Source organism: Cricetulus griseus, chromosome 3 (assembly GCF_003668045.3).
Source record: "Cricetulus griseus strain 17A/GY chromosome 3, alternate assembly CriGri-PICRH-1.0, whole genome shotgun sequence".
NCBI lineage: Eukaryota > Metazoa > Chordata > Mammalia > Rodentia > Cricetidae > Cricetulus > Cricetulus griseus.
The window spans coordinates 223,128,445-223,260,488 of NC_048596.1; the positions used below are offsets into that span (position 1 = coordinate 223,128,445).

The following is a 132,044-nucleotide window of genomic DNA, read 5'->3' on the forward strand; positions in this document are numbered from 1 at the left end:
TGAACTCAGGACCTCTGGAAGAGTAGTCAGTGCTCTTAACTGCTGAACCATCTCTCCAGCCCCAACAAGATGTGATTTAAACCGACCTATTTATTTTTATTTATTTTTTTTCTTTTTTGGGTTTTTCAAGACAGGGTTTCTCTGTGGCTTTGGAGACTGTCCTGGAACTAGCTCCTGTAGACCAGGCTGGTCTCAAACTCACAGAGATAATGCCTGCCTCTGCCTCCCAAGTGCTGGGATTAAAGGCGTGCACCACCACTGCCTGGCCCTTATTTCTTTCAGAGAAATTGGCATATATCTCTTGATGGTTTTCCTTCAAGTCAGTGGTCATAAAATTCAAATAGCTTCTCAGCCTGGCCTGCCAACCCACTGTTGGGGGAGATGTGACCAGTTCTTCATGGCATGTTCCACATGTTCTCTCATCCCAAATGTCCCCATTCTTGTCCCTCACTCTCCTCTTAGCTGATGACTTTGCTTTAAAAATATTGCTAAATTGGAATCTCTGTCATTCTTGAGACTGTGGATTTGATCCTCAACAATGTCAAAAAGGAAAGTGAAAAGAAAAATGTGAACGGACTGAGGAATCTCAGTGAAGTGTGTGGTGCAGAAGAATAGGTACCTGGCTATGATCCCAGCACCCATGTTAAAAACAAAAAATGGGTAGGGTCTATGCTTGCAAGCCCAGGCCCGGGGCAGTGGAGACAGGATTCCTGGGGCTGGTTGGCCAGTCAGGCTAGCCAAGTTGGCAAGTTACAGCTTTAGTGAGAGCCCTGGGTGGAGAGTGACTAAGGAAAGCATTTGGCATCAACTTTGGGCCTGTATATGTGCACTCACACATCCAAAATAACATCAAGAAGAGTCCTTCCTAATTTTCCTCCTCATCTACACTCACTTTTATAGGCACCTATTGCCTTTGCTTTGTCTTCTAACATAGAATGTCTCTGCTTTGACTCAGGGCACCATTTTCTCATGCACTTCCAAGTCCCTATCCTCATTCTACCACAAGGAATTTGCCCCTACAGTGGCCTTTTTGCTCTTTATCTTTTCTTCCCCTCCTACCCCCTCCCCCGTTTGGATCATTTTCATTAGAACATATTCTATATTTCTCTTTTTTTTTTTCTTCTTGTTTTTTTGAGACAGGGTTTCTCTGTGTAGCACTGGCTGTCCAGAAACTCACTCTGTAGATCAGGTTGGCCTCAAACTCAGAGACCTGCCCGCTTTTGCCTCTCAAATGCTGGGACTAAAGGTGTGCATCATCATCACCAGGCCATTTATCTCACTTAAAAAATACATAAAGGAAGAAAGAGGCATAGAGTTGTAGCTTTGTGGTTGAGTACTTGTCGAGCATGTGCATGACACTGGGCTTGATCCCAACACTTGATTACAAAAATCAAACAAAATTTCACATTCTTTTATGGCTGTATTTTTCTTCTTCCTGGTCTTCATAAATTTCCCCAAATATGTCTTTTTCCCCCCTATCTCCAACTTAATTTTCAATGATCCTAATATTTTTATCAACCTGCTGTCTGCAAGGCCAATATGGTTCCTGAAATGAACTTTTCTCATCATATTCTTCATTTTCTCAGTGACACTGACAGTTACTTGCTTTCCTTCCCTAAATCTCTCATCTTCTGCCTTTCATGACACCAGCACTTACTGGTTTTTCTTTTCCTCCTTCATCTCCCATTTACAGACCTGACTTTTATATATTTAGAAGTTTCTCTGGGACTAGTCCTGAGCTTTCTACTTCTTGGTATTTTCTTTGGCAGTCTTACCCATTTTTATGGTTGTAGATGGTCCCAAATGTAACTATGGTTCAACTTAGGATTTTTGACTTTATGTTGGTAAAAAAGTAAACTTACATTCGGTAGACACTCACATTTTGAATTTTTTTCCCCTGAAGATAGCAAACTTTAGCTTGGATGCTAGGCAGCTGCAATTCCCAGTTGCTAACGTTTAAGTGCTCATGAGAGTTAATAACTAATACTCTAAGAATATTGTGCTGCTGAGTTAGAATGTTTAGCAGGGTAGGTAGGTGAAATATTCCCAATTTCTGTTGAACTTAACACAGGTTTGAAGAGGATGCAACCATGCTGTATATGGAGCAGCATTCATGATTAGTTGAATAAATTTTCATCTCTTGGGCAGAATTCCTTCCTGTGTTTCAGCTGTCCTCTTAATTATATCTAGCTGGGTAAGTCAGGCTTTAGTGTATTAAAATACTATGATTTAGTGCTGGGGAGCAAACCCAGAATTGTCTGCATGCTAAACAAATGCTCTACCACTGAGCTGTATCTTAGCTCTTCTCTTTTGATCCCTGTTTTTACAAGGTTTCATAATAACACCTGTTAACAAGATACTGGTTGACTTGGTTAGGATGAGAACTTGTCCATTAATATAGGGGTAAATCTTTTCTTCCTTCCTTCCTTCCTTCCTTCCTTCCTTCCTTCCTTCCTTCCTTCCTTCCTTCCTTCCTTCCTTCCTTCCTTCGGAGACAGGGTTTCTCTGTGTAGCTTTGGAGCCTATCCTGGCACTTGCTTGGAGACCAGGCTGGCCTCGAACTCTCAGAGATCCACCTATCTCTGCCTCCGGGGTGCTGGGATTAAAGGCGTGCGCCACCAACGCCCAGCCGGTAAATCTTTTCTTTTTCCTTCCTTTTCTTAAAAGTCCTTAAAAATAGGCCGGGCGTTGGTGGCGCTACACAGAGAAACCCTGTCTCGAAAAACCAAAAAAAAAAAAAAAAAAAAAAGTCCTTAAAAATGTTTACTTCATGTGTACTTGAATGTATAGATGTGCAATGCAGAGGCCAGAAGAGGGTGTCAGAGGCCCTGGAACTGGAGGTGTGAGCCACCGCGTGACTGAACCCAGATCAAGTGATTCTAACTGATGAGCAACCTCTCCAGCTCTCTTTTTTTGTGTTTTAAAGTGGGATCCTGAATTGGAATCCAGGGCTTCAGGCAACGTAAGGCAACACTCTAAGCTATATCCCCAGGCCCAAGAAATAAATACTTTGTTTTGACATAGGATTTTGCTATGTGTGCGGGGCTGGCCCCGAACTTGTGTCAATCCTCCTGTTGCGCTGGTATTACAGATGAGAAGCACACCAGATCTGGAGCAGGATCAAACAGTGAGACAAAATAAGAAAAGGAAAGAGAAGAAATGTAAGTTGTCCTCACTTGTGTGGTGCCATACCAAAAAAAAAAAAAAATCTCTTATCAATAGTACAGAACGGAGTATTCATCTTTCTCTACTTTGGTACCCTTTATGTGATTGACTTAGTGGTTGTTCTGAACAAGAAAAAAATTTAACACAGGAAGTGCATAATTTGAAAGAGAATTTACTTAACAATAACAAAAGAAAAGACAAATCAAAGTAAAGTAATCAAACAAAAGTAAAGAAAAAAAGAAAAGACAAATCAAATGGGCAAAGGCTGAATAAAAAGGAGCCTAGACATCTCAAGTAGTTGGGTTGGTAGCAGATCATTGCGTGGGCGTGAACACTGATGAGGCTCCTCTTGTAAAGCAAGAATCCAGGCTTGTTTTGCACCTTTGCTCCCCTGGCTACGGGCCAGCCAGAGCGGAACCATATGCACATCCTGGCAGATTCACAATTTCAACAAAAATCGGAGGTCAGACGCACAATTGCATCCACCTAGGAAAACAGTAGGTCGAGCAGCTGACAGCGCATTGCAAAGTCTATTTGGTTCAAGTTAGTAACCCCATCCCTTTAAAAGACGGGGATTTCATTCCACTGTAAAAATTAAAATGCTTACAATAGAGGGCTTTCCAGAAGAATCATATGGGAAAAGTTTTGATTGCTCTCCATTCTAGTTGTTTTTCAGGTCCAACACCCGAAACTGATTCTGGAAAGTCCCCCACGAGACTTTCGGTCTAGTATTATTCCTAAGCAACCTCTACCTTCTTCACCAGCCATATTCTTTTGTTGCTTCTTTCAGTTTCTTAAAACTTCAATTCTTCGGTATTAGTCCAATCAAACTTTGCCTCCTTGAACCTCTCTCTCCCTTACGTTCGCACCAGGAAACTCCTCCGAGAGTCAAATGACCAAACTTGTCCTCGATAGCGCTCCGTAATTCTACTATCCCACCACTCTTCTTCGCCTCCTCTAGTCCCGCCCCGCCTCATTCCGGCTCCCCCTCTCCCCGCACCGCCGGGGAAGTGTTTGCGCCTGCGCATCTCCAATTCAGGCACTTTCCCTTTCCTGACGACCAATCCACTTCCCGCCCCCGGTCCTTGGAACACTCCTCCCTCCGCTGAGGCCCTGGTTGGAGGCGCTGGGAGCAGTTGCCCTATATATTGCCTGTATAAAAAAATCCACAGATAGGGGAATTTGAACGAGTCGCTGAAGCGGATGGCATATACTTCAGATTTGGCATATATAGATCACTTCAGAGACAAAATGAGGGTCTCAACCCGGAGCGAGGACTGGCGACGTGGGTCAGTTTTGATTGGGCAATACTGAGGGCAGCCATCTCCTTTTCCCCACCCTCCGCCCCGCCCCCCTGGCAGCGGGACCGCGTTGGTGAGTGGCGGGCGGGAGGGCCGACGGGCGGAGGGAGGAGGGGGAGCTGAGGGAAGGCGGGCCCTCGGCTGCGAGATAGGTGGGGGGAGGGGAGGGGAGAGCCCGAGCGCTGGAGTTGGTGCTGGGAAACCCGGGGCTAATGTTGACAACAGGCTCTAGGTGAGTCCCAGGGAGCCTCCTTCCCCTCCGCTCCAACGATGGGGAAGATCTGGCGCTGAGGGGGACCGGCCTGGACTCCTACTCCCCGAGGGACCGGAGAGGCGACTCCGCACTCCAGCTCTCCGGGGGCGGCGAGCAGTGGAGGGACGAGCGGGTCGGACGTCGTTCTCCTCAGACCCCTCTCCCGGAGGGGCTGGCCAATGTGGGGGATCTCTCGGCCGGGCCGGGCCGAGGCTGGCGTGAGGGGCGGCAGAAGAGATGCCTGCCCCACATGCCTGGGCCGGGCCTCGGGGCTGGAGGCGGGGGAGCCTGCTGTGGAGGGGGAAGGTTTTCGGGGGCGTGGAGGAGTGCGAGAAGAGGCTGGGGCGAGCTCCGGACTCCGGAGGGAGGGAAGCGTGGACGAGGAAGTGGGGCGATGTAGAGTAACCAGACGAGCCCGAGAGAGAGGCTTCGGTGCTGAGGGATTGTGGGGCTGGAAGTTAGGGTTAGGGCTAGGATGATACCCCCAAGGAGTGGGAGTTGTGGCCGGCAACTGTGTCTGTGGTGGGACACTGAGCCACAGCGGGGGTTTGTGGGAGATGCCTGTGCAGGGAAGAGGCTTGGGGTGGACCTGCGGATGGTGGCACTGGGGCTGTTTGGATTTACTTCCTTTTAATCAGGTAGGCTGGTTGATTCTCCCCCTCTTCCCCAAGACTTTCAGTACTTTCTTAGTAGTACTGTTGAGCGAAGGAGGCGATCACATGATGTGAGATCTGGTGAGTCAAGCAGAGGCCCCTTACAGGTTTGGGGGTACGCATAGTAGCGACTAGTCCTGCTGTCTTAAATGAGGTGACTGACACGTTAGACGAAAGTAAGACTGTCACTGACCCTTCTCATTTGTCATAGTTTTTAGGTGGTCATAAAAGTCGTACAGATCATCAGGAAAGCCATTTTTGAGCTGTGGTGAAATTTCTGAAAATTTTGAATGAGTCTCACATATATAAGGACTTTGTAAAAGAATAAAGTCAGAGACTGGAAGATATCTCTGTGCTGATACCTTTAGAACACTTTGAGTTCAAAACACAGACTTGAAAGGTAAACCAGCATTCTCTTACTCTGTAGTATTTTCAGAACAGTCTAATTGTGATTTCATACTTAGACCATATGGTACTTAGTGAAGTTATAGCTTTATTAGGGAAACACCTCCGTTCCCTGTCCTCTCTAGCATACTGCACTGAAATCTGTTTTACTAGTAAAGTAGTTTTTACTTTCTTTTAGAGGTTTAGAATATATCTAGAAAACCAAATAAAATAATACATACCAAGTGTCAGGACACTATTTTGGGAGCTAGAAAGGTGGGTTTGAACCATACTTTACTTTTAAGGGCTGTCTGAATAAAATTGTATTCAGCAAAGTAGTTTGTAAGGGTTCCTCATATTTCAATTTCAAGACCACTAACTTCTATATTCTTTACTTTCATATAGTGTTACATGGGAAATTTGGAAATACCTTATGTGAATTACTTAGCTGTTGTTAGAGTTATTAAAGTAAGTAAGGATTTAGCGTTTTATTAAATATGAGCTCAGTTTAATTTTTTATTTTTCAATTTAAGTTTTTAAAATTGGCAAGATACAAATGAGTACTTATCAGATTCATGTTTGTTTTCTAGTTTATTTGATTTTTAAACTCCTTTGAATCTGAATGTAGCGGAAAAGAGAGAGAACTGGGTAGCCACTACAGCAGTTGGTAAATCTTGGGCAGATCACACTGCCTTTGACACTCAGTGTAAAAGCTGAAGTTTGGAGTGGGTAAAATCTGACAGTCCTTCCTTCAGTGTTAGGTGTGAAAGAGAATTCACATTTATTCAATGGCTTTATGGTAGCCACTGTGCTATAAGTTTAGTAACTCTTTAAGATAAGTAGCAGTAGCTCCATTTTATTGATGAATAATTAGTATAAACAGAATAGTTAACTTGCCTGATTTCCATAGCTGGTAAGGTACAGAGTTGGGATGCAAACCTGAACTCTGACTTGAAAATGGTTCTGTTTTTACAAGTTGCATTGTTGCCTGCACTTTTTCTTACAAATTTATTAGTTGAAATTTAGTTCTGACACCAAGACTTACAGATCTAGTGGGAATTTGTTTTATCATCTTCTGAAACAGGATTTGTCTCAGTTTCTCATTGACTATTGCCATCTATTAGTGTAGTAGTTATTTCCATTTAAATGACGATTGGAAAGTTATGAATGTTTGGGACCCTTTTGAGCTTGTAAATGATGACCTTTCATGGGTTTGTCAGATAAAAAGTGAGTTTGTTGATGCTTTAGAAGAATTTAAGATTTAATTTGTAAGCAACACCTTAGCTGTAAATTCTGATGTTCTTATTTTTGTTGCTTGAGAATTCTATATTCTTGTAATCCTTGAAATATCTTGTTTATACTTCAAATCACAAAATCCATATTTCATAAAATTTTGTTGTATTTAATGATTAATACCCTTAAGTAAAATTGTGTAATTACCTTAGACATTATGTTGTCTCTGTACTTTCAGGCAGAGTGTGCTAATAAGTTAAAACCTGTATGTAGCAAGTGCTTAGCCATTATCAGAGACCTCTACTGAGATTCACAATTCTATGATTTGTCATAGTCAGGTGTCTGTGATCAAGTCTTCCATTTCACAGTGTGGTACTCTCAGGATTCTTAACTTTGGTTAAGACTGTGGGTTCACATTCCAGTTCTATCACCAGCTGTGGAGGCCTTGGTCAAGTTACTTGGTTAAGTCTCAATTTACTCATTTATAAAATAGGGAAAACAATACCCACCTCATAAAGATTTTAGTATTAAGTGAGAATTTACATAAAATGTTTAGTATTTAGTTTGGTGGTATACTGTTTGAAAGTTAATTTTAGAGTGTGACATTTTCACATTAAAGGTGGGTATATTCTGGAGAACAGGAAAGTAAAAGAAGAAAGGGGGAAGGCTGAAGGAGGTGAAGACTATGACTACTAAGCTGTATACCTACAGAATTCTGGTCTGGGTTGTCTTTCTGGGATAATATTTTAGCGTGTTCAAGTAAATTCCTTATTTGTTCATACTTTATTTATTATTGCAAATGTTCTAGCTATTAACCTGGGGTTTATTGCTAGAATTTAAATGCTATAGTTGAAAATATTTAAGAATACTATGTATATCCTTAACTTTTACTAAGACACCAAGAAGTTTAAGTAATTTTATACTTTGTAAATTAAATTGTGGTTTTTCTTATAGGTAATGTTTAGATTATTTAGAAATTAAAACATAAAAATATTGCCTGAAAAATTATATGAGATAACTAGTTCTGGGTAGAGAAATATGTTTTTACAAAACTTCTATGTTTTGATGAGATATACAGGTTTTTTTTTTTTCTTCCAGTATTTGTAGTTTCCAGTTAAGGGTGTGAGTTTGTTTAGTGCTGTCCAAATAGCACTTTCTATGATGGTGGAAATGTTCAGTATCTGTACTGTTTTGTTAGGTAACCACTAGGCATGGGGGACTGAGGACTTGAAATATGGTGGTTCTGAGGAACTGAATTATAGATTTTATGTTGAAGTGGCTTAGTGCAGTGGTTCTTCAGCCAGTGATTCTTATGTCCCTTAGGAGCAGTTATTAATATCAAGTCATTTTTGTTGTCTCATCTGAGGAGGGACTGTTGCATTTACTAGATGGGAGGCATAGAGGCGTCTAGCTACTTCAGGGATATAGAATAACCTCCTAGTTCCTCAAAGAGTGAATTATCTTATAGGCTGGGGATACAGCTCAGTGGTAGAATGCTTACCTTGTAGGCAGAAAGCCTGGGTTTCATTTCCATGCTAAACAGACAAAACAAAAACCAAAAAACACCAGAACAGAATATACAGATTTATTAATCATTGTGTTTATAAATATTGCCTTTTACTATTGAGATTAAAAGACTGAGGTTCAATTCCCAACACTCACATGACAGCTCACAACTGTCTGTAATTCCAGTTTTAGAGGATCCAACATGCTCACACAGACATTCATGCAGGTCAAACACCAATACACATAAAATAAAAATAAAATTATTTTTAAAAAAAACTTAAATTATTTACTTATTGATTTAGTGTATGTGCAAGTCAGATGCCAACTTGTAAGAATTGGTTCTCTCCTTCCACTCTGTGCATTCCTGGATGTCAGACTTGGTGGCAAGTCCTTTATCCATGGCCACCTTGCCAGCCTTGTTTTTGTTATTTTTTTAGTTAGGGACTTAACCATATAGCTGAAGCTGGTGTGCAACTCACTATATAACAAAGGCTTACCTCTTAACTAGAGCAGTCCTCTGCCTTGGCCTACTGGATACTGCTCTTACACATGTAAAAAACTTGGGTTAAAACTTACTCTGCTGTTTCCAGTTTAAGGGATGAATTGTTTTGGAGTCCATTGTGGTTGGAGCTGGATAATATGTCTAGATGTTCTAGGTGCTGTGCTGCCACTCTTCTGTTATGTTTTCTTTTTTGAGACGGGGGGTCTCTCGAACTCTGGTTGTCCTGGAACTTGGTATATAGACAGGCTGGCCCAGAATTCATGGAGATCTATCTGCCTGCCTCTGCCTCCCAAATGCTGAGATAAAAGTGTACACCACCCTGCCCAACCCACTTTTATGCTTGGGTATTTCCTTAATTAAAAAGTGAAAACAAAACCAAACAAAAATACTTAGATATAGGAATAACTAATAGTGATAATACATGGATGAAACCAACAATTTTTTAATGGTGCTGGAGATTGAGTCTTGTGCATTCTGGACAAGCTGTTTACTACCAGTATACCCCTAGCCCCCAAGACGTTTCCATCACAGCAGTATTACTTTGAATATATTTTAAGATTTCATGGTTGCCAGGCTTCATATATTTTGTTTCAAATACAATGTCATATTATTAAATAAAAGCCACTCTGCCCACAGTACTGACATTCTTTTACTCTCACAGATTGTCTTGGGTCACATAATGCCAGCTGAGCGTAAAAAGTCAGCAAGTATGGAAGAAAAAGAATCTTTACTAAACAACAAGGAGAAAGACTGCAGTGAAAGGCGGCCAGTGAGCAGCAAGGAGAAACCAAAAGACGATCTCAAGATCCCTGCCAAGAAGGAGGTCAGTAAAGTCCCTGAAGACAAAAAGAAGAAACTTGAAGAAGATAAGAGAAAAAAAGAAGACAAGGAACGTAAGAAAAAGGAGGAAGAAAAGGTGAAGGCAGAGGAAGAATTAAAGAAGAAGGAGGAGGAAGAAAAGAAGAAACATGAAGAGGAAGAGAAAAAAAAGCAGGAAGAGCAGGCCAAACGGCAGCAAGAGGAAGCAGCTGCTCAGCTAAAGTAAGAAATCTTAGTTATGGTGTGAAGGAGTGAGAGTGCGGCTTCTTGAAGTTTGGGAGAATGCTAGCTTGTTTTAGTTCTCCAAACTAGGAACATGTTTGAGGTGCTTTAAGTATTGCAGTCTTTAATGTTTTATGAGGTCTAGGGTGATCTAGGTTTTTGTTTCTAAGAGCTTTTATCATGGAGCTTCCCCCTGGCCCTTCAGTGGTAGGGATTAACCTTGAACCTTCTACAAGCTAGGCAAGTGTTCTTCAACTAAGATTTACTTTGCAATACACTTTACAAACCCTTAATCTCTCCTTTATTTATTTACTTATTAATATATGTTTCTTATTTATGTTTGTTTGTGTGAGTGTATATCATGTGTGCAGGTGACCCAGGAGGCCAGAAGGAGGGCATCAGATCCCTGGAGCTGTACTTAGAGGTGGTTGTGAGTCACCCGATAATAGTTCCTAGGAACCAAGCTTGGGTCCTGTGGGAGAATGGCAAGTCCTCTTAAACACTGAGACATTTCTCTAGTCTCAGTTTCTCCCTTTTTAGTAAGAGAGGTCTGGAAGGCAGTTGTAGTAGCCAATTTTAGAATATTCACAACCATCATTCTTAAGAATTTTTTGCTTATTTACGTTTCTTCTAAAACTAATAATCAGACTCAGTTGTTAGTTAGGCTTGTGTAGTAAGCACTTTTACCTGATGACCCATCTTGTTAAAATTTTAATTGGTAAACATACTTGATTTCACAGTAGTTTCCTTTGCCTCTTCAAAGTTAGCTTTTTTTTTTTTTTTTTTTTTTTTTGAGACTGGGCTTCTCTGTGTAGCTTTGGAGTCTATCCTGGCACTTGCTCTGTAGACCAGGCTGACCTTGAACTCAACAGAGATCCACCTGCCTCTGCCTCCCAAGTGCTGGGATTACAGGTGTGGGCTACCACCACCCGACTATATTCTAAAATCTTAAAATCAAATTTTCTCTTGTTTCCACCCCTTCCCCAAGTCATGACTTCATTTTAAACTTTTTCTGTATTCTGAGTGAAAAAATGAGTATCAGTGTTTAGCTATTCTAAGCCACTGGAAGGACCTCGAAATCGGCACTAGACACCCCAAGACCAAATTCTCAACACAAAGGAGATTTATTTGCCTCAGAGGGACAAAGGGCTGGGAGTAAGGAAAAGACAGGAGACAGAGAATGAAAGAGAAGGGAAGAGGAACAAGGGAAATAAGGAAGGGGTATTTGCCCCCAGGGTTAAACGACTACCCCTGGATAGAGAGAAGATGCATGTGGCAGTGTTAGGATGAGTTGTTTTTTTTGTTTGGGCATGTTAACTAGTATAGCTAAAAGGGGGCTTTTGGTTGATATACTTCAGACCTTGGTAGTTAGCCTCAGGAGGAGGAAGTGGCTGAATAAGGGAATAGACCTTGGTGACTAGCTAGCTTTAGGAATATAACAGTTTAGCAAGGTAGAAGGACTGGGGGAGAAAGATAAGGCAAAAACTGTTGGTGCCATGTTAAAGCCCCTTCAGTCATGATTTTTGTTGTTGTTGTTAATGAAAAAAAGTCGGATTTTATTTTTACTTTATGTATATGAGTGCTTGCCACCATGTATGTCTTTGCACCACATGCATGCATTGTCTTTGGAGGCCTGAAGAGGGCAGCAAATCTTCTGGGACTGGAGTTCCAGATTGTTATGAGCTACAATATGGGTGCTGGGAATTGAACCTAGGTCCTCTGGAAGAGCAGCCATCGCTCCTAACTTTGTTCCATCTCTGCAGTCCAGGATCATCATCTTTTTTTTTTTTTTTTTTTTTTTTAAAGGCAATTTTTTATGTTTACTCAGGCTGGCTTTTACCAATGGTTTGATACATGCTGAATATGGAAAAACAGTTCTTAACAATTTAGAACATCTTAAATATGTTTTATAATGGACGTTCTTTACCTGAAATGTTTCTTGTGTAAATGTTTTTCTGTTTGCTTCTGTTAAACAATTGGTATCATTCCCAGGCATATCATTTTATATTTTACATATTGAACATTATGTCTTAATCAGTTGAACTTGTAGACTGATAGAATGATTAACAATTTGGATTAATTAATTTAAAATCATTCCATCCCAGTAGGTGTGATAATTTACTGTGCTATTATTAAGTCATTAATAAGATACCTTTGGAAGTATTGAAAGAGGTGAATACATCTCAGTAGTGCAATGCTTGCCCAGCATACGTAAAGCCCAAGGTTCTGCAGTACCCCAAGACAAAAATAAAAAAAAAAGTAGTGGGAAGTCATTTTGCACCTTTTGTATATCTCGGATTCTTATACTTAGATCATAGCTTTTCATTGGCTTTTACTCTTAAGTGGATTATAAATGCTGCTTCAAAATGTGCATTTTCATTTGTGTTTTGTCTTTTTTCTGTAGAGAGAAAGAAGAATCCCTTCAGCTTCATCAGGAAGCTTGGGAACGACATCAGTTACGAAAGGAACTCCGTAGCAAAAACCAAAATGCTCCAGACAACCGACCAGAGGAAAATTTCTTTAGCCGCCTAGATTCGAGCTTAAAGAAAAATACTGCTTTTGTCAAGAAACTAAAAACGATTACGGAACAACAGAGAGACTCCTTGTCTCATGATTTTAATGGCCTGAATTTAAGCAAATATATTGCAGAAGCCGTAGCTTCCATTGTGGAAGCAAAATTAAAAATTTCTGATGTGAACTGTGCCGTGCACCTCTGCTCTCTCTTTCACCAGCGGTACGCTGACTTCGCGCCCTCACTTCTTCAGGTGTGGAAAAAACATTTCGAAGCAAGGAAAGAGGAGAAAACGCCTAACATTACCAAGCTAAGAACTGACTTGCGTTTCATTGCAGAATTGACAATAGTGGGAATTTTCACTGACAAAGAAGGTCTTTCCTTAATCTATGAACAGCTAAAAAGTATTATTAATGCTGATCGAGAATCCCACACTCATGTTTCTGTGGTGATTAGTTTCTGTCGCCATTGTGGAGATGATATTGCTGGACTTGTACCAAGGAAAGTCAAGAGTGCTGCAGAGAAGTTTAATTTGAACTTTCCTCCTAGTGAGATAATTAGTCCAGAGAAGCAGCAGCCTTTCCAGAATCTTTTAAAAGAGTACTTTACGTCTTTGACCAAACACCTGAAAAGGGACCACAGGGAGCTTCAGAATACTGAGAGGCAAAACAGGTGATTTTCAAATGTTTCTCAGAATTGAGAATTAATTGTGGAGCTCGTACTTAAAATGTTTAAAGTCTTCATGCCACTGAGAGAACTTATGGAAAAGGGCTCCTTACAGGTGATTTCTTAGCATCCAGGAAAATTTCAATAGTAGCATAGTCTTAAGTACTCATCTGTAAATGTGACTCTACAATAGATTTTATTTCTGATTTTAAAAGAAACCTGCAAGAAGGTGGTAATTTTTGCATTTTTGATGTGTTTGCTTCCTGTGGTAAAAAAAACAAAAACAAAAAACAACTTATTAATGTTGAGTAAATTTTCTGTTTCTGTCACTTTAACTGACCTGCCACTATTTTTCTGTGTTTCAGTGTGTCTCCTAGCAGGTTTGCTTTCATTGTTTTGTATTTTAAGTGGTTAATGTCACTGCTGCTGCTTGCTCTTGTAAAGAAAATGAGTCATTAGTTAGCAGTGGTGTTTCAGATCAGAATTTTGATAAATAGTCATGAAAAGTGTCTCTGGCTAAGTTTTAAAGTGCATTGACAGGACTCCTTTCTGAGGACTACTATTTACAATTTTAACCAAGTCACGTATTGTGCCTGAGGTCATTGGTAAAAAGACCCTTTTTGAAGCAATTAAATTGATACCATAATTACTAATGTCCGCACTGAGCAGGCAACAATAAGCTATGCAATTTGTGAGCATTAGTCCAACTTTAATGGGATTGTTGATTTGATGGAGTTCTGGGGTATGCAGAAAGGAGTAATATCAGTTCCATTTAGCAGAATACTTTACCACTAGTTAAATTATAAACGTAGGGATCTAGAATTTCTACTGATCAACCCGTTAATGAGGAGGCATACCTTTTTCTGTTCTCCTGAGCCTGCAGGGGGAGAGGACTGGTGTAAGTGATTACCCCTGGAAGATGATTGATTTAACCAGAAAGACAATGATTGTGTTTGACAGTAGTAGTATATTAGTACAGGATCAGGTTGATGTCCAGACTATGTGAAAAGTCCTAGTGACCAAAGGTGACTCAGGTGAGAATTAGACTCTGTGGGCAACATAGCAAAATCATATCTCAAAGAAGAGTGGAAACAATTAACATTCTTGTTTATGGCTTTAAATGTTAGTTTTCATATATTTAAGTCTTCTTAATTATGATTTGCATAATGCTTTGTCATTTTCATCCTCCTTTCCCTTATATTGTCTACCTAATACATCACAACTGATTTTGTAAATATAACAATTTATGAATTTTATTGACTTCTTCATGGTTTTATTGGTTACTTTAGAGTTTGTGTATTTAGTTTTAGCTTTATAGCATCCTAGGAGAGAGAAACTACAGTGATTTAATGCCAGAATGAGACATGTGTCTCTGATTCCTGTGACTTCAGTTGCATATTTGCTGACTGCCAGATGCTTGCTTTTTTTTTTTTTTTTTTTTTTTTTTGGATAGCTGTCTACAATTCTACACTGTTCCAATCTTCTTCAGACACTTTCACTATCCTTAGGATGACATTTGTTTTTGATTCATTCTTTTCTGTGACCAATATTGCTTTTGCTTGTTTAACTGTCTTGTTAATTTTATTTTTTTGCTTAGGACTTTTTACACGGAGGCCTGATTCTCAAATGGACTGTTTGTTTTTGTTTGTTTGAGACAGGGTCTCACTAGGTAGCCTTGGCTGGCTTCAAGCTTGCTATGGAGACCAGACTGGCCTGGAACACGTAGAGATCACTGGCCTCATCCTTTGAGTGATAGGACTAAAGGCGTGCACCACAATGCCTGGTTCAAATGATCAACTACCCTCTTAAGGTTGTTCTTTACTTTGAATTAGTGCAGTAATATTTACCCTGAGAACATACTTGCTGAACTCTTTATCTTTTGATGTGGTATCTCACTCTGTTTGCTTAACTAAGACTTATTTAGATGGTGTGGATATGCTATTTTAACCTAATGATATTGCTAGTGATTTTATGTGTGTTATTAAGTGTTAGTTAAGTGTTATTAAGAGTTAGTAAATGGGTGGGTTGTTTGTTTTTTGAGAGAGGGTTTCTCTGTGTAGCATTGGCTGTCTTGGAACTAGCTCTATAGACCAGACTAGCCTTGAACTCAGAGAGATCTGACTGCCGAGTGCTGGGATTAAAGGCGTCCACCACCACCACCACCACCCAGCAGTAAATGGGTTCTTATCTGCTGGTCCACCTACAGTTTTGATAGACTTATCTTCTGTTCATTTATTACTGTGGCCTTTCTTCAAAAAACTTACCTGCTCTGATAACAGAACTGGTTTTTGTTGTTGTTGTTTGTTTTTCGAGGTAGGGTTCCATTATGTAGGTCTGGCTGTCTGGAAATTTGCTCTGTAGACCAGGCTAGCTTGCCTCTGCCTCACCAGTGTTGGGATTAAAGGCATATGCCACCACTGCCCATTGATAACAGAACTGTTAATCTACAGTTTTAGAGTTTACCAGGGTAGATTGACATTAATATTATGGAAGTCATTTGCCCCAGCATACATTGTCTACTTACAGATGCAGTAATTCAGGGATTTGAAAATCTTAGTAGAAAATATTTGACATCTGGTTTAGTAAAGTTACTTAGGGCTCAACATACTTTCAGTTGCTAATCAACTTCAATAATGAAGATGCAGATAACGTCACTAAGGAAAAAAATTAACTTGAAATGGATTAGTGCAGAATCCCTTTTTTTTTTTCTGAAAGGGCTTATTGCTTTTGAAGTAATCAGTTTTTAAAAAGTTTCTCCTTTGAAAACATGACTCGGTAGTTGTTTATATGGGGAAAAAAGTCAATTATGGATAGTAATTTCTCTTAGGTGTGATAACCTAGAAAACTGAATAATAAATGAGCTGATACTTCAGACTCAGATGTAATTAATTTTTTTTAATCCATTATTCAGTGTCTTAGGAAAGTCATATGCACTATTTTCATTCTAGGAATCATAAATGCTTTTGGTTATTTTGCTGTTTAACTTGTTAGGAAGCACTGTTCTTAGAGATTGTGAAATCTTACTCTGTGTGCACTGAAGTTTATACTTAAAATTTGATTTAACAAAAAAATTTTGTTGTCTTTTGGAGTCAGAGTCTTACTGTGTAACCCACACTGGCTTCCAGTTCAAGATCTCTTGATTCGGCCTCCCAGGTATTAATATCAGCTGTGTGCCACCAGGTCCAGTTCTGTCCAACTAAATTTTAAACATAGACTGACTCAGAATTTCTGGTGCTTTCTTGGCCAGGCTCAGTGGTGCACACCTTTAATCCCACTTGGGAGGCAGAGGCATGCTGATCTCTTTGTGTATGAAGCCAGTCTGGTGTACAGGACAGTCAGGGCTACACAGAAAACCCTGTCTCAAAAACAAAACAAAATAATGAAAATCAATAAATTCTTGTGCTTTCTTAAAGACACTGGAATGAATGACTATATGAGTGATAATGAGTTCTCTATTCTTTTCTCATAATGGGTCCTATAGTTTATACACTACCTCTTAACCCTAAATAATTCACAGCTTTGACTAGTAGTGCAGTTGACTTTAGAGAATGGTGAATTTTGACAAATTTGAATTATAAATGTTTGTTTATTTTAAAAATACGGTTTTTTTTTGTTTTAAAGATTTTATTTATTATGTATACAGTCTTCTGCCTGCAAGCCAGCAGAGGGCACCAGATCTCATTCAAGGTGGTTTCGAGTCACCATGTGGTTGCTGGGAATTGAACTCAGGACCTCTGGAAGAACAGTCAGTACTCTTAACTGCTGAGCCATCTCTCCAGCCCTAAAAATATGTTTTATTATACATTTTGCCTAAGTGATCTTAAGCAGCTCTGGGAAGTGACAGCATGTATAGATTTTAAAATTAATATTTGCCAACTGGAGTTTTGCCTTCTGTTGTATTTGGTTATTATGTTACAGAGGTCTTACTAGTTTTTTGACATTTAATAAAATTGAAGAAATACTTAATTTTTAGTAAATATAATGTTATGGTTAACAAATTTTTCTTTAGTAGAGTAAAATAATACATTCAAATATTAGGTAGTAATTTTCAGTACTCAAAATGGTGTATGTGTTGGTGTGTGTGGGTGTGTGTGTGTTGGGATGAAAGCCAGGGTTTATGCAGGTATTTCTATCACCAACTCCTAAAGCAGCAGTTTTCAACCTGTTGGTTGTCATGAACCCTTTGGAGAAGTTGAACTACCCTTTTATAGGGTAAGAACCTGTAAGATGCCTAAGATCATCGGAAAACACAGAAATTTAATTATGATTCATAACAGTAGCAAAGTTATAGTTATGAAGTAGCAATGAAAATAATTTTATGTGAGTTCGAGGCCAGCCTGGTCTACAGAGTGAGTTCTGGGGCAGCCAGAGCTACATAGTGAGACCTTGTCTTGAAAACAGCAACAACAAAAATAGATATTGCCTCACTGAATATTCTCCTCAAGCAAGCTCTAACAGTGTTAAAAGAACCCTCTGTTGTTACCTCCTCATAGGTTACTAACTTTGTTTAAATGAATTTGACATAATTGAATAAAAACTTGAATAAGAATAGTTACAATATAAACACTAGTGTCTTCATGAAATAAGATAACCATAACCAAAATTAAAATGAGATTGTAAGAAATTTAGTTTAATTCTAGAGCATATTTTTGTGATGATTTGACAGTGCAGTAGTAGCAAATAAGAGGTTAAAACCCAGAATTTTTTTTCTTGATTTAGTTATGACCATATTTTCAAGGTTTTATGTGTCCTATCTGGCTTTTTGTTTTTCTGTTTGTTTGTTTGTTTAGGTTTTGATTTGACAGGATTTCACTGTCAAAACAGGCCCTGGCTGTCCTGGAACTCACTCTGTAGACCAGGATGGCTTCAAACTCAGAGATACCTGCCTCTACCTCCCAAGGGCTAGGATGAAAGGTGTGTGTCACATAGCCTGGCATGGATGCTTGTATTCTTGCTAAATTTTTTTTTTTTAAATTTCACTTCTAGAAGATCAAAATAATATTTGGCATTTAAACTTTTTACTTTTTACAGTGGCTTTAGTACTTTTTTTCTCATAGAGATCCATTTTCTATCAATATAATGCATTATATGTATAATTTACTGATGTTTTCACAATATCCCTAAAGGAAATATCTGTATGTTGAAGGTGAGTGATGAAGGAATTTGAGGACTTGCCCAAGAAGAACCAATGACAATATCCAGTTGGTTTTTTTTTCTTTTTCAGTGCTCTATTTCTCATAACTATACAGCACCTGTGTTGTCACTACTAGTTCTGTTACTTAATATAAAACTTCTCAGTAGCCGATCCATCCCTACCAACTCAAATGCCAACAAGAGGGAATCCTGGTTAACTTTTTGGTTAAAAAGAGGATTTAAAATAGGCACCTTGATTTTGGTGGCTTGTTTTTGATATGTATGTTTAAGAGAGATTGAAATTCAAATATGTCTAAAATAGATTTTTGTTTTGGTTTTTTTGTTTGTTTTTCAAGATGAGATTTCCCTGTAGCTTTGGAGGCTGTCCTGAAATTCACTCAGACCAGGCTGGCCATGAACTCACAGAGATCACATGCCTCTATCTCCTGAGTGCTGGGATTAAAGGTGTGCACCACGGGGAACCCCCCCCCCTGCAAAATGTAATTTCAGAGACAGTCATAATCTACTTTTTAATAATGCATACTCCAGAACCAGGGTGCTTGGGTCCAAATCCTAGACTTGCCATTTCCTCTGCATTCTAGGGCAAATTACCTTGCCCACTTGTGCTGCAGCATTCTTACCCTTCAAATGGAGAAAATAATAGTGTTCTGATGTAAATGTGTGTCATGTAGTGGATTCCTATGTAGAAAAATGCTTTTATTCTTTACTATATTGCCAGTTTGATCTTCTGGAAAACCTTCTGAGTCATTGTTGTTTTGAAAATTGGTATGTTACACTTTTTAAATACCAATGTTCGAACATTGAACTCTGATAGTCTTAACCCCAGCTTTGCTGAGCTATGCTCATAGTTCACTTTAAAAATTTATTTTTAAGACAGTATAAAGCAAATAAGTAATCTATACTTAAAAATAAAAAGGAATAACAAGTCAAATCATAAAAGTGGAAAATTGGAAAAGAAAAAGTATGCCTTTTACTATGAGGCATTAATGGGTTAATATTTGATTCAAGAATAAACTACTTAATATTTTCTGTCAGTGTTATAATAGTAACATAAAAAAACACTAAACAGTGTGGTCGCCTGTGCCTTTAATCCCAGCACTCTGGAAGCTGAGGTGGTCAGAGCCCTATGAGTTTAAGGCCACTTTTAGGGTACTTCTTGATGGTAACCTCTCATTGAATAAAAGAGGTTTTATCTTTCTGTGTTTTTGGAGACTGTGTCTTACATTTGTAGCCCTAAATTCATGGTGATCCACCCTTCTTTGCCTCCCAAGTGTTGGACTTAAAGGCTTGAGCAGCAGGGAATCTTTATATATATATATATATATATATATATATATATATATATATATATATATATATATATATTAGTAAGATTTAGGATTGGTTTTTGTCTCCATCACTTTTCACATCTGTGAGTGGGTACCATTACCTCAGTGTTGAGCAAGCATGGAAAGGAAAAAGGAAACAAGGTAGTTAATAAATTTTTAACGGTGATAATTAATTGATTTACCTAATTCTAGTCATGCTGAAAGATTGACACAATGTCGCCCACTGGCCAGATTTGGTCATTGACTAGTTTTTAGTGACTTGTGTAAGGATGGTTTTTTTCTTTCCAGTTGGGTAAAAAAATTTAAAAGGTGACTAATGCTTTGTAAAATGTGAAAATTAAATGAAATTGACACTTCCCTGCTCTTAAAAGTTTTATCCTGGCAGTTACTGTTGTGCTGCAGTAGCAGTGAACAGTTTCAGTGAAGATCCTGTGGTCTAGAAAACTTAGAATAGTGAGTTCCTGGTTCTTTCCAGAAAAAGTTTACTGACCTCTAACAGTGGTTTGAAAAGAATGCTTTCAAGTTCAGCTTTGTTAATAGATATGTTTCGAAAAAGATTGGACTAGTACATGGTTATCATTAGATTGATTTTGCTTATATTTTCAGTGTTAACATTCTCATGCACTTCATTTAAGACATTTCGGTGAGGAGTTGAAGTAGAGCTCAAAATACAGTGCTTGCCTATCGTGTGAAGCCCTGGGTTATATCCCTAGCACTGCATAGGAACAAAAAGGCAAGATTTTGTTTTTTGTCTTGTTTTGTTCTTAATTTCATCATTGGAGACTGAACTTAAGGCCTAATCAAAACTAGAGACTGAGCTCCATTCCCACCCAACACTTTTGAAGATAGATTTCTGTGCTTAAAGTCATAATAGTCTTATTTTGTGCTGTAGCTTCAGTGAGCTGTTTTAATAAGTATGTGTTGGATAAGTGGTCAAATTAGATACCACTTTGGGTTCTGTTTGTAACAGAGCTCAAGTTCTTCGTTTATGATGTAGTTGGGGAAAAAAATCCCAAAGTCTTAGTTTTTATTTTCCTAAGGGATCTTTTACTGAATACTTAACCTACATATGTATTTAACTATTAAACAACTAGATAAATTAATGTTGTTAAGTTGTTAAAGAATTTGATCATGGTCTGGGTTTGGTGGTGTATGCCTGTAATTCATAGCATTCAGGATGCAGAGGCAGGGGGTTTGCTAATTCCCAGACCATCTGGGTATTATATTTAATTGAAGGCCAACCCACACTACAAGACCAACTGACCCTTTCCTCCCTCCCTTCCTTCTATACTTGGGATTGAACGTAGGTCCTCACAGGTGTTAAGACAAGTGATCTACCACTGAGCTATAACCTCATCACTGAGACCCTGTCACCAAAACAAAACAGAATTGAGATTTAAGGGAAGGTTAAGGAGCATCTCTGAAGTTTTTAAGCTTTTTTAAAGATATTTTCATTTTATGTGTGTTTTGCCTCCATGTATGTCTCTTCCCCACATACATGCATGGTGCCTTCAAAATCGAGAAAAGGTGTTAGATCCTCTTTGTTGTAGTTACAGGTAGAAACCATGTGAGTGCTGGGAATCCAGCTCAGGTCTTCTGGAAGAATAACAAATGCCCTTAACTATTGAGCCATCTCTCCAGACTTAGTTTTTGTTTTATTTTATATGTATGGATGTTTGCTTCCTTGTGTGTCAACACTACATGTGTGTTTGGTCATCCCCAATTTTAAAGTTTTAATTTTGTCCCAGTGGAACTGCAGAAGAACTAGATTCTAGATACATGGAATTAAATTTAATCATTGATTTGAATCATGTTTAATTGATAAGTGCAAAAGCCCCAGGCAACTACTTAAACATGAAGTTGATCCTAAGTAGCTCTGTTTTTAATTATGATAAAATTATGATAAAATTATGATCACTTTACTGCTTATGTGCCAGAAATTCTTACTTGTATATTTTTTGTATTGTATATTTTTATGGACTGAATGCATGTTGATCAGATGACCAAAAGGTGAAAACTTGTTAAAGAAATACATTTCTAGATTGTGTTCTAGGCTTCCTCTACTTGTTTTTGTTTTTTGGTTTTTTTTTTCTTTTTCAAATACTGTAATAGTGTTAACATGTTTCTTTCCTAAAATTGTATGTATGTGAACAGTTGTTCTGTGGTGCATGTGTGGTCAGAGAACAACTTGTGGAAGTTGATTCTATTCTTTCACCATGTATATACCAGGAACTGAACTTAGGTCATCAGGCTTTGTGGCAAGCACTTTTTACCCTTTGAGCCATTTGAATGACCCCATTGTAGCATGGTAATTTTCATTAGCTATACTGAAATGTCTTAGAACCATTGTTATCCCTCCTAACAACAGTTTAACATGAGAATGAACTTGAGTTTTTATCAGCTCTGATACTAATTTGCACATTATTCTTATTAGTGTATTTATGTGTGCATTATATATATGTGCTCAGGTGTTCAGGTGTGTGTGGGTGTGTGTATGTGTATGTATGTATGTATGTATGTATGTATGTGTGTATGTGTGTATGTGTGTATGTGTGTATGTAGGTGTGTACATGCTACAGTGCACATTCAGTTCTCTTTTTAACTTTGTGGGTCCCAGATATAGAAGTTGGGTTGTTAGGCTTGATAGCAAGTGTGTTGGCTGATCCATTTTGACAGCCCATTGTGTATATTTGAATCATTTATTTGTTTTAACTAAAAGCTTACAAATTTGTCTTAGAACTGATTGAATATTCTAATAAGATCATAGTAATGTTAATAGTTTCTGTCATGAATATACATATTTTTGTTTTAATCTTTAAAAATCTATGAACTGGGCTGGAGAGATGGCTCAGCGGTTAAGAGCACTGCCTGCTCTTCCAAAGGTCCTGAATTCAATTCCCAGCAACCACATGGTGGTGGCTCATGACCATCTGTAATGAGATTTGGTGCCCTCTTCTGGCCTACAGGCATACATGCAAGCTGAACACTGTACACATAATAAATAAATAAATATTTAAAAAAATCTATGAACTTGGCAAAAGAAACTTTTATTTTGCCTATCATATTACTTTAAAGTAAAAAATATGGAAAACTTTTTGTTGTTGTTGTTTTTTCTAGACAAGGTTTCTCTGTGTAACAGCCTAGCAGTCCTAGCTCCGGAAACTTTTAAGACAATAGTTTTGGTTTTTGTAGAGATGCTTTTAGCCTAGATAATTATGGTTAAACAGAAGTTGCTAATACCTTAAAGTCATAAAAAATGAGTGAAAAAATTAATTTTAAGCATATCTGATAGTAAATTATTTTTCCCTCCATCTCTCCCTCCCTTACTTTCTTTTTGGTGTTGCTATGGTTGGAATCCAGGGCCTTGTGGGAAGTGTTCTCCCACAGAATCACATTCCTGGTCCCAAAATTTCTCATTGTAAACCCTAATCAGATTTGGGGAAGTAAAGAAATGATTGATTTAGTGAGTCCATGCATTGATGTGCTTATATTGGCAGCTGATGCTCCAAAGAGTAGAACCAGTATTTATTACACACAGAGAAGGTTTCCCTAGGTGAGTAATCTAGGATGTTTGGATACTCTTCTGAGTAGGCAGGGAGAAGTGAGTGTAGGCATAGTTTTCACTATCTTTCTGTGACTTTTAAGAGGATAACTCCTCAAAAAATAAGAACTTATTTCTAAGGATGCTCAAATCTAAGCAATAAACTTTACTTTTGGGAATGCTTTAATTTATAATTCATAATTGGCTTTTAAAAACCTATATTGAAAGTTGGGTGTAATAGCACATCCAGGCACTTAGGGAATGGAGACAGGAGGCTCATGGAGTTGAAGATCAGCCTTGACAACAGTAGTGAGCTTGAAACCCGACTGGGCTACATGAGACCCAATTTCAGTCAACCTATAAAACCTCTATCATAGGCAGGGCGTTGGTGGTGCACGCCTTTATTCCCAGCATTTGGAGGCAGAGGCAGGTGGGATCTCTGTGAGTTCAAGACAAGCTTGGTCTCCAGAGCGAGTGCCAGGATAGGCTCCAAAACTACACAGAGAAACCCTGTCTCAAAAAACAAAACAAACAAAACAACCCCCCCCAAAAAACTCTATCATATGTATGGTATTGTTTATAAATACTAGTTACGTTATTATATAAGTATTTAATGTGGAACAAATTATATCCTTCTGTATAAGTTTTAACTGCTTATGTTAATATGGTAGAAATTTTGATTTATACATGTTGGTTATTTTCTGATAGTTTTACATTAGTAATCCAAGAATGACTTATTGGTAGTTTTATGAAATAGGAAGAATCATATCCTTGGGCTTCCCCATGAAAGCCTGGACTTGAGTAAGTGGGCTTATCAGTTATTTTTATCCACTGAATAAAGAACCAGTACTATAAATTGAAAACTGGCTATATTAGAGAAATGGATTTTTACAAAAGATAATCTTGATTTAAATCATACAACTTTATGGATAGCCAATTCTGGCTTTGAACCTGTTATATTAAGAAACTGACTTTTGTGGGTGTCTTTTAGCTAACAGTATGTCTTAGGAAAGCAGAATGTAACATAATAACAACAATAGTTATTTTACAGTAAATTGTTAAATATATTTTCTTATGAAATCATTGTTGAGATTTAAGGACAACTGTTTCTTTTTATAACATGTTACTTTTGAAAACCAGTTTGGAGTGATGTGAAGCAAACATTTTTGATTAACCATATGTCAAAGAGTTATGTCCTTGTAACAAAATACTAAATAATCTTTTGTTGTTTAGTAAAGTTAAATATTATGGTGATTCTGAATGCATACTTCTTAATCTTTGAGTAAACTTAATTGCTTAGGTGATTTTTTTGTTGTTGTTGTATTTTAGTTTTCAGATATAGCCAGAGAACATGAAATTTAAAAAAAAAAAATACTAAGTTAGCAAAGACCATTATGTTAAATTTCTGTGGTAAGATCAAATTTCATGGATCATTTCCCATGATCATGTCTGCTTTGACAAGCTTATCAAATTATTTCATTGTTTGTTTATAGGCGTATTCTGCATTCTAAAGGCGAGCTAAGTGAAGATAGGCATAAACAGTATGAAGAATTTGCAATGTCCTACCAGAAGCTGCTGGCAAATTCTCAATCCTTAGCAGACCTTTTGGATGAAAATATGCCAGACCTTCCTCAGGACAAACCAACACCAGAAGGTAAAACACAACCCAGTGTGGTAAGGGGTATCTGCGTGTATATGTGTCAAAGGACAACTTTGTGGAGTTCTCTGTTTTTACTGTATGGGTTCTTGAGATCGAGCTCAGGTCATCAAACTTAGTAGCAAGCATATTTGCCCATCCAGTCATCTTGCTAGTGCACAACATCCTTTATCATGATTTTTTTTAAAATCAGTTTTTTGTATGTGTGTATGTGAATGTATTTATCTTTGTGGTGTGTATGTGCACATGTATGTGAAAGGGACACAGGAATGTGTATATAGAATTCAGACATTAATGTCAGGTGTGTTCCTTAGTCCACCTGTTTGTGTATGTATTTGTTTGCTTTATGCATTTATGGGTGGTTTGGTGCCTGTATGTGTTAAGGCCAGAGATTGATGTCATGTGTCTTTCTCTTGTTCAAGTTCGTCCGTCCGTCTGTCCCCCCTCCTTCCTTTTCTCTCTCCTTTCCTCCCTCCCTCTTCTCCTTAAGTCTTCTTTCTTTCTCTGACAAGATCACTATATAACTCTGGCTGAAGGGCTGAAGAGATGGCTAAGTGGTTAAAAACACTTGTAATCCTTGCAGAAGACCTGGGTTTGGTTCCTAGCACCCAAATGGTAGTTCATAACCATCTTTAACTTCAGCACAGAACGCATAAAGCCTGTGGATGGCTTCTTAATTATAAACTAGGAATTTCTTTCTGTCTTTCTTTCTTTCTTCCTTTCTTTTTTTTTTTTTTTTTTATGTTCTGAGCTTATTACTCTACAGTTATATGTAAGGGGAATGAGGAGGGGATAAGAATGAATACAGACATAGTTTTCCTTTCTCTGCTAAGAGGAGGGGGGCTAGGGATATAGCTTACTGATGGGAGTGTTGATTTAGCATGCCCCAGGCCTTCAGTTCAATCCTGAGCACCTCAAAACCCCAGCAGAAAAGACATATTTACATACTTATTTTTCATTCCTCCTTTCTCAGCTATTTTATCAATTGGTATTATACATAGCAATTTGCCCAGGATTAAACTAAGAGGAAGGATCTTGTGAATTTAGTGTTTATGTTGGTCTTCTGCTCTTATCTGATTTGGGGTCTTAACTAAAAACTTATGACATGTGACCATCTTTAATGTCATGATGGTCATAATGACCATTAAAGATGGTCACATGTCTGCTGATGGATGGCTCGGTGGGTACTTGCCTCACTAGCCTGACAGCCTGAATTTGCTTCCCAGAATCCTCATAAAGTTGGGAGGAGAGAACTGACTCTTAAAAATTATCTTCCGACTTCGAGCATACATTTGCCCCCCCCCCACACGTAATAATTATAATTAAAAAGATGGGCCTGGGAATGGTGGCACACACCTTTAATCCTGGCACTTGGGAGGCAGAGCAGATCTCTGAGTTTGAGGCCAGCCTCATCTACAGAATGAGTTCCAGGACAGCCAGGGCTGTTAACACAGAGAACCTTGTCTCAAACACACACACACACACACACACACACACACACACACACGCACGCACGCGCGCGCGAAAAGAAAAGAAAAGAAAAGAAAAGAAAAGAAAAGAAAGATCATCACTGTCTGGAAAGACGGTGAGCCGTTTAGAGCACTCACTGCTCTTCCAAAAGCTGAGGTTTGATGCCCAGCACCCACATTGAGCATCTGTAACTCCAGTTCCAGGGAATCCAATAAACTCAAGCAGGCACAGTCACACACACATACACATAAATAAGAATAAATAAAATAAATCTTAAAAAAAAAAAAAGACATGTTGGCACTAGGCTTTAATCCAGCATTCAGGAGGCAGAGGCAGGCAGATCTCTGAGTTCAACACCAGCCTGGTCTACAGTGAGTGAGCTCCAGGAAAGCCAGGGCTACACCCTCTCTCGAAAAAGAAAACAAAACAGAACAAAAAAAGATACTCATATGTAATCTCAAGTGCCTGTTGATTGAAGAAATTCTAGTAAGTTGAAACAATAGAGATTCAATAGCTATAAAATTGAAAATAAAGTATAATGCTATGTTTATTACCATGCTATTTCTGAAATAATGTTATCTGCTCATGGTTTATTTTATTGTAGAGCATGGACCTGGAATTGATATATTTACACCTGGTAAACCTGGAGAATATGACTTAGAAGGTGGTATATGGGAAGATGAAGATGCTCGGAATTTTTATGAAAACCTTATTGATTTGAAAGCATTTGTTCCAGCCATCTTGTTTAAAGACAATGAAAAAAGTCAGAACAAAGATGCTAACAAAGATGATTCCAAAGGTAAATTAGTTTTTCAAATGTTATTTATTATTATTATTGTGCATATTTTATGTGTGCCAGGGGTTGGGAGTAGTGCATGGCAATCAGAGGACAACTTTACAGAGTCTGTTCTCTCATTCTACCTATCTTCATGTGGATTCTAGGGATCAGACTTGGTTTTCAGGCTTGCAAGGCAAGTGCTTTGCCACCTAAGCCATCTTACCCTCCTTCCAAAGGTAGATTCTCAAGGAAACAGCCAACATTCCATGTGGTAGAAATGTGTTCCAGAATGGTATGTGTTTACAAACAAACAATATGTATGTAGCTGAATAGTAGGAATTCAGCAAATAATTGCTGAAGAAGGAAATGAGTGAGTGTAGTCTCTAAATTTAGAGGCAGCAAAAGTTCTTAGAGCTTCCCTACATCTTTGGTATAGCATTGAATGTCATGATATAAAATATTTTTTCCTTTATTGCAGAATTTAGAGATAGAAGATATGAAACTGATATTTTGAGTGGTTTAAGTATATATTTAAAAGCAATTGTTATTTATTTGGTATATATATATACATTTTGTATATATATATATATATATATATATATATATATATATATATATATGAATATGGGTACATAAGCATAGATTTTTGAACCTAAGTTCTTAAATTTTGTTTTATTTTATTTTTTTGAAACCACATCTCTCTCTGTAGCCCTGGATGGCCTAGAACATTGTCCCAGACTAGCCTTGAACATGTATTAGCCTTCCTGCCTCAGTCTCCTTAGTGCTGGTATTACAGGCATAAGCCACAAAAACACACATTCTCCTTCTTATTCTTTCTGTCTCTCTCTCAATAATTTTTTTTTTAATCTAAAGGAAACAAGAAAGGCTAGTATGATGAACTCATATTTATCTATTACTCAGCTTCTACAGATATTAACATTTTGTCAGTTTTGTTGACTGTAAGGTTTGGTTCTATTTTATTTATTTCTAGCCATTTTCCTTTGTTAGATCCATTTGTTTCCTTAACCACTTTCCTGATTATTTCTTCTCTGCATTTGGTCTTTTCTAATTTATTTAGTATATTACTACTAAGTTAATTTTTGTATCAAATCATATTTCAGTGTTACCTCCTGCACAACCCAGGAAAGATCATACTGCATATAAAAATAAAGGAGAGGGACCTGGAGAGGATTTCAGTGGTTAAGAGAACTGGCTGTTTTTTCCAGATGACCCAGCCAGGTTTGAGTCCTAGTACCCACAGAGTAGCTTATAACCATTTCTAACTCTAGTTCTTTGGTATCCTGACCCCTACATTCAATCAACACATCTATACACATAAAATTTAAATTGAGAGGAGGGCGGGTGGCAGGGGAGAGCTGGGGGCCACTGTAATGAACTTTATCTTCTATCCTTAGCATAGATGGTGATATCATGTAAGCTAGCTAGCCTGTCTCCATCCCTCCCTTTTCTTTCTTCCTTGTTTTTTTTTTTTTTTCCCCTTTCCTCTTTCCAGTGAACAAATAGAGAACTGAAGAAGTTAGATAGCCTATTCCAGTGGTGCACTGGGAAAACATATGGTGCATATATGTGCATACACGCCAAATACTCATACACATAAAGTAAAATTTGAAAAACATTAAGAAAGACAACAGAGAATTAAAAAAGGAAAGATCCATTTTTTATGGATCAATAAGCTCAATCTGTTTTGTAAAAATCTCTTTAGTTTTCATTCAGGTTTGTCAGATATATACCTGTTTTTAGACAAGTCATATAGACTTACCAGAATTTATCTAATTTTTTTGCAGCAGGATTAAAAAATTTTAGAGAAGTTATATAGATTTTTGTAAATCTTTAATATCTTTATAGCAGTGTTAAAAATTTTAGAGATGTTACATAGGTTTTTGTGAATTTTTAATATTTTTGTAGTAGGATTTTAAAAAATTTTTTTTTTTTTTTGGTTTTTTTTGTTTGTTTGGTTGGTTTTGGTTTTAGAGACAGGATTTTCTGTGTAACAGCACTGGCTGTCCTGGAACTCAGTTTGTAGATCAGGCTGGCCTCCAACTCACAGAGATCCATCTGCCTCTGCCCCTGAGTGCTGGGATTGAAGGCATATGCCATCACCTCCTGGCTGTTTTTTATTTTTTTATGTCTGGGTATTTTGTCTACATATATATCTGTGTTCCACATGCGTGCCTAGTGCCCTTGGAGGACAGAAGAGGTGTTGTACCTCCTGGGACTGTTGTTACAAACAGTTGTGAACTATCATATGGATGCTGGGAATCATACTTCTCTGGGAGAGCCGCCAGTGCTCTTAACCATTGAGACGTCTCTCCTGCCCTCTACAGGATTTTGAACTGACCTTGAATTCAAATGTATTTGTTGTTTGTTTTTGTATATTTTAGCTAGTTTTGTTATGTTGAACCCAAGGTCCCTTGCATGCTAGTTAAATATTCCACCATTATACCCCAGCTTCTTATTCTTTGTTTATAAACAGAAGCAAAAGAACCAAAGGATAATAAGGAGGCATCAAGTCCTGATGATTTGGAACTTGAGTTGGAGAATCTAGAAATTAATGATGATACGCTGGAATTAGAAGGTGGAGATGAAGCTGAAGATCTTACAAAGAAACTCCTTGATGAGCAAGGTAAAGGGTTATCTCATCAGTCTTTATTTTTTGTTATTTTTTACAAACCTCTTGCTTAAAAATGTGGATCTTTTCTTTTTAATTGTTGTTTTCTTAATGTTTTTTTAAAATTTATTTTCTGTGTGTGTTTGCACATACGTATGTATGTATGTATGTATGTGTATGTATGTATGTATGTGCACCATTTGTGTTCCTGGTGCCCGTGGAATTCAGAAGAGGGCATCAGATTCCCTGGAATTGGAGTGAGGGAAGGTTAAGAGCTTCTGGGTGATGGGAACTGAACACCAGTCCTCTGCAATAGTAACAAGTGTTCTTTACCACTGAGCCATCTAGCTCTCCAGTCCCAATTTGTTTTTTTAATTACCTTCTTTAATGTTGTCTTTACTCAGTCATTTGTAGAAATTGAATTAGGATAGACTGTTACTTAATATTATGTTATTACTGATAAGCTTTACTGTTATGTATATTACTAATATTTTAATTATAAATATGTTAAGATATTTCTTAATACTTTGCCAACAATTTGCTAGTATTGTCCCAAGTGTGTTTGTGTGTGTGTGTGTGTGTGTGTGTGTGTGTGTGTGTGTGTGTGTGTGTGTGAGAGATCCATGTATATGGAAATCAGGTGACAACCTGGAGTGTTGGTACTCGCTTTTCTCCTTTGAGACAGGGCCTCTATTTTGTTCTCTGCCTCCTAGACCAGCTACCTGGCCTGTGAGTTTGTGGGGATTCTCTTGTCTTCACCTCCCATCCTCTGTAGTTGGAAGTTTCTCAACCAGCCCACCAGTTTCCAAATAACCATTCTAAGACTTAATATTAATTACAATTGTCTGGCCAATGGTTCAGGCATGTTACTGACTAGCTCTCACAATTAAATTGACCCATTTCTGTTATTCTACATTTTATCACAAATCTCTTGGCTTGTTACCCCACATCTTGATTCCCCAGTGGCTACATGGTATCTCTTTAACTCTGCCCTCTTTCTCTCTCTATCTCTGTTTGTATTTCCCACCTAGCTATATTCTGCCCTGTCATAGCCAAAGCAGCTTTATTCATCAGCCAATAAAAACAACACATGTTTACAGCATACAGAAGGACATCCCACATCATTCCTCCCATAGAAACAGTGAGATTACAGATATGTATTACAGTGCCTGGCCTCATACAGATTTCTGTGGAGTCAGACTCATGCCCTCATACTTGCACTGAGTTATCTCCCCGTCCCTAAATATTTTAATTCTGTTACAGTGTTTATGAGGACTTGTCATAAATATGTTTGAAAGTTACCCTAAAATTGTTGAGATAGAAATGAGTAGAATTTCATTGTGTCAGTGTTAATTTTATCTGTCTTTTAAATTGAGTTGTTTTCTATTTAGTAATAAGTACATTTATTGTTTTCTAAATATTTCCTTTTGATTTTGTTTTTAATATCTTGTTTTTGCAGTATAAGGGAATCCAATCCAAGGCCAGGCAAGTGCTATACCACTGAGCTTACATCTCCAGCAACTATTGAGTTTGTTAGAATTCTTTTTTTTTTTAAGAGCTATTTATTTATTTGTACATGTAGGTATTCATGTGAATGTATGCCATGTGTGTGTGCAGGTGCCCACAGAGGCTAGAAGAGGGTCTTGGATTACTTAGAGCTGGAGTTATAGGCAGTTGTGAACTGTCTAATGTGCCTGCTGGGAACCAAATTGCTATTTTCTAGAAAAGCAGCAAGTGCTAACTGCTGAGCCATCTTCCCACTCCTTGTTAGGATTTTTAATTAGAAGGATATTTTCCATCAGTATTTATTTTCTTTCTCTCTGCTTCATTGTTTTATATAGCGGATTTTGTTTTCCTGTATCAGCAAGGTGAGAGATGGGCATTGCTAGTAAATTCCTCAGGACTACATCATACCAGCTAATGACATCAAAAGAAGAGCTTCTTTCACTGGCTGTGTATAAATATCACAGAAGGACTTTTGTTCTGTGCTGTGCTTATACAGTTGGTGCAGCGGATAATAGTGTGCTATGCTTTGGCAGCGACCACCCTCAAAATTATACAGAATGGGAAGGCTTAGTTTGTTGATAGAGCTATTAATTATAGAACGTAAGAAAATAAATGTCAGGCAGATAAAAATACTAGATTTACTATATAGCTACATGAATTTTTGAATATTTTTTATTTTTTTGTATATGTATCTGAAATACTAAGTTGATATTAGATTTTAGAGATATCTCCAATATCCTTAGCCCTCTAGAAATACCTTACAAAATGGTTTTTTTTCTGGGCTGGAGAGATAGCTTAGTGGTAAAGAACACTGGTTGCATAACTATAAAGATCAGAGTTTGAATCCCAGCACTCATATATCGAGTTGGACATTGTCTTCATCATGCTTATAACCCCAGTACTCTGGGGAGCAGAGATAGGATTATTGACACTTGCTGGGTGTCAGCCTGGCCAAAAGATATAGTATGTTCCAGATTCAGGAAGAGACTGGACACCTGGCTCGTCTTTGCCCCTCTGCCCTCTACACAGGCATGCATATCTGCATATATTCATGTGTATATACCATATACATATATACTCTAGATGGCCCATTTTGCAGATCACTTAATAGTTGAGTGCTTTTGTTCTTACAGTCTCTTTATTTATTTTTAACCTATCCAAAAACTAATTTTATATTAGAACAAGAAGATGAAGAAGCCAGCACTGGATCTCACCTCAAACTCATAGTAGATGCTTTCCTCCAGCAGTTGCCCAACTGTGTCAACCGAGATCTAATTGACAAGGTATTCTTTTTTTTATGAACTTTTTATTTTAAACTTGATAATTTTTAAAAAGTTAAAATTACATCATTTCCCTCTATTCCCTTTCATTCCTCCAACTCCTCTTATCTTGTCATCTCCCATGCTCTCCTGGCCTTCTATTTGTTACTGTTAAATACATATGTATGCATAAATATGTAAAGTAAGGGGCTTCTTCCTAGGGTAGGGGGCGGCTGCTTCTCCAGTTCTCTGCAACCCTTAATTGCCTATAGTTCTTTGAAAGGTTTTCTTATCTTTATATAATTTTATGAAAGCACATAGACCTTGAAGAGTCTTATAGTGTCATATAGCAGTAGTTTTTAGGCCGTTGCAGCCATACAGTGAAACATTTTATTTTCAGAGGGAGTCTTTTATGAGAGTAAATATAGATAAAATTGGACCTAGTTGTACATTCTTCGTTTGGAAGTAAAAGTAGCTCCAGATTCCTGTTGGCCTCACACCTTTCCCCTTCATACAGGGACCTTCAGTTTTAAAAATGTGGTTTTAGATGAGAGTTTCTTAAAATGTGCTGTGTAGATTTCTGATGATACCCAAGGCCACCAATCTCTTCATAATATTCAGAGTGCCCCACTTCTTTCTGTTTGGGTGTTTGCAAACATGGTAGTGAGCAATGTTGTTAGTATTATACATGAATGAAGGCATTAGCACCATTTTATTCTTTACATCTTTTTTTTGGTTTTTCAAGACAGGGTTTCTCTGTGTAGCTTTGGAGTGTATCACTCGCTCTGGAGATCAGGCTGGCCTCGAACTCACAGAGATCTGCTTGCCTCTGCTTCCCGAGTGCTGGGATTAAAGGCGTGTGCCAACAACGCCCGGCTATGAATTATATTTTTAAAAATGTTAAATTTCATGCAATATCCTTTTTATTCATGGTATTTTTCTCTGTTAGATTTCTGTTATGTCAAATAGTATAATTTAAGAATATCACATGTATATTCATTAGTTATGCATGGCTGTAAATTATTACTGTATTGCCTGTGTACATTGCTAAAAATCATGTATGAGGATTAAAGATCCACTTACAGTGCAAGATAAAAACAGTGAAATGTAAATGAACATGAAATCCTGTAAATATATAGAAAATATATTATCTCAAAAGAAAAGAAAAATAATTGTGATAACTGAATTTTGGTTTGGTTTGGTTTGGTTTTGGCTTATTTATTTGTTTTTGCTTTTAGATATAGGATTTCTCTGTGTAGCCCTGGCTGTCATGGAACTCACCCTGTAGACCAGGCTGGCCTCAGAAGTCAGAGATTTGCCTGCCTCTGCCTTTGACTCCTGAGTGCTGGGGTTAAAGGAATGCACCACCACTACCTAGCGTAGTCCAGGTACTTTTTAAAGCAGTGTCTGCCATTCTTTCACTACTTTATTTTTGTAAATTTTAGATTTTTCCCCCCTTAAAACATTTACTAAAAGCTGAGTGGTGGTGGTATATTCTTTAATCCCAGCACTTAGGGTCACAGGCAGGCGGATCTCTGTGAGTTTGAGGCCAGGCTGGTCTGCAAAGCAAATTCCAGGACAGCCAGAGCTGTTAAACAGAGAAACCCTGTCTTGAAACAACCCCATCTCCCGCAAAAAAAAAAAAAAAAAAAAAAATACTAAAAGACTTATTTCTATTTTTAAGTGAATTTATATTTTAGAAACTTCTCATTGTTTCTAATACAATAATGAGCATTAAATGTTGTCTATATAAAAAAGTCTTTAGCTGGGTGATGGTGGCTCATGTCTTTAATCCCAGCACTGAGGAGGCAGAGACAGGCCAGTATATTGAGTTTGAGGCCAACCTGGTCTACAGAGTAAATTCTAGGACAACCAGGGCTACATGGAGAAGCCTGTCCTGAAAAGGCAAAAAAGAAAAAAAAAAAGAAAAAAAGGATGGAAGGAAAAAAGAAAAGGTCTTTGAGGTTCTGAATAATTTTTTAGTGTAAAGTACTTGTTATAGAAAATATATATATAACTATCATTGACATCCTTTTTACTTTTAAATCAAAAGTTGTTAATCTATCTCCTTTTCTCCCTCATAGTGCTTAGAAGGACCCATTCTAGAGACCCATAGTTACATAATTTTTCTGTCTCTAATCTTTCTTCAAATGATTTAGAGACATTTTAGTAACCTTTCATGTGATTGAAACACAACCTACATTGGATCTTCTCTAGAGTTATTCAGTCAGCATAGTTTTCAAAAAGTTAGTAATTGTAGCATTTATCTCTGCAATCCTTTTTTTTTTTTTAACAGCAGTAAAGTACCACTTTTGTTCAAAAGTATGTACAGTGAGATGAATATTAATATTTTAAGCAGTCTGTCCAGAGAACTCTCACTGATGTAGAGAGGAAGCATCCCTCCTAATCTGAGATACTTTTCTACTCTAGTTAGAGTCATTACTGACAGTTTATTACAATAATCTTATAAAATTTATTTCTGATATCTGATGTTGAAAACTTTAGCATCCATAAGCTATGCTTGGTCGTTTGTATGTAGCTGGCATAAACCTTGATCTTTTGGTTGCTTCTCTTATTTCTTTTTCATTCACCAAGACCTATATATGCCTTCTGTAAATGCATCCAGTAAGTAGAGACATAAACTGAGACAAAAGCTGTACAATCTTACTGTCTACATGTATCTCACACAAGATACAGGTTTGAAAGCTTCTTTATAATGCTTTCCGTTAGAATAGGCATTGAACTGGTTACTTATTTATAGTGTGAACCATCTCTGCTCACTAGCAGTAAGTTTTGAATCTGTGAGGCTGATAGCAACTGTTATATCAACGTCTTCCTCCCCACATGTACACAGCAAACATAGCTGCCATGGTTCCTTGTCTTCTTTTCCTTTTCCCTAATAGCCTACTCCACAGGTCCCTTCTATCATTAACATTTAGAAGATGACTGAATCTGTCCTCTGCTAAGTTGATACATTTTTTTTGGCTGTGATTCCAGAATGAGAACAGTATCTTGACATTCCTGCTTACCATCACCCCACATGTTGGTACTAGCATAAAGCTGCAGATGGAGAGGAAACTCAACAGTAATGTATATTAGTTACATAATTACTACAACTCTCAAGCTGTGCTCCCAAGTTCCCAAGTTGGTATTCAAGCCATTTCCAATATATTCTGAGTTAGCTTTCTGAGAGCCAGATAGATGAGCAACTGGAGCCCACTTCCTTTGGACCATCACTTCTTCTTGAGAGGAATTTCTTTGGCTGAAGAGGGAAAAGTATTTGGTAACTAGGCAAAAAAGTCTAAGACTTTTTAAAATGTAATTCAATAATTTTATGAAGCTACAAATAAACTTAAGCTGTGTATTTAACCACAAATGTTTATAATGCCAGTTTTTCTTACGGATCTAAGTCTGTGCTTTTGTTTTATAGATGTGAATGTAAGAGGCTCTCAAGATTACATAGGCAGAATCATGATCCAAATACCTGATTTTCTGTGTTGTGCTACGTGTTTATGTTAATTCATCTTTGAAATGTGGGTGGGGCTCCTCCCCCTTGTTATGGAACTTAATTTGTACTGACAGGATAAAAATACTTGATTTGTCACTATCTTTATTGTACTGTTGCCAATTAGAATTCCTACAGGGTTCTAAAATTAGTTCTTATACTCTGGATAGACAAGAAATAGATCTTTTACAAACATTTTCTGTTATATCTTTTTATTTTGTGTGCACATGTGGGCACACAAATGCTATGGCATGCATGTGGAGGTCAGCAGGAAACTTTGGAAATTGGTTCTCTCCTTCCAGATCATGAGGTTTGGCATCAAGAGCCTTTACTCCCTGAGGCATCTTTCCAGCCTTAGTCTTTTTTTTCAACTTTCAGATAACCAGGATGAAGTAGGACCCATGTACCATTCATATATAATGAGCAATATAAAATTATTTGTGGATATAGGATGTTATTGACTATGAATATTTTCCTAGGTTTTAATTCTTCTAGCCATAAATCTAAGGGAATAAATTAGTTCTTTAAATACTTTTTGTTTTGGTTTGGTTTGGTTTTGGTTTTTTCAAGACAGGGTTTCTCTGTGGCTTTGGAGGCTGTTCTGGAACTAGCTCTTGTAGACCAGGTTGGTCTCGAACTCACAGAGATCTGCCTGCCTCTGCCTCCCTAGTGCTGGGATTAAAGGCATGTGCTACCACCGCTCAGCTAAAAATATTTTTTTAATGATTTATTTTTATTTTATGTGCCATGTAGGTGCTGAGAATTGAACCCAGGTCCTCTGGAAGAGCAGGCAGTGCTCTCAACCACTGAGCCATCTCTCCAGCCCCATAAATTAGTTCTTATCTCAGTCAGAAATGTTTTATTTCAGCATTTTTTACTTTTTAGATTTAGATTTGGTTTTGTGTGTGTGTGAATGCATGTGTTGTTTGGTGCCCATGGGAGCCAGAAGAGGGGGGAGTCAGATCCCCTGCATCTGGAGTTAGTTTTTAATGATGCAAAGTGGATCCTGGGAATGAAACTTGGGTACTCTGAATTTTTGTTATTTTGAGACAGTGTTTCTCTGTGTAGCCCTGGCTGTCCTGGAACTCTTTGTTGCCCTCCAACTCAGATATCTGCCTTCTGAGTGCTAGGATTAAAGGCATTCACTCATTGCCACCACCACCTACCACTTGGAACTTGGGTACTCTGGAAGAGCAGGAAGTGCTTTTAACCACTGAGCCATCTGAAGAGTCCAGTCCTCAGCAGTGTCCTTTCTTTCTTTCTTTCTTTCTTTCTTTCTTTCTTTCTTTCTTTCTTTCTTTCTTTCTTTCTTTCAAACATTTGTGTGTGTGAGTGTGCCCAAAGCATGTGCAGTTTTGCCATGTACTTGTTTGCCTGTAGGAGTTGGTTCTCTCCTGCAGTGTGGATTCTGTGGATGAAGCTCAGGCCAGGCTTGATGGCAAGTGCCTTTACCCTCAGAGTCATTGGCCAGTGTATATAATAATGAGAAAGGTTTTAAGTTTCCTCGATTCTGGCAACCGTTCTTTTTCTTTAATTTTCTTTTCTTTTTTTTTAAGATTTACTTATTTTTATGTGTATGGTGTTTTGTCCACATATATGTCTGTGTAGCATGTGTGTGCCTGGTACTCTCAGAGGCCAGAAGATGGTGTCAAATGCTCAGAACAGGAATTACAGATAGGTGTAAGCCTTCTTATGGGTGTTAGGAATTGAATCCAGACCCTCTGAAAGAGCAACCAGTGTTCTTAGTTGCTAAGCCATCTCATCTTTTTGTTTTTATTGCTTTCTGTAGTTTCTCTAATCTTTCTTAGGTAAATCAAAGACATTTGTGTTCTCTAGTTACTGTGTTGTTGTTCTGAAATCTGCTGATGGAATAGTATGCCCAGACATGGGTCTCTCATTGTCTATTCAAATGCATTGTGAGCCTACTTGGATGATATGTTGTTTCCTTCACAGGAGGTTTTGTGTATATTCACTTTTGTGTATGTTCACTCATAAGCAATTCACTTTTGACTTTTTAGTTTCTCTCATACATTATAATTACATACCATTTATCTCAAAGTTAAGAATTTTCTTAAGTGACTTCTATGAAGAATGCCATTCATTTTTCCCCCATGAATTTGATGATCAGAAACTTTATCTTCGCCTAAAGCAAAACATTGATTATTGAGTTGTATTTTACTTGAACATCCGAAATAAGTTTTCAAAAAGCTGCTTGGTGAGTTGTCATGCAACAAACAAATACAACTAACCTTACATGCTTCACATCCTTATATGGCAGGCACTGACTGGCCTGGAATTTTCCCTGCCCTGCCTTTGACTCTTGAGTTCACAGGTGTGTGTCACCATACCCGGATTCTTGTTTTTAAAGACTATCTTCAAATATATTGATTCTGGTAGTTTTTCTATTCAAGTGTTTTTATTCATTTCACATAAACTGTGTGTGTACTAGATATTGACGTTTTGTACTTATTTTCTGATATGTGGAACATTAAAATTTTTTGTTATATTTAGTGTGTGTGTGAGAGAGAGACAGAAAGAGAGATAGAGCCCATACTGCTCCAGGAAATTGAGAGGATAGCATATGGGAATTGATTGTCTTCTACTGTGTATTAGGTCAGGTGATTAAAATCAGCTTGTCAGGGTTGGCAGAAACCCTTATCATTTTTAGCTATCTTGCCAGTCCCCCATGTAGAACACTTTTCACACGGCTCTCAGTGTATGTCCAACTGGCCTTTGATAATTATGCTAAGAAAAGTCTTAGGGGGGCAGTGGGTGGTATACGCCTTTAATCCCAGCACTCGTGAGGTACAGGATGGCAGATCTCTGAGTTTGAGGACAGCCAGGGCTACACAAGAAAAGTGTTTATTGCCTTGTCTATTTTTCCTGAAATTCATTTAGATAGGTGATAGAAAGTAAGTACAGGCATTCCATTATTGGCTGGTTCCACCTCTGTAGATTCAATCAACAGTAGGTAGTAAATATTTGGGGGGGAAAAACTGTATCTGTCCTGAACACATACACTTTTTTAGGTTGATATTATTATCTATATTTATAATTCATTTATATTGTGTTACTGTCAGTAATCTAGAGGTGACTTAAGGTATATGGGAAAATGTGCCTAACTACAAGCAAGCACTTTGCTATTTTACATAAGCAACTTGAGTACTTGTAGATTTGCATATCCTGGGAGATTTGTGGAACCAATCTTGTGGATACTCAGGGACAGTGGTACCAGCAAACTAATGTTTCTATTTTCCTAGAACTTTCTAGAATGTAAATCTTTTCTTGCTTTTCTTTTTATGCTTATATTAAAGACATTGATGAAATACTTGTCTCAGTTTAGTTCCTAAAATAATGTGTTTTGATTGTTCTTATTAGCACTAGTAGCTTTCTTTACTTATGTTAAATATTCTTGATGCAACCTAGGGCCTCCCACATGCTAAGAAAGCTTTCTGCCACTGAATTGCAGCATAAACTCACTATCCTAGTACTGATTTACTTGTTTTTAGACACAGATCGAACTTTAAAGTTACTTGCCAAATACTCATGGTAGGTTTTAAAGCTACCTTTAAGTTCTATTCCCAAAACAAAGTAGTATTTTCTTAAAGTAGGAAATGTATATTTTTAGACTTGTAGAAAGGACTTTTAGGCTTAATGATCTTACAGTTTGGGATGTGCTTATTGTTTATAATACTAGTGTCTTAAAAACTATTTTGGGATGTTTAAAACAATTAAAACATTGACTTAGGGTTTCTACTTTCCGTAGCTAAGTCAAGGATTTTTCTTTTTCCTTTAAGAAAAGAAATTGTTCTTTTTCTTTTAGGCAGCCATGGATTTTTGCATGAACATGAACACAAAAGCAAACAGGAAGAAGTTGGTACGGGCACTCTTCATAGTTCCTAGACAAAGGTCAGTATTTGAAATAGTAATTTGTTGGTAATGATGTAAGATCAACATTCTTATTGAGTTATTTCTTTAAAATGATCACTTGATTAATTTTATTATCCCTAGGATTTTTATTAATTTTTGTCTTGTTTTGCTTTGATGGAAGTATTTTCTTCTACTAGTATACATGCTATTTTAAGAGAAAATATTTAGTAATACAGATAACGTGGTGCATGTGGTGCTTCATACTGTAATCCCAGCACTCAGGAGGAGGCTGAAATAGCATGGATCCAGTATTTGAGGACAGCTTGGGCTATGCCTCAAGAAAACAAAAGAGGCTGGGATTGGTGGTTTATGCCTTTAATCCTAGCACACCAAAGCTGTGGCAGGTGGGTCTCTGTGAGTTAAAGGCCAGCCTGGTCTATACAGCGAGATCCTGTCTCAAAAACAAAACAAAACAAAATGACTAGATGTGGTGGTACATACCTTTAATTTCAGCACTGTGAGGCAGAGGCAGGTAGTACAGTTCAAGGCCAGCTTGGTCTACATAGTAAATTCTAGGACAGCCAGAATTATAGAGAGACCCTCTCTCAAAAAAACAAAAAACCTTAAATAATAAACTCAGTAATTGCTGGAAGCAATTGGTTAATTGGCTTATATTTTTCCCCATCTGAGGGGGAAAAATTATGTAGGTTTTTTGGGGGGAAAATTTATATTTTGTATAGATATGGTAATTTAGTGTATGTAATTCTTAAGCTTAAATGGAAATTTTCAAGTTGTCTGAGTTATTATGTTAGAAAAGAGATAACCTGCCTAGAGATTTCACTTAGTAAAATTGAAAGCTACATTAATAATGGTGTTGTTAGTAACTTGACACTAAGTTACATAATGCAGAGAGAATTTTGATGCTCTGTTATGCTAAATGAAAATTTCTACCTATATCTTTCAGAACTTTTCAAACTGTTTACCTAGATCTAAAGGAGGTCCATTTCTGTTATTGGATTCTTTTTCTCTTGTGAGACAAGATCTTAAATATTGAGGCTGGCTTGGAACTCTTTATATGATCCAATCTAACTCAAATTTGAGTTTCTCCTGCTTTAAACTTCTGAACAAAAGGATTATGGTTGTGGCCACTGTGCCTGGCCATTTCTGTTCAATATAAAATTGGGAAGTTTGTTGGGGCTAGAGATGATTCAGTGGTTAAAGGAGGACTTGTCCTCTGGAGGAGAATCCAGGTGTGATTCCCAGCACCCACCATGGTAGTTTACAAATGTCAGTTCCAGGGGATCTAATCTAATGCCTGACTCTGCCATGACATTGGTGGGCACTAGGCACACTTGTGGTACATAACATATGCATGTAGGCAAAATACTCATACATGTTAAATAGAATAAATGAATCTAAAAGGAAAAATGTTTGTTAACTACTGTGACAGCTTACAGTGTAGCTAAGATTATTTCTTGCCCCTAAAGATAAGGGCTTTATTGAAGGTTTTCTGATCTGTTGATACTTAGAGACTAGAGTTAATTTACTACTGCTAAAATTTCTCTGTGAAACCAAATCCTTATTTAACGTTTTCATTTATCTTTTAAAAAATTAATTATTTTCTTTTGTTATGGGTTATGAGTAGTCTGCTTGCATGTATGCCTGCATCTGTATATGGATGTGGTGCCCTTAGAGACCAGAAGAGGTAGTGGATCCCCTGGAACTGGAGTTAGAGATGGTGGTGAGCTGTCATGGATGGGTGCTAGGAATCAACCCCAGGTCCTCTGAAAGAATAGCCAGTACTCTGAACCTCTGAGCCATCTCTCCAGCCCCTCTTTATCGTTTTAAAAATCTTTTCTCAGCAGTGTTAATATGAGCATTTTGTTTTCCGTTTTATAGTTGAGAGGGAGAAGGAATGCTAATACAGTGAGATAATAATAATAATGTAATTTAGAAAGATGACTTTATGTTATTTTAGCCATTAGATATTAAATGGCGGTGGGGGGGTGTAGGGTGGAGAGATGGCTCAATAGTTGAGAGTTAAGCTAAGCTGCTCTTCCAAAAGATCTGGGTTCAATTCCCAGCACCTACATGACTGCTCAAGATTGTCTGTGGTTCTAGTTCCCAGGGGTTCTCACACCCTCACACAGGCATACCCTCAGGTAAAACACCAATGCACAGAAAATCAAAATAAATATATTAAAAAGTATATGAATTTGTATACTTTATCAGTTTATTTGGTTTGGGGTTTTTGGTTTTTCGAGATAGGGCTTCTGTGTAGCCTTGTCTGTCCTGGAACTCACTCTGTAGAACAGGCTGGCCTTGAACTCTCAAAGATCTGCCTCCTGAGTGCTGGCATTAAAGGCGCACTTTATCAAATTTAAGGTGCTGCCAATTAATGTGTACTATTACCTTATGTACAAGTAAGAGAAAAATATTGTCAATATTAAGACTTTACTTCGAGGTTCTGTTTTCATACAGTTGAAAATAGGGATAATGTATACCTTGAATTGATGAAAACCCAACAGTTTTCCCCAAATATCTCGGGTTACTTTATATATATAATCTGTGTGTGTATGTATGTATGTATATATGTATGTATGTATGTGATAGTCAGAAGACAACCAAAGAGAATTGGTTTTCTCCTACTATTAGGTCCTGGGTTTGAACTCAGGTTATCAGACTTGGTGACAGGTACTATGAAGTTATCTTGCCAGCCCACTTGGACTAATTTTTTTCAAGTGATTTTTACCTTATATCAAGGAATGTTTGCTTTTATGATTTTTTCATTTGAATAAAGACATGTATCAAATATTATCTAGACTTATTTTATAATATAACAAATAAGTCAGGTTGCAAAATATAAATGTTACATAGAAGAAACCCTGCAGTGATGTGGCTTACCTGTAAAAGACCAACTTTCTTCTCTGTATACTGGTGCCTCCTCCTAAATTAGACAAAAAGGAAAGAATCTTTAAAAATTGTTTACTGTTACTATTGTATGTACAGTGCGCACACGTGGAAGCCAAAGGTTGACATCCTCAATCGCTCTCTACCTGTTTTTTCATTTTTATTTTTCTTTCCTAACCTTTGTTTCTTTCTTCCTTACTTCCCTCAATTCTACAAGGCTGGCTTGCTAGTGAGTGCTAGAAATCCTTCTGTCTCCTTCCTTCCTAGTGCTGGGATTATAGGTGCATGCCAAAGCACCCCTTGTTTACATGAGAACTGAGGGTGCTTAGCTCCTCCTGTTTGTGCAGCAGGCACTTCACCAAGTGAGCCAATTCCCAAGTTCTATCCTTTTGTTCTTTTAGAGCTAAATTTATCTGTATAACTAATGAGTAGAAAGATGTAATAGTTCCATTGTGCTAGAAACATAGACTTGAAAACAGTAGGAATTTACAAGGTAAGGGTCATCATCAGGTGCATATAGTATTCCAGGCCAACCTGAGATACATGAGCTTCTGTCTCAAAAATTTTTTAAAAATTATGTAACATCTTAAAACCCTTAAAAAAGTAGCCAGGTGGTGGTGGTGTGCGCCTTTAATCAAAGAACATAGGAGGCAGAAGCAGGTGATCTATGTGAGTTCGAGGCCAGCCTGGTCTACAAAGTGAGTGCCAGGATAGGCTCCAAAGCTACACAGAGAAACCCTGTCTCAAAAAACAAAAGACAAAAACAAACAAGCAAGTGAGAAGTAGACTTTGTAGACTAATATTACCTTGAAGGTTTAATATAATAATTTAAATTGGTTATTTAAACATAGAAACATGAAAGTATGTTCTAAAATCTAATCACTAAATAATGGTCAGCCATATGCTGTAATTATTGCAGAAGATAAAATATAATATGAACAGGTTGAATTTGTTTTTGTGTTTGTGTAGACCTTAAAATTTGGAAGGGATGTTAGATGAATAATTCCAGGTTATATTATCAAGAAGAGAAAATCATGACATACTTTGAAATACAGAGCAAGTGGAATTGGAGATTTTGTCTAGGGCAAATAGAGAGGGCTATATGAAACCAAGGATTGTTTAATAGGCATACCAAGGAATTCACTATACAAAGGATGGGTGAGTAAAGCAAATCTAGAGTTTTTCTGATAGATAGCAGTCTGTGCATAGAAACTGGAACAGTCATGGCCTCAAACCATAGCAAAATCCCTTTCTTGAATTCCCTCCCATGTCTGGAGGACATTGTTTTGTATACTGTAAGCTGCAGGAAGAAAGTCATATTTGCTACTTTATCTCTAGCATTTAACACAATGTTTGAAATGAAGAAGTTGAGAAAATTAGGTGATGTTTAGCTTTAATGCTCCCTTTTTAATGTAGTTTATAGATTACTCACTCTGTAGATTAGCCTGGCCTCGAATTCACAGACATCTGCCTGTATCTGCCTCCCAAATGCTGGGATTAGAGGATTGTGCCAGTACTGCCAAGCTCAGTAATTCTTAATTCCTCTTGTAAAATCCTGGTATGTGTAGAGTGACTTCTATAGAGTGACCTAGTGAATACCCTTTGTTTTCCCCACTCTTGGAGTGGAATGCTTTCTATTTTATGGGCTTCCTTTTTTTTTTTTTAATAGTGGTGGAGGGAATGATGACTTACCTTTAAGCCTTAATACGGTATCTGTCTTGCTGAATAGAGTAAAGTAAATGTAGTGTTCTTTAGGGTCCTTTTAGCATTTCTCCATGGAAGAAATTGGGTACATCATATTACAGTTGTTGACTATATTGTTACCAGACTGTGAAAACAATCAGCTCTTCAGGAGACAGGATGAGAGCTTTGAATTTTGCATGTATCTGTACATAGCTGGGTATTGTAGTATGTGCCTATAAGCCTAGAACTTGAGAGGCTGAGGCAGAAAGTTTGCTCCAAGTTTGAGGCTAGCCTAGCTGAATAGTAAGGCTAGCTTGGGCTACAGAGCAAGATCCTGTCTCAAAATGAAAAACAAAAAAATGAAATGCTTTGTTTAAAAACTACTTGAATTAGTTTTGCATGCTATTAAAAATAAGTTACTCTGGGGCTGGAGAGATGGCTCGGAGGTTAAGAGCACTGTCTGCTCTTCCAGAGGTCCTGAGTTCAATTCCCAGCAACCACATGGTGACTCACAACCATCTGTTATGAGATCTGGTGCCCTGGTGTGCAGATATAAATGAAGCAGAATGTTGCATACATAATAAATAAATAAATAAAAGAATCTTAAAAAAAAAGTCTGTTTTTAAAAAAAAAAAAACAAAAACATAAGTTACTCTGGACATGGTGACACATACCTTTAATCCCAGGAGGCAGAGGCAGGAGGATCTCTGTGAGTTCCAGGCCAGCTACAAAGCAAGTTCTAGGACAGCCAAGGCTGTTTCACAGAGAAACCCTGTCTCAAACATACATGCATGTTCTCTCTCTCTCTCTCTCTCTCTCTCTCTCTCTCTCTCTCTCTCTCTCTCTCTCTCTCTCTCTCACACACACACACACACACACACACACACACCCCTCTACCCCTCTCATCTTCTCTAAGCCATCTTTTAGTAAAAAGTATTCTTTATCTCCCTATTTACCCAGTTTCCATGTCTGTTAGTGGAAGACCACTGTCTTGATTCTTAGATATATCCTCTTCAGGTTTCTTTTGCATATACAAGAAAATACAAGTTTAGATTCTTCTTCCTTTTTACACGAGGGCAGCCTCTTATATATGTCTTTGCTTAGTATGAAATGGTCTCCCTTGTTCATTTTTATAAGGCTGCATGCAGTGCATTTCTTCACAGATGTACCATATTTAACCATTTCGGGCTTTCCAGCCTTTTCCTGTTATTTACAAAGCTATATTTTTACTTCCTTTTTCTCTTCTTGTTTATATGAGTTAGTGGCTTATCAGCTTGTGTTTCTTTTTTTTTTTTCCTTACTAAAGTTTCCCCTAGCTTTTAGATTCATCATTAGTTGTAGTGATTTATTGTTAATTTTTGGTTTTTATTTATTTTATTTAACACTTCTTTGGGGTTATTTCATTTATTTGTTTCTTTTCTCTTAACTTCATTTGTTTCTTGGCCTTTGTGGATCTAGCTGTTTTGTAGTTTTGATATATGGTGACTTAATGTTTTCCAGAAATTCTACATCTTTCTATGATACATGTACAATTTTACTTGTCTCTGAAAGTGGCTTGGTCTAGTGATGCTAGAACTAAAAGCACCCACCAGTCTCCTGTCATTTTATTCTCAGTCTCCTCATTCCCATAAATTCAGAAACAAATAATTTCTTTATCCCTTGAATAAGAGAGATAACTAGTAGCCCTCAAAGGTAGGTATGTGTAGCGGGGAGGGAAAAAGAACACGAGTATAAATAGGGTTTAGTATAAGCTGGTCTAGACTATTCTGGCTAAAAAGTGTTAGGGGTAAAAATACTCTTTGAGCTATCTGGATCATACAAGGTTGGCTTGAACGCACTTGAAAGAGCAAGGAAATTCTTTTTATCATCTGTTTAGAATCCTGGCTTCCTTAGCCATCCATGCATATCTCGTCTTTGAGCCTCCTGCTTTAAAATGCTCTGTGACATTTTGTTCATCTTCCTCCCTAAAGAGGGAGGTGTCCTACAGAGTGTCTATTCTCTGCTGTATCTGGGATTCCTTTCATCTAACCCGACCTGGACAAAGGTATGCTAGCAAAACCAGAATAGATTGTTTAATAGTTATTTTACTATGACTGTGAGTCCATAGGTATCGAGCTTAGCTGTTTTCTCAAGTCTATACAGTTTCTTGAGGAAAATACTTAGCTCTTAAGGGCTTTTAGCCTTTTCCCTTTTAAATAAGAACTTTGGGGCCTGGAGAGATTGCTCAGCAGTTAAGAGTTTGGCTGCTCTTCTGGGGAACCCTAGCACCCACATATCTTCCCGCTATCTGTAACTCCAGTTCCAGGAGATCCACAGACATACCCAGAGATCCTCACACAGACATAAATGCAGGCAAAACACCAATCAATGCTCATGAAATAAAAGTAAATAAATCTTTAAAGGTGTAAAGATATGACTGACAACTATACCCCCCCCCAAAAAAAAGAACTTTGTAGAGATTCAATTAAGCATGTGATTTGGGGCTGTAAGGATATGCAGCTGCTGCAATTTGTTTACAACATTTTCATATTCTAAAAGAAGTACTCGTGACCATAGCAGTTTCCTCTCTGTCTCTTTCTGTAGCTCTAAGGAACCACAAGTCTGATCTGTTTGTATGGTTCTGTCTGTACTAGACATTTCTTTTAAGTAGAATCATAAACAGTATATGACCCCTTGTGCCTGACTTGCCTTTAGCACAGTGTTTTCAAGATACACAAATTACCTAGCACTTCAATCCTTTCTGTAAAACAGTAGTGTCCCATTGTTTTTCAGCAACCATATTTTGTCTGTCTGTTGGTTGATGCTATTAGTTATTTGTACCCTTTTTTTACTATTAGGAATAATGCTTTTTTTGATTGTTTGTATACTATTGGTATAGACATCTGTTTTAGTTCTTGGATAATACCTAGGAGTGGAATTGCTGAATCATACAGTAACTCCATTAGTTATTAGTTATTTTGAGTAGCTGCCATATATTTCCACAAAGGCTGTGCTGTCCTACATCCCCTCTTGCAATATAGTTTGTCTGCTTACATTTTTAAAATTACATTTATTTATTATTTTGTTTTAGTTGGTTAGTTTACGTGTGTGTGTGTGTGTGTGTGTGTGTGTGTGTGTGTGTGTGTGTGTGTGTGTGTGTGACTGCACTCATGCAGTCAGAAGATAGTTTTGAAGAGCTAGTTCTTTGAGTATCAGGCTTGGTGCCAAGCTCCTTCAGTCACTGAGCCATCTTCTCAATAGCTGCAATCTAGTTTCTCTACATTTTTGCTTACAGTTTTTACATTGCAGTCATACTAGTGCCTATGAAGTGAGCCTCATTGTGTGTGTGTGTGTGTGTGTGTGTGTGTGTGTGTGTGTGTGTGTGTGTGTGTGTTTAATCTTCTGTTTCTTGAGGTGAGGTCTTGCTGTGTTGACCATGCTAGTCTTGAGCTCGTGGGGAGTCAAGGGATATACTTCCCTTAGCCTTGTAAGTTCTGAGAACACAGATGCAGAGCACCATAGCAGCACTTAAGGATTTGGTGCTATATTACCTAATGGCTAGTGGTACTTTTTTTCTTTCTTATAAGACTGTTGACCATTTGTTTAACTTTGGAACAATGTCAATTCAACACACATATACACACTTGCACTTTTATTTTTTTTGTTTTGTTTTTCTTTTGAGGTAGGGCCTTTTGTAGCTCAGGCTTGAGCTACAAACTTGCTAAGTAGTAAAGAATGAACTTGGACTCTTACCTGAACATGTGCCAGCATACCTAGCTTTATATAGAGCTGGGGATTAAACCTTGAGCTTCATGCATGCTAGGCAAATACTTTACCAACAGATCTATCCATCCATCCATCCCTTTCCCTTTTAATTGTTATTTTTTTTAATGATATTCAGAGTACCATCCCTTCATCAGACACTGGAGTTTTTTGTTGTTGTTATTGTTTTCTGAGTTGTGTTTGTACTTTCTTGGTGTAATGTGTAGCCCAAAAATTTTTAAGTTTGATATAGTCTTTTCTTTTTTTTTTACATTTCCCCCCATGCCCTCCCTCCCCCCAGAGTTTCTCTGTGTGCCCTGACTGTCTTGGACCTCACTCTGTAGACCAGGCTGACCTTGAACTCAGATCCACCTGCCTCTGCCTCAAGTGCTGGGATTAAAGGTAAGTGCTGCCACTTGCCCCATTTTTTACAATTCTTAAAGGTGTGACCTGTAACGGGATTATATTTCAATTTTGTTTGTCACATTGTGGTGAAAGCATCTCTAAAGGCAGCTGTTGTATCTCTTAGCTTATTAATTTGAAGGACTCCTCAGAAATGAAGCCTGTAAGTTTTCTTAGACATTTGCATATCATTTTATAGTTAATTTGTAATAGCCACACTACATATAGCAAAACCAAACCAAACCAAATCAAAATCTGATCTCTGTAAGTTCGAGGCCAGCCTTGTCTACAAAGCTATACAGAGAAACCCTACCTCAAAAAAAAAAAAGATATATATATTCCTCATTTTAATTACTGCAATGCCATATGTTCCTTTTGTTACTTTGAATCCACATAGAGTAACAAATATTGAGAGGTAGATGTGAATAATATCCCTAGAGTGATACAAACACAACACTCTTCATATTTAAATTTTACGCTTGATTCTAGAATAGGTGTTTTGTTTGACAGGGTCTTTCTGTAGCCTTGGCTGTTCTGAAACTCACATTGTAGACCAGGCTAGCCTCAAACTTACAGAGCTCCACCTATCTCTGCCTCACAAGTGCTGAGATTAAAGGTTCAGCTGGATGGATGGAGGGGTGTGGGTGTGTGTGTGTGTGGGGGGTGAGATTTTCAAATTGGGTTTCCATACTCAGTAAATTTAAAACTGATAAGAATCAGATTTTGGTTTGGTTTGGTTTTGCTTTCTCCATAACTTTATTAGTATACTATGCCACTTGGTGGCACTGTTTTATTTAGAATGTCAGGAGTATAAAAGAAAAAAGAAGAGTAAGTTACTTTGTTGTGGATTTCAAAGAAAAGATCCCAGTCTTTTATATTTTGCCAGTTTTAAATCATATTCTACTTTATTATTATTCTCTCTCTCTCTCTCCCTCTCCCTCTCTCTCTCCCTCTCTCTCTCTCTCCCTCCCTCCCTCCCTCCCTCCCTCCTCCCTCCCTCCTCTCTCCTCTCCCTCTCTCTCTCTCCTCTCTCTCTCTCTCTCTCTCTCTCTCTCTCTGTGTGTGTGTGTGTGTGTGTGTGTGTGTGTGTGTGTGTCTGTGTCTGTGTCTGTGTCTGTGTCTGTGTCTGTGTCTGTGTGGCACAGGTAGGCCATAGCATAGGTGTGAAGGTATAGAACAGCTTGTGAGAGTTTTGCCCCTTCCACCTGAATCCCAGGGATCAAACTTCAGTTGTCAGACTTGGTGGCAAGTGCCTTTTTCTACTAAGCCATCTTGTCAACCCCTGTAGTAATATTCCCATGCTGAAATTTTTGGTTGTTGTTTTGTAGTTTTGGGAATAAAATCTGGGGTCTTACTCATGCTAAGAAAATTCTCTGAAACTCTGAGCCTCTCTTTTGCTTTAGTTTTTGTTTGTTTGTTTGTTGTTTTGTTCTTGGTTTTGGTGTTTTGAGAAAGGGTTTCTCTGTGTAACCTTGGATGTCCTGGAACTCCCTCTTTAGACCACACTGGCCTCTAACTCACAGAGATCTGCCTGCCTCTGCCTCCTGAATGCTGAGATTAAAGGAGTGTGCCACCACCTCTTGGTGCCCCTCCAGTTTTTAAATTTAGCTTAACAGTATTCTTTCATATCCAGTTTTTTTCCAAGGCAGTTTTGAGAAGAGATAAAATTAATAACTTTCAACAGAAAAAAATTTTTTTTCAGTTTTTTTAAAGAGAAAAAGAGGTTGAAGCAGGAGATTTGTAAGTTCAAAGCTAGCCAGGTCTAGGGAGGTAGTAAGTTTAAGGCCAGGTATATAATAAAGTCTGCCTTCAAGGGAAGAAAAAAGGGAGAGGGGTATTTAATTGAGAAGGCAGTAGATTAAAATACCTGAAAGACTTTCTCCTCAAGAAAAAGTATGTGTGAATTCCTGGTATTTGTATTTGTTGAGCTTAGTGACTGAATGTTGATCATTAACTGCAATAGCATATGTAAGTTTGTGATTCTTGGAAGTACAGGTCAGGTGTTACTGTTTTAGGAGATTTTGTTTTTGTTTTTGCTTTTCTCTGTGTAACATCTGTGTCTGTCCTAGAACTCATGTTGTAGACCAGGCTGGCCTTGAACTTAGAAATCTGCTTTCCTCTGCCTCCCAGGCACTGGGATTAAAGGCATGCATCACCACCACTTGGAAGGAAAAGTTGTTTTTAAGCCATTCATTGTTAACTGTTAAAAATAATTATCAGTATCAGAAGATTATAGAATTCAGCTTTGAAAAGAAAGATTTCAGTTATTTCTCATTTATTTTTCAGAAAATTACAATTAGATGAACTATTAGATGGACTGTGTATGGCTTTATTAGATGAACTGTCTCACTTTTAAATTTTATTACACTGTATTGCGATGCAGAAATTTACTCTTTGCCAGGCCTAGTGGCATGGGGCTACAATCCCTTACATTCCAGGGATTGAATGAAGCCAAAGAATCTCAAGTTCAGGGTCTACCTGCCCTTGAGAGAGTTTGGACAGCCTTAGCAACTTGTAAGACCTTGTCTCAAGAAGCAAGGTGAGGGCAGGGTGTTTGCCTAGTATTAATGCGGTCCTAGATTCAAATCCATGTTGTGGATAAACGAGAGATTTTGTGTTTTAATAACTTTAAAATGGTTGGTACTGTTTTGTATTTTAGCCCTTTTAGACTTGTATTTATTCTTAGGAAGGACAGTGCATTTTTAAGTGTACTGTGTCATCCAGAGGATGATTTATAATAGTCATGTTTTCTATTTTGAATGAATGAGTTTATTAGACAAGAATAAAAGAATAGTTAGCAAGTGGTAGATTTATAGAGACAGCAGATATAGCAAAATGTCATCAAATAAGGCAGAAACAAGTAGAGTAGCCTCACTGAGAGAGTAAACAGGCGACATCATCATGTTGAGGCTTACAAATACCTAGCAGAATTACTAGAGAAGCCCAACAGAGGCAGTCAGTTCCTGATGGAGATTCTCAGAGCAGAGTATCCCCTTAGGTAAGACTTCTAAGTAAAAGAGCACATAGCAACAGATAATATCATCATACTGGGCACTTAGTAACATCCATGAAATGGACAGCAGAAACTGGCAGTCAGCTGGAGTTTCTGGTTAAATTTTTTTTCCTGGCTAAGTTTCCCATTGCTCAGTGTGTAGCTGCTGTTCCACTACAGGGTTTTTTTGTTTTGTTTTGTTTTGTTTTGTTTTGTTTTGTTTTGAGACAGGGTCTTACTGTGTATACTTATTGATCTGCTTACCCCTAAGTGTTCAAGATGTACCTGCCTCTGCCTCCTAAGTGTTTTAATAAAAGGCCTGTGCCACCACAACACCTGGACCACTGCAGGTGGATTTTTATAATATGGAATGAACAATAGTAACCTCAATTGGAAATAAATTTTTTTCTAGCTTTTCTCATGTTTTAAATGCTCTTGGCTGCCTGGTGGTTTTCCTCTCCTGATTATAGAGCCAAAAGGGGCAGCCTGCCTCAGGACAGAGAGTCTTAGAGGATATTTGAAGTAAACCTGCTTGAGCCTGGGATAGGAGTCTGCTTTCAATAAGCTTAAACAGTATATAACAGTTTACTAATAAATATAATGTACAATACAGTGAGTTAATGAGTGGCATTGAGTAAGTAACTTACTATCTTATTTACAGTGTAACAAATTTTATTTTGTAAAGTAATGGATGAACATAGAACTGAAGATAAAGCAGGGAAAACTTTAATATGAGCTATCCATTTTATGGAAGTAGAACTCTGAGAAAATGGAGTAATTCACTGCTCCATGAAGCAAAAAATAGTATCATTAACTACCTGGAACTGCTTACTTTTAAGAAGGATAAATGTAAGCACTTTTCTTTTTGTTCGGACCAAGAAAAAGCCTCCAAGTGGATCCAGTTAATTGATGAAGGAAGAAAACATACATACACTGATGGTTATGCTTAGTTGTCAATTGGAATTAAGTGAAACTGAAATGGCTGGGGCCAAACTCTATGAGGGTTTTTTTTTTTTTTTTAATTTTATTTATTTATTATGTATACAACATTCTGCTTCCATGTATATTTGCACACCAGAAGAGGGCACCAGATCTCATTACGGATGGTTGTGAGCCACCATGTGGTTGCTGGGAATTGAACTCAGGACCTCTGGAAGAGCAGTCGGTGCTCTTAATCTCTGAGCCATCTCTCCAGCCCCCCCCTTTTTTTCTTAATTAAATCATTTGAGGTGGGAAGATACAATTTTAATACTTATCTTTTGAAGTAGGGAGATCCACCTTTAATGTGAGATAAGTTCAAGACTGATTCTTAGAAAAATCCAGGTAGATAATGCAGAAAAAAAGCCATTAAAGCTGTATGTATGTATGTATGTATGTTTGTATGTATGTATAAAATATTTAAGCGCCACTTGAGGGCTATAGAGATGGTTCAGTGAGTAAAAAGCTATTGCTGTATAAGAAAGAGGCTCCCAGTTTGACTCTTAATTTTTTAAAAAAGGGTGATAATTTTTTAATATGATGTGAGAATATGCATTTTAGAGAAATGTTAACAGTTCACTTGAATTAGATTTATTTACATAACACATGAACATAACACATATAACACATAACCTTGTTCCAAGAACCACTTTTGAATGTTGGTACATTGTCTCCATGATATTTAACATTCCTTTGGGGGAGAAGTGGCAAGAAAGAGAAAAATAACTTAACAAATAAGTAGATTATCTATTAAGTTAAAAAGTTCTTTTCATTTTGTTTTTTTAATTTTGTATGTATGGGTGTTTTGCATCACAGGATAGGCAATGGTATCAGATCATCTGGAACTGAGTTACAGATGGTATGAGCTACCCTGTGGTTGGAGTAAATTGAACTCAAGTCCCCTAGAAGAACACCCAGTGCTCTTAACCATGGTACTATCTCTCCAGCCCCTAGTTTTTTTGTTTTGTTTTGTTTTGTTTTTTTGTTTTGTTTTGTTTTGAGACAGAATTTCTATGTGGTCTTACCTGGCCTGATGCTTACTATGTAGACTGGCTTGACTTCAAATTCATGAACAATCTTTTTCTGCCTCTGTCTCAAGTACTAGAATTATGGACATGTGTCACCACACTTGACTGTTCAATTTCATTTTAAATATAGTTACAGGATAAAGGGGGCGGGACAGTGAGGTGGATTTACAAATTCAATGGGATATTTAGAATGGGTTTCACTGAAGTGACTTGGATGCAGTGAAGGAAGAGAGTAAGAGTTGGGGAAAGTATATTCTACTTAAAAGGAAGGAGAAATGCTAAGGATTTGAGTAAGATTGATGAATGTCAGCATGCAGGGAGAGAACAGAACAGTTGTCAGGTTGACCTTGGAGGCACAGAAATGCTATTTGCAATGACTTAGCCAGGCCTTTCTAACTTCTAGCTTGTTGCTTTGTTGTTCTGCAGCCTCTGTTACTGAAGCTGATCTGTGCTTGTGGTGTCAGGAAAGCAGGTTATCCAAGGCATTGGTTTAAATTCCTATATTTGAATTTATCAATGGATTATTTTTTAGACCTATTTATGTATATGAGTAGTTTTTTTTACCTGCCATGTATGTGTTTGCACCAGGTGTGCCTGGTGCCCACAAAAGTCAGAATGAGTGTTAGATTCTCTGGAGCTAGAGTTACATATGACTGTGAGCCTGAACGATGGTCCTTTGGAAGAGCAGCCAGTGCTCTTAAGCACTGAGACATTTGTTCAGCATCCCTGACAATTCAAACAGAACATTATTAATTGAAAAAGAACATTTCCTGTTAAAACAAGTATAGAAAACAAAAAAACTAACATTTTGAGTATGGAAAACAACCTAGTATTTTAAAGAGAATTTATACTTTGCAGGTTAGTATAAATCCATCTGTTATACAAGAAAATTATGATTTAATTTATTTTAGGCTTCATATATGTTTGTGTGTGTACTGTTTCTGTGCATGAGCCATTAGAAGTCAAAAGAGAGAGTTAGAACCTTTGCAGCTGGAGTTACAGTGAGCCACTATGTGGGTTCTGGGAACTGAACCTGGGTCCTATGCAAGAACAGTAAGCACTCTTAACTACAGAGCCATCTCTCCAGTCATCCAGAATTTTTTTTCTTTTACTTAAAAATACTAGCAATACCCAAGAAATTGTACAGGAATACTTAGGTTTTGTAATACCAAGGAGTGATGTAGCCCACATCATGTCCATTTGGTATGTCAGATGCTTAATTTTCAACAGATAAACCTTTAAAATATTTTAAATAAATATCTAAAATTTGATTATAAATGTTAGGGTTCAAACCACTTTCAAATCTTACTTTTAAAAATAATTATTTTTAGCTGGACAGTGAGCACTTGGGAGGCAGAGGCAGATGGATTGCTTGAATTTGAGGCCAGTCTGGTCTACAGAGTGGGTTCCAGAAAAGCCAGAGAAACCCTGTCTCAAAAAAAAATATTTCTTTTAAATTTATTTAAGATGTGAGTAGAGAGCTACCACAGTCTTCCATCTATCTTGTTATTTCTGAAGTGGTAACTATAATAACCAACTCATAGAGAAGTTATTATTAATAAGTTGAATAATATATATGTATATATATTAGGATTAGGACTAGTCCTACTACATTAGTACTTTTTTTTTTAACTTAAGTTTCCTTTGAAAAAAATTTATACTATACTTATTTAAGTGTGCAATAATGTATGTGTGAAGATTGGAGAACAGCTTGAGGAAATTGGTTCTTGTTTTTTGTTTTTTCGAGACAGGGTTTCTCTAGCTTTGGAGCCTGTCCTGGAATTTGATCTGTAGATTAGCTTGACCTCAAATTTACAGAGATCTGCCTGCCTCTGCCTCCCGAGTGCTGGGATTAAAGGTGTGCACCATCATCATCATCATCATCATCACCACCACCACCACCACCCAGCTGAGGAAATTGGTTCTTTCCTTTGTGGGTCACATAGGTTGAATTTAGGTTCCCTGGCTTGGCAGCAACTGCCTTATTAACCCACTGAGCCATCTCTCTGTCTTTCAAATTTTGGTGTTTTCATTTACAAAAATATTTGTTCAACTTAAAAACAGGCAATCCTCTTCTCCTTTTATAATGATAGAAATTCTGATGTTAAGGGACATTCTATCACTTATGAAAGGATTTTGTGTAAAAACACAATGTTAAAACACAAATAAATATTTTAAATAGTTATAGAAGTCAAAAAGAAAACCAAATTTTTAAGATTTTAGCCATGAGCCGGGTGGTGGTGGCACACGCCTTTAGTCCCAGCACTCTGGGAGGCAGAGGCAGGTGGATCTCTGTGAGTTCAAGACCAGCCTGGTCTACAAGAGCTAGTTCCCAGGACAGCCTCGAAAGCCACAGAGAAACACTGCCTCAAAAAAAAAAAAAATTTTAGCCTTGAATTTACTTTGCCTTTCCTTAACCCCATATCTCCTTTACCTGCCTTGTTTCAGGGTCAATCTATTTCAAATTCCAAATCTAATTTGTAACCTGCTTTAGTAATAATGACTTATTTTCCTACATTAGTCAGTAATACAGGGATATATCTGGGGATAGTTAAGAACTGTAGGATTATTTGTTTGTCTTCGAAGAGCTTCTAGCTGTCACAGTTTCTGCTGCTCTTTGTAATATTTAGCTTCCTTGTCTCTGCCCTGCTGGCCCTACTGATGCCAGTGTAGCTGCTTTTGTTCCTTCTTACTGCTTCTCATCTTCACCCTATGTGATCTTTTGAGTGTTGAGTAGCTAAATAATCAAGTCATGTAAGATAATAGCTGTGATAGGAATGGAAGTAAATTGTAGTTTGTGTGTTAATTCCAGTTAGCAGTGATTGCCTGGAGTATTGGATTATATAAGCAGGATTCTGGAGCCTCATCCATATTTGATGGGAAAGAGTTATCTGTCAGTGAGTGAGGCCGCAACATGAATGCCAGATACTGCTAGAGTGAGATCTTATAGGATGATCTGAATGGGTTTTGTCTTAAAGTTCATTTGCATATTTTGATATTACCTTAATATCTTAGGTACATTTTAGTTCTTGGTTACTTTCTTACTTCAGAAATTGGTATTTCCAAATGACTTACCCCTGGATAAAGGAAGGAAGTAGTTTAAAGGAATTCTGACTTGCAGTATTTAAGTTGCCTTTAGGTTTATAAATATTCTGTTACTGAGTAATTATGTAATTAAAAATTTAAGCCATGTCAGAATGCATTTTCTTCACATATCATTTCATGTATCAAAATTACATACCTAGTCAAAATACAGACTAGAAAATGCCAGCTTTACGAGACTTACTAAATTTTCAGAAACTCCATAATGGCAATAAATGGGCATGTCTGAATGATTAGCTTTTTAAAAATTATATACATATTTACTATATGAGAAAATCTGAGAAAGTTTAAGTTTTAAAATGAATTATTTCTGGTATGTCTTTCTTTTTACACATATCACATATAACTTTTGCAGGTTGGATTTGCTACCATTTTATGCAAGATTGGTTGCTACATTGCATCCCTGCATGTCTGATGTAGCAGAGGATCTTTGTTCCATGCTGAGGGGGGATTTCAGATTTCATGTATGTATTTAAGTATTTATTTTGCAATATGTATATATTTTAATAAGTTGAGTGAAGGTTCTTTGATTGAACATAATAATTTTGTTGATAAGTGTACTTTTGAAATTGATAGTGGCACAATAGTTGAGTTTTATGGAATTCTAAATTTTTTAAAGTGTAGGTGTATTTAGTAATGCTTAAAGTTGTAGGAAGGGAGCTGTTACTGTTTTTTCATCCCATTATAGGTGTTGTAGTTTTTCTTTTTTACAAATTAAAAAAAACTCATTCTTCAGGGTCAAGACACAGATCTTATTGTTGACCCCAGCAAAAGGAGAATTCGCCATGAAGAAAGTTGGATATGCTAGCCCATAGGTGCCTCTTTAGGTGTTGAATTCCAAAAGGGAAGGATAATAGCTTTTATAAATTCTAAGATGTCAGCGAATTCTGCTGTTGCCTGTGTTTTATTGATTCTTGTCTTAAGAATTTTTATCTTGGCTAATGTTAAGTTCTTTAAACAATACTCTGGTAAATACCAAAGTTCTTTTACCGGGCAGCTTCCCTTCCTTTCCAGTTCTATAAACCTGAACAGACTATGTTAGTAGTTCTCCTGTGCCCTAGTTACCAGTCATCTTGTGGAAGTGATATGATAGAGCCTCAAATATAGGGTTGGTGGGTGAAAATGACACTGCTAGTGACTAACAGTGGACATTGGTAGACTTTGAAACTTAAGTTAGGGTGTTAGCATAGCCAGTGAAAAGTTATGTTTACAAAACTTTACAATAAGTTGTTTGGAATAATAATAAAACTATTGTTTGTTGTGTTCAGTAAACACTATTGTACTTACTATTTACAAGTCAGTAGTATTGCTGAGCACTCAAAAGAGAGCAGATAATTCCGGAGGTCAGGAACCTCACTATATAGTTCACAAATATGACGTAAATATCAAAGCAAGAGGAAAATAATAAATTATGATTGTATACTTGCATAATGACTTATTGAGGGAATTCAGAAAATCTCATGAGGGACAGATTAATTTCTAATCACTTCTTGTAGTGTTTATTTGTTGCTATCTTTATGATAAAGATTTTCCTGGGCCATGTTTTGCTTAAGTGTGTTTTAGATTTTCATAGGCAATAGTGAGCCTGGTAAGGTTTCTGTGTTAGAGAACTTGGGAAACACTAAGCTCATTAAAGCTTAACAGTTTTGTTTTATTATAAAACTTCACGAGGGTAATTATGCTCTATGAATGTACTAGAGGAGTATGAGTATGTATCCCATAAAGAACACACTTTGATAAATGCTGCTACTTCAGGAATAGATACAGCAGAAGTCATCTTGGTATGTAATTGATCCCTTGTACCAATGAGGATCTATTATACCAGTGAGCACTATGAAGGCACCATATCAATTATATGCATCAATCTCTCAACCAAACCCTAAATTTAAGCAAAACACAAATTGTTGGACTAAGTATGATTGATGTAAATCGTACAATTAAGAGCATTGTATACATGCACACTTCTCTTACCCTGAAAATTGAAGCAGAAGTTGAAGGTATTGGCATGATTTACACTGCTGCAATCTTGGGGACCCACTGTTCTCAGAATAGAAGTTAGTTGAAGTAATTGATTACTTTCCATCTCTCCCAGGATCTCTCCTTCCTATCTTTGTAATCTGCAAACTCTCTTTCCTAAGTTATTGCTGTTAGGCTTTAAATGTTTTATGTACAACTATTATCAAATGAAAACAGAGTAACAGCTACAAAACCCACATGTGTCAATCTGGTTAACACAGTACACCCTACAACACCATCTTTCATTTCCTCATTTTGAGACAGGGACTCTTGTATCCCAAGCTTGCCTCTGTTTCACTGTGTGGTGGGGGATAACCTTGAGCTTCAGATCCTCCAGCCTCTATTGGGATTATAGGCATGTGCCACCACATCCTTTTGTTGTTGTTGTTGTTGTTGTTTTCCTTTTTAATTGGGATTTTTTAGGATATAATTTTTCTTTTTTTACTAAAACCACTATTGCAATATCCTTGAGAGAGTTCAGTAAATTTCCTAATTACCCATTAGTTGATGTCCTTGTAGATTCTAAACCTCTGGACTCTCCTGATTGTTTAGAAGGCATCATTCTTGTTCCTCCGTGTTAACATCATGACTACGACTTAGTTACTCGGGTGCTAAACAGGTCTATTTAATGAGAATAATTTTGCTCTTTGAAGCAGTATTTGTCCTAAGAATTAAATGAGATAATCCTTATATGGTACAGTACCTAATATAAATATCATTATCCTGGATCTTATGTTTATCATTGTTAGTCTTTTTAAAGCTAGATTTATATGTTGAGATTCCTTTGTCTTCTTTTGCACTGCTTTTTTGTTTGAGACAGGATTTCATGTAATTCAGCCAGATTCAAACTCATAATTGTAGCAGAGGCTGGCTTTAAATTAATCCTCTTTGTTCCATCTTCCAAATGCTGGGATTTCAGGTGTATACTACCATGCCTGGCTCAATTCTGCTTATTGAGTGGGAATAGAATTGTCTGGCTTCAATTAACATTTGTTTCCCAACTTTAAGTCACCAAATGTGTGTATCTTGCTAGAGCCTATCCAGTGCATAGATAGTTTTTTTGTTTGTTTGTTTGTTTTTTGTTTTTTGTTTTTGTTTTGGTCTTTCTACAAACCAGTTGTATCCACAAAACAGACTGATTATTTTCTTCTAAGAACATCTTTATATTTTACTTCATTGAATGTACTTCTGTATTTTCTCCATAAGCTCAGTATTTTATTCAACTGTTAAGGTTCTCTCATATTCAGTATCTGTGCTCACCAAATTCTTGTTGTCACAACATTCTGAAACACTCCAGTTCAAGCTACTTCTCATCATACCTGCTGCCACTGTCTTCATAATCCACAGCTCAAGTTATGACAATAGCTCTTTAACCAGGTTTCCCTGTCTCTGTCTTCTATCTAGGTCCACTATATTGCCACAATATGATCATATTTGCCCCCTTAAGAATCTCAGCTGAGAAGTAAAGCTGATAAAACTATATGTAGTCAAAGAAATTCTAGTTAAACAATGGATTTGCTAATTTGACAGATCAATAAAGCTAATAGAAGTGAGAAATCAACATTCTTATATACTTCAATCAGGTAAGAATTTAGATAAAACAGTTCGGCAATGTTTCAAGATCGTTAGAGACATTCATACATTGAACAGCTCTGAGAAAACAATTAAAAAGCTTTGTTTACGTCATGAACTGTACTAGGAAAAACTGATCACTTCAAAGCCCAACTGTAGGATTTTTAAAAAGGGTCAGATAATCATGATGCCAAAGTGATACAGTCACTAAAAAAAAAAAAAAAAAAAAAAAATGGTTTTTCATAAAAATTTGTCTTTGGATAGTATAACTATGAGGAATATTTTTGTTTCTAGTATTCTTTGTCCTCCAAACTTTCATCAGAATCTCCTTCCTAAATGAAGGAAAGGGCAGCTTTTGTTTAAGCAAATCATCTTCACTGACATTCTAAAAAAAATGGTCTTTTCTACATTTTTAAAATTCATTTAAAATTCATTATTGGTGCATTAGCTTTTCACAAATGACCAGAATACCTCAGGTAAAAAGCTTAAGCTAGAAAGGTCATATTTTTTTCATCTTGGGGAGTTGAATCGATGATTGCTTTACTCTTTGTATTTGGGGAGCGCATTATGGTGGCTGGAATGTCACAATGGATGGGAAATAGAGAATGAAGAAGAAAGTAGGAACCAGGTATAACCTTTTAAGGCACAACCCAGGTGATCTACTTCTCCCACTTAGAGTCTGCTTTGCAGAGTTTTCCACAGTATTCAACACATAAGCTTCTAGAAAGAAACATTCATAGTCACACTACAACAATTGGTCAAAAATAAGTGGAATACAAATATGTTTATGCAGTATATCTGTATTTTATTACATGTATATGATTTTAAACTTACATTTTAAAAAAAGATTTATTTATTATGTATACAGTGTTCTGTCTGCATACTAGAATAGAGCATCAGATCTCATTATAGATGGTTGAGAGCCACCATGTGGTTGCTGGGAATTGAACTCAGGACCTCTGGAAGAGCAGCCAGGGCTCTTAACCTCTGAGCCATCTCTCCAGCCCCTTAAACTTAAACATTTTTAATTATAACATTTTATGTATATAAATATAGAGCATAAAAATATAAATGAAAACTATGAGGCAAAGTGTGTTAGTAAAGTTTCAGATTTATCCTCAGCCATCACTCCCTGTTCCAGTAGGTTGACTAATGTTCCACGAAGTTAAGAATTATATATGTAAACTATGGCAAATTTATTTTTTTATTTACTCAGAATAGATTACAAGGCTGGCATAAAATAGATTTGTAGAAAAGTATTGAATTAGTGGATAAAGTTAATGTAAAGTTAAAAGAACAAATTATAGAAGGGGAAAAGGTGTCTTTTTGGAAAAGTATCTATTAGCCCTTTTAGAAGGGCCAGCAGTTTGTTTTTTATAGGGGAGTAGTAAATGATTGGCATAGGATAGTTTTAAAGATTTATGGGTGGACATACCTGAAGAGGTTATTTGGTGATGCACACTAACAGTAATTAATTTAGTTTTATCTGTCTTTAAATATTGAACTGGAAACCGAATTTTTGTTAAGGATAATTAGTAACGTAAGTAAAATCTTACCATAGTAATCACTGAGCTGATAATATGTAAACAAATGTGTAATGTTGGTCTGCATTTAGTTTTACAAAAGAATTGCCTCTCGCCGGGCGTTGGTGGTGCACGCCTTTAATCCCAACACTCGGGAGGCAGAGGCAGAGGCAGGTGGATCTCTGTGAGTTTGAGGCCAGCCTGGTCTCCAGAGCGAATGCCAGGATAGGCTCCTACACATAGGTTCTACACATAGAACCCTGTCTCGAAAAACCAAAAAAAAAAAAAAAAAAAAAAAAGTATTGCTTCTCAGCCTTTTGGCTAAGAGCAAGTGTAGTTTTGCATGAATTTTTTTGATATGTCTTTGATTATAAGTTCTGAAGAAATGATAGTGAAGAATACTGAATTGAGGACTTAGGATAAGTTAGTGGGGTTTCCCCATCCCCACCCCATTACAATCTTTTAAAATGTTTTTAGCTTCTCTTCTGAACAACAAGAGTGGAGATCATTGGTCTTTGTAAGTTTTCATAGTTCTGAAGGAAAGAAAAAATAGATCACACAGAAATAGGGAGTAAAATAGTGATTTCTAGGCAGGAGAGATGGCTGTGGTTAAGAGTACTGGCTCCTCTTGCAAAGGATGTGAGTTTGGTTGTTGCCAATACCTGCATGGTGACTTACAGACATCTGTAACTCCAGTTCCAAGGGATCTGGCATGCCTTCACAAGCACCAGGCACACACATGGTGCATGTATATGTTTGCAGGCACTTGCACATAAGCATAAAATAAAAATAATATTTTTAAAAAGTGATTCCAAAGTCTGAGAAGGGGTGAAGGTGGGGAGAAATGCTATGAGAGTAGCTTGTAGGTTTGTGGAGTGCAGTTGGGTGATAAGAAAGGTTAACTGTAGTAGCTAGTGGGGCTTGGTGGGAGCTCAGATATAGAGCAGGTGCTTGTTCTGCTCTGGCTGTGTTTTCTGTTTGTCTATAATCACAAAGGTATCTTTTATCTGTAAATAATATAACTAAAGTAAAGTTTTCTGGAATGTTTGTGATTTTGTTTTTGCATGATATACTTTTGTCGATACTTTGGGTTAGATTTAGTAATAATGACCTCCTAGTTTGCTGTTGGATTTTAATAAATGTGGTTTTATTTTTAAAGTCATCACTAAAGATATTTGGTATGATATCACACACCTATAATCCTAGAATACATGAGGCAGAGACAGGAGGATTGTTGCAAGGGCTACATAGTAAGACCCCCATCTCAATCAAAGTAAAATGCTGTCTCAATCAGTCAATCAATCAAACAAAAATCACTAAAATTCTAGAAAGTCTAAATACTTTACCATAGGAAGTAGATACCTGAAAGTCAAATTCCATTGAGTGCTTAGTAGATCATGAAGTATATGGCTCCAGATGAAATTAGTTCCCCCTTTTTTTTAAAACTTGGAATTCTGTCATATTATACATGTATGAGTGAAGTAAATTTCAGTTGTTAGTTGGGAAATTTGAATCTTGGTGTTCACCCTAGTCAAATCATTTAACACTTTTGAGATCTTTCTCCTTCTTTCTCCCTCTTTCCCTGTCTCTCCATTCCCCCTTTTGTTAGAATAAAGTGTGAGGAGAATGTTACATGTGGATTCCTTGGCAGGCAAGATGGAGGGACAGACATGCCAGGCAGACAGAGCTTAAGTGAGAAGTTTTATTGGGGTGTGTGTGTAAAGAGGTGGGGGAGAGAAGAGAAGAGGAGGGAGACAGGAAAAATCCTGTCTGCCCCAGGAAAAGAATGGAAAGAGAGAAGAGAATATAAGTGTGCAGGGGTCTGTCTTTTAAAGGGGTCCTTTGCACCAGCATGCAAACCATGCAATCATGCAACCCCGGGCTGATCAAAATATTGCCTGAGTGCATTCTGCCTGGTGACAGGGGCAGGCCAGCAAAATGCCTGAATCCTTATACCTTCCCCTATTACATGAGAAGAGAAACAGCTGTCATTTATTTCCCCAAATGTTTAAAAGTATTCTGGATAAAATACATGGGTAATATTCTGGAAAAAGTACTGAATTAATTGGAGATGCTACCATCTCATGATCATTGTTTACATAATGATTTCTAGACCATAAATTTGGATTGCATATGGAAATACAATCCTACAGTTAAATCTAATTACCCTTATCTCAGTGTGTCCGTATTATACATACTGTTTTAATGGAATTTCACCACATTTGATTTTTTAAAAATGTATGCATTAGTGTAGAGCTCAGACTTGCAAAGGATTTGAACTTTGAAACATTATTTCTGTAATGAAAACAACAGTGAATATATTGCATGTTTCATTAAATGAGCTTTTAGCGTTTATATTTTTTAAAGCAGCATTTCCTAAAGTGTGTTCTTAAAATATTAATCTGATGTGCTGTTAATTGATAGTATTGATAATTGATAAAATTGCTTAGATCACTAAATTAACTTGAGAAACTTTGAGGGCTTATTTAAGCCTGAAAAAAACATTGTGTTGGTTCCCCAAATTATTTGATCATGGAGCAGTTTTGCAAAGGATTTCCTAGAACTGGTGTAGACAACATGGGTAGATTTTTCCTTAAAATAATTTGAAGACAAAAAACCTTTTCCAGTTTATTTGAAATATTTGAAGTGAGTTAAAATATATTAAAGTAGTTCTTATCACAGGTATTCAAAATGTTAGTTATCTAAGCAGTGTCTTTTAATTTATAGGTACGAAAAAAGGACCAGATCAATATTGAAACAAAGAACAAAACAGTCCGTTTTATTGGAGAACTAACCAAGTTTAAGATGTTCACCAAAAATGATACATTGCATTGTTTAAAGGTAAGTGTTGCAATGTTTTTAATAGAAAAATTTTGTTTTATTTATGTTATAGAAAAAATGAAGTGATTAAATATTTGATTAACTTAATTGGTAAGTGCTACAGTGTTTTTAATAGAAAAGTTTTGTTTTACTTATAAGTTATAGAAAATGAAATGATTATTAACTAATTTGTCAAGAGCAGTAAAAAGGAATATTAATATGTGAGTAAAATAGAAAACAAATGATAAGATAGTGGGTTCAAATGCAGTAATTTCAGTAATTAGATAAAAGGGACAAAATATATCAAGTAAAGGCCATAAAAATACAATACTTAATTAAAATAACTTAGTGCAGACTGGTCTCCAGAGAGTTCCAGAACAGCCAGCGCTGTTACACAGAGAAATCCTGTCTTGAAAATTCAAAAAAACAACTTGGTGCTATCTAGGAGAGGGATGGTCTTTTTTTTTTTTTTTTTTTTTTTTTTTTTTTTTGGTTTTTCAAGACAGGGTTTCTCTGTGGCTTTGGAGGCTGTCCTGGAACTAGCTCTTGTAGACCAGGCTCGTCTTGAACTCACAGAGATCCACCTGCCTCTGCCTCCCAAATGCTGGGATTAAAGGCGTACGCCAGCAACGCCCAGCTGAGAGGGATGTCCTTAAAGATGTAGACAAAATAGGCTAAAGTAAAAAGACAAAGTGCACTGTGTAAATACTAGTCAAGAAACTGGTCACCAAACTGCAAAGTTTGTGAGGCAGAACAGAATCTCTTATTTATGGAGAGGCCATCTTAACAAGAAAATATTATGTATCTGATAGTATAATTTAAAAATATATAAGGAAATAATCACAGGAATGAATAGGAAGAAACAGAATGTACTGTTTGAGTTTGATGAACAATTTACCAAACCTTGATTTAATTAACATTGTATTTGACACCAAGATAATCTCTTCATATGTGCTTGGATTGTTTATTGAAATACTTCAGATTATGTTTTCTGTTCATAAGGAAATTAAATTAGAAATCAAATAATAACATTAATTTTATGTGGTAAAGTTAGAGCAGAATTGATAAACCTGTATTTTAAATGATCAATCTTTTTCTAAAACAAATGTTCTACTTAAACTGCATGTTTTTATAGTTTAAAAATACTAATAATCATTGTAAATATTCAGAGCATTAAGCATCCTTAGCTTCCCTAGGGAGTCTCAGGAGAGTGCTTAATAGTAGAGAATGTCTCTGGCAAACCTCAGGCAGCTATGTAAGAGTGACTGGGAGCCATGCCAGAGACTGTTTAAATATACTAATAGATTTTTGTGTAATCTGTGTAGGAAGTATACATGTTTCCTGACATAGAATTCTGTTTCTAAGAATTCATTTCAAGAAAATAATCATCAGTATATGTACAGATTAATCTGCACGGATTTTATGATAACTTTGTGTGATTTTTCAAGTTTACTACATTCTTGCCCCAGGTACTAAGATAACAGGCGCGTGACACTAAGCCCAGCTTTCATAACATTTTGGTTTTTTGCATTTGTATGTTTGCTTTCTGTCATTTTCAGCAATTGCTTCACATGTGAAGGTTGGCTTTCTGTTTTATCCTGTCTTAGTTAGGGTTTCTATTGCTGTGAAGAGACACCATGACCACAGCAACTTTTGTAAAGGAAAACATTTAATTGGGGCTGGTTTATACAGTTCAGAGGTTTAGTCTATTATTATCCTGGTGGGAGGCATTGCAGTGTGCAGGCAGACATGGTGCTGGAGAAGGAGCTAAGAGTTCTACATCCGGATCAGTAGGCAGCAGGAAGAGAGAGAACCACTGGGCTGGGCTTAAGCTTTAGAAATCTCAAATCCATTGACATACTTCCCCCAGCAAGGCCAAATCCTTTCAAATAGTGCCACTTCCTATGAGTTTATAGGGACCATTTTCATTCAAACCACCACACACTTAAGATTTATCCATCCCCCCCCCCCCACCCTTGCTTTTCCGAGGCAAGGTTTCTCTGTGGCTTTGGAGGCTGGGAACTAGCTCTTGTAGACTAGGCTGGTCTCGAACTCAAAGAGATCCACTTGCCTCTGCCTCCCAAGTGCTGGGATTAAAGGCATGCACCACCAATGCTCAGCAAGATTTACCCTTTTTAAAGTTAGTGTTTTGACCAGCATATAAAGAAATGGGTTTTATTGTGACATTTCATACACATATATTATTTTACTAGTTTCTTCTTACCCCTCCCCACTATCCCCTCCTTCCCATTTTTGTTAGTCTCCCTCCAGATAATTACTCCTCAGTTTTCATATGTTATTACTTTATTGTTCCTTCCTTACCCCTGTTTAGACCTCTTTCATCTCCCTCATTGTTCTCTTTCTACACACACACAGAGACCATTTTCACTGTTCAATCTAGATTTTACATGATAGAAAGCTCTTCCTTATTTCACTTAACATAACCATCCATTTTCTGTTATAATTTCAATCTTAAAACTAAATAAAATTCTGTTGTGTGTCCTTGCTATTAGAATTCCATATCTTGCTTATTGTATACAATAATATAACAGTAAACATGGATGCTCAAGTATTACTGTAGTATAGCCACATATGATTAGAAATGGTATAGTTGGTCATTTGGCAGTACATGTCTGTGTGTATATACCTCTGTTGATGGTGGTGGGGATGTGCCAGGTTGGGTGTGTAGGTCACAAGACAACCTTTTGCCTTGTTTTTAGGCAGGATCTCTTTGTTGAGTTTCTGTGTATGGTAAACTATCTGACTCAAGAGTTTCTGGGGAGTCTCTTGTCTCTTCCTGTCATCTGGTTGCAGGAGCATTGGGACTACAGGTCCACATTACCATGTCCTGGGGATCCAAACTCATGTCATCACAGTTGGCATAGCAAGTGCTTATTGAACCATCTTTCCAGTCCCAATCTTGTTTGTTTGTTTGTTTTAGATGATAGTTATTCTGATGAGTGACATAAAATCTCAATGTAGTGGGGTTTTGTTTTTTAAGATGTATTTATTATTGTGTGTGGGTGTTGTGCCTGCATGAATATCTATCTAGTGTACCATCGGTGTGCCTATCCCTATAGAGGTCAGAAAAGGGCACTGAAACCAGTGTTATAGATGGTTGTGACCCACCATATAAGTGTTGGGAACTAAACCCAGGTGTTTTACCTTCATATATGTCTGTGCACTGGTTGTTTGCCTGGTACCTTGGAGGTCAGAAGAGTGAAGACAAGAGTTTCTGTTCCTCCAGGTACCACTGCTGATTCAGCCCCAAATAAGCACACAGAGACATATTAATTATTAAACTGTTGATCAATGGCTCAGGCTTCTCATTGGCTAGCTCTCTCTTAATTATTAACCGATAACTACTAATCTATGCATTGCTACAAAATCTTACTGGAGTACTTCTGGCGTCCCATCTTCCCAGTAGCTACATGGTGTCTCCTTGGTGGCTTCTCTCGGCTTCCTCTCCTCAGAATTCTCTTCATCTCATAGCCCTGTCTATACTTCCTGCCTGGCTACTGGCCAATCAGTGTTTTATTTATCAACCAATAAGAGAAGCATCTATATAGCAGGACATCCCCCATCAGAAGAAGGTATCAGATCCCTTGGAACTGGAGTTACAGATGGTTGTGAACTCACCATGTGGGTATTGGGAATTGAATCTGGATCCTCTGGAAAAGCAACAAGAGTTCTTAACAGCTGAGCCATCTCTCCAGCCCTCAATTATATAATCATTTTCACATATTAATTCTGCCATTCCATGAGTGTGGGAGGTCTTTCCACTTTCCAGTGTTATCTTCAATTCTTTCTTTGACATTTCAGATTTTCATTGTAGAAGTCTTTCACTTTATTGGATTACTTCCTGCCTCAGGTTATTAAGCTTTTGTGAATGGGATTTTTCTTTTAACCCCCTGATTTCTTTCTCAGCAAATGCTTTTTACCCACAGAGCCACCTAATTAACCTGGTTTGCAGTTTTTTTTTTTTTTTCTGAGAATTTTTGTCTATACTCATCAAGGAAATTGGTCTAGACAATCTTTTGTTGTGTCTTTAGTGTTAGTATCAGAATAAGGCTTGCTTATGGGCTAGAGAGATGGCTCCTCAGAGGTTTAATAGCACTGGCTGGTCTTCCAGAGGTTCTGAGTTCAATTCCCAGCAACCACATGGTGGCTCACAACCATATATAATGAGAACTGGTACCCTCCTTTGGTGTGCCCTATTGCTGGTTAAGGGTCTATGTAAATGAATTTTATTTTGGTATGTGATATATATCTAGGAATTTGTTTCTTGTATATTTTGCAAGTACCTTTGGAATATGAGTTTCAAAGTATTCCATAATGATATTCTGGATTTCACTGGAATCTTTTTTATTTAAAAATTTTTATTTTAATATTTTATGTATATGAAAGTTTTGCCTATGTGTGTGCACCACCTGGTGCCCACATAAGTCAGCATCAAATCTCTAGAACTGAAGTTAAAAATGACTATGAGCCATCATGTGGGTGCTGGGAACCAAACCCGGGTCCTCTACAAGAACAAGTACTCTTAACCACTGAGCCACTGCTCTAGCTCCTCCTTTTTCAATTCTAATATAATTAACTGGATCTTACTTTTCCTTCTTTTGTTTAGATTGTCTTCTGGTTTGTTGATCCATCTTAATTTTTTTTTTTTTTTTAAGAACCAACTCGTATTATTGACTCTATGTATTGTTCGTTTAGCATCCATTTTATTTATTTATTTATTTATTTATTTATTTATTTATTTAGATTTTTCGAGACAGGGTTTCTCTGTGGCTTTTGGAGGCTGTCCTGGAACTAGCTCTTGTAGACCAGGCTGGTCTCGCTCGAACTCACAGAGATCCACCTGCCTCTGCCTGCCGAGTGCTGGGATTAAAGGCGTCCGCCCCCAATGCCCGGCTAGCATCCATTTTATTAACTTCTTCCCTGATTTTAATTTCTTGCTATTTACTCTTTGGAAGTTTGACATTTTTATTTTTCTTATACCTTTGCATCATTAGATTATTTATTTGATATCTTCAGCCTTTTTTCAAAAGATTAACGTGTGTGTGTGTGTGTGTGTGTGTGTGTGTGTGTGTGTGTGTGTGTGCGCGCGCGCGCGCGCGCGCCCGTGTACGTGTACGTGTATGTGTATGTGTGTACCACATGTGTATGCTACCTCTGTGGGGGTGCCTGCAGAGACTAGAAGAGTTCATTTGATCCCTTGAAACTGATGTTACAGGTTGTTGTGAACCACCCAGTTTGGGTGTTGGGAACTGAACTCAGCCCCCCTGCAAGATCAGCAGCACTTTGAATGCTGAGCTATGTCTCTAGCCCTGAGATCTCTGACTTTTTATTATAATCACTCATAGCTGTAAACTTTCCTCTTAGAACTGCCTTAGCTATATCCCAAAGTTCTGGTAAGTTTGACTTGCATTTTCATTTGATTCTAGGAACTGAAATTTTCTTCCTGATTTCTTCAGTGATCCACTGGCCATTTAAGAGTGTATGCTCAGACTGGGCTTGTTGCATGACATTAATCCCAGCACCTGAGAGGCAGAGGCAGAGACAGGAGGATCTTTCCGAGTTCGAGACCAGTGAACTCCAGGACAGATAGGACTATATAGAGAAACCCTGTGTCCACAGTAATATTTTTTTTCTTTTAAAAGAGTGTATGTGTGATTGGTATCTAATAGTATTTAATCATGATCTGAAAAGATACAAAAATTATATTCTTTTGTATTTGTTAAGACTTACTTTGTGACTTAGAATGTCATCTGTTATAGATACAGTTTTATAGGCTACTGAGAATAATGTTTATTTCATATCTACTGAATGACTAGTATATAAATATTTGTTATATTGATTTTAACCTATGGTCTAATTTAACACTTTTTTTTTCTACTTTTTCAGTACAGGGTTTCTCTGTGTAGCCCTTCCTGTCCTGTAGAACAAAGTAGTGCCACCATGCCCAGCCTCTAACTCAATTCTTAAATTCCTTTGTTGATATTAGTTTGCCTGACTTACATAAAGATGAGCATAGAGTTTGAAAACACCTGCCATTGTCTTAGGAACTGTGTCATCTTTTTACCCATTAGTGTTTGTTTTATGAAATTAGAAATTCCCAACATTTACTGCATATCTATCCACTATTGTTAAATCTTTTTTCACTGTTGTTATTTTATATATATGTCTTTTTTTATTGTATGAATGTTTTGCCTGCATGTGTATCTGTCTACCACATGTGTGCCTGGTCTCTGTGGAGGTCAGAATAGGGCTTTAGATCCCCTGTGAACCACTATATGGTGCTGGGACTCAAACCTGGGTTCTCTGCAAGAGCAGCCAGTGCTCTTGACCTCTAAGCCATCTCTCCAGCTAGGTTTTTTTCATTGTTGTTAAATGTATATTTGCGTGCATGCGTGTGTAGCCAAAGTTGATGCCAGGTATTTTCTCCATCTCTCTCCCCACTTTGTGTGTTGAGACAGGGTCTCTCACCTGAAACTAGTGCTCACAGATTTGTATTTTAGCTAGCCAGGTTTTCTTGGGAATTCATTATCTCAGTCTCTTGAGCACTGGAATACAGGTGGCCATCACATCCATTTAGCTTATATGTTGGTACTAGGAATCTGAACTCTGCACTTAATTGCAAGTACATTACCTGCTGAGCTATCTATCTCCCTATTCTAGCCCCTGTTATATGTTTTTTGTGAATTGTTCACATTATTATGTGGTTGCTACTGTGTGTCTTTTGACAAAATTTGGGTTGAAATCTATTTTGTCTAAGTAAATATACTTTATTTTAATTGTTACCTTGACTTAACCTGGAAGGAAGTCTTGATTAAGTGATTGCCTGGGTCGGATCAGAGTGACCTGTGGGGTCTGTCTGTGGGGCATTATCTTGCTTGGTAATTGATATTGCAGGACCCAGCCCCCTGTGGACAACTCCATACCTGGGCAAGTGGTTCTGGACTGTATAAAGAAGCTAGTTAAAATACTCGGGAGGCAGAGACAGGCGGATCTTTGTGAGTTCGAGGCCAGCCTGGTCTCTAGAACGAGCGCCAGGATAGGCTCCAAAGCTACACAGAGAAACCCTGTCTTGAAAAACGAAAGAAAGAAAGAAAGGAAGGAAGGAAGGAAGGAAGGAAGGAAGGAAGGAAGGAAGGAAGGAAGGAAGGAAGAAAGAAAGCTAGTTAAGCATGAGCCTATGAGCGAGTCAGCAAGCAGTATACTTCTTCCATGGCTTCTGCCTCAAGTTCCTGCTTGAGTTCCTTCCCTGACTCCCCTCAGTCGTGAACTATAACCTGTAAGCTGAAGTAAACTCTTTGCTCTTCCAAATGTGGTCAAAGTTTGTTTTCAGCTTTCATTTGCTTTATATATTTGCACTATACCTTGATTTCCATCCTTTACCTAGTCTGTATCTTTGTTAGTGAGATGTGTTTCTTACAGACAAGTAGTTCTTGTTTTGTTTTACCTAATAAGCTAGTTAAATTTTTTGTATTGATGAGTTGAGCCCATTTACACTTCAGGTAAGCCATCTATATACATGCACACATATACATAAACTACACACATCCATAATAAAATAAATACATGATATCTAATATATGTAGCAAAGAGTTTGATAGCACTTTCCTTTTCTAAAAAGAAAGATGTTAAATATATTTAAGATTTTAGAAAAAATTCAATGGTGAACAAGATATTCAGCAGTAAAACTCACTAAAGTTAGCTTGATTTTTATCATTGACATATTACAAGTTATTACAAACAGATGCATGTATTCTTTCTCTCCTAGAATTGATTGTCTTTGTAGTTTTTCATCATTCTTATTATTTCAGATGCTTCTGTCAGACTTTTCTCATCATCATATTGAAATGGCATGTACTCTACTGGAGACTTGTGGACGATTTCTTTTCAGATCTCCAGAATCACATCTGAGGACCAGTGTGCTTTTGGTAAGGGCTTACAGATCCTGGTAAGAAGTTGAGGGTCTTGATTTACCTCAAGGATTAAAAGTATTAATCAGTGTTGGCTGTCTTCTTCTGCCATTTGAGTACAAGCATTTCTGCCTAACCTAGAACATCCTGTACAAATGAACTGCCATCCTGGAGAGCCATAGGAATTTTTTTTCACCTTGTTGCCAGTTAGTTCAAAGAAGAATTAATGAGGTGGCAATATAGTTCGGTGGTTAAACTCTCTCACTGTGCAAGCCTGGCAACCTGGGCTTGATTCCCAGAACCCACACACAAAAAGATACAAGAGAACTGACTTCATAAAGTTGTCCCCTGGCCTAAATACATGTACTGTGACACACATACACATTGTGCATACATGTGCATATACGTACTAAGTAATACTTTTTTATTAAGGGAGAAAAACGTTACCCCATAAAAACAGATAAATTATTCAAATGAGTAGATACTCAGTACTATTAGGTGGGGATCATCTTTGGTTTTGCACGTTTCTACCCATTTTTATTTGTTTTGTTTTGTTTTTCGAGACAGGGTTTCTCTGTGTAGCTTTGGAGCCTATCCTGGCACTCGCTCTGGAGACCAGGCTGGCCTGGAACTCACAGAGATCCGCCTGCCTCTGCCTCCCGAGTGCTGGGATTAAAGGCGTGCGCCACCAACGCCTGGCTCTACCCATTTTTAATGTGTCATTTAAACACATAAAGTATAACCCAAAAGCTATAAAATTATAATACAAATTTAAAAATGGGGCTGGAAAGATGACGTAGAAGTTAAGACAGTGTACTACTCTTACAGAGGACCTAGATTTTGTGCCTGGTATATATTTTAGCTGACTCACAGCCACCTGTAACCTCAGCTGCAGGATATCTGACACCTTATTCTGGCCTCCACAGGCACCACACACATGCACAAACCCATATTCACATAATTTTAAAATAAGTAGGTTTTAAAAATTAAAGAAAAATCATAAAGTCTTAAATTTTTTATTTGGAAGAGTTGTTTCACGGATTAGAATTTTTAAATGGTCACCAAGCTTATTAAGCATTATTACATTTATTGATCATATCTAAGCATCTGCTTGAAGACTGGTGTAAAGAGAAAGATAACATGTAGGAGGAGTCACATAGATTCTATAATATAATCCACTATACATGTCTTGTTTGTGACATTTTATCTTATTTTATAGTCTAGTTTTGAGGCTGGATAGTTTCCTGGTGAGTTTTGAAATGAAGAAACACGGATTTATTTGTATGATTTCTTGGTAGAAACTATTCATGTGATGACCATCAAATGAAACCGAAATGCTGTCATTCTAGGATTCTCTGTTCCTAGCTTAACTTCTGTTGTTAGTGGTAAGATTCAAGGCTTAAAAAGGGGGAAGGGGATCACTTCTCAGGATGTAAACGTATTAGTTCATGACTACTTGGCCTTAATTTGTACTTACCCCATAAAATATTAAAAGAGTACTCCTATAAATGTGGTTTGATTTATAACTGTGTGAGCCTATATTACTGTAAGGATCGTAAGGCTCAAATGTGTAAGTGAAATTAAGGAGTAAGAATGAAATAAATGTGCAACTCTAGCTTAAGCTGTTCTGTGTGTAACTGATTATAAATTCCTTCTCAGAATTTATGCCATCCAGTATTATACCATTTAATCTGGAATATCTCTACAGACAAGAAAACTATTAGCCCTCAAGGTCTTAGAACTTAGTGTGCTCAGCTTCAGCTTGAAGTGTGACTGAAAAGGTCTCCTCATCAGGATTTTTTAGCCTCAATGGTAATTGCCTTTTTAGAGCAGGTAAGTGTTTTTACTTCATGCATTGTGGAATGCTTTGGTTAATCTACACATTTTCTTTTAGGAGCAAATGATGAGAAAGAAACAAGCAATGCATCTTGATGCACGGTATGTTACAATGGTTGAGAATGCCTATTACTACTGCAACCCACCTCCAGCTGAAAAGACAGTGAGAAAGAAACGTCCTCCTCTTCAGGAGTATGTCCGAAAACTTTTGTACAAGGATCTCTCTAAGGTCACTACTGAGAAGGTAAAGTGTGAATCAGATAATTTAGTAATAACCTTGAAATTTGTGATGATGCTGCACCTATATACATTCTAGAACAGGCAGGGGTAGATCAGGGTTCAAGTCATCCTAAGAAGGAATTCGTGGGATGCTTCAGAATATTTACGACATGTGTTTTGTATTTTTATTATTACATTTTACCATTAAAATGCTTCACTTTTAAATTTAATTGAGATGCTGTACCTATTTAAAACTTTTTATCTTTGTTGTTCTTTTTGTGTTTTTGGTGTTTGCACTGGTGCTGGTGATAACTAGGGCCTTGTGCATGCTAAAAAGTAACTGGTACATGATCTCTTTGAAATTTCATAATTTGGGATATCTATTTCTTTTTTTCTGGAGAGGATCACAGCAGTGTTTTTGTTTTGTTTTTCAGAAAAGGCTAAGAACTACTTACCTTAATTTTGGTTACCTTATTAAAAAGGTTACTTTTAAGATGGACAGAATGTTTCCTCATTCACTTTACAAGTTGGCATGTAATAAAGTGCAAAGTTCCTTTTTGTTTAGGGTAGAAAGTGATAAATGACTGCACCTTTGAAAACTGAAGCTGTCTTTCAGAGTTGTTTAAAACAGTTTTAGAATGGGGTAAAAGTTTGGAAAGCATTGGAAGCTTCTGTATTGAAGTGATGACATTTCCAGGGAAGTGGTAAGGAGAGCATGCTTAATATTTCACAGGTGGTTAAAGAGAGCAGATAGACATGAAAGGACTTAATCTGACAGTAATATCTGTTTTACTTCCATAATAAAGTAGAAACTCTTCAGGGAGAACTCTGCTGTTTATCTTGTTTCTAAGACATTTTTAAATAGTAAAACTAACATGGAGCATTTTTATTTTACCAGACACTTCAATATGCCCTTGCACATATCTTGTTTGAGCCTGTGAACTAGGAAATAAGTGTTAGTAATTTTATTTCCATTTTACACACATGGAAACTGAGGTTATTCTTTCCTTTAATTGACTTAAAACATTTGTGTGTGTGTGTATATGTATACATGTTTGTGTGCATATGAATGTACATATGTGTTGAGGCCGAAAGGTTAGTGACAGTCAGATGTTTGCTTTTGCTAAACCTGGAACTCACAAATTCAGCTTTCCTGGGTTGCCAGCAAACTTCAGGGAGCTTCCTGTCCCTGCCTCTCCAGCATTGGGATTGCAGGAGTGTATAGTCATGCCTGGCTTTTTTTTTTTTTTTTGCTACTCTTACCCTCCCCCACACTCCCTTCTCTTGATTCCCTTCTACTTTCCCCGTTAGTCTTCTTTTCTGCTTTCATATCTCATGTATTCCTTTACCCTCCCTTAGTCTACCCTTCCCCTTCATCTATGTCTCCAACCCTCAAGTTTTCCTTACACTTTGTATCCTACAAATACATACACACATAAATTTAGAGTTTACATGAGAGAGAACATGTAATATATGTTCGAGTTTGACTTATCTTGATTAACATAATGATCTGTAACTCTATTTTCCTACAAATCTTATAATTTCATTTTTCGTTACTGCTGAGTAAGATTCCATTGTGTACTACATTTTTTATTCCTCCTCTGTTGGTGGGCATCTTTATTGATTTCTATAACCTAACTATTGTAAAAAATGCACCAGTAAACATGAATGTTCAGGTATCTCTGTGGTACATTATCTTAGAATACTTTAGATATATAGCCAGGAGGTATATTTGGTCATATGGTATAGTAGTTCTGTTATTAGTTTTCTTGAAGAATATCCACATTGACCTCCATAGTGACCATACTAGTTAATACTCCTACCAACATGATGCAGGGTTTTTATCTTTCCACATTTTTTTTTTTTTAAATGACACAAGGTCTCTCTACATACTCCTGGCTTTCTTGGAACTCACTATATAGGCCAGGCTGACTTTGAACTCAGATCCACCTGCCTCTGCCTCTGAATGCTGGCATTAAAGGCATGAACCATCACCACTGGCTCTTCCTACATTCTTATCAGCACTTGTCATTTGTTTTCTTGATGGTAGTCATTGTGATTTGGGTAACACGGACTCATAATGTAGTTTAATTTGTCTTTCTTTGATGGTTTAGGATTTTGAACACTCTTTCACACATTTACTACCATTTGTATTTCTTCCTGTTAATTCATTTATTGATTAGATGATACTATTAGTATTTAATGAAACAATAATAATAAATTCCCAGTCTCTGTATCTCTTCAGTCTTGTGATTTTTATGTCCTATCAACTTCTTTGTTAATTTTTAAGATTATTTCTTATGCCTATGTAGTCCTTTCAAGAAGGCCTTTCCTGTGCCTATGTGTTGACATGTTTCCTCTAGCACTTTCAAAGTTTCAGGTCTTTCATTAAGGTTCTTAATCCATTTTGAATTGATTTTTCTAAAGGGAGAGGGATGGAGCTAATTTCATTCTTAACTTGTGTGGATATCCAGTACAATTTACTGAAGAGGCTGTCCTGTTTAGTTTTCTTCTCCAATGTATGTTTTTGTCAAAGATTCGGTGGCTTTGATTGTGCAAGTTTATTTCTAGGTTATCCATTCTGTTCCATTGGTTTGAACTTGAATTTTTGTTAGAAATTGATTTTTTAAGTGAGATTATTTATGTCAAATAAAATATAAGAAAACACTAATTCTGGCAAACTTTGGCTTTTTTCTTTCAATGAGTCTCTGACCATATACTGTTAGCTTGATTATTTTTTATTACATTTAAAATTTTTTATATGTATATATGCCATGTAATTACATAATGAGCCATCTCATCAGCTCTTGTTTGATTCTGTAAGAATTCATACTCTAGGAAGTTTTGGAAATTATGGAACAGTTTAGAGTAATGATAATAAATTTTCATAATTAATAAGTCTCATTTTACCTGTTTCTAAAGTAAGAAAACTGAAGTATTTCAGATTTAAAAAGGTCTGTGTGTCTACAAGATAATGACTAAAGTACCTGAATTATTATACATGCTTATCTTAATAATTTAAGCAACATTTTCTTCATGTAGGTTTTGAGACAAATGCGAAAGTTGCCCTGGCAAGACCAAGAAGTGAAAGACTATGTTATTTGTTGTATGATAAACATCTGGAATGTGAAATACAATAGTATTCACTGTGTAGCCAACCTCTTAGCAGGACTAGTACTCTACCAGGAGGATGTTGGGATCCATGTTGTGGATGGAGTACTCGAAGATATTCGATTGGGAATGGAGGTAACAGATTTCTTTTCTAGTCACCAGGATAGAATTTGTGGAGAACAAAAACAGTCTCTAAGTTCTACTATTGAAAAATAATAATTTGAGCCGGACAGTGGTGACACATGCCTTTAATCTCAGCACTCAGGAGGCAGAGGCAGGTGGATCTCTATAAATTTGGTCTATAAAGTGAGTTCCAGAACAACCAGGACTACACAGAGAAACCCGGTCATAAACAAAACAAACAAACAAACAAACAAAACAAAAAACAAAAAAAAACCCGAAAAATAATAATTAGAAAAACTGTTCCTTTCTTGCATTAAATCATTTGCTGCTCCTTGGTAGTTACTTATGAGTGAACTTGTGTCTTAAATTCCGTTACAACCTCAGACAATACTATTATGTTTTCTTTTAATTCTTTTTCGGGAGTTTTTTAAAGCTTATTTTGTCAGATTATACTAAATTTTTATTAATTCTAGGTTATTATTGAGACTCAACTTAGAGAAATTTATAAGCTAATTAATTATTAAAATTGATAATTATAGCAATTTTCCTTTTAATATAAATCTTACATAACCAGCTACTTGTGTTTCTTGATTAATAGGTGGGGTGAGCTGATAGGAAGAATTACAGTCTAACTATTTAGAAAAAGTTCATTTAATGATAGCTTAATATTCAACTTAATATCTAACATGTTCTTTATATTTCTAGAAAGTGACAGAATACTTAAAAAGTGGCCATATTATTAGGCAAAGAGTAAGGCAAGAATCTTCATTTCTCTGAGTAATGTTCTTTGACTACTTGATACTGTTATGTTGAGATTAACCCCTCCAGTTATATTGCTACTACTTAGTGAAAACCTGTGGTGTGTTTCTGTTTTTGTTTTTCAGGTTAATCAACCTAAATTTAACCAGAGGCGTATCAGTAGTGCCAAGTTCTTAGGAGAACTTTATAATTACAGAATGGTAGAATCAGCTGTTATTTTCAGAACTCTTTATTCTTTTACTTCATTTGGTGTCAACCCTGATGGTTCTCCAAGTTCACTAGACCCTCCTGAACATCTGTTCAGAATTAGACTAGTGTGCACTATTTTGGATACCTGTGGCCAGTACTTTGACAGAGGTTCCAGTAAACGAAAACTTGACTGCTTCCTTGTATATTTTCAGGTATGTAAACACAATATGCAATTTGGTATCATTGAATTAATACACAACAGAAATTTTGACAAAGAAATGTATTGTTTATACATGTTCATAATTAGGTTGTATTTATTGTAGAGACCTTGAATTGTGTGGTGGTTTCATACACAAACATACTCTAATTTTAATTCTTAAAGTACCTGAGGGTTTCGGGGCTTTTTTGTTTGTTTGTTTGTTTGCTTGCTTGCTTGCTTGCTTGCTTGCTTGCTTTTTGAGAAAGTATGTCACCATGTAGCCCAGGCTGGCCTTGAATTCATGATCCTCCTGCCCCAGCTTCCCAAGTGGTGGGATCATAATGTGCAGTGCCACAATCAGCTACTTGCAACTTGATAATGTTCTTCTCTTGTGTCTGTTTTAGTTTATATCCAAAATGCTTGTTTCTAAAAGATCCAGTTTATCTAGACTATTTGCTTGCTTACATATTTAGAGAAATAGCAGATCACGTAAAGATTTATAATGCAGAAAGCAAATGTATTTATTAGTAAACTCTTGGGTTGTGTTTTTCATATTTCTTTTTATTCCATAATTTGTGAATTAGAATAAGTATGGTGTAAATTAAAGTACACATACAGGGGTAATTGTACAACTTCTATAAAGTTTCTATCACTGAAGTTAACTTCTAGGTTGATTGCACATACTTCACTCATCATTCCCTGTAAAATACAATTTAATAAGTACTAATTAGAAAGGGCAGCTCATCATCAAGTACTTAGAATGCTGCTGAGTAAATATCTATAGTGTTTGATTGTACACAACTTCAGTTTTTAGCAATTTACCTCTTGAAAAGGAAGAAGTATTATAACTTGAAGCATCAAAAATACATCCACATAGTAGTAGCAGGGATTGATTGGGAGTAAATAATGTTGTAGAATTTCATTTTAACTTTTTCATACTTCTATACCTACTGCCTTATTTTTATAAATTTATGAGCAAGAAATGAGGAAAGAAGTTTGCATATTTGAGGGTCCGAGTCCCTGTTTTATGTACAGACTGTCTTAAACTAGAGATGTCTATATTAAATACCTGAGAAGAGAATCCTTATTTGATGTCTGTTCTTGCAGCCTCAGAGAAAAGAGCCACTCAGAAATACCTAGGACTGGAAACCAACAAAGTTGTTTTCCAAGTTAATTTGACAGAAAAATATGACAGAGATATTTGTAAGGACTGAGAGCTTGAAATGAGTTAGTCTTCAGAGATGAGATTATAGTATTTTGCCTAGATATAGAATGTCAGCCCTCTGCAATGAAGTTGTATCTCCCTAGAATAGAGTATAGGTTATGTTGTAGAAGGTTCTAGAAGGCAGGAGAAAGGATCATCTGGGAAATGCTGAACTTCCAAGTGTATGTGTATTATCTGGGACATTGCTAAGATGGTTGGAGTTTAATCTATGTTTTGATAAGCTTCCTGGTGAGGCACACAAGGTAGAGAGGAAGATTGAAGCACCCAGAAGAACACGTTTGTTATAGCAAATAATATATTTATATTTTTTGTAAAAATATATGCTTAGATTTTGTTATTTGTTAATAAATATTAGGAATTAGAACAAGAAGAACAGGGTAGAATGAGGCAACACACAAGTATAGAAGAAAATATCTACGTGGTAGCATGTACATGATAGCTGTTTAGTAAATGTTCATAATTTATTTTTTTATATTTTTCAAAAAGTTTCATCCTCAGTGGACCTTTAAGAAAAATTGAAGCAAGTAGCATAGAAAAAAATAATGACAATTTCTCAAAATTGTGGCATCCAATCTGCTTTTATAAAGTTAAATGTGTCAGCTCTGCGGTATGGAAGTGGGTTTTCTACTTTTGTTTCAGGGTGCCTGAAAGTATATTTGGCATTTTGTTTATCATTTCTCCACGTCTGTTTTGTTTTTTTTTTTTTTTAAACCTATGACAGCCAGGTTAAAAATGTTTAAAGTCAAACTGGCTCAAAAATTATAAAGATAGGAGAAAACAGTTGGGAATAGGATCACTGCTGTTGACCTTTAATAAAAAGTATAGGTTTCTTCTTGTTCAACCTTTTAACTTAGCTATTATAACTAGGTAACATCACAATACAACTTACTATTTTAAATTTTTGTTATTCATTTCTTATAGCTAAATTTATTTTTCATTTGTTATCAGCGTTATGTTTGGTGGAAGAAAAGTTTGGAGGTTTGGACAAAAGACCATCCATTTCCTATTGATATAGATTACATGATCAGTGATACACTAGAACTGCTAAGACCAAAGATCAAACTCTGTAATTCTCTGGAAGAATCCATCAGGCAGGTACAAGACTTGGAACGAGAATTCTTAATAAAACTAGGTAAGCAATTCATTACAGGGAGAAAATGAAGGGGATTTGGTCAGATTATCTCTAGAATCTGTTTTACAATGTTTCTAGTCAGAGTTTTATATTTGCATACTTTGTATCTTTGATGTTGAGTATTGCGTAGTAGGGTTAGGTGAGACTTTTGTGACCTAGTTGGTTTCACTAAGTGATCTCAAATTTAAATAAAATGCACAAGCAGGATTTAAAGCAAGTGATAGTGAAGGTAAAATACAATCTTGTGAACTGCTCTTAATTTTAGTCTCTGGTTTCTGATCAAACCTTTGGATGATAGTTTCTCATTTGTATAGTGTATTTTCTGCTGGTATTATTCCTGAGAACACACGGGCTTCAGAGTGTAGAAGGAAGTACCACTTAGAAATTTGGAATAACTCTATGAAAATTCAGTTCTTACTCATTTGTGGAGTTGGCTCTCCATCTGAGTCTATAGAAAATGTGCTGCTAGAAGATTATTGGTACCATTCTCTTCATCCTTCTGAGGTAGTTACAGAAGACAACCTTTTAACAGCACCCCCTGTGGAATATAGCAGTATACTGGTTTTGTTACCAGGTAACAAGGATAAGGTCTAGTCATACCAGCCCAGTTTGCATGCTAACTGCTCTTTTGTCTCATCTGTTTTATTGTAGTATTTTCAAAATTATGTTTTCAGAGTTGGTAAAGCTATTATTTTATTTCTCATCAGCACTTGGTATGTTCATGCATATCTTTACTTTCAGTTACACTTACACTATTACTTTTTGATGTTACATGTCTGAAGAACCAGTTTAAAGTAAAGGGATAAGAAGTAATAGTAAGGGTCTGGAGAGATGGCTCAGTGGTTAAGAGCACTGACTGTTCTTCCAGAGGTCCTGAGTTCAATTCCCGGCAAACACATGATGGCTCACAACCACCTTGAATGAGATCTGGTGCCCTCTGTTGGCATACAGGCAGAAGACTGTATACATAATAAATAAATAAATAAAATCTTAAGAAAAAAAAAGAAGAAGATGAAGAAGTAATAGTTCCTTCCCTACTCCAAACATCCAGAATATTGATAAACTTGCTATCTCCAAGGTAGATCCTCATTTGGAGAATATTCTTGTGTTTGCCTGATATTCAAATCCCTGCCACTGGCTGTGCAAGTACCGACTTGTCCTATTGCTCACCTCACAAAGACCTAGTGTAAATCTTGGCTTTTCAACCTTGACCCAAGTTACTCAATTTCTTTTTCTTTTCATATTTCCAATTACATAAACATTTCAGGCATTATCGTCTTAAGTGTCCACATTCTTTGTATGTTTTGAAATTGTTAAGATGTAGCCCAGGGCCAGAAATTTTCACAAATGACTCAACTGTGTATAGGGGCATAAGAGAAGAGAAAAGATTGCTTTATTTTGGGGGGTTTTGTTTGTAAATTAAAGGGTTAAACAGGCTTTGAGTTTCTTATGAGGTGCCCAAAGAGGAAAAAATGAATCACCATTTATGGTTTGAAATTCTAAAGATTGTGGCACTGAAAAGGTATTTGTGCCCAAGAGGTCTCTATTTTCCTTCTGGTTTTAGATGAAAGGAAGCGGTTATATTCGGAGGATATATTTTAAGTAAGCTTTCTATTGATAGACCATAGATCATGCAGTTTTTGCCTTTCATTGTCTTTCTTTAAGCACCTGGAAACACCCCATTTTTGTTTTATAGCAGCATTGAGTGCAAAGAGTAAAGCTAGTTGGAAATACTAAAATTATTTTTTAATGTCTTAAACCATTTACAGTATTACCACAGATAATGTTTATGGCAGGAATTCTGAGAAGTACAAAGAAAATCACCTGTATTGCATTCAGAAAGAATAATGCATTGATGTAATTTGTGTTTCCTTTTTTAAAAAAAATTTTTTTTTACAGTTTTGTAACTGGACTTCTAAGTCTTTGTTTTTTAATAATTTATATTCCTTTGTTAGATATGCCTTAATTACTTAATTGTATTGTTTGACTCATAAGGTTTTTCCAATTTTACATCATAGTGTTATTTTTTTAAGTGCCTTTTATTTCTTTAGGTAAATAGAAAAAAGAGCAAAGATGATTTTCTTTAAATTATAAATAAAGCCAAAATGATATTATTTAATTTTGTTTTGGAAGTTCCAATTAGTATTGCAAAGAACAGAAATGAGAGAAAGGAAAATAAGATATTCAAGCCAGGCAGTGGTGGCACACACCTTTAATCCCAGCACCCAGGAGGCAGAGGCAGGTGGATCTCTGTGAGTTTGAGGCCAGCCTGATCTACAGAGTGAGTTCCAGGATAGCCAGGGCTACACAGCAAAACCCTGCCTTGAAAAACAACAAACAAACAAAAAGAAAAGAAAAAATAAGATATTCATATAAATAAAATATTTTAAAGCAAAAGAATATATTTCTTAAATTCTAAACAAAGCCAAAAACTATTAAAGGTCCAAAACTAGCTCTAATTAAATATAAGACAATTTAGTTTATAATGAATACGAATTCAAATTTTAAAATTGTAGAAGAATGCACCCAAAAATAATAAATTTGTTTGTTTGAAAAATTTTATACATGTGGTCCAGTGATATATACCTATAATGTCAGCACTTGGAAGGCTGAGGCAGAGTCAAAGCCTGTATGAATATTAAGGGAGACTCTGTTCCAGAAAAACAAAATAACAAACCCACAAAATAAACAAAACCCTACACATTTTATACAATTTAAAGTTAAAAGATAAATTATTTTCTTGCCACTTTTATATGAAATGCGCAGGCAAACCGATAGAATAGCATCCATAAGTGTAGGTAAATGAACATGGCATATGTAAACCAAGAAAGTTTGTTTTAATGAGTATAGTTTGTTTGCCAGAATGATAGAGGTGTTATTTATGTGTGACAAAGCTCAAGTTAAAGCACCAGCTAATGTATAAGACAGGATTAAAAAAAAAAAAAAACAAAACACATGTTCTTATGACTTCCAAATAAATGGAGGTTAAGTTCAACTAAGCAGAGAAATACAAGTTAAACAACCTGAAGAGAGACTATTCTATTACCACTCCTGTGATAAGCAGGAAAACTGAATCACCAAGCAATTCAAGTTAAAAGATAATGTGTTTTTATTTTGTTCACCAAGTACACTTAACATTTTAATAATAAAGATAACATTATTTTTTTTCTGATACTTTGGAAGCATGACTATCCAAACAGTTGCTTACATGGATATTTAAAAGAGGGAGGACAGGAATATAATAATGTTTCATATCACATAAGTTATCACTGTGTTGGTATGTTTACTGATAATTATCATCAAATATTTAAGTTCTTTTTTCTTTTCTTTTTTTCTTTTTTTTTTTTTTTTTAAATGTGCATTGGTATTTTGCTATGGGTGTTTGGTCCCCTGAAACTAGGGTTGCACAGTCAGTGTAAGCTGCCATGTAGGTTGGGGGAATTGAACCCGGGTCCTCTGGAAGAGCAGTCATTGCTCTTAACCATTGCGCCATCTCTCCATCCCCCAAATTTTTGTTTTTAAAATCTAGTTAGGGGTCTGCAAGATGGATCAGCAGGTAAGGATGCTTACCACCAAACCGGACCTTGACTTGATTCTTGGAACCCACACGGTAGGAGAGCACTGACTCCTGCTGGTTGTCCTCTGACCTCCAATCCCCACTTATGCCATGGCATGATACAGGTACAACATACATATACACATATACAAATAAATAAATATTTTAAAATCCAATCAACATATACTTGTATAAAATATGTTACTTTTATATGTGAAAGCTAGTAGCCATTTCACTAATGGAAATGCAACCTGAGACACCAACTATTGGTCTTCAATATCAATTTTGCTTTAAAAACAGATACTTCTGAGCTTTATTCACCTAGTCTGTTTTTCCTTCCAGACTGAAAACAGGTACTTTAACTGTTCCATACTTACATAATTTCACCAGTTGCTTAGTCTTAGAGCACTAGAATAAATTTTTGTTGTTACTGATTTGTCTGGTTATTTAAACTTTGACATTCACTATTCATAAAATGAGAAGATTAATACACATTATCAGTAATTTTTCCTGTATTTCACTAAAATTTTGTAGCTAGTATTTATTTGCTAAATACCTACTATATTTACCAATTTATAGCCTCTGCTAAGTTTGAAGTATATAAACTAAGTTCTTTGTCCTTAATGGTCTTATGCAACATTTATGAAATTGATAGAAAAGAAGATGTCATAGCATCAACATGTAAAGAGCTCCATGTGCTTCAGGAACAGACAGTAGGTAAACTTACACCAGATTGGAAGAACAGATGAGATTTCAAGCCACATATTCAAGTATACACCATTGGTACAGCTAGTGGGTGAACAACATCTAAAGACAACGTGTTCAGTGCAAGGTGTGAGAAAGAGTTGGGAAATAGGTTGGATAAAACTATATGTATCTTCAAAGTAGAAATACTAGGTTGGAATTTGGCCAATATGAAGAAGAGCTGCACAGTGAGATGTAGAAGCACATGGGAAGTGAAAGATTTGGGCCAGTAAGTTCCCCAAGGAAGAAAATGCTGCTACTAAAGAAAAAAACTGTTTAACAAAGCTACCATGTCCTTTTGCCTCTTTCTTCTTAAAGTACATTCAGATTGGTAGCCAAATGTAATTTTTCCATTAAAGTGACATGATTTTTATTTATTTTTGTAATTTTAGAGATTGTTGAACAGATTATTATATGTAGAGTGTGGCCATGGGTCTGTTTTATGTATGTCTGAGATTTACATTCATGCATACATACTTTTTTCTAGTCTAGTGGCTAAGAAATGTATAATGTTTAACAGTGTTTCTCACATTTATTTTCAATTTGATCACTTAATTCATACCTTTTAAGTAAAGTGGTAAGAAAAAAAAACCCAATAGTATAGCATTTATCTTTCTAAATATGTTTTCCTACTTTTGTCCTGTTTTCAAGGCCTAGTAAATGACAAAGAGTCCAAAGATTCTATGACAGAAGGGGAAAATCTTGAAGAGGACGAAGAGGAAGAAGAAGGAGGAGCTGAAACTGAAGAACAGTCTGGAAATGAAAGTGAAGTAAATGAGCCAGAAGAAGAAGTAATTGCTTTTATTTCTAACAGATAAATTTGTGGATATATGTGTAGAATGTGCCACAGCACGCATGTGGAACTCAGACATCAAATTGTAGGAGTAAGTTTTCTCCTTGGGTTTTGGGGGTTACTCTCAGACTGTTAGGCTTGGCAGTAAGTGTTTTTCCATACTGAGCCATCTCTCCAGCCTGAGTGAAGATTTTTTAATTAATAGCGATCTTCTCCTTAGATTATTACTGAAAATGTAACTAATATATTTCTATTATAACATCCCTTGATTAAGGGTTTTTATAGACATTAAAACGAGGTTAATCATGTCATTTTTATTTAATTAGCAATTTGAGAAATACATTGTTTTGATCTCCTGTATATCTTAATCTTATTATTGAATATGGACAATCTGTGGGCTTTACAATCTGAAAAACAATTTTATTGTCTAAATATTCATATACTTTGCTTTATTTTTACTAGCTTGAGTAGTTCTGAAATCTGAAATTCATTGTGTACATAATTAGTTTCCCCTTTTGGTGTTTATGACTCCCTTAGGCCAAACTATGTGAAATTGCTTCTCTGCCGTTTATGATCTACTGAAACATCTTCTTGGTCCTGGGGAAATAGTTTATTTTGTGATGTGCTTGCCATGCAAACAACAACCACAACAAAACAGGCATTGTGGCACTTGCCTTTAATCCCAGCAGTTGGGAAGAATAATAATGAGGGTAAAATTTAAACCAAAAATTGCTAGATGTTTCCTGGCCCTTGTATACATCCAAATTACAAAATCCTTATGATTTAGGTATATATATGACTTTTTGTGTTTAGTGCTTAAGGCAATTAGGATAATGTGATAGCTAGAAGTATGATTTTCATTCAACATTGTAAAAAAAGTTACAATTAATACTTAAGTATTTGAAGAAATTGAGTTTTAAAGGTTTGAGTATGTGGAACGTGGATATTTAGAGAATATATGTAGTTTAGTGTTTAAGGGAATAATAATTGTTCATAGAGTCCTAAAGTAGATATTTTTAAAGACAAAAGGGCCCAGTAATTTAAGGTAATTAAGATTTTCTGCAGGTAGAAATGAAAATCTGCAACACCATGTTTTCTTTAAGTTCTCTAGCTGTTAACAAACACCTGGTAGTTTTACTGATAGTTAGAAATGAATGATTGTAAAAAGCAGAAGAGTCAATATGTGTGGCTTTCATAATTGGCTAGTATTTATAGGCAGCAGGAATGTACTTTTAAATATTTATTAAATACTGCTTTCTCTTTCAAACCTTATAGCTCCCTTACAGTAGATAAAAATCAGTCAACAGTTGAGAGCTGGAATATGTTTCCATAATTGGTTTCAGCATAATAGACAGCATTATGTTGATTTATTTTCAAAATGAAATTGCAATAGAAAATTTCTGTTATATAAATTTAATTGGCTTCTTAAGTACTTTATATAACAAAGGGAAATGAGATAGCATTTCCTTTTAGATTTTGAGACTAATAATTATCTTTGGAATTTTCTCTGCTACTAATTAGATGGACAAAGTCTAATGAATCTAAAACATTCTCAGTAAATATGAAATAGCTTTTTTATGTGAAGAATACAAGGTGTAGGTTTTTTTTTTTTTTTTTTTTTTTTTGTTGGTTGGTTTGTTTATTTTTTCGAGACAGGGTTTCTCTGTGGCTTTGGAGGCTGTCCTGGAACTAGCTCTTGTAGACCAGGCTGGTCTCTACCTGCCTCTGCTTCCTGAGTGCTGGGATTAAAGGCGTGTGCCACCAACACTTGACATTTTCTTTTTAAATGCATTTCTTTGTATTCTTAAAAATATTTTTTTTAATTTATTTATTTAATGTGCATTGGGGTTTTGCCTGCATGTATGTCTGTGTGAGGGTGTCAGATTCCCCTGGAACTGGAACTACAGACAGTTGTGAACTGCCATGTGGGTGTCAGGAATTGAACTTAGATCCTTTAGAATAGTCAGTGCTCTTAACTGCCGAACCATCTCTCCAGCCCCCATTTCTTTGTTTTCAATATTGAATTTTGTGTTTAGGAAGGGTTTGTCACTTTAAATTGCTTGTATTTCAAATCAAAGAAGGTAACATTGCACATGATATATCTCTGCTAGGGAGATATGCAAACAAAATGTTTAATTGGAGGAGTTATGTAGCTGTCTGAAAAGATGTGCTGACTTTGAGAAAATGAGATTGGAATGCTTCTCTTTACCTTCCAAAGTCAGTGTTCCCCACAGCTATCCTGCAAATACGAGCAGAGAAATTAATTATTGAAGAAGAAAGATGTGTTGTGGAGTAATAAACACAGAGAGGGTTATTCTATGACTGTTTACTTCAGTGGAGAAAGAAAAGGCAAGAATTCAACTCATTTGAAACAGTAGGGCATCATAAGGATTTAGCTGTATATATATATATATATATATATATATACATACATATATATATATATATATATCTTGTATGCATATAACCTTGGGTTCAGTTCTTCAGTATCTCTCCTAACAAAGCTATTGTTCTGTTTTCATCTTGTTTCTTTTTTTATGTGTATGAGTGTTTTACTTACATGTATACATGTATGTATGTATACTGTGTATGCAGTGCCCCCAGAAGCCATAAGGGGGCACTGGAGGAGCCTTTACAACTGGAGCTGCAGACCATTATGAGCTGCCATGTGGGTTCTAGGAACCAGGCAAGGATCCTCTGCAAAAACAGCAAGTGCTCCTAACCATTGGGCCATCTCTCCAGCCCAATATTGGTTCTTTTATATGTCTTAGCACCTCCCAACCAGGATATTTTCTCTTAAATATCAGCTATAAAACTCAAATAACTGTTGAAGATTAAGTAGATGATCTACTAAAACATAATTTTCTGCAACATTTATATAATTTACCAAAAGAAAGTAGAAGATTCATTGTTAAAATAGCAATAATACTTACTGAACATTTGCTATTCTGTACACTATCATAGTACTCTATATGATTGTTTCTAATGAACGTAGATGATATTAGTGAGAAACTAAGCTACCAATAGGGTGAGTAATGTGCCCACATTCTCAGAGTAGTAGCAGGGCCAGTATACATCATGAGCACTTTTTTTTCTGTTACATTGCTTCTCCTGCTTGCCTCGTCAGCTCAGCTTTTGTGGTCTATTATTGTTCACTTTATAATTCTATCCATTATTATGTTCATATTTAAGGAGATCTGGACAGGTCTATTCTTGTTTCAAAAATGAATGTTTTTATCCAGTTGACCCTTCCTCTCTTCATTCAACTACTCACATATAAAAAATTCAAGAGTAATACATTTATTCTAAACATGTGCAGACCTGTGTAGTCATACCCTAAACAATGCTCTGTAGCACTTAAATGTAAGATATTATCAGTGATCTGGAGGTAATTGTACTCCATGGGTGTCCTTGAACCAATCCTGAGAAGTAGTTTTATTGACTGAGAAATAAGGTGGTGTGTTAATTCATTTAGCTTAGTTTAATCTAGTTTTTTTTTTTTTAAATAGGATGGATTTTTTTTGTAATTAATTGATTCATGGGAGGGGAGCTAGGAAGATGGTTCATTTGATAAAATGCTTGCCTTGCAAAATTTGAACACCTGAATTTTATCTCCAGCACCCACATAGAAGCCCGTAATCCCATTTCTGAGGCTGAGATGAGGTAATCCTGGAGGATCACTGGTCACCCAATCTAACCAAATCAGTGAGCTCTAGATTCAGTGAAAGACCCTGTCCCCTAAAATATATGTATGCACACAACACACACATACAAAACACACACACATACACACAAACTAATTCAATTTCTTCAAGGGCAAATTTACAAGTAGCTTTTTATTTTGTGTGTTTTTGATTGCTTGCTTGCTTGTTTTTGAGACAGGGTCTCATGTATCCTAGGCTGCTCTTGAATTTACTGAGTACCTGAAGATGACCTTTGTCCTACTTGGAATTTTGTTTAATAAACATCATAATCAAAAGCACCTTGGGAAGGAGGAAGATATAGTTCTTGTTACAGGTTGCAGACCTTCATTGAGGAAAGCTAAGACAGGAATCTGGATGCAGAAACTAAAGCAGAGACTCAAGAATACTATTTACTGGCTTGCCCGGTTATTGTTTTGTTTTGTTTTTTGTTTTTATGTGCATTGGTGTTTTGCCTATGATTATGTCAGTGTGAGGATGTTAGATACTCTGGATCTGGAGTTACAGACAATTGTGGGTGCTGGAAATTGAACTCAGGACCTCTGGAAGAGCAGCAGCCAGTACTCTTAACTGCTGAGCCATCCTCTAGCCCTGCCCAGTTATTTTTTGAATTATCCAGGATCACCTGCCTAAGGTGGCCTGGCTCATCCCATATCAGTTATTAATTAATTAAGATAATGCTCCACACACATGTCCACAGGTCAATCTGTTGGAGGCAGAACCTCAATTGAGGTTCAGGTTCTCTCTTCTCAGGTGACTTTAACTTGGCTTAAAAAGAAATGCAGCAGTATAACCTTGAACTACTGACCATCCTCCCTTAGGTAAGCATAGACACCATGCCTAGTTAGGAACATCATTTGTGAATTTAATTTTAAATTACAGAACTACCGTAAGTACTTGCATTTAGAAAATAAAGTTTGTTTTAAAATTTTTGAACTTTTATTATTTGTTGGAGGTGGGTGGGTAGGTATGGGTGCACATGTGTACCACAGAACTTGTTTAAAGGTCATAAGACAGCTTGTGGGAGTCTTTCATTCTTTCATTCCACTGTGTGTATTCCAGGGATCAAGCCCAGGTCATCAGACTTGGTAGAGAAAACTCTTACTTACTGACCATTAATCTTAAAAACTTTACAGATAGTTGTAGTAAGAGTATACTTTTGGGATTTAGAATTATTTTTACATATGTATTGCTTTTTATGTATATACTAACAGTAGTACAAATTTAAGTTATTTTAGAAAGTATTTCTCACTTATTTTGGCAAATTGAGAAGCAGCTGAGTTTAGCATAGTGGACTTAAAACTTTTATTAATGCCTAGTTAGCCTAATTAGTAAGTGTATTATTTGGTTTTTTTGTTTGTTTGTTTGTTTGTTTGTGTTTGTTTTTGTTTTTCGAGACAGGGTTTCTCTGTGGCTTTGGAGGCTGACCTGGAACTAGCTCTTGTAGACCAGGCTGGTCTCGAACTCACAGAGATCCACCTGCCTCTGCCTCCCGAGTGCTGAGATTAAAGGCATGTGCCACCACCGCCCGGTGAGTATATTATTTGTGATACCTAGATAAAATGTGTAATGATCAGGTTGGTGCTTATCAATTCTGTCTCAAACATTGATGATTTATATGGTTTAGAAGAAAATATGATATGCCTACATTATGAAATGTTAATGCTCTTGTATAAAAAATGTTATCTTGTCACTTGTGCCAGTGTGAGTGGAACTGAAGGGTTTTGTGTTAAGTGAAATAAGCCAGGCACAGAAAGAATAGCATGTTTTCACTCATTCAGAGAAGCCTTTAATCCCAGCACTCGGGAGGCAGAGGCAGGCAGATCTCTGTGAGTTTGAGGCCAGCCTGGTGTCCAGAGCGAATGCCAGGATAGGCTCCAAAGCTACACAGAGAAACCCTATCTCAAAAAAAAAAAAAAAAAGAAAAAGAAAAAGAAAAAAGAAAAAAAAGTGAATCTCATGTTTGAAAGTAATTTGTCTGTTGAGTAACAGTGGGTCCTTGGGCAAGTTTCTTAATTTTTCTGAGCTGCAGATTGGGTTTTTGTTTTGATTTTACTGTAAAAAATGGGAACAATAAAATACAAGAGAACATTTCTAAACTAAAGCACTTTGTAAAAAACTTAGTGCTATATCATTGCTTTTATAACTGGTGATATTAAATTTGAACTTTGTAGAATTAGATGAATATTAAGAAAAAATCTACAGTGAGAAATTTCGTTAGAGAAGAGAAAGACTAAAGGTTCAGGAAATTCTTCCTCATATAATTCAAGTTTATGCAATAGCTCTGTGTTCTGTTTGACCTGTGACTAGTTGTTAGGAATTGCATTCTGACTTTGTCCTGTCGTTCGTTTTGAACAGACTCCATAAAAGGTGGCTTCTTAAGGCATGTAAAGTCCTCTTTCAAAGGGTTTTAATCATCTGTTGATGTTAATTTCAGGAGGGTTCTGATGATGATGATGAGGGAGAAGAGGAGGAAGAGGAGAATACAGATTACCTCACAGATTCCAACAAGGAGAATGAAACTGATGAAGAGAATGCTGTATGTATGGCTGGATTTTTTTTTTAATTGTGTAGTGTTTTTCAGTATTTGAATTTTAGCCTGTGATTTAAAAAGAAAAAAAATGGCTTTCTTGGGAAGACACTTGCACTCTTTTCTCCCTTGGGTAACAAGTTCTTTTAACCTTCATTCTTTGGTTATTTTGACCACATCAGTACAAAAAGGCTCTGACCTATGAATCATCACAGTGAAAATTTGTTCTGGTATTTTCTTTGTTTTGATTAGGAGGTGATGATTAAAGGAGGTGGACTGAAACATGTTCCTTGTGTAGAAGATGAGGACTTCATTCAAGCTCTGGACAAAATGATGCTAGAAAACCTTCAGGTATGAAATATTTTGTGTTTAAAGATTCTTTTGAGCACAAAACATTGTAGCACACAACATTCGGATTAATGTGAGAGTCTCTGTAAATAGCCACCTCTGTAGCATATCTTCCCTCATGTACATGCGTTGTGACTGCCGGCACATCCTGGATCCCCGATTTGCAGTTGGCTGGGGGTGGGGAGGGAAGTGAGTGGGGAAGGTGTTGAATGTAGTTAATGTAAGACTGGGAACAGTCATTTTTAAGAGCGTGTACTACCTTTACTGAGCTTGGTTCCCAATATCAGTGTTGGACAGCTAACAGGTACTTGTGATTCCAGCACTGGGAGATTAATAAGTCTTTATGTCTACAGCATTAATAAACTAGATTTGGGAGGTAGGGGGAGATAATGGTTTCTGTGTGTGGCACTGGCTGTCCTGGAACTCACTTTGTATATCAGGCTGGCCTTGAATTCAGAGATCCACCTGCCTCTCCTTCCCAAGTGCTGGTATTAAAGGCATGCACTGCCACACCCAGCTAATAAACTAGATTTTATCAAAACTCACAAGGCTGTTTTTTGTTTGTTTGTTTGTTTTGGTATATAGTGCTGGAGATCAAACCAAGGACCTTGTGCATAGTAGCTGGGCACTGAACTGCATTCCTAGCCCTCCATGTAGCAATTATCAAAATATCACAGTAATTTGGAATAATACATTTTCTATAATTGGAGAGAAAATCCTTTGGGTTGTTTGCATCTGCTTATTAAATTATTGTCACTCTCTGGTGACATAACAGTACATTTGTTGGAACATAGAGTTTGTGAGGAGCAAGCACTCGGGTAGGTTCGATTGAAGGGAAGAAGTGAAAATGTTCAATATAGATAATTATTGATCAGTTTGCACTAAAAAGGGAAGAGAAATAGGGAGTGGCTAGGATAGACCATAGAGCAGGTTGGTTTCTTGTCTTGTTTTTGGTTTGTTTAAGATATTAAGTCATATGATCAAATAGGGTGTAAGTAAGCTGCCAGCATCCCGCTACATACATTCATACACAGCAATTGTGACCTAAGAGCTATACATGCAATGCATTATAAACACGATTTTACGTTGGACAACTGCTTCTATAAGCCTCATATTTTATATAATTACCAAGAAGAGAATTTTAGAATAGAATGAAAAGAATATCACTTAGGTGCATGATTTAAAATAGCAAAACTTTGGGAAATGGGAGGAAAATGTAGAATATAAGTCTTGTATAATAAAGTGTCATTGGCTCTTTAAGTGGCAAAAAAAAAAGGATATTAAGTCATTATATGCTGATGAACTAGTCTGTTAGAGAAGAAATACTGGATTTTACTAATGACACAGTTATTGAAGGGTTCAACATATCTCAATCTTCATCCTCCCCAAAGTATTTATTATTCTTCCTATAGTTATTATTATGTTTAGAATATCATTATACATATATTAGGTGTTAGACCAATTTGCTTCTTTCAGATATTAAGTATTTCTTTATATATCCAGTTGTTTTAGTGTATATATTGGGGGGAGGGGAGTTGGTGTTTGGTTGTTCTTTGCTTTGGGTTTTGTTGTTGTTGTTGTTGTTCCCAGTATAATATTTTTATTAATTAAACACTTGCTTCCCATTCCTCCCAGGTTTCTCCTCCCACCTTGTGCTCCCTCCTCAATAAATAAATAAATAAATAAATAAATAAATAAATAAATAAATAAATAAAAATCCCCCAAAACACCAAATCCAATTTGTGTTTCCCATAAACTCATTAGCACATTGTCAAATTCCTAATGGCCAGCCCCTTAAAGAAAACTGAGCCCTTTCCCACCCACCCCAACAGCCCCCCACCTTTGCCAGAGAGTTAAACTGTTAAAAAGTTACATACACTTCAGCATCTTTATCAAAGGTTTTAAAGACTCCCTTCAATAACTTCTTGTCTGGATTCTGGTGTTTTGTTTTTGTTTTGTTTTTGAGGCAAGGTCCCAGTAGGCACCTGAGCCTGGCATCAGACTTAATAATTAGCCAAGACTGGCCTTAAATTTATCATCTTCCTGCTTTAGCTCCTAACTGCTTGAGGTACATATGCATGCTACTATAATTAGCCCAAAAGCCCTTAATTTATGAAGTAAATTTCATGTCATTTTTGAGGCATTTGAAATAAAACATAATTAATTATTCTAATCTTCTGAAAGAGAAATAAAAGTTTGCACAGACTTATGGAGTTAGTACCATTTAATAAATATTGAGCAACTACTGTGTGACTAACATTGTACAACAGGTGTAAATAAGAGAGATGCTCGTCCTGTTCTTGGAGATGTTAGATATTTTAAAACTACCAAGTACGTTACTTCTACATTGTGCTAATTGGTAAGGATAGAACATTTTGGTTTATAGAAAGGGAAGATCCTTTTTAGGTGGGATGATGGAGAAGACATTTCTGATAACACAATAGAGCTGTTTAAATTTAAGGGTGGGCTGGTGAGATGGCTTGGTGGTTAAGAGCACTGGCTGCTCTTCCAGAGGATGTTCAATTCCAAGCACCCCATGGTGGTCACAACCATCTGTATACCAGTTTCAGGGGATCCAATGCCTCTGCAGGTACCAGACATACAGGTGGTACAGAGTCACATGAATGCAGGCAAAATATCCATACACATAATTTTTTTAGTTAGAGGAAGGAGGAGAAAATTTCAGAGGTTTTGAGACAGAAAAGATCTGGCTTTTGAAAACTAAATAGAAGCTTAGTATCAGTGAAGGTAATCTACAGGACAGTGGTGACAAGAACAGAGACAGGGCACCATTGAAAGAACAAGACCTATATGGAGGTAGTTCTGGTAGGGGCAGGACTGCAAAAGCTGAAAGCCTTGGTTGGAGGATGTTTTCTTCATCACCAGGTTAACAGATGGTGATCTGTCTAGTGCAGTAGCAGAAAACAGACTTTGATATGAGAGCTTTTCAGTTTTTAGAATGAACTGAATTTATTAGGTGTTTAGACTAGATACAGATTGTGGGTTTGGTTTTTTGTAGTTGTGAGAGATGCCTAAAAGAAATCGTTTAATGGAGGAAGAATTAAAATTTTTGTTTTTTGTTTTTAGTCCTTCAATGACATTACATTTAGGCCTATAGCAGCATAGAAGCATCACGAAGAAAGTGCATGGTGTAGGAAACTGTCACCCCAAGGAAACATAAGGGGTCAGGGACAAGATACATTCCTAAGAACATGGTTCTAGTAACCTGCTTCCTGCAGCCAGGCTTGTGTTGGTTAGACCTTTTGTCACTGTGACAAACACCTGAGAGAACAACTTATAGGGAAGAAAGATTACTTTTGGTATCCAATTTTAGTCCATTACTGCTTTATGCCTGTGGCATGGTTGTAGGGGTGTATGATAAAGACTGTTTACCTTCTAGAGATGGGGAAGCAGAGACAGCAGGGGCCAGGGTAAAGAGTCTTCAGAGGTACTTTCTTCCAGCAAGCTCCCACCTCCTAAAATTTCCAATACTTTCCAAAGTGGCACTGCTAGCTGAGACTAAACTTTTATAGACCAGGCTGGCTTTGAATTCACAAGAATCCTGCCTTTCTCTCCCTAGTGTCAGGATTAAAGTCATGTACCACTATACCCAGCCTGGGCGCTAAACTTTTAATGTGAATTGTGTGAATCTTTGAAGGATATTTTATACTGTATAGTTGGACTTTCTTTTGGGGGGGAGAGACCACCACCCTCCAAATAATGGCACAGAGACTTAGTAATTATGAAAGCCTGGCCTTTACCTAAGGCTTGTTCCCAACTAGCTCCTGTAACTTAAATTAACCTATTTCTATTAATCTACATTCTGCCACATGGCCTTTTACCTCTCCTCCATTCTGTATGTCTGACTCCCTCTGTGTCTTGCTGGCATCTCTTGTATGCTCCAGATTCTTTTCCAGTTCCTCTCCCCGGAAGTCCTGCCTAGTCTCTCCTGCCTAGCTATTGGCCATTCAGCTCTTTATTAAACCAATCACAGCAATACATCTTCACACCATGTACAAATATCCCATAACATTACCTTGAATCCATAGCAAGGTTTCACCCCCAAGTTTCCATTACTTCTCAATAATGCTATTAGTGGATTAATACTCTTATTATCCATAACCTCTCAAGAACACTACTGGAGTCTGTGAAATGGCTCAACAGATGAAAGCACTTGCTACCAAGCTTGATGAGCTGTGTTGAATCCCCAGGACCCACATGGTGGTAGGATGTACCTAGACATGTTCAAGGCCCTGAACTCAATCTCTGGCACTACAAATTAGTTATATGTGTTTAATATAGGATAATTTGTTTGGTAATGGTTGTTTGATTATATGTGTACATTAGCATTATATAAGAGAAACTCTGGAGGAATATAACCTATTGCTAATGCTGGTTGCATCTTCAGCTGAGGTAGAGAGAGGTATGATAAAGGAATTAGTATAGACACTAATACAATTTTGTATTTAAATATCTTACAAAGAGAATTGTTAATTTTGTAATCATTAATAATTTAAAAATGCAAGTCAAGATTTGCCTAACATAACACTTCGTTTTTTAAGTAAAAGGTCTTTATAAATCTAATGAATCTGGGACTACTTTAGGCCAATTCTAAATTGTAAGTTAGAAAACAAAAACCAATAAAACTGTCATTTTGCTTGGTTGTCAAGTCTCTTGACTATATGAAGCTCATGTCAAAAGATGATTTAAGGATTAGAAGAGCAATTTTGAAACTGTGAAAGGATTCAGCCTGTTCCATTCATCAGTATGTAGATAGGAATTGTTAGCATAAATTTAAGATTCCCACTTCCTTAAATACATCGTATCAAGCACCTGTTCTTCTGCTTAGTTTTTTTCTGTTATTTCCAAATTGCTGATTTACCATCTGCTTGGAAGAAGTTACACTAAGTCTTTAATATTCTCAAATGTCCCTTTTCTGTTCATCCTTTAATGAAATTCTTGTATCTACCTATTCCTCTATACGGGTAGTACCTCTAATGTATCATAGCTTATATATGTTTCATTCAAAAGTTTTATAAGCTTTCTGAAGGTACACTAGATCTCCCCCCACCCCTGCCGTGTGTGTGTGTGTGTGTGTGTGTGTGTGTGTGTGTGTGTGTGTGTGTGTGTGTGTGTGTGTGTGTGTGTGTGTGTTAGACTGAAATAGACATTGTGTGTCTTTGTCACTCTACATTATTTTTTGAACCTAGAGATTGGTTTAGACTTTCTGGTCAGTGAGTCCCTAGGATCTTCCTGTGTCTGCCTACCAGTGCTGGCACTACAAATAGTACTATACCCAGGCTTTTATATGGGTGCTAGTGATCCAAACTTAGTTCCTCATGCATGCATTGCATGTACTCTACCTACTGAGCCATCTCCCCAACCCCTAGACTAAATCCTTTTGCTCTTAAGTACCCCAAGCCTAACATCAATGAAAGTCCATGTAATTAATTGTTTGGAAAATTTATTGTAAATACTAAAATCAGTTGATACTATAACCAAGAATGAATGTGAATTGCTATAGATTCCATTTGTTCTTGAGCGTTTGTTGAGCACCTGTTGTATGTAAAGTACTGCTTGTGCGTGCTGGGGAAAGGGTGATAAGTCCTTGGTGTGGTGGAAGAGTCAGATTTCAGACACTGAGATTTTCTGATAATTTGCAAAGCAGATGTGGGCTATGAGTGAAAGGACAGAATGCTTTTGAAGAATTCAAATTTATGGGACCTGTAGTGCTGTGTGCCTATGGGAGGCTGGTGCAGTGAGCAGAAGCCAAATCCCATGGTTCCTTGGAAGTCAGACACAAAAGCTTTTTAGATAGTGAGGAGAATATTTCTTGGTTTCATTTGTGTTTCAGAGTATTTGGATCTTAGGGTTGTGTTTTAAGAAATACCATGTTGGGTGTGGGGGTGTGGCACATGCCTTTAATCCCAGCACTTGGGGAGGCAGAGGCAGGAGGATTTCTGTGAGTTCCAGGCCAGCCTGGTCTACAGAAGTGAGTTCCAGGACATCTAGGACTGTTACACAGAGAAAAAAAAAAAAAAAAAAAAAAAAAGAAGAAGAAGGGGGGAGGAGAGAGAGAGAGAAGAGAGAGAGAGAGAGAGAGAGAGAGAGAGAGAGAGAGAGAATGAGAATAAATACCATGTTGAATGAATTGTTTGCAGTTTATATTTTTCTGTGTTTCAAAATATTTATATACTTTTTAAATTTCTGTCTTGAAGCAGAGAAGTGGTGAATCTGTTAAAGTGCACCAACTTGATGTTGCTATTCCTTTGCATCTCAAAAGCCAGCTGAGGAAAGGGCCCCCACTTGGTGGAGGGGAAGGAGAGACAGAATCTGCAGACACAATGCCATTTGTCATGTTAACAAGAAAAGGCAATAAACAGCAGGTAAGAAATGTCCACTGTGTAGTTAATTGTTGGTTATCAGGTGTGAGAATTAACTCTGTTTAATAAATTCTAAGTTACCCTTTCCCTACAAAAAGGGATGGAAACTTAAAATATTCAGTGGTAGAAATATTTTCCATTATATGTATAGGAGATGCATTGATTGACTTTTACAGTATGGATGTGTGTTATTGGAAAGGACATTTAAATTCTATGTGTGTGTGTGTGTGTGTGTGTGTGTGTGTGTGTGTGTATATATATATATATATATATATATATATATATATATATATATAGAATATATAAATTCCTTGACTTTACATAGGAAACTGTACAAAGAAGTTCAGTATGGTGGTAGGGAAGAAGATATTGACTAACATCTCAAGAAAATCCTGAGCTGCCAAGATTTTTCTTGAAATCTGTTATCTGACCCCATGCCTTCTCTTATATTCTTACTATACTCTTTCTTTTCCACATGTTACATATGGTCTCTCAAAATCATTTTCCTGGCTACTATGCCATTTTTTAGGGATTCATGTGTGTTCATTTAGTATTTAGTTGATACTGAGCATCAACCCTGCACCAGTAAGCCTGTGTATGTGTCTGGGTCCTAGGACTATAGTGACACACATGATGGAATGACTATCCTCATGGGTTTTATACCCTACTGAGATAATAAGACATGGCATACAAGGATAAAGGCTAGCTCTCAGACACAGCTCTTGGGTGCACATGTATCAGTTCTGTTTTTATGATTTATCATTTCTGTTATCAGGTTCATTTCTAAAGTTGATTAATTCATGTAGTAATTAACATTTTTCCATTTAAATGATAAATAAAATAATGGTATATATTAGAATTAAATACTAGATTTTATGAAATAAAGATAGCTGCCACACAAGTCTAATACTTGGTCTTTGTGTTATCCACACATCCATTTGGCATATTTGTTTTCATGCTAGGCCCTTTGTATAGAGCCTAAGTTAAGCAAATTCTTCCTCTCTTGGAGCTTTCGTTCTCATTTAGGAGGGAGGCATATAGTAATGAAATTTAGTGTCAGCTTGGGGTGATGTGAGGGTTAATAAAGCAAGATGAGAAGAAATAGTGATAGGGATGGGGCAAGGAGACTTTCAGTAATTGCCATAATGGTAAGCAAGAGTCTCTGAAAGATTAGCAGGGCTAGCTAGCTCTTGGTGAATGCTACTACTTGGCCTTGGATGTCTGCTTCTCTGTCCCTTTGTCCTCCACAGCTTGCCTCCCTGCTGTCCTTTCAGATTTAGCTCCTTCTGGATCCAGTAGCTGAGACCCATTCCTGTCACTTAAAGAATAGAGGGCCACCTTCCACAATCCCCCAGATCCTCCAAGCCCAGCTCCAGGCTCAAATTGGCTTCTTGAGGACAAAGGACAGCTCTGCAACACTATCCTTAGCACCAGTGCCAGCAGATGGAAGCCCAAGCAAAGATGCTGACTCCCTGCACACACCTATACCTGAACCTGGAAGTAGCCCCTTCTTGAACCCAGGCCTCAAAGTAGGCTGCCACCTAAATGCCCTCAGCCTTGTTCCAGAACCTAAAAACTGTTACACTGCAATATCCATCAAACTCTGCACCTTCCCCAGGAACTGGAGTGTGTGCAAGTACTCAAACCTTGGGAGTAGGCAAAATAGGGGAGTCATTTAACTCCCTAGGCCCTGAATCTTGACCTCCAGGAGTATGGCTGGGAGTCTCTATTTTAGCTGTCAAGCTACCAGGCAGGTGTGAGGGGCTGAGGTCCTGCCCCTTGGGAAGGACAGCCCCCACTAAATTAAGGCCTGATACCCCTTCCTTCTTTTCCAGTAAGAAAAAAAGAGAGAGAGAGAGAGATTAAGACAATCACCAGCACCCTAGCCCCTAGGCTGAGGGGCACAGAGGCTTGAAGAACCTTGCAGCCATGTTTACCCACCCTCCACACTGTTAATGTACATTGGTGTTTTGCCACAGAACTGGAATAACAAACATTTGTGAGCTACTGGGTGGGTGGTGGGAATTGAACCCGGGTCCTCTGGAAGAGCATTCAGTGCTCTTAACTACTAAGCCATCTCTCCAGCCCTGAGTATCTCTGTTCTTGTCCATACTTTCTTGTTTAGATAAGTGATCTTGGAAGTCCTACTTTATACCATTCTTTTGCTGGCTGGTATGTGAAGTCTCGATTATAGCAACATAATAGGGCCAAGGCCCACCCCTCTGTCTGTGCTTTCTGTGCTCACTCAGTCTCTAAGGAGGAAAGTGAGAGCTGGTTTTGGTAGGAATCCTAAATTAGGTGTTATATCCAGATCTTTACCAAAACTACTTTTCAGTTACCTGGAGTTGTTAATTTACCACTGAAACCAGGAACCTCAAATCCCAGAGATTGAACTTTTTTCCCTAGGCCTACTTAGTTTTTTGAGCTAGACTTTTTAAAAAGAAACTTAGTCATCACATTTTAGGTCTCCTTTATTCTCCTCTGTGCTCTTCCGCTGTACCCCCTACCCATGCCAACGACTTTTCTTGGCACACACACAAAGTCTGAAAAGGTAATTTAATTCTAGCATTTTAAAGCATATACAATACACAAAGCCTTTACATGGTGGGGGGCCCAAAGGGCAGTGTTTAGCAACTATACATAATTAGGTATTTCTTGGTTCTCATTACTGCATAGCTACTCATGCCTTGGCATGTACCTTGGGGTCCTGAGTTTTACTAACTGAAAGGAAGCTTAGAATTTTCTTTTCTGAAGAAAAGCTATACAACAGTTTTCCTCTTTGTTATATTCAGTTACACATAAAAATCCATTGTCATCAGATTGCACATGCTGTTTAGTCTGTATACAACTTGTAGGCTCTGAAATTAAATCAAGATGTACCTTAAGGCTAGGCATGTTGATACACACCTATAATTCTCAGAGGTTGAAACAGGGTCATTAATCTGAAGGCCAGTTTCAGGAAAATTATTTGAAGAAGCATCATGGTATTTTGTGGTTTGAATAAGTGTATTTTGTTGTGGGTTTTGTTTTTTTTATTTAGCTTTTAGATGTTGGCTTTTTGATGCAACGGCTTTTTTTTCAAGTGTAAAATTTGTTGCTGTATAGGAATGTTTAATTGTTCAGTTCAGTGAAAGATCTCTTTGTGTACCAGATTCCTGTTTAGAAAAAACTTACTATGACATCATCTGCAAAAAATTGTTTATCAATGAAGTGAGTTGGTGAAGAGAAGTAAAAGAAAAACAGTGTCAAAAATCAATGTCTACATTTACATATTTATGAATTTGATCATTAAAAAATTTTAGCATAATAGCTCTGTTATATAATTCAGCATATTTTGTTTTTAAAAATACAAAGTAAACTGCGCACTAGTGGCACACACCTTTAATCCCAGTTCTCAGGAGGCAGAGGCAGGTGGATGTCTTGAGTTCAAGGCCAACCTGGTAGTCTACAGAGTGAGTTTCTCAAGATAGCTAGGGCTACACAGAGAAACCCTGTCTTGAAGAAAAAAGAGAGTAGGGGTTAGAGAAATGGCTCAACAGTTCAGTGTTTGCGATACAATCATGAGGACCGGAGTTTGGTTCCAGCAAACCAGAATCCCACAGACACCTGTAACTCAGCTCTGAGGAATCCAACACTCTCTTTTCTCCTTCACACAAGCAAATATGCAAATAAAATGAATGCTTAAAAAATGCAAAGTAGCCGGGCATTGGTGGCGCACGCCTTTAATCCCAGCACTCGGCAGGCAGAGGCAGGTGGATCTCTGTGAGTTCGAGACCATCCTGGTCTACAAGAGCTAGTTCCAGGACAGCCTCTAAAACCACAGAGAAACCCTATATCGAAAAACCCAAAAAAAAAAAAAAAAAAAAGCAAAGTATATTTAACTTAATACTGGAAGACAAACCATTCTTTTGCAACCAGTACCCATAAAGAATTATGATTTGTTACATGTTTCAACTAGAATAATTAGTACTTACTATAACTTGAGACTCTATATTATATGTATGTATGTATGTATGTATGTATGTATGTAATTTTAAAATGCAGCTGTTATGATCCAGCTTTAAACACCTTCAGTCCCCTACTGTTACTGACACATGCTCCAGAAGCTCAGTGAGTGATCATGCCTTTGATCTAGAGTCATACATTAGGTCTCTTAGGACAGTGCAACCGAGATTTTAGGTTATATGCTTAGGTGGTTAGTATAGCTTACTTTAAAAATTTCCCATGGAACCATGAGCCATGATTTTATAGATTTTTATCTAGGTTTGTCTGCCATATGCATTCCTAAGCTAGAAACACCTTGCTTAAAACAAGCATTCCAAGAAAGGGAACTGGATCTCTGGGTCAGTTGCTTCAGTCTCATCTTCAAAACGAAGTACTCAGAGTGAGGAAGATGGGTCAGATTTGTCCTATATAGTTTGGGAAGCAGGTAGAAATGTAAGGAATATGCCTTTCATTTTGCTTTATAAAAGCCTTTTAAAAGTTGTTTACATATCACTGGTCTGCAGGATGAAAAGTTGTCCTGGCTCTAGGCATTTTCTTCCAGAGAACTGCTATTCATGAAGTCAATTAAACTTAGTGGCTTTCTGGTTTTCATCCACTGCCAAAAGGCTGTGTTTCTTCTTAGGATAATACAGGTATCATTTGGACAAATCTGATGTATAGTGAAGGATACATTGGGGTTTTCTGATTTGTTTGGTGTTTGGTTTTTGGGTTTTTTTTGGACAGGGTTTCTTGTGTAACTTGCCTGTCCTAGCACTAACTGTGTAGATTGGGCTGGCTTCGAACGCAGAGATCCACCTGTCTCTGCCTCCCAAGTGATAGGACTAAAGGTGTGCACCACCACTGCTCAGCCTAATAGTACTGCTTTCTAAACTAATATATTCAATTCTACTTGACTATTTTATCAAGCTATTTGTGATTCCAATGTTATTTTTCCTCCAGTTTAAGATTCTTAATGTGCCCATGTCATCCCAACTTGCTGCAAATCATTGGAACCAGCAACAAGCAGAACAAGAGGAGAGGATGAGAATGAAAAAGCTCACATTAGATATCAATGAACGACAAGAACAAGAAGATTATCAAGGTATAAAATAATTTATAGGCAGGCTGGAAAGATGGCTCAGAGGTCTGAGTTCAATTTCCAGCAACCATGTGGTGGCTCACAACCATCTATAATGAGATCTGATGCCCTCTCCTGGTGTACAGGCAGAACATTGTATACATAGTAAATATATAAGTCTTTTTTTAAAAAAGATAGTGTATAAGATAGTAATAATAATTTATAGGCCAGGAATGTGGCATAGGCCATAGGCTTACAATGCCATCACTCTGGAGGCTGAGGCAGGAAGATCACCAAACATTTGAAGACAGCTTAGGCTACATAGTAAGACTTTCTCAAAAAGAAAAAAGAAACCTGCTAACAATGTATACCAGATATCAAAATTGTTACTTCCTTTACCTTTTCATGCTTTCAATACCTCATAATCATTAGCCTATATAATACTCGTTTTTTGAAAGTTACTATGTATATATGAACGCCAATGAACTGGATCTCCCTGGTGATTTGTGTATTTGTAGAAGTACATATTTACAAGAGCTAACAGCATTTTTCCCTTTGCTCCTAATCACAGAAATGTTGCAGTCTCTTGCACAACGCCCAGCTCCAGCCAACACCAATCGTGAGCGGCGGCCTCGTTACCAACATCCAAAGGGAGCACCTAATGCAGATCTAATCTTTAAGACTGGTGGGAGGTAAACAGCCTTCACTTGCTTCTTCCTCACAAGGGTTTCTGTTAGTGTTTTTGTGAACAAATTGAGAGTTTGGGATTAGACTCAGTACAGTTAATTTTATTGAAGCCTGTTACATCAATGCTAAACATACAAAATAGCTTAGGAGATGATGAGAAATATTAGTTTCCAAGTCTCCTCCAAGCTCATTCCTTGTATCCTTTCTTTGTGAGAGTCTTAAACTCTTCAGCTAACCTCTGTGTCCTATTTTATCTAAAACCACAACTTTAAAAAAAGAAAAAGAACAACTTAACTTATCTATTGTCTTAGGGTTTCTATTGCTATGACAAACACCATGACCAAAAAGCACGTTGGGAAGAAAAAGAGAGTTTATTCAGCTTACACTTCCATGTTGCTGTTCACCAAAGGAAGTTGGGATAGGAACTCAAACAGGATAGGATCCTGGAGGCAGGAGCTGATGGAGGGGTGCTGTTTACTGGCTTGCTCCCCAAGGCTTGCTCAGCCTGCTTTCTTACAGAACCCAGGACCAGCAGTCCAGGGATGGCATCACCCACAATGGGCTGGGCCCTCCCCCATTGACCACTAATTCAGAAAAATGTCTTACAGCTGAATCTCATGGAGGCTTTTCCTCAACTGAGGCTCTGATGACTCTAGCTTGTGTCAAGTTGACACACAAAACCAGCCAGTACAACTAACCAATTGTTGACATGACGCATAAACACATCACTATTAAGCCACAGTCTTTCCTTTCTTATCCACCCCCAAGATCTCACATTAAAAACATAAATAACTTTAAAAGTCTCATAATCTTTACAAATTGAAAAGCATTAAAAGTTCAGTCTCTTTAAAATATCAACTCTCTCTAAAAATCCAAAATCTTCTTAAAAAGTTGAAAGTCTTTCAGCTGTGGGCTCCTATAAAATCAAAATTAAATACTTTCTTACTTCAAGAGAGAACCAGAGCACAGCCACAAACCAAAGCAAAACCAAACTCCAGCTGTGTGAACAATACAACATCCAATGTGTGTGCTCAACTCATGGTCTTCAGGACTTCACCAAAGGTCTTGGATCATTTCCTGTGCTTTGCCCTCTTCACTCAGCTTGTCCTCTCCACTGTGGCTGACTCTACTCCACTGCTGCTGCTGTCCTTGGTGGTTGTCCCATGGTACTGGCATCTCCAAATGCTGGGGTCCTCTGCTGTAACTGGGCTGCGCTTTCACCAATAACCTCTTAGAGGCTCTCTTCAGGGTGCCAAGCCTCAACTTATCTCCATGACCCCTTCTTTCCTGGACCTTCAACTGCTACTGAGGCTGCACTTTCGCTAATGGCCTCTCCTGGCTTCTCATAGTGCCAAGGCTCAGCTGGTTTCCATGACCCCTTCATGCCTTAAAAACCAGTACCACCTGGGTGACTCTTAATACTACCAAGTTCTGCTGCCAGCTCAAGGTACAATGGTGGCCATCTCTGGAACACAGCTTCTGTGTGCAGACTCTGAGGAAACCTTAGTGAAGCTGATCTTAATCACTGCTAAGTTTTCACCTCCAGCTGACCAGCATCGAGTATCCCAGCAAAGCAAAGGTTTCGCTTTAGTACTGGTATCTTGTTAATCACAGCTGGCTTCAGCCCAGATAACCAGAACCACAGGTTAAATCAGAATAGCAAGTAGCCCTGCTAGAGTCTTTAAACTTCCCTCTGAAATTCACAAACCAAGCCTCCATCCTCGGCACTGCCCTCAACATTATCTTCCAAGCTCCCACAGACCATCCCACTGGGCTCTCAACACTCAATGGTTTCTCTAGCCCAAAGTTCTAAAGTCCTTCCAAAATCCTCCCCAAAACATGATCAGGTCTGTCACAGCGATACCCTACTACACTGGTACCAACTTGTCTTAGTGTTTCTGTTGCTGCGATGAAATACCATGACCAAAAAGCAAGTTGGGGAAGAAAGGTTTTCTTTGGTTTATACTTTCATATTGCTGTTCATAATAAAAGGAAGTCAGGATAGGAACTCAAGCAGGATAGAAACCTGGAGGCAGGAGCTGATGCAGAGACCACAGAGGGGTGCTGCTTACTGGCTTGCTCCTCGTGGATTGTTCAGCCTGCTTTCTTATAGAACCCAGGACCACCTGCTCAGGGATGGAACCTCCCACAATGGACTGGGCCCTTCCTCACCAATCATTAATTAGGAAAATGCCTTACAGCCCCATTTTATGGAGGCATTTTCTCAACTGAGTTTCCCTCCTTTTGATAACTCTAGTTTGTGTGTCAAGTTGACATAAGACTAGCCAGCACATCCATCATCTTTAAGAATGGCCCCGTGAGCCTATAATGGTGGCACATGCTTATCCTGGGGATTTGATAGGCATAATCAAGAGTTGATAGGAATGTAAATTAACAGTCCTTTAGAAAATTACAGGCATTTACCTTGAATGCAGTAAGATGCTGTAAGTAAAAGTATTTTCTGAATTTTTCTGTAGTGCAGAACAAGTTACTTTCTGTTCTGTTAGTGTTGAAAGCTGATACTGTGGCGTCTTCATCAAGTGTTGTACTGATACTTCAGTTTCACATGGATTATTCCAGTGCTTTTCAAATTTTGCAGATGCACATCAATTATTTACTGAAATGCATCTTGCCTACCCTTGTTTTTTTGAGACTGGGTATTGCTATGCTGTCTAGGTTGATGTAAGTAATCCCAAGCTTAATTTCCCCATCTCATCTTTTCAGGCAGCCAGGACAGCTCGCTTGAGCGATCGCTCGCGCTCGCGCTCTGTCTCTCTCTCTGTCTCTCTCTCTGTCTCTCTCTCTGTCTCTCTCTCTCTCTCTCTCTCATAATTAACCCAGCTAGGCATGTATTCTACCATTGAGCTAAATGCCCCAGCCCATGGTTTTTTGTTTGTTTGGTTTGGTTTGTTTTGAGACAGAATCTCCCTATGAAGGAGTGAAGGAAGGCCTTCAATTCATAATTCCAGTACACAGACGGGAATTATTTTGTTCCATCACACTCCATGTGGGAACTTCTTTATTATTTATTATGAAATAGTATACTACCTAGAATAAACATTAACCCAAGTATTCATTAGAAATACTTTTTCAGCTCTTAGTATCACTCAGGATGATTCTTTGCTTATAAGCTCGTCAAGTAACATTGTACTAAAAGTCTGTCTACAAAAATTTTTAATATTCTCTCATGTACTGCACTTACTTATTCCATTTTACACAGCTGCTTTGTGTTTACTTCAGGAGAGACGTTTGCATCTTTGAATTCTTATTTTCAGGAAATGGTGTGCCGATTTTCTCTCTTCCTTCTTCCCCATTCAGTTAGTCAGTTCTGGGAGTTTTTTCTGGGTAGATAACAGCTCAGGATACACTTCCCCATGTTTTTATTTTATATTTGAAAGTTTCTTGTTACTGTAACCTGTGTTTGTAAAACATAATGTAGGAGTTAATTCAAGCTGCCATGAGGAAGTCCAACAGATTGAGTGGCTTCAGCAGCAGAAGTTTGTCTCATTTTTGGAGACAGGAAATGTGAGGCCAGGGAATCAGCAAGATACATAGAGAGTAGAAGGGAGAGGGAGAAAGTAGGAGACAGAGAGATTAGTTGCAGAAAAGGTGTAGGAGACACACCTTCTATGGAGGACATGTATGATCTTCAAAAAGCATTTACTTCGAGAAGTTTGTGCATGATAATTATTGCTGGTGCTGGACTCTTGCCCCAGTTTTGCCCTGCAGTGGTAAAGTTCCTAATATCATCCTGTTTGTACCTTTAGGAGACGTTGATCCAGCAGCACGTGTCATTTCATTAGGTCCTGTATCTGATGTTGTGGATAGTGGAGTCCTCCAGCAATTGAATGAGAGCAGCGGACACATCTCAGCATGTCGGTCTAGAGAGTTGCGAATCTAAACCTGGGACAGGCTGGGGCCATGAGGCAGAAACACCAGCCTCTGCCAACACCGGAACAAGCCGACGCTTCCAGACAAGGCAGAAAGGCCTTTTGTAATGGAAATCACGTGAGGGTTAATCTTCTCTTGAGAATGGCAGTCAAGAAATGAGAAGGTTCACTTGACTACTGAGCAGTTACACCAGGAAGTGCGTCAATGAGATGACTGAGCCGGAGAAGACACGGTTGAGATGGGAATGGTATGGGGGAAATGAACTTGAGTTTTAAACTTGATTTAAGTTACAGTGTCTCTGAATTGAACATCCCATGTTGGAAGAAGATACATTTGGGGGCTCCAGGACTACAGTAGAAAAGTATAGAGCAAGCAGTAAAATCTTCTAGTAAAAACTTAACATGCAGGACAACAAAATGATGAAAGATAAACAAATGCCAGATAAGCCACCAGGAAGGTTCTGTTAAGGAGTTTGTTTTGAAGGAACAAGGGATGAGGGAGGAAAAACCAGTTTTATCCATCAGAGTCAGTGATGTAAAATTGCCTATTATAGTGAAAGAAAATGTGAAGACTGTTAATATGCAAAGCATTAATTGAGATGGTTTAGAAAAGTCTGATACCAGCCTAAGAACGGGGATATAGTTGAGCCCATTGTAAGTATCATTGAAAACAAAAGGTGCCAGTGAGCATGTCACGGAAGAAGGAAGGACAACAAGAAGTGGATCAGAGTATTTTGTTGACCTTCATGGGTTTACAGCCTCTGTGTCTAAACAAAATATGGAAACAAGTAGCGCTTTTACTTTGCTTTTGTTTTCGTTTCATTTTGTTTTCTCCCTCCCCCCCCCTAGTAGAAATGAGGGTTCTTAGTCTGTTTCTGACAGTCTGTTAATTTATTAGGATAGGTATCTTTCATTTGCTTTCAATAGGCATAGTAATTTAGTTAAAGAACACATTTGTATGCTACAACTTGATTACATCTTTTTTTCTATTTTGCATCTTTCTTTTACCATGTTTCAGTTTCTGCATGTAGATTTCAATAAGAAACAAAACTTGTAAAGTTGTAACATTTCACTTGGAAATGCTGCCCAATCTTCACCAGCTTCAGAAATCTGACCTTTGCCGATGCTGCAATAAAGTGTTGTAATTTGGATTTGGCATGATTTGTTTTTTTTTTAGTTTGGGAAACATTTCAGCTGATCGGCTAGTATCACCCAGGGTCATCTTCATGCTTTATAAAAAATATTGTCTGATAGGTATGGTGGTACATGACTGTAATTCCAGAACTCAGTACTGACGAAGGAGGATCACAAGTTGGAGGCTAGCCTGTGCTGTATAGTAACTTTAGTATATAGTGAAACTTTGTCTTTAAAAAAAAAAAAAAAAAAAAAAAACCAAGGTCTCCCTATAGCCTTGCCTGAATGTACTCACTCTGTAGATCTTGGAACTCAATACAGACCTAGAACTCCTGGAAATCTGTCTGCCTCTGTTTCCCAAATGCTGGGATTAAAGGCGTGTGCCACCTTGCACACAAGACATTGTCTTTAAAAACCAAATAGTAGATTTCTTGCCTAGCATGACCAGGCCCTGTGTTGCATCTCTAAGAAATATGAAAGAAACAAAGGGAAGCACTTCCTTCCAGTGTTCCTAAGTTAGTTCCCCCACACACATTTATCAAAGGTAAACATATTCACTAACCAGCTATCATCAGACTCCTTCCTTCTATCTGGTGATCCACCTTTAAGAACTAATGAACTGAGAACCCACCTTTCTCAAGGTAAGCCAGGCACTTTCCTAGCAGGGCCTCAGACACTCTTACTATACATAATCCTTTGCATGACAGACATTGCAGAATTAACCCATTTAAAACCAAGCAGCCAGCTATTCGAGAAAAAACAGTGGAAGAGAAAAAAAAACAAAAACAAAAACAAAAGTAGCTCTCGGAACCACAACACAAGGAATCCAGTAAGGGGTGGGATTATAACTGTCAGGCCCTAGGTTGGAACCCCAGTACTACAAATAACAAAAGTTAAGATTGCAAAAAGCTCCTGCCTATAATAATAATAATCATAATCATAATAAGAATCATAATACCAATCCTAATAAGCCAGTGGGATATTACCCTAGAATATAAAGATAAGTGTGGGCAGAAGTATTCATTCTGCAGATGAGTCATCCTGAGAGATGTCTTCTCACTCAGTGTCAATAATTGTGGGATTTTTATTATTAGCAGCAAATAATTTCACTATAGGGAGTAAGTGCTAGAGAATAATGAGAATACTTTGCCAGTACTATAATGAGAGAACTTCCAGGCTTCCTAACAATTTCAACTGTATATAAGATCTTTATCCATAATGAGAAACTTCAGGACAGAAATGAAATTAAATGGGCCCTAGGTCCTCATTGGAAGTGACTTAAAGTATTTACACTTTCAGGGGATGGAGAAATGGCTCAGTGATTAAGAAAATTGGCTTTTTCTTCCAGAAGATCTTGCACCTACATGGTGCCCAACAACTGTCTATGACTCCAATTCCAGGAGATCTGGTAACTCCTGGCCTACCACCACCACCACCACCACCACCTCCTCCTCTTCCTCCTCCCCCCTCCTCCTCCGCCTCCTCCGCCTCCTCCCCCCTCCTCCTCCTCCTCCTCCTCTTCCCCACCCCGGCATAAAAATAAATTTTAAAAACTAAAGTGTTTACACTTCAGGGGTTAACTGAGCTATCTAGACTTCAATGTGTTAAAAGACAATTTGAGATTGCTTGAAGCAAAGGTGATTATTACAAGGATTCTGAGTATAAAGCAATGTTCAGGAGTCCACGGGCATTAGACAAGTAAACACAAATATTCTCTGCTCCTCACCATTGTTCATGCTCATGGTAGACTGCTCTTGCTACCTAAAATGTCACAGACTAGGCAGTTTAAGCAATGGCTTCTAGCTCTTGAGGCTTCAAATCCAAGGACTGGCAGGGAGTAGGCCTTCATTTGTTCTTCCGAGCCTTCTTCACTGTGTCCTCACAAGACTTTCTCATGTATGACATCTCTTTTTTCTTTTCTTTCCTTTGAAGACACATAGCCTTCTCTGTCTTCAAACTTGGTATGTACCAAAAAATTGTCTTGAACTTCCAATCTTCTCAGGTGCATACATTCCCATTCTTGGTTTCTGTACTTCTGGGGATCAAAGCCAGAGTCTCATCTATTTTAGATATGCACTCTACCAGCTAAGCCACTTACGAAGGCCTGTCTTTACAATGGCTGGTATTTCCATAGATGCAGAGACTGACTTAATAGACTGCAACCAATTCTTCACATTTCCCTATGTGAAGAATGGCCAGCTTGCTTGGCTGGGACATCTCTGGATCTGTGGTCTGATCCCGGGATCCCTGTGAGCTACCCAAAGGAAGACTACTTCCTACATTAAGCTAAGTTTTCCACATAGCTGTAAGTTTCATTTCTAATTTTCAGTTTTTCTAGAACTCCCAGATATTTTTCAGAAACAACTCTAAACATCCTCTGTATGGCTGGCACCAGCAATGAAGCAGTCAGACCAGTGCTTTAGACTTTAGGCAAATATAAAATATAGGTAAAACCAATTTCAAGTTTTATAAATCCTGTTTGTGTAAACATGTACTGGTATTTTTAATATTCTGCTCATATAAGATACTAAAAATCAGCCTGTTAAGATGGATTTAAACATTTGTATAAATACTTAGAAAGGATGGGAAGACAAAACAAATGTTTATACAATCTGTTCTACAAACCAAGCACAGTTCTAAGCAATAGATACAGAGGTAGGGGTTGAGGAGTGTTTCTGCCTATAATGGGCTAGCTTGCTAACAAGACATAGAAAAGCAATGTAAGCAAGTCAGTGAAAGGAAGTGCTGTTGTCTGTACAGTGCTCGGGACAGCATTTGACCCATAGGAAGTTTGTGGTTTTTGTAATTACTCACTTTAGCATGTGGTGTTTACTCCACTGGAGTCACTGGAGTATCCAACCTGTCCTTTTTGGCCTTGCTTATCCTACTTAGCCTTCAAGGTCCAGTTGAAAGCAGAGTATGGTGATGCATGTCTGTACTCCCAGTACTTACTTGGGAGAGTAAGGAAGAAGATTGAGCCCCAGACCAGCCTGGTATATTCAGCAAATTATTCTCTCTCTCTCTCTCTCTCTCTCTCTCTCTCTCTCTCTCTCTCTCCTCTCTCTCTCTCCCTCCTCCCTCCCTCCCCTTCCCTCTCTCTCGATCTCTTCCCCTCCTCCCCCCGCCCCCCCCCCCGTCTGTCTGTCTATCTGTCTGTCTGTCTGTCTCTGTCTCCAGGATTTTTTTGTGTAACAAACAGTACTGGCTGTCCTGGAACTCACTCTGTAAACCAGACTGGCCTCAAACTCACAGAAATGTGCCTGCCTCTGCCTCTGCCTCTGCCTCTGCCTCTGCCTCTGCCCATGCCCCAGCAGACAGATCTCTGTGAGTTCAAGGCCAGCCTGGTGTACAGAGCAAATTCCAGGACAGCCTCCAAAGCTACAGAGAAACCCTGTCTCAAAAAAAAAAAAAAAAAAAAGTGGGGGGAGGGAGGGAGGAAAAAGGGAAGGAAAGGAAACGAAAGGAAAGGAAAACCTAGCCATTCCCTTTTCAGTTTAAGGGGGTACTCCCTTGCCTGCCTTCCTGCCCCTGAAGGAGACACAGTGCACAGCCCACGTGCAGGGATGTAAGGTAAGAAATAAGGCACCCGACAGATGCTCTCCCTCGGGCTTCTAGGAAATGTGCTCAGTCCCAAGGAGTGGGTGTGTTGGCCCAATCACCTGTCGGCCATCTTAGATTGGAAAGGGTCTTCTTTCTACTGTATAGGTTCAAGCTCCCTATCTAGTTTACCTTGACCAATTAAGCTCATAATTTGGAAAATGGAAGCAAATGCATGGGTCTGTTTCTCCAGTTCACATTTGGCTCTGGATGATGGCATGGCCATGATGACTTGGAGCTTGCATGGGCCCGTGCTAGCAAAAAACATTGTCATAGCAGAGAACAGCAGTCTGATGCCATGAACTGTGGCTGTCAGGCCTCAGAGATACTTGTTCTGATGGAGAACATTTCTTCAGGGAAGCCCAAAGCAGAAGAAATGCTCTCTGCATTCAGAGGAGCAAAGGAAGCAGCAAGCTGGCCAAGGTTACTCTCTGTGTGTAGAGCATCAGCTCCAGCACTCCATAATTTTCATGAGTTATTGGCCTCAAACTTTCAGGCTTCTCATCTATAAAGTGTAGAAAACTCAGGGTTGTGTGAGAAAGTAATAGGATGATGGGCTTGAGGCTCAGCACAACGGCTGGGTACTCCAGAGACATCAGTGTGAAGCATTTCTTCTGCCTCTGTGTGCCTGGTACAGTACATGCAAAGTGGACCAAGCAAGCTGTTTCCTGGACAGTCTCATAAACCAACATCAGGTTCTGACCTGGCAGCCAAAGTCACATGGGTAAATCCAACCCACAACTAATCTTCATTACTTGTAGTAAAGTATTGAAGCAGCAATGTGTATTCTACCCTTTGGATGAAACTAGGCTGGTCAAGTTGTGGTTCCCAGCCAAGTAATGTCTACATTTCCCAAGAGATCTGCAGACATAAGCCTTTTATTTTACTTTATTTTATTTTATTTTTTCTGTACTATCTCCCCTAACCAATAACAAAGGCTGATAGTTACATCAATATTATGGAGAAGTATGGAAATATGTAATAGTTCCATATCCTGACTTTTTTTTTCTGAGCCCTTCCAAAATACCAGGGAAGAATGATCTGCTGTGGGACTAAGTAGATGGCTCAGCAGGTAAAGGCACTTGCTGCCAAGTCTGACTGATGACCTGAATTCAATTCCTGGGACACAAATGGTGGAAAGAAAGAATCTATTTCTGAAATTTTCTTCAGACCTCCATGTGTACAATGGGACACATCCCACCTACCCACATATAACATAAACAATAAATACATAAATGTAATTATAAAAATATGAAAGAGTGGACTGTTAGGCCAGATCACTTTGGGGTTTTTTCTGAGAGTCAGAAATGGCACAATCCAAGATGTGTTTTAGAAGGCTGGACAGCCTTGAAACTCCAATAAATAGTGGACCAAGAAAATGCTGAGTCATCTAGAAATTGTGCATATGGGGCTTCAAAAGGCTTCATTAAGAGTTGGCAAATAATTAGAAATAAAGAGCAAAACAGGACAGTTTTGTTCCTTAGTCAATTTTGACCATGCACTTGTGACTCCAGCTAAAAGGGACATGGCAGTTCTTCATTCAGGGATCCAATGTATATGACAATCTCTGTTCGGGGCACATTGTATTAACAATGTCTGTGAGGGGTGGTACATGTCTTTAATGATTTGTAATCTGATTACCACATCCAAAATATTCACCTTCATCTTTCAACATAGGGCTGACTTTCTAACTGTCCTCTTTCCATCATTCCAGTGTAGTAGAAGGGATGAGGGCCATGGAATTAGATGAAGCTGCATTTGAATTTGGGTCCTTACCATTTCCTGGATAAAGTTTTGTAAGCTGAGCCTCTTTTACCAGAGAGAAGAGAGAGAATGGGAACAATAAATGAACAAACAGCTTTTACAGGGCATTGTGATAATTGGATGCCAAGTGTTCAACACTTCCTGTCTGCTGACTTTACAGTGATGTGTGAGGCAGGCAAAGCCCTGCTTCTGGGGAGCATCTGTTGGAGGAGGGAATACTATATGAGCAAGCATAAAGGCCACCAGACAATAACGTTAGGGTGGACACTGCCCAGCCATCTTTGTGTAAACACTGTTCAGAGAGCTACTAGGAGTGCACTTGGCAGGCAGCATTTGGCTGATAGCCTCAGGAATTGTCTCAGCTGCACACTTGGCTAGAGCTAGCCAGGAAAAGGTTCCATATAAAAACAGATCGATGCAGGTTGACAAGGGTCTGGCCATCCAAGGCCCAAGTCAAAGCAACTCTGAAGGGCTCATCTAACTGCAAAGCTCAGAGCATGTCATTAGGCTCACAATAGTCATTAACATCACTCTGTGACAGGTGTCTGTGGAGATGGGGGTGTCCTCTCCTCTGAGAAGACAGAGCCAAGACCAGAGTAACCGGAGTCAGCCCTTGGACAGGGCATTCATTCTTGGTGAAATGGTCAGAGGAAGGAACAAGAGTGGTCATCAAAGAGCCAGGAAGAAAGGGAAAGAGGAAGAATAGATGGAGAAAGGATTGGAGAGTGGGACCCATGCCAGAGAGGACCTTGTAAGCCAGAACAAGAATTTAGACTTCTAAGCTGGGGGCACCTGGTGTAACTGCTTTAAAGCCCTCCTCAGGCTGGAGATTGCAGGAATACGAGAAGCAAGTGGGAATATAGCCAAGAATCTAGAGAAGGTACTGTGTGGTGATGGTGGACAGAGGCAGTCAGGGCACTGTGGGGGATGGTGGACAGAAGCAGTCAGGGCCGGTCTTCTGAGGCGTTCTCACTGGCCCTGGTGGTAATGGGGTAAAGGAGGGTAGAGTGGAGGGAAGGCACTCATGCTCCTGGACTGAGTGTGGATAAGGTGGACTGGGGGAGCCTGAGAAGCAAGTTCCCAGTTGTGTCACTCACTGAAGCTAAGAGCATCATGCTGCTGCCTATGCAGTTTGTGGAACCTGGCACCATGCCTAGTATTTTTTGAGATTTCGGTAAAAATTGCCATTACCAAATGGACCTGGTTCCTAGAGACTTCCAAACCTTTAAGTGGGCAGGCCAAGTCTCCAAACAGCAGAGACTACTTTGCTCCCAGAGAGGCATAGGAGGCACTGTGGTTGGGCTGAGTTTTCTCTCAGAACTGCTTGTGGTGATATAGTATGATTTAATAAAGTTTGTCTGAAGGATCAGAATGCAAAGCTAGCCACAGCTATAGGAGCTGGGCAATGGTGGCCAGGACTCAGGAGACAGGCAGATGGATCTCTGTGAGTTCAAGGCCACCCAGGACTACATGAGGGAGAATCAATCTAAAAGAGAAACAGAGCTCATGTCTTTAATCCCAGCACTAGAGAGTATATAAGGAGCTCAGTGCAGTCTCAGGAGCAGGCTAGGATTCCGAGGCTTGGTGCAGAGCAGTGCAGTCTGGAGATACAATCTGAGGTTCAGCGGATCACCCCTTCAGTCTAAGCATTGGTAGAGGTGAGAGCTCTCAATGGCTACTGCATTACTTCTCTGATCTTCATCTTGAACTCCAATATCTGTCTCTGGGTTTTTATTATTTGTGTTACAGCTGCTGCTCAGCTGTGAGACTTTTCCAGCCTGCTCTACTTGTCCTCTTGGGTCCCATAGTTCTGGGCATGGGGCTCGAGGGAGTGAAGAGAATGTCCTCTGAAGGGACAGAAACCGTCTGTGCTGCATGACCTAGATTTGCCTTTCAGTGCATTTAACCAGTATTTGTTTGCTCAGTATGTGTTTTGCATTGTTTCGGGGGGGGGGGGGGTCATGAGACTTAAGCCAAGTGATTTATGGTGACAGTATCTGTGCAAGTTACACACCTGGATCGAGCCAGACTCCCAGCCACAGCCTGCTGTTGTCTCTCCTAGACACCTGAGCAACCCTTGCTGCCTGCTGCTCCAATCCGCTCCGTGAGGCAATGTTTTGATTCTCACGCTGAGTTTGATATTGTGTAAGAACTCCATTTCTGCCCAGCTCTTGTCTCAGCCCTTGTCTCTGCTTCTTCCTCCCTAAGTTTTATATTATTTTGCATTCTGTATTTAAGTTATCAAACAAGTTATTCCTTTGTTTGAGGTGTGAGGTTTAGGAATCTGTGTCATCCCCTCCATACCTCCCTTGGTCTAAAAATCAACCCCAGAGGGTACTAAGCAGTTTCTACTTGAGCCAGCCACATCCCAGATTTAGACTTATTTTTGCCCAAGAATTTCTAATTCCTGCAGTGCCGTTTTCAGGGCTGTCCCCCCACTGAATAACTTTTGTACCTTCATCAGTTGGTTGAACATAGCCATGTGGGTTTCTTGTTCTGCCACTTTGATCTCTGAGCCTCTTTCTACAAACACCATTCAGCCTTGATAACTATGCTTAACAACCTTTTGGGTGGAGCGACTCTTCCCACTTTGTTCTTGAGATTGTGTCAGCTAATCTAGTTCCTGCTATACAAACCTCTGTCTGTTAAATGCCTTGTTGGAATTTTTAAAATGCTTTTCTTAAAGATTTATTTATTTATTTATTATGTATGCAATGTGTACTGCCTGCGTGTATGCCTGTAAGCCAGAAGAGGGCACCAAATCTCACTATAGATGGTTGTGAGCCACAATGTGGTTGCTGGGAATTGAACTCAGGACCTCTGGAAGAACAGCCAATGCTCTTAACCTCTGAGCCATCTCTCCAGACCCCACCCCCCACCCCGCTGGAATTTTGATAGGAATTGTGCTAGTATTTTAGGCTAGTATAGGTGGAATTATTGATTTCATTTCCAGATTTTTCATTGCTACTATATAGAAATGCAGTTGACAACTTATGTATCCTACAACATCACTGGGCTCTTTAGTGCTAGTCATTGTTTTCTGTATTCGTTGTGTCTTATTTTCTAGTCTAGACATCTTCTGTTTTCTCATCTGATTGCACTGGATAGAATCTCTACTACAGTGGTCTTTAGAAGTGATTTGTGCTTCCCTTGGTTCTGATCTTGACACAAAAGTGTCCCTTTTAACCCTGCAATGTAAACAAAGAAAACCATATGACCACCATGTAAGATTCAAGAAGAAAACCAAGAAAGGGGAGGTTGGATGAGGACCATATAGGATGATGGGTCCACTGAGGGCAGGAAGTTCATTTGTTCCAGTAGATAAACGGCCCACAGAAGAACGTAGGCGCAGTGCTGCCGACTTTGCATGGTTTTGCTGTGTCTTCTGATGGAGAAAATGTGTTCTGTTTTCATCATACCTTCAGGAGGTATGAGGGCCACAGAGCCCTCCAGAGCAGCTGCCAACACAGGCTGCATCTTCTACCCCATGACTCTGGCCTGGAGCCAGCTGTGGGCAATGTGAGCTCTTGGATAAAAGAGCCATTGCTGTGAACACGAAAGAAACCAACAGCTCATCTAAGTGCAGGTAGCTGTTGGGACAGGTAGCTAGAGTTGATAGGAGACTGCACACAGGGGGCATAGTCAAGCTGTCCATAGGAGACACGTGAGATTTTTGCTTTTAATCCCTCTAACACTTATGAACCAAAGTCAGGAGGATCAAGAATTTGAGGCTATCCTGGACCTGTATAGTAAGAGCCTGATTAAAAACAAAAAACAAAACCCAAACAAACAAACAAACAAAAGCAATCTTCCACAGAGTGAGTTTTTCTGAGGAATGTAGCCCTTGAAAGGTGTCTTAGTTAGGGTATCTATTCCTGTGATCAAACACCATGACCAAAAATCAAGTTGGGGAGGAAAGGGTTTATTCACCTTACACTTCGACAGCACTATTCATCACTGAAGAAAGTCAGGACAGGAACTCAAACAAGGCAGGATTCTGTAGTCAGGAGCTGATGCAGAGACCATGGAGGGGTGCTGCTTACTGGCTTGCTCAGCCTGCCTTCTTATAAAACCCAGGACCGTCTACCCAAGGACAGCATCATCACCATGGGCTGGGCCTCCCCATTGATCACTAATTGAGAAAATGCCTTACAGCTGGATCTCTTGGAGGCGTTTCCTCAACGGAGGCTCCTTCCTCTCTAAAGACTCTAGCTTGTGTCAAGTTGACACAAAACCAGCCAGAACAACTGACTGCTTGTTGACTTGACACACAAACACATCAAAGTCACAGCCCTTCCTTTCTTATTCATCCCCAAGATCTCACATAAAAAAAATGTAAATAACTTTTCAAAAAGTCCCACAATCTTTACAGAATTAAACACATTAAAGTTTTGGTTCCGGGCTGGAGAGATGGCTCAGAAGTTAGGAGCACTGCTCTTCCAGAGGTCCTGAGTTCAATTCCCAGCAACCACATGGTGACTCACAACCATCTATAATGAGATCTGGTGCCCTCTTCTGGCCTGCAGGCAGAATATGCATAATAAATAAATAAATCTTTTAAAAAATTGGTCTCTCTAAAATAGCCAATCTATTTTAAAATCCAAAATCTTTTAAAATTCAAAGTCTAGGGGCTGGAGAAATGGCTCAGAGGTTAAGAGCACTGGCTGCTCTTCCAGAGCTCCTGAGTTCAATTCCCAGCAACCACATGATGGCTCATAACCATCTGTATTGAGATCTGGTGCCCTCTTCTGGCGTGCAAGGACACTTGCAAGCAGAACACTGTATACATATTAAATAAATCTTTAAAAAAAAATCAAAGTTTCTCAACTGGGGGCTCCAGTAAAATACTCTTACTTCAAGGGGGAAAAATCAGGGCACAGTCACAAACAAATCAAAGCAAAACCAAATCCCAACTGTCCAATGTCTGGGATCCATTCCCAATCTTCTGGACTCCTCCAAATGGCTTGGGTCACTTCCCTGGCTCCACTGTCTATGGCACACACAGCTCGTCTTCTAGGCTCCGGCTGGCTCCACTCCACTGCTGCTGCTGTCCTTGGTGGTCTCCCCATGGTACTGGCATCTCCAAAATTCAGGGGTCTTCTGCTGCAACTGGGCTGCTCTTTCAACAGTAGTCTCCCATAAGGTCTCTTCAGGGTGCCAAGCCTCAACTTCTTCCAAGGGCCCCTCCAGTCCTGGGCCTTCAACTGCCACTGAGGCTGCACCTTCACCACTGGGCTTTCCTGGCCTCTCAGTGTCAAGCCTTAGGTGCTGTCCATGACCTCTTCATATCTTCAAAACCAGTACCACCTGGGTGACACTTGCACATTACCAAGTCTGGCTGCCAGCATGAGGTATAATCGTGGCCATCTCTGAGCACAGCTTCTCTGTACTCTCAGGAAACACTTCCCAGAAGATTTCACTTTAGTGAAGCTGATCTCTTCTTAAACATCTTTTTGTTGTTGTTTGTTTTTTCAAGACAGGGTGTCTCTGTAGCTTTGGAATCTGTCCTGAAACTCGCTCTGTAGACCAGGCTGACCTCCAACTCACTGAGATCTACCTGCCTCTGCCTCCCAAGTGCTGGGATTAAAGGTGAGCACCACCATCGCCTGGCCCCTGTCTCTCTCTCTCTCTCTCTCTCTCTCTCTCTCTCTCTCTCTCTCTCTCTCCTCTCTCTCTGATTTTATTTGTTTATTTATTATGTATACAACATTCTGCTTCCATGTATATCTTTACACCAGAAGAGGGCACCAGATCTCATAATGGATGGTTGTGAGCCACCATGTGGTTGCTGGGAATTGAACTCAGGACTTCTGGAAGAGCAGTCAGTGCTCTTAACCTCTGAGCCATCTCTCCAGCCCCAGCTGGTCTCTTCTTAATCACTGATAATTTCTTAGCTATAGCCTACCAGCATCAATTGCCCCAATAACACAAAGGTTTCACTTCAGTGGTGCTGGTATCTTGCTAAACATGACTGACTCTTCAGCTCCAGCTGACCACAATGACAGGATTAATTCAAAACAGCAAATGGCCCTGATAGTCTTTTGAATTTCCCTCTGAAACTTCACAAACCAGGCCTTCATCTTCTGTACTGCCTTCAACATTCTTATCTTCCAAGCTCTAAAGTATATCCCACTGAGCTCTCAATGCTCAATGGGTTTTCTAGTCCAAAGTTCTAAAAGTTCTTTTACAACCCTCCCAAAACATGGTCAGGTCTGTCACAGCAATATCCTACTATGCTGGTACCAACTTGTCTTATTTAGGGTTTCTATTGCTACAACAAAACACCATGACCAAAAGCAAGTTGGAGAGGGTTAGGGTTTATTCAGCTTACACTTCCACATTGCTGTTCATCACTGAAGGAAGTCAGGACAGGAACTCAAACAGGGAAGGATCCTGGAGGCAACAGCGGATGCAGAGGCCACAGAGGGGATGTTGCTTCCTGGCTTGCTTCCCATGACTTGTTCAGCCTGCTTTCTTAGAGAATCCAGGACCACCTGTCCAAGGGTGGCACTACCTAAGCTGGGCCTCCCCCATTGATCACTAGTTGAGACAGTGCCTTACAGCTTGGATATCATGGATGTATTCCCTCAACTGAGGCTCATCCTATCTGATGACTCTAGCTTGTGTCAAGTTGACACACAAAACCAGTCATATACTCCAGTATATGGCCTTACACAAACACAGGCAGCACTAAGTGGACTCAATGGATTTGAAAACAATCATAAACAAAACAAAACAAAAAATAACACATGAAGGTGAGGGGAAAGTAATGGTGGGGATAGGAGAGGAATTGGAGGGGAGAGAACGGGGGATAGATTTTTTCAAAACACATGTGCATGTATGAAATTCTCAACTTAAAAAATCCAAAACTGATATGGTGTGTGTCTGTCTCTCTTTGCGTGTATTGTCTCTTATGTGTCTGTCTTGTGTGTGTGCATGTGTGTTGTGTGTGTGTGTGTGTGTGTGTGTGTGTGTGTGTGTGTGTAGGCTAGAGGTTGACATTAGGTGTATTCCTCATTACTACCCATCTTATTTAAGACAAGGACTCTCACTAAATATGGAGCTTGTTGATCAGCTAGACTAACCAGAAAACTCCAAATCCTCCTGTCTCCACCTCCTCAGTGCTAAGAGTACAGGATCACACTGCCACACTGGACACTGGGAATTGAACTCGGGTCCTCATGCTTATGAGGCAAACACTTTACCAGTGGAAGCCCCCACCCCTGCCCAGGCCCTATATGAGACCTTGACAGACAACTGGCTATACTCTAGGGACACCTTCCAGCACTGATGCTCCATGTGAACATGTCCCCCTTGACAGCTTCCGAAAAGGCAGTCTACTTCAGTGGGCCTGGGATAGGGTTTGATTCAGCATTGCTGACAAAGCCAAGATAATCCTACAGATCCTAGGGTCACAGTACGAAGAACCTCTTGGTAGAGAACTTCTGAAGGTATTTGGGTCATGAAGTGAGCCAAGCCCAATTTAGGAAGATTAGCCTGGAAATCACTCATTAGATACACAAGGACAACTCAGAAATTTGTCACCCACCCACCCACCTATCCATCCATACACCTACACGCCATCCCTACCCACTATTAGCATATTCTTGGGGAAAGATGAAGAGGACCGGGGCTTTTCCCTAAGGGGTGCCAGCACCTGGATCTATAAGCCACGTTATGTGAGCAGGCACACTGCTGGCACAGACACCCACCACGCAGCATTTTGAACTCTGAGACCAAGGAGGCATAAACTAAGTGCTGCAGACATTCCAAGAAAGAAAACAGCACATCTAAGAGAGTGGGGAAGAGGCCTCTTGAAGGAGGGGACTTGGATACCTGACTTGGGAACATTCAACAGTGAGATACATTTGCATATAGAGTACAGTTGAAACATCTTGAGCAAAGGCCAGAGGGAAAGGCAGACAATGGGGGAAAGAATGCTTCCAGGAGCTTAGAGTTGATAGGGCTGGAGAAAGCCAGCTGTGGGCCAGAGACACATCTTAGTCAGGGCGCCTGTTTGCAAGTAACAAAACTGGTTCATCTGATTGTGTTGGTAGCTCACCCACTCCTTGGTGAACAAGCTTAAGCAGGCACTTAATGTCCTAACCTGTCCCCCTTTCTCTGAGGATTGTCCCCAAGAGGGAAGGGTAGAGTCAGTTGTCTAGGTTATTCCTGTGATAAAATACCAAAATCAAGTGGGGGAGGAAAGGGTCTATCTGGCTTACACTTCCACTTTGCTGTACATCACCAAAGGAAGTCAGGACAGGAATGAAGGCAGACCAGGAACCTGGAGACAGGAACTGATACAGAGGCCATGGACAAGTGCTGCTCACCAGCTTCCTCTTCATGGCTTGCTCAGTCTGCTTTCTTATAGAATCCAGGACCACCAGCCCAGGGATGGAACCACCTAAAATAGTCTGGGCTCTCCCCACTCAATCACTAATAAAGAAAATGCCCCACAGGCTTGCCTACAGCCCGATCTTATGGAAACATTTTTCTCAATTGATGCTTCTTCCTCTCTGATGACTCTAGCTTGTGTCAAGTTGACCTGAAACTAGCCAGTAGGCCATTGAAGATGAGTTATCCACCATCAGAGGCATTTCCACATCCCTGGCTGTGCAAAGCACTTCACACAAATCATCCTGTGGATTGTTCCCTGTAACATAAGGAGTATTGTCTCTACCTTTAGAATGAGGAAAGTCTGGCTTTAAGAGATTTGGTGGCTTGCCCAGGGTGACCCAGCTACCAGGCACTGGAGCTTCAAGCAGAGCTGTTTATTGGGAGCTAAAACACAAGAGAATGACATAGAAGGAGGTAGGCCCAGGTTCCTAAAGAGAATCTGGGCAGGATCAGGCCCAAATCAAAGAGCTGGGAAGGCAGAGTAAGTTAATGTGATCACTGGGACTCTGATGCATATGTGATATCCATCACCTCCATCAGGTAGAAGGGAGTGCTGGGGTGGGAGAGACCACACATTGAAGGGACTAAGCAGAAAAGTAGAACAGTGGACAAGGAACAGTGTTACATGGGTTCTGGAAACACCAGCCTCCTGGCATGTGGAATCGGGAGAAAGGTCAGAAATCCCTAGCAAGAGGACACAGGAGAACACAGAAGTCAGGAATTGGCACATTATATCAGAACTGAAGGCTGTGTACAGCCCAATGCCTTAGTGTGTGGTTTGGGCCAAAGAGAATACCCAGAAAATTTGGAGGAGACCCCAAAAGAGAGAGGGAAAGAGTACTTACCATAGATGATAATGAGGAGGAGGAGAGGGACAGAACAGGGATCATAGCACAGAAGACGCCAACATGAGTAGCTCACTGGCCATTGTGCTCCGTGGCCCATCCAGTACAAACACCCTCTGTATACACACTCTTTCTGTCTTTCTCTTCATCCACTGTGGCTTCTGTGTGTCCTCCATATAGTTATGTGTTGGAATCATAATTCTTCAGTGGGATGGTGTTGAGAGGTGGGCCCCCTGGGATTAGATTAACAGCTTCCTTACAGGAGAGGGTTCTCTACAGGACTCATCAGTTACCACCAAAGCAGGTTTATGTAAGGGCCTGTTTTCTTTTTGACTTTTGCCATGAGTTGAAGCAGCATGAGGTACTTCCTAATGCTACAATGCTAGTAGACTCCCTAGACTCCAAAACTATGACCCTAAACCTATTTCCCTTATAAACTGCCCTGTTTCAGGTATTCTGTTATAGCAACAACAAGGCTAAATAAAACCAGGCATTGTAGTGCATTACACAGTCCTAGCTATTAGGGGAGGAACGGGGCTGGGGAGCAACACAGCTGGTAGAGTGACAGTGGTACAAGCATGAGGACCAGAGTTCAGATCCCTCACACCCACACTAAAGGTGTTTGTAAACCCTAGCACCAGAGGTAGAGGTGGGAGGGGGGGACAGTGATGGGCAGTTAGTTCCCCAGAGCTCACTGGCTCCCCTGTCTAGCCAATCTGTGAACTTCAGGCTCAGTAAGAGACTCTGCCTCAAAACATACTGTGGAGAATGATTGAGGAAGACACCAGAACTCTACCTCTGGCCTCCTCACATGTTCATGCATATGTGCACACAGGCATACTTGTACACACACACACACACACACACACACACACACACACACACACACTCACAAAGCCAGACAGAGTCTAGCACAAATACCTCTCTAGGTATTTGTGGAAGGGGAGATTGAAGTGATGTGTGGGACAGGTGAAGAATGGCAAATGTTCTGTAAGAGCAGAAACTAGTTGTCCAAGTTGACACCAGAAACGGGCTCGGCTAAGATTGTCCAAGGAAGCTATGTGGGCCTGTGTGTGCTGCTTTCCTCACAGGGCTCAAGCTATTGCTAACTCAATGTGGGGTGGGCAGCAGACACACTGCCCAGAGAACAATGGGTGTGGCACACACTGGGTGGCTTGAGCCACAAAACATTGTCTCACAACTCTGAACACTGTCAGTCCAAGGTCAAGGAGCTGGTGTGTCTGGGCTCTGTGGCTGCCCCCTTGCTGAATCCCCATGGGTCTTTGTTCAAGGCTTATTCAGCCTGAGTTAGGAGGAAGGCCTCTGGGATATCTTCCTCTTCCTTTTTATTTAATTAATGCATTCATTTATCTGTGCATGTGTGCACACACCTTGTTTTTAGAGACAGCATGTTTCTGGGAGCCTGGAACCCACCAAGTGGCTCAATGGTTGACCAGTATGCTCCAGGGATCCTCCTGTCTCCTCCCCCTCTCTCCCTACCAGTGATAGACTAGCTTTTACACGGGTGTTAGGGATTTGAACTCAGGTCCTCATGCTTGTGCAGCAGCTACTTTACTGACTGAGCCATCTCCCCAATCCTTCTTCCTCTTCTATAAAGACTTCTATGTAAGCTTCTATAAAGCTTACATTCCCATATTCATGACCTCTTTTAACCTCAATTACCCTAATGGCTTTATCTTCAATACAGTCACACTGGGAACAGAGACTTCAAAGGACACATTCATAACAAGAGCCATGTAGCTCAGGCCCTTATTTTACTAGAGGGTACACCAAGGCTTGGGGGAGGTTAAGGGATTTGCTCAAGGTCACACAGCTGATGGGACCCAAAGCTGGAAGGGCAATGCCTTCAACTATTGTGGTGTGAATGGGGAGCTTCCTCCACCCCCCAACACCCTCTCCCAGGCACACCCTTTAGGAGCTGGGCTGTTGGCCTGAAACCACAGTAGAGGGGAGCAAGCCTATCCTGAAATCTGAAGGAAGATTTGCCTGGACTTTGAGGATACTTCCTGTTTGAAAAAGATGTGTCATTGGAATGTATGGAAGATGGCAGTCGTGTGGTTCCTTTTGAAAATGAGTGAGAGTTTGGAAGAATTTGATACTAGACCTCATAACTGCGCAGACATTCTTCTAGACTTGGGTTTTCATGGTGGCGATGGAAGCTCTAGAACGCAGGAGTCTTGCCAGGAGAAAACGGGAGGGAAAAAAAAACTAACCCTGTGTTCTAGCTTTGGCTCAGCAGCTCGACCTTGGGGGTGTGGGCAGAGACCAACTACAGCTGTTTACCTTGGTTGGGTAACACAGAAAGTGGCCCTTTCTGTTTGTACTTGCAGGTTGGGGGCCAAGTTGTGGTGAGGAAGGTCAAGTCCAGAGCATATAGGAGGAGTCAGGGAGCTGGTAACCAGGTCAAGGTCTGTCCGTGGGTGATGGGAGAGGCACACATTCAGCTAAGGGTCTGTCCTCACTGTGGGGACACTGTTTGCCTCCTCACAAGGACATCTCAACAGTGTACCCCGACCTTCCTGTACCGATTCAGTCCAAGAGTTTAGACTTTTGTTTTTCTTTTTGTAGGAAATGTTGATTTTTTTTTAAAAAGTGTATTAAAAATAAAGCAAGAGAAAAATGTGTTAAAATGTAAATTTAGACAATGCCTTTCAGAGCTTCAGTGACCTTTTGTAGGAATTTAAGGGCTTCTGAGACCCACCCTGCCTATGTAATACTAGCTGTTGACCTCTTAAACAGTCACTCCCAACAGGAATCGGGAGAATGTGGTTTCGGGAGAAGCCCCATCAAGATACAGCAATAACTAGAGCATTCTTTTTACAGCCTCATGGTGACCTTTGCTCACAATTTTCTGGCTTAGTGTGATAAAGCCATGCTGCCTTTGAAAGCTGGGAAAGGAAGTTGAAAATGGGGCTAACAGTTTCTACTATTATACCTCCAAATGTGTGGCTGGTCCTGCATGGTTCAAAAAAACAGCACACACACACACACACATACACACACACTAGCACTGTTTACAAATCATAAATCCGTGCTAGGAGCCTGACTTAGCTCTCTGCAACCCCTGGACTCAGACTCCTTGCTGCAACCAATTCACACCTGCAGGAAAACTTATCATGCTACGGGATGGAGCTGCCTATCAGAGCTGAAGTGGCCAGAGTGCTGCTATTTTCTAGAGCCCCAGAAGTGAGTGCAGGGAGGAAGGAGTGTGACTCTTTCCGGTGACCACAGGACCTGGGTTTGGTACAGGTGTGATTTCTGCTCCAGCTGTTCCGACTTTTGGTTGCTGGCTGTCAGATGACAGTGTGTTCAGGAGTCAAAAGGCCCTCCTCCAGTTTTCTCTAGTAATGAGAATGCAGTGGCTTTGCAGAAGGGCCCTTCTTCCAGGCAGTGCAGAGTCTGTTCCTGCTCGTCCGGTTGTGGTGTGAATGTGGGCTCTGACGGGGTGCTTCAGGACTATGCGGTTCCTGTGAACACATGGTGAGGTGGATGAGGGGCAGAGAATGTAACCTCTTCAAGTTAACTCCTTTGGTTTTAGTTTGTGTCTTCTATTTGTTTTTTGAGACAGGGTCTGAATCTGTAGCCCAAGTTAGCCTCGAACTCGCAGTAATCCTCCTGTCTCAGCCTCCGGAGCTGAGGATTACAGGCCTGCTTATACTCCTTACCTCTTATAATTCACTCTTACATGCTTTTCGTCAGCATCATACCCAGATGGGCACCGGAGATTGGATGACACCATTTGACCTTGGTGTGTCCATGGAAACAAAATAACATACTGTTCAAACAGTGTGTCCCGGGGCATCTTCATTCTACCTGGAGTTTAAAGGTCTAGATGGAGGATGAGTGCAGTAGAATCTGACGACTAGTTTGTGCCCTGTCTTATCGTTCACTGTCTCTGTGACCTTGGACGATCTTCGGCTAAAGAACCCACCTCACCACCTGTCAAGAGAATGAGTTTACAGGATCCATGTAGGACTGTTGGCAATGTCCCTGGTATAAAGACAGTATATGCTCACCCAGTGAAGAGTCTGCATCAAACAGGCCATTTGGATGAAGGGGCAGCATTCTCAGTCACTCTCAGTTGTGGGGACTTGGTTTTAGTGCCATCACATCTTAAGGAGGCTTCATTTCCCTAAATGATGACCATGACTTGAGGGAGTGGACTCAAGCACTCAAAGCTTGAGCTTTGAGCACAAGGGGACCATGAGGCACAAGAGGGACCTTGCCAGTTCCCAGTGGGTCCATAGACAGCTGCAAGGTTCCTGGGGTCTCCAGGACTAACTGAAGGACGGCTCTCATTTCAGACCAACTGTTCTCCAAGATTCTCAAACTCAGTACAGACAGGAGCCAGAGACTGACAGAAGACCACAGTAAAGCCAGTGCCGGTAGAAGAGACTCCTCTGCTTTGGAGATGAAGTGGCCTGGGTCTCTAAATGCACAACACAAGAGCTAAGATGCCATTTCTGGCCTGACCTGTAAGTCCCGTTGGGTGGGCCAGGTCACCCCATCTGAGGACCTCTTCCAGGGTGGCACCAGGCAGCCCTGAGTCCTGATGGGGAGAGAGAGATGTTTGAGGTGCTGCAGATGAGAGATGAAAGGCTTGCAGAGGAGGCAGTGGGGCTGATAATTGCTGGTTTGAACTTGTAGCCAGGACCCAGCAGGGTCTCCCTGGGGCCTTCACCTCTTGCCAGATAATGCACTGCTCCTGGCAAAGGGCCTCAGAATGGAATGTTCTGAGGGCAGCAGGTGTGAAGCAACTGCTACAAATGCTTGCTCAGTGATGTCAGAGATCAGGGCTGGAAGGAGGCCAGGCTCACTGAAGTGAAGGTTGACTGTGCCAACCCAGTTTCCCTTCCTCCCCTCCAATCCCTCTGCTGCTCTTTTTGTTGTTGTTTGGTGGAAGTGTTTTGTTTCTGACAAGGTCTCGCTATGTGGACCTCGAACTCTCAAATCTCAGATTCTTGCCGCAGGCTAAGAATTGGAGGCATACACGGCCATGCTCAGCGATATGCTCTCATTCCTGGGTTTCTTCCTTCTCCTCTCCCCCACTTTAAACTATTTCCTTAGCAAATGAGTGTGTTTTAGACGACAATGCAAATGACTGATTGCATGTCTATCCCCTTTCCCAATCTCTTTAGCATGATTGACCAAGTCCTTGATTTGATTTGGATCCTTAGGAACTGTGAATCCTTGATATTAATAAAATGAGACATTTTCAGCAAGAATACCTCCCTGTGTCACCATGATACAGGTGTCAAAACCTGGCCATTCATGTTGCCCATCATTCCATGCATCTGCGTCCTCCCAATCTTCTCCTGACGTCCTCTTAGAGAATATGGTATGGGCTAGAGACACGGCTCTGGGGATGAAGTGCTTGCTACACAAACGTGGCCTGAACTGAATCTCCAGAACCAGGTTTTTAGAGAGCAGAGCGTGGTAACATGTGCTGGTAATCCAGGGCTGGGGAGGCCAAGGCAGATTCCCCCCCGGGGGGGGGTGTTCCTGGCCAGCCACCCAGCCTTCTTGGTGAGCTTCAACGAGAGACCCTATATTAAAGAAAGAAAGAAAAATCTATAAGGTGCAAGCGAGCAAAGGATGGCTCAGGGGGTGAGGTACTAGCCACGTATACTTATGACCTGAGTTTGACCCCCTAGAATCCACATAAAGGTAAAGAGAGAGATGACTCTACAGAGTTGTCCTCTGACCCTCATACAGACGTCATACACACAAATAACAGTAGTATGTTTTTGAAAAGTGGGTGACGCCGGAGGACAGGTCAGGTTGACCTCTGTACATATGTATGCACACAGAAACAGATACACAAGCACCCCACGTATACAATGTTTAAACATGCATGCATATACACTGCACACATAAACATACATACAAAAACAACAGCAAAACAGTAGTGGTATTTTCCTAGGGATGATCAGAACTCTATTACAGGACTATGCTCACCTTAGGAACTACAGCATATTCAAGGAGACTAAAGCTCGGGAACTTTTGTAAGCATAAAATGGGGAGAATTACACCAGATGTTTTGATTACCAGATTGCTGTCAGTCTAAGGTTGCCCAGACATTTCCTGGGCAAATCTTGTACTATCAGAAGTAGGTTTCATAAATAACCTTTTGTTCATAACCCTCCAGTGTGTCTCTCTCTCTCTCTCTCTGTGTGTGTGTGTGTGTGTGTGTGTGTGCGCGTGTGTGCACATATCAGTGGACTATCTCAATTACTCTCTTTCTTTTTGGGGGGCAGACTCTCTCACTGAATCTGGAGCTCACTGAAGCTCCATGGATCCACCCGTTTCTACCTCCCCTGGGCTGGGATTGCAGATGTAGACCACTAAGCTCTGCTTTACGTGTGAGTGTTGAGAATCTGAATGAGGTAGCATCTACTAGACTTCTCCATATAAAGTTAGTTTTCCTTTGTAATCAGTTAAGTATCTTGTGGAGTGGTACTGGGAAACTACATAAAAATCCTTTTACTCATCAAATAAATCATTATAGTTAATAATTAGGGATAAGTATGTTTATGCATATAACCATGACTAGTGTAATTAATGTATATTTGGCCTCACATGGAGTCCCTTTTTATTTAATGGGTTGTAATGGACTATTATCTATTATCATTAGTTCATCTCAAATGATGTAAGTCTGTGGGAGCCCCTTCAAGCTGGCTTCTGTGTATTGCATGTCCCCATCATTTAAACATTGCTCTTCCTCCTCCCTTCCCTCCTCCTCTTCTCCTTTTTCTTCTAGTAAGGTCTCACTGTATAGCCCCAGTTGATCTGAAACTCTCTGTATGGAGCAGGCACCAGACTGTCCTTGAACTCACAGAGATCCGGCTGCCTGTCTTCCATGTGCTGGGATTACAGGTGTTTATACAGACCCTACATTACATTCTATATTCTCTGATTTCCCTGACCCAGCTCTGTAGTCACCTTCCCTCTGTAGAGCCCTTCTTTGGCTAGTGAAGAATGAATAGTGTCAGAAGGCAGTATCTGTGTGTGCCCACCAAGATCAGGTTGTGTCTGAGCTAGGAGACTCAGGTCTGTCTATGCTCATGACTTGCAGATACACAGGTTTGTGCCGTGCTTTCTCACTCTTCATTGATGTAGAGTGAAACTGGAACTCACATCGTGTCCCCAATTGTAGCCAACAAAAAAAGTCTATTCTTTCTATGCTTA

The 132,044-nt window shown here is 38.5% G+C and overlaps 1 protein-coding gene and 1 long non-coding RNA gene across 6 annotated transcripts; one reads left to right on the top strand and one right to left on the bottom strand.

Moving 5' to 3' along the window:
- Positions 1–3,317: 3,317 nt before the first annotated feature.
- On the bottom strand, positions 3,318–4,187 carry LOC113834623. The gene is made up of 2 exons (XR_003483287.2): positions 3,773–4,187; positions 3,318–3,651 (listed from the first exon to the last, which is right to left on the bottom strand). It is a non-coding gene; the product is annotated as an uncharacterized LOC113834623 (long non-coding RNA).
- A 388-nt stretch (positions 4,188–4,575) lies between these two features.
- On the top strand, positions 4,576–110,251 carry Upf2 (UPF2 regulator of nonsense mediated mRNA decay). Of its 5 annotated transcripts, XM_027405170.2 has the most exons (23): positions 4,598–4,698; positions 5,584–5,772; positions 9,659–10,038; positions 12,443–13,222; positions 24,733–24,893; positions 26,971–27,165; positions 29,639–29,788; positions 32,459–32,562; positions 39,867–39,952; positions 57,105–57,213; positions 64,588–64,701; positions 72,510–72,626; positions 74,503–74,688; positions 77,706–77,909; positions 78,782–79,057; positions 81,218–81,401; positions 86,353–86,492; positions 92,633–92,734; positions 92,978–93,076; positions 99,292–99,459; positions 104,401–104,542; positions 105,090–105,210; positions 108,973–110,251. In XM_027405170.2, the coding sequence occupies exons 3-23, from the start codon at positions 9,677–9,679 to the stop codon at positions 108,980–108,982; spliced, it is 3,810 nt and encodes a 1,269-aa protein (XP_027260971.1). In that variant the 5' UTR covers positions 4,598–4,698; positions 5,584–5,772; positions 9,659–9,676; the 3' UTR covers positions 108,983–110,251. The 5 variants fall into 5 exon arrangements, with proteins under 5 accessions (XP_027260970.1, XP_027260973.1, XP_027260974.1 ...); XM_027405169.2 differs by lacking the exon at positions 5,584–5,772 and having other exon boundaries at positions 4,576–4,698; XM_027405172.2 differs by lacking the exon at positions 5,584–5,772 and having other exon boundaries at positions 4,576–4,698; positions 99,295–99,459.
- Positions 110,252–132,044: the final 21,793 nt, after the last annotated feature.

Coding starts and splice junctions, on each gene's coding strand:
- Upf2 (XM_027405169.2), top strand. CDS start 9,677: ATGCCAGCTGAGCGTAAAAAGTCAGCAAGTATGGAAGAAAAAGAATCT. Junction 13,223..24,732: donor AATACTGAGAGGCAAAACAG/GTGATTTTCAAA, acceptor GTTTGTTTATAG/GCGTATTCTGCATTCTAAAG. Junction 79,058..81,217: donor GCTTCCTTGTATATTTTCAG/GTATGTAAACAC, acceptor ATTTGTTATCAG/CGTTATGTTTGGTGGAAGAA.